Source organism: Schistocerca gregaria, chromosome 5, assembly GCF_023897955.1.
Source record: "Schistocerca gregaria isolate iqSchGreg1 chromosome 5, iqSchGreg1.2, whole genome shotgun sequence".
NCBI classification, from domain to species: Eukaryota; Metazoa; Arthropoda; class Insecta; order Orthoptera; family Acrididae; genus Schistocerca; species Schistocerca gregaria.
Window position 1 is genome coordinate 485,621,020 of NC_064924.1, and position 144,179 is coordinate 485,765,198.

General features: G+C 41.0%; 1 protein-coding gene across 1 annotated transcript; it reads right to left on the reverse strand.

Moving 5' to 3' along the window:
* Positions 1–17,226: 17,226 nt before the first annotated feature.
* LOC126272124 (ras-related protein Rab-14) lies at positions 17,227–80,005 on the reverse strand. Its single transcript, XM_049974724.1, has 8 exons — positions 79,395–80,005; positions 79,014–79,127; positions 70,217–70,343; positions 70,019–70,136; positions 50,512–50,630; positions 29,663–29,731; positions 29,443–29,551; positions 17,227–20,447 (listed from the first exon to the last, which is right to left on the reverse strand). Exons 2-7 carry the CDS (start codon positions 79,117–79,119, stop codon positions 29,443–29,445), a joined length of 648 nt encoding a protein of 215 aa, XP_049830681.1. The 5' UTR covers positions 79,120–79,127; positions 79,395–80,005; the 3' UTR covers positions 17,227–20,447.
* Positions 80,006–144,179: the final 64,174 nt, after the last annotated feature.

Consider the following 144,179-nt stretch of genomic DNA (forward strand, 5'->3'; position numbering starts at 1 on the left):
GTGTCAAAAGAAAACTCAATGGAAAGCAGGATGGAGGTCTGTTGTGTTTTCCAATGAAAGCTAGTTCTCTCTCAGTGCAAGTAATGGTTGTATTTTGTTTAGGATGCCACCAATCGGTTTGGATGTTAGACGCACTGGTCTTACACCTGGAGTTATGGTCTGTGGTGTGACTTTGTATGACCGGAGGAGCACTCTCGTGGTTACACCACCACACCCTGGCTGCAAATTTGTATGGCAGTCTGGTTATTCGACCTGTTGTGCTGCGATTCACGGACAGCATTCCAGGGGATGGTTTTCCAACAGGATAATGCTCACCCACATACCACAGTTGTAACCCAACATGCTCTACAACGTGTCAACACATTGCCTAGGCTTGCTCGACCACCAGATCTGTCTCCAGTCAAGCACATATTGGACGGCATTGGACAACAACTCCAGCGTCATCCAAAACCAACATTAACCGCCCCTCTATTGACTGAACAAGTGTATCAGGCACAGAACTCCATTCTGCACAGTGACATCCAGAACCTGTACATCACAATGCACACATGTTTGCCTTCAACATTCTGGTGGTTATGCCCATTATTAATGTACCAACATTTCACATTTGGAATGGATTATCTCCGCACTTATATTGACCTATGATCTTGCAATGTTAATCACTTAAATATGTTACCCAGACAAATGTATTCCCAAAAGTTCATTATTCTACATTAATTATTTTTTTGATGTTACATTTTTTTTCATCAGTATATATACAACAAGTCACAGACAGTAGTTTCAAACTTTTAAAAAGGGATCTACAAAAGGCACTGCATTTAGCTTTCACTAAGACCCTGATAAACTTTTTCTGTATTTTACACGATTTTTAAAAATTGTGGCATTCCTCCAAAGAATTATTCGGTACGTTAGTAGTGACTGTGTACTACCGTGATACATTGTCACCACTGCTGGGCAGCTTGTATTGTGAGTGAGAATCCTTACAGCACACATTGGTGTATTCAGTTTTTCATTGAGACTGGTAAGATGCATTTCCCCCTTCAAATCCTTGTGAATATCTAGGCCTAAAAATTTTGCATGACTGACATTTGAGACATTTTTCCTCCATTGTCAAACATTGGGTTTGCAGGATGGAAGTTTTGCACTGTGGGAAAGGTAACTGCTATAGTTTTTTCACAATTTATCTTGAGCCTATTGGTCTTGAACCACTGTACTAAGCTATGCATAACCAATGTTACTGTTTCCTGCAGATTTTCTTCACTAAGTGATTTAATTAGAATACTAGTGTCACTACAAAGAGTACTATGGTTCCATCATGTTGGTCAGTACAGGACAGTTAATGTTGTTTGTGAATGACGCCAGAGGTATTGTCTGATGTTCCATATGTGCATGACTGCAGACTGATATGGAGATTGAGCAGACCAAGGCAACATGTCTACACTCTGTGAGCATGTTGAGTTACACAGCAGCATGAAGATGAATGTTATCCTGCTGGTAAACACCCTCTGGAATGCTGTTCATGCATGGAAACACAACAGGTCAAATCACCAGAATGGTGTACAAACATACTGTCAGGGTGCGTGCGATAACCATGAGAGCACTCCTGCTGTCACACAAAAGGAGGCATAGGATGGGTGGCCATGCATGGCAGACAAACAGCATGCACATTTGCTGAGGAGGAAGTTATGATGGTAGGACAGTGGTAGTTCAGCAGCTTCTGCATACAGACTCTCAACCGGGCTAGTGTTAAAGGCACCAGAAGCCAAACAGATGCCACGATGGTGGATAGTATAGACAGCATACGACAGACAGACACATAAACAAAGCACCCACAGTCTAGTTTCAAACAGACAAGGGATTGGTACAAATGGAGGGTGATTCAATCTACACTCCATGAAGTACCACTGAGGACACACAGGACGTTGAGGGACAATGTACAGTGGGCTGCCAGCTAAGACATGAGGGAGGACCAAGAGACTTTCCTATCTAGCAGAAGCCCTAAGAATTTCGTAGTTTCAACAAATGGAAGAGCAACAGGTCCAAGATATAAAGATGGTGTAAAAAACCAATTGCACCATCAGAAGTTCATACAAACGGTTTCGTCAGTGGAAAAATGAGAGCCATTGTCGATGCTCCATGAGTAAAGACGATTAAGACATTTCTGAAAATGCCATGAGACAGGTCTGTGAAGAACTGCAATAGACGCAAAACCATCAACAAAAAGTGAGCTGGAGATGCCTGGTGTAAGACGGGCCATTATAGGTTTAATGGTGACAGCAGAGGTTGATGCTCAGGATGGTACCCTGAGGCACTCTATTTTCCTGGATAAATGTGTCCAACAAGACAGAACCCACATGTACCATGAAAACTCGGTCTTTTAAAAATTCATGAAGGAAACAGGGCAGGTGGCCACAGAAGCCCCACGTGTAGAGAGTACGGAGAATAATAGTCCTCCAGCAGGTGTCAAAGGCTTTCTTCAAATTGAAAAACACGGCTAGTCTGGGATTTCCGCAGAAAACCATTCATAACATGGGTGGACAAAGTGACAAGATGGTCAATTGCTGAATGCCATGCTTGAAATCCACACTTGCAGTGGTTAGTAAATTGCAAGGCTTGAGCCACCATACCAGCTGGGTATGAATCATATGTTCCGTCACCTTGCTGTTGAGAGAGATGGAGTGGTATACCGAGAAGGAAGGTGTTTGTCATTACCGGGCTTAAATATGGATATGACAGTGGCTTCATGCCAGCATCTGGGGAACTTGCCCTCTACCCAGATAAGGTTGTACATATTAAGCAGAAAGTGCCTGCCCACAATAGAAAGGTGTTGCAACATCTGAGCGCGTACAGCATCTGACCCTGAAGTGGAGGATCTGGATGACGTGAGAGCATGATCTAGCTCCCTCATAGTAATGGTGACATAGTAACACTCACAGTTCTGAGAAGAGAAAAGTATTGTCTGAGCCTCCTCCACTTGTTTCCAATGGAGAAGGCAGGGTGATAGTGGGACGAGCTAAAAATTTCCACAAAATGGCGACCTAAGGTGTTGGAGATAGCAATAGGGTCCATGATGACATCATCTGCAAGTGTCAGGCTGGAAACTGGGGAATGGATCTTGGCCCCAGAAAGCCGTCGGAGGTTGGCCCACACTATGAAAGAGAGGGTGGAACTGTTAGAAGAACTAGTGAATGAAATCCAGAGCTTTTTTGTTAGCCCGAAGAATGCGACGACACTGTGCACGCATATGTTTATAATGAATGCAGTTTGCCATCATAGGATAACAGTTAAAAACGCGAAGAGCACTTCTCCATGCATGAATTGTGTCGTGGTATACCTCAGTCCTCCAAGGGACAGGGACACGGCGTGGTAAGAGGAAGTGCAGGGAATGGAACATTCTACAGCTGTAAGGATAATGTTTGTAAGATATTCCACCTGCTCGTCACAACTGGGGAAAACATATTAGTTGAAGATCACCAGGGAAGTGTCAAGCTTCCTGCTGGCCTTAGTAAGTTGTGATTTGGGTGTGCACGGAGGTGGTGGACAAATCAACAAACAGATACCACATGGGAAATGGTCACTTGAGTAGGTATCAGAAAGAATGGACCACTCAAGATGATGGGAAAGATGGGCAGTGCTGGATAGGTCGAAACGGGAATAGGTATGCGAGGAGTCTGAAAGAAATGTGAGTGCTCCTGTGCTAATTCAGAAAAGGTTCAGTTGATTAAGAAGGTCAGCCAAGAGGGCACCTCTTGGACAGGTTCTGGGAGAACCCCAAATGAGATGGTGCACATTAAAGTCACCAAGCAGCAGAAATGCATGAGACAGCTGCTCAATAAGCTGGAGGGGCCCTGGTGACATTGAATGATGGAGGGATGTAAATGGTTCAAAGGGAAAAGGTCCAGTGAGGAAGAAAAAGGTGAACTGCAACAGTTTGAAGACAGTCATTCAGGGAGATGGGTTGAATATGAACATGATCTCATGTGAGCAACATGACTACCCTGTGGAGATGGAATGCTGACATTGGGTCGAAGGTAAAATGGACCAGGAAGAAATGTGAAAGCTCAAAGTGGTTGTGAGGATGCAATTTTGTTTCCTGAAGGCAGAGTACAAGTGGATGCTGCAATTCTACAAGCAGCCATAAATCCTCTTTGTTGGATCGAAGGCCATGAACGTTCCATTGGAAGAGTCATGATGAGGAAAAAAATGGTGTCATCTCGGCAGCTGCCGAGTGACAGCCTGCGAAGACTCACTGCTACAGGGCACCGAGGCAGGTGAATCCTGCTCCATGAGGTCCACAGAAGTTTTGGCTTTCTTCTGCTGTAGCCTGCAGAATCCAACACAGAAAAATGGTTGGTGGCAAAGAGGATCTTCAAGACAGTGAAGGAGAAGACCGTTTGCCTTTGTTGGACTTCTTCGAGTCTTTCTGGTTAGCAGAGGAAGACTCAGGTGTTGGCTGGCTGGAGGGTCAGGGGAAGTCTCCACAGGACATCTGTCCTTTCCAGCCTGCCGGTTGTGTAGCTGGTGCCTTCGCCCCATGAGGCAGGGGTTTGGTAGCTTGTTGCACAGCTGGACGAGGGGACTGCATTGCTACCATGACATTGGGTGATTTCACGTATTTTTCCTTTACCCAGACCTCCTGGACAACCTGCTCATCGACATAAATGGGACAATCTCGAGGGGAAGCTGCATGGCCGCCATTGCAGTTGAAACAGCAGAGAGGAGGATGCGGACAATTGCCCTCATGCACATCCCTGCCACAGGTTACACATTTGGCCTTATGTCAACATGACATTCGAGTGTGGTTGAAATGATAACACTGGTAATAGCACATCTGGTTTGGAATGTGTGGTCAGACTGTGAGAACCTCATCGCCTGCTCTGATTTTGGACAGTAGGACCACTTTATCAAACGTGAGAAAAAGAGTGTGTGTGGGCACTAAGGAGGCATCTACAGTTTTCATCATCTGATGGACGGCAGAGACACCCTGATCAGAGAGGTATGTTTGGATTTCAGGCCCGGTCAGACTGTCACGCAATCTACTGTTAATAACACCACAGGAAGAATTCAGTGTTTGATGGGGCTTGACATGAAGATAGTTGTGGAGAAATAATGGGGGAAGCAGTTTTTGTGCTTGAAAACCAGAAGTAGTCTCGAAAAGCAAAGTGCCATTCCGTAAACGAGAGCAGGATTTCACAGGACTTGTAACTGCACCAACACCTTTCTGAATAATAAACGGATTTACCATTGCAAAGGACCGACCATCTTCAGTACGTGAAACCACGAGGAACCATGTCGTAGCTTGGAGGGTCTTTGAATCGTTAGCCTCATTCTGTTTATGTTTTGTAGACATTGATTGTGAAGATGACTGGCTCATTGTGAGAAAATCCCACACGATTGTCAGTGCCTCCAATGACATGCTCCTTCCAGTTGAAGTCCCCCTTCACAAAGGGTGCAACCGCTTAAGATGATTGTTCATATTTCAGGTCACACCTCTTGAATACCGAACAGAGGGACCAATCGGCAGTTTGGGAAGGTAGCAGATCAAGCAATCACCCTCCCTGGGCCTGGCCTTGTAAAGGGACTCTGCCTAGCATTACTTTTCCTCAACAGAAGTAGTCGATACCAAAAACAATTACAACTTTTTAAACAGGTTAATATTATCTCAGCTGTTTTTCTAAAAGAATTTCAGGTGATTTTGTACATAATGTAGTATATTTCAGACTATAATAATAAAAAAAAAGAAATTACTTTATTTTCATTGATATAATCGGTATGTACTAGCTCTGTATGTACAGTTAAAAATGGTTTTTTAAGAAATATTCTTCTTACGAAATATCTGGCACACTTTAAATTCCTATTATTAATTGTGCAATCTGACAATATTTATTATGTGTACTTCTGGATTCATTTATAAAATAATAATGAATTGGTAGAGATTCATTTGTCAAGAAAATTTGTAAACTCTTTGTAATAATGTTAGTACTGCAGAATGTTGGCATGCCTCTGATGTGCTCAGATATGTTTTTATTTTTGGCAATAACAATGTAATTTTCGGTTTTGCGGTAGTAGAAATTGTAAAGTGGTGCAATATAGAAAAATGAGAAAAAATAAAACCTATAGAAACAGAAATTACAGCTCAGACAATACTTCAGCATTATTTAAGTCAATTGGGATCATGAGAACTTATAATATCAAAAATTTATTTCAGTTTCAAGAATATGCCCCTAGATGTGAAAAACTGAAGCCTTCTACGAGAAAAGAAGGTAAGTAAAAAGTTTATTGTAAATCTTACTCATCAGGAAGCTCATTGAAAGAGCTAATTAATGAAGTCAGGGACAATCAGCAAATTATGTGAGGGAGGGTAGATTACAGCCTTTACTGGGGGATATGTGCGAAACCTACCTGTTGACCCAGGGCTGGGAATTAGGTGTTACCCAGTCACTCGTTACGTGTCAGATGCATTGGCTGGCCTTCAGGAGCGCACAGGGATGAAGAAGGAATAAGAGAAGCCTCAAATGGCAAAGCTGAGGAGGGGTAGGAGAAAGTGAATGAAGAAAGGAAAAAGGAATGAAAAACAGTGGTGAGACTTTTCTTACGTCAGCTACAGACAGTGCCGGACATTCCCAAAAACATCCCAGACATGTTCGCCAAGGGAGGGGAAAAAGAACAGCAAGAGAATGGACATTCAGCACCCAAGGGGAAAGATGCTGCAAAGGTTGGGGCCTCATGGTAGATTTCTCTCTCATGTCAGCAAAAATCTCAAGTACCAACATCAACCTATTTTGTAATGAACTGTTTTTAGATGAAGAAAGCAAGGCAAATGGTATATGTGTTCCATTAAGACCATTGTTGTTATTTTATTTCAATAAAAAAAAAACACATTTGTGACAAAAATATGCATTTCCTTGGAGTCACAATACATTTAAAATACCTTCGCTGATTTCAGAAATAACCTCAGAAAGAAGTAGGCCTCTTGAAAGAAGTGTATAAGGCAGGGAAGAGTTGTGTAAACAAACACTTTGGGTGACCACTAATAAAATGTTGGTTCTACTACATCAGTTATTAGTCACAGTGTTAAGTCTATTATTTTACAGGTATTGTGTGATTTTTATTTCAAGAAATATATGAGTACATAGCACAAAAACCACCAGCAACTGCCACAATTGTCTTCTTCTTATGATTCATACTTTCTAATATATAAATTATTTTTGAAGTGCCAAAAGGTACTCACCCGTGGCCCCTAGCCTGCCGGGGAGCACCACAGTCCTGGGTCCTTGGATAAAACACAAAAATCTGCTGCATTATGCCTCACAAGAACAGGCCTGGACTGCAAGCAGATCAATGATTAGATCCAGTGGGCAGGGCTTACACATTAGTGGGAAATAATGGGCTTCAGATCGGCAGGCCTGATCTGTTAGAGATACCCACAGAAATGGCCTCTGGTTTTGGCCCGTTGTGGAAGTCCACTTATGTGGCCAGCTATTCACGTGTTAAGGACACCATGTTGATAAAATGAGACCAATGTGATTTTTCCAGTGTTTCTTTTTTTTCCTGACGCATTTGAAATTCCCTAATTTTCAGAACTTGTTGCGACCCTGGAAATTCCATTGTGTGGGTTGTTTAGAGGAAATATGTATGCACGCTTTCATATGAACTTTCAACCTGCTCTTCAATCGAGGCGCCACTTGAAAAGTCAGTGTATGTGGTTCCAAAACAACAACTATCCAGTTCACTCTTCCCAAGCTGCAATGCAGATATTGAATGCAAAGTTACCTTACCACTGAATATGACAGAATGCTGCAATACAATGGCCAGCCAGGTCACTGTATTTGACTCCTCTTCAATTTCTTTCAATGGGCAGCAATGAAAGATGTAGTTTATAATGAAGCCCGTACTACATCAGATAATATGTGCCATCAAATTGACACAGCATGCAACCGCATATCATCCAATGCATTTTCATCTGTTCGTCTCTCTCTTCAATGGCAACTGCAAGTCTGCCTTGTAGTTGACAGAAAATATTTCAGCAAAAGCGTAAGCGAAGTGTAAAACTACATTTTGTTAAGAAATGTTTCTTTTGTGCGTGTCATCTTGTCAGTCATTCTCTATAAAATTTTTAGTTAATTTAACATGTATTCTGTCTAACATTTTGAGTAGTCTCTGTAGACACATTTGTCCGGCATCCAGTGGTGTGTCTTGAAGAAGCATTCTGGGAAGACAGGCCACATATATTTTTTCCCCCACATCTAAAGGAGTCAACACAATGGTTTCTTTTTCTTTGAATAGGACCATTTATGTAATAACATCCAGATTGCTGCTATAGAAGTTCAAAGTTTTTATTGTGATGGATCCATTCTGGTTAGATTGCCACCTTCAGACCATCTATGAAAGTGGTCGCTGCCACTCTACATTCTGATTAACTATGAAAGCTGTTGCTGCCACTCTACATTGCATTACAATGTGGTGTAGGATTAGGACTCTTATGCTATAAACTGTTTTGTGGTTTGCTACTGCTATTATCATCCTTCCTTGTAATTTTTATAATCTGACATTTTATTGTCAGTTCTGACAGACTGAGAGTTGGCCATCCGAAAATGAGTAACCAACACTATAATAATATAAAAAAATATTATGTAACTTTTGCAAATAGTCTGAAGATGGCAATCTAGCTAAAATGGATCTATTACAATAAAAACATTAAATTACTTTAGCAGCTATCTGGAATTTATTACATAATTTCTCTGAGATATATCTTCAATGCTGCTTGTCCATCGGGTCATAAAAGAACTGTTTATCATTATGATGTATGAATGATTGAAGTTTCTTTTACAGCTTTAACAAACAGCAATGCAGAAGCTTTACACTAAAACTGCCAGATTTGGCTGTTGGTGTTTCCATAACCTGGAAAACACAAGCGTTTGAAATAGTTATCCTAAGCCACATCAAATGTGCTAGAAGCTGCCATATTCCTCAGTCCCGTAATGAAAATTAATATTTGACCCTGCTTCGATGTACATGAAATAAAATTTTATCTTAGTCATGTGGACCAGTCTTGCTGCATATAACAATATAGCCTGTCGTGAAAACGCTGTTTGGCAGTACTTAACACCACAATAGCTGACTAGCTGCACTGCTTTCCAATTTTAGCGCATTTCTCCAATTCTTCTGCGAATGCTGACGTCAATATTAACAAGCACTGTACCACTGTAATTGTCTTTCTACGAGCTATTGATGGCACTTATGAAAAGTTTGTGAGCTTCCATTAAAAGACTTCAATATCTTAGAGGAGGATACCAGAGTTCAAAGCATTATCCGTACCCCTCAGCAACTGCAGAAACTCTCACTTCGATATCTGGAACTGTTCATGAAATTAAGGGGTTGTTACATTTTATGTGACCCACTCTGCATAGAGAACACACTAACTCACTCTTCTGGGGCACTCCAGACTATACTTTTGTCCCTGAACACTCGCCGTCCAAGACAATGTATTAGTTTCTATTAATTAAAAATGCTTCTAGCTACTACTATGTATGCTTGGACTTTTATCAAAACTCTGCACTGCAGCAGTGTTAAATTATTTCTGGAAATCTAGCAATATGGAATCATCATCTTGCCCTCCACCCACGATTCGACAGATATTGTGTAAGAAAAGGGCATGCCGAGTTCCACACAAGTGATGCTCTCTAAATCAGTGTAGATTTGTGGGTTGGAGCTTCTCTCTCTCTGAAGGATATTTATTCATAAGAATGCTGCAGCAAAACGACATTAAAGATACTGAGAGTCCATTCTTTTACCATTCCTATATAGAGTAGTCATGTGACATATTTCTAGTTGCCTGGCTGAATTGGGATTCCATCTGGTCACAGTTTGTAGCACCAGCATTGTCTTTCTGTACATCCTCCGTAAAGCAGTTTCTGCAATGGCCAAATGATGATACGCCTGTATGATCCTTCGACATGAAAGTTTTTAACACACTAGTTGCAAGTTGCCTAGTGATAGATGTTTCACTGCCACACTTGGCTAGGCAAACAGTGTGAGGCTCTGCTGTGGTCACTAACCATGTGACATCAGGCATGCTGTTCTGTGGTGCCTCCTTGTGGCAACAAGACAGTCACTGCCCTAAATGTGATATTTGAAACTGTAGTTTGCCTAGTGCTGTCCTATTCTAGTATTGGAATGGTCTACAAGTAGTTGAATAGAAGCCTTTGACCTGCTCATGTAAGACCTGAATTTTCTGTGATTCTTGCCAATGTCTTTTGCTAATGTATGACATATTTGTGTATGCTTTGCACATTTATATTTTTTACAGGGACAAATTTCTACTGCCTTTCGCTTGTCTACATTTCTGTGTTCTTATGAACCAAGAATGCGATAACCTGTTTTCTCAGCATTTTCCGAATTCTGTGATTAAACCACACAGTCCGTCTTTTCTGTCCTTAATGAAGTTACTCACCACACACTATGTCCACCATTTCGGAACTAAATGATGTCCATTCATTGTCTGAGTAGGATGCTAACAACTGCTTGCCTGGTCTTTCTAGCCTTCTTGATGTATTTATTAACTTTAGTAATCTTTGTCACTATGACAGTGTGATCACTAATCCTTGTCTTTACAATGACACTATAGATAAACTTCTGTGTAGCTCTTTCTTCTAAAATATTTACACTGTGTGTGGCTTGTTGCACTAGAGCTTTCCACTGAATCCGTTGCAAATGCTGGCATGTGAACAAAAGAAAATCCAAAAAAATGAAAGGACAAGCTCTCTTGGCAATGTAACATTCAAGTCTGTTCCTGTTCTTCAGCAAGACCCAGCAATTAGCAGTGGTGCAATCCCATTGGTCACATGTAGTACTGTTAACCTGACAACTTGCTACAGCTTCATACTGTAAGATGGCAAATGGATTTCTGTTTGGTCACATGTAACATGCAAACAATGGGAGCCTTTCTAATGTAGCTGCTTTCTATCTCACCAAACACAACCTCGGCATAAACAGAGAAATAAAAATCTTTGTGGACATATTTAAACACTGAATTTATGTTATCGTAAACATGGTCTTAGCAGGAAGTAACTTGATCATGTAAATATATACAGTCATGTACCAGTTAAAAGGGGGGGGGGGGCGCTCACTGTTACCACCAAGTGATAGCACGGAAAATGTCTTTGGTAGTAGTGATGGCTTTATGTTAATGTCATTAAATTTATTCACAAGAAGACAAAAGGACTGGCTGTGATAAATGAGGAGGCACAGAAGCTGTGAGTAAAGTAGTATTAGCATCCAAAGTTACAGAAGGATGGGCATGATGCTTAGCAGAGGGATTCAAGTATCTAGATCCAAACATTCCACTGATTGTAAGGACAAATGTGTTGTTATGCAACAATTTCTGTGATGTTCCAAATAATAAAAAGAATTACCAATTTCTGGAAAACCTGAAGACTAGCAAGGAAATTATCAGAAAAATTATCCAGTCTGTGGGATTTGGCTACAGAAAGTGCCAGAATAAATGAATCATAAACTGATTGGACATACTCAAAGTGGCATACTACATTAAATTTTCACTAAAAGAATTAAGCATTAGGTTTAAAGTAAGGAGTGGCTAATTTAGACAAAACGTGAAGTCATACACATTACATTGTGAATAAATGTTGGAAAAGTGAGCCAATTAATGTTTAATTGTTGCGTGTGCAGGTGACGAATTCTGGAGGACACTAATGGTTTCACCTCAGCTGTTGTTTACAAATATTTACTTCAATTTCACACAATCGGCCAATTTTAGTCTTATGGACCTTTCTCAAGTGCTGCAGAAGCCAACATGTCGCAATACATCCCATTATTTAGCAGCAGACATGTCAGTTCTGAAAGGGAGCACATAAACATCTCAATTGATTACTGAAACAGTAATAGACATTGCAGATCCTATTTTCACTGAATGCTCGTCTACAGTTTTTGCACAGACAGTCATATGCCCCAAACATCTTTTATGAATTAAAACCAGAATAGAGAAAAAACTTTTCGTAAGTAATTTAAATTACACACAAGTACGTTTCATGCTATTTATAAAAGGACATCTCCACAACACCATGAGCTGCACCTGAAATGTGTTATTTGCCAATCTATTTGGTTATTTGGTCAGTGGCACCTAATACAGAGGAACAAACAATTGTATGTATATCAGTTTCTACGACATGACAACCACATATGCAATAGCAGAAATACAAGTCTACTTACATCATGTTTCTCTGTCAATGACATGCTTATCAGTTAATACGATGGGATTTGAAATCGACCCTATCACATAGCACACGGGTTGTTGTGTATGTTATTGCTGTCAAATATTGGATGGAGATAATTCTTGATCACTTCTGACATAACTGTCTTGTACTGTAAACATGGAACTGACAGGTCAAAGTGTCTAAATTACCTTTCTTATTATATATAAGATCCTGTACACCTGTAACACACACACTCATATCTGTAAAATACAATCTTTGGATAGTTGGTTTACAAAGGTGGAATATACAAAAAGATATAAAATTGCAGAACAACAAAGGTGGAATATACAAAAAGATATAAAATTGCAGAACAATTCAACGTATCACATGAAATAGACAAGTTTACATGCAGGATATGGAGAGACTCCAAGCCAAACTTATTTGGTTAAAATATCTTTGAAATTTTGTATATACATCTCATTCCTAACTATTTGTTCATTAAGTATGGGGTCCAGTTGTTTTCTCATACGGATGTACCTTCCAATTTCTTCTAGACTATTTAATAATCTGTCTTTTTCTGCTTTATGAAGACTTGTTTTTTAACAGACAACAGACCAATTTAAGGTCATGTCTGATACACAATACATATAAGAGCCAAAAATTCAGTGAAGAGCCAAAGAAACTAGCACACTTGCCCAATATCGTGTAGGGCCCCTGCGAGCACACGGAAATGCTGGACCATGACATGGCATGGACTCGGACTGATGTCTGAAGTAGTGCTGGAGGGAACTGAACCCATAAATCCTGCAGGACTGTCAACAGATCTCTTCTGAACAGCATGTTGCAAGGCATCCCAGATATACCCAATAATGTTCAGGTCTGGGGACTTTGGTAGCAAATGAAACTGTTCTCGAGCATGGATGGATGCAGTTGATCAGACAGGATGTTTATGTACATGTCATATCGGAGTCTTATCTAGATGTATCAAGAGTCCCATATCACTCTAATTACACATGGCCCACACCATTGCAGAGCCTCCAACAGCTTGAATAGTCCCCGGCTGACATGCAGGGGTCATGGATTCATGAGGTTGTCTCTATACTTGTAGATATCCACCCACTCAATACAATTTGAAACGAGACTCATCTGACTGGGCAAGATATATTCAGTCATCGACAATCCAATGTTGGTGTTTAAGGGCCCAGGCGTGGCGTAAAGCTTTGTGTTGTGCAGTCATCAAGGGTAAACGAATGGACTTTCAGCTTCAAAAGCCTATATCTATGATGTTTCACTGAATGGTTCACACACAAACTTGATGGCCCGACATTGAAATCTGCAGTATTTCGAAGTAGGGTTGCACTTCTGTCACACTGAATGACTTTCTTCAGTTGTTCTTGGTCCCTTCTTGCAGGATCTTATTCTGGCTGCAGCGATGTTGGAGATTTGTTGTTTTACCGAATTCCAGATATTTACACACACTTGTGAAATGGTCATAAGGAAAAATTCCCACTTCACTGTTACTTCAGATGATATGTCCCATCGCTCGTGTGCTGACTATAATACCATGTTCAAACACACTTAAATCTTTATAATCTGCCATTCTAGTAGCAGTAACCGATCTAACAACTGCACCAGACACTTGTCTCATATAGGTGCTGCCAACTGCTGTGCCATATTGCGTCTGTGCCATATTCCGTCTACTTACATAGCTCTATTTGAATACACATGCCTATATCAGTTTATTTGGTGCTTCAGTGTATACTGTGTCAGGTGTATATAAAATAACATGTAGTGAATGTGTTAAATTTTGTGTCAGGCGAACTGGGTGAAACTGCAAAACAAGATTTAGGGAACACAATGTTAGTGAAGCCGATCCCTCAGCATTCATTTGCTCATTCAAGAGAATGCAAGTTTTTCTGCTAATGATATTAATTTAAAAAAAAAATCACGGTCTTCTTAACACAGAAAAGTCAGATTATTAAATATTCTAGAAGAAACTTAAGTATACACTCATATTATGAAACAAGTGGATCATATACATTATGAAATAGGATGTACGTACAAAATTTCAATAGTTTTAATCGAATATAGCAGATATGGAGTCTTCACATACTGCATGTAAAATTTTCTAATTTATTTAATATTTTGGATTACTTCACAATTTTATGCTTTTTGTATATTCTACCTTCATGTACCACCTGTCCAACAATTTAATTTTACATACACTCCTGGAAATGGAAAAAAGAACACATTGACATCGGTGTGGCAGACCCACCATACTTGCTCCGGACACTGCGAGAGGGCTGTACAAGCAATGATCACACGCACGGCACAGCGGACACACCAGGAACCGCGGTGTTGGCCGTCGAATGGCGCTAGCTGCGCAGCATTTGTGCACCACCACCATCAGTGTCAGCCAGTTTGCCGTGGCATACGGAGCTCCATCGCAGTCTTTAACACTGGTAGCACGCCGCGACAGCGTGGACGTGAACTGTATGTACAGCTGACGGACTTTGAGCGAGGGTGTATAGTTGGCACGCGTGTGGCCGGGTGGACGTACCGCCGAATTGCTGAACACGTGGGGCGTGAGGTCTCCACAGTACATCGATGTTGTCGCCAGTGGTCGGCGGAAGGTGCACGTGCCCGTCGACCTGGGACCGGACCGCAGCGACGCACGCCAAGACCGTAGGATCCTACGCAGTGCCGTAGGGGACCGCACCGCCACTTCCCAGCAAATTAGGGACACTGTTGCTCCTGGGGTATCGGCGAGGACCATTCGCAACCGTCTCCATGAAGCTGGGCTACGGTCCCGCACACCGTTAGGCCATCTTCCGCTCACGCCTCCAGTGGTGTCGCGACAGGCGTGAATGGAGGGACGAATGGAGACGTGTCGCCTTCAGTGATGAGAGTCACTTCTGCCTTGGTGCCAATGATGGTCGCATGCGTGTTTGGCACTGTGCAGGTGAGCGCCACAATCAGGACTGCATACGACCGAGGCACACAGGGCCAACACCCGGCATCATGGTGTGGGGAGCGATCTCCTACACTGGCCGTACACCTCTGGTGATCGTCGAGGGGACACTGAATAGTGCACAGTACATCCAAACCGTCATCGAACCCATCGTTCTACCATTCCTAGACCGGCAAGGGAACTTGCTGTTCCAACAGGACAATGCACGTCTGCATGTGTCCCGTGCCACCCAATGTGCTCTAGAAGGTGTAAGTCAACTACCCTGGCCAGCAAGATCTCTGGATCTGTCCCCCATTGAGCATGTTTGGGACTGGATGAAGCGTCGTCTCACGCGGTCTGCACGTCCAGAACGAACGCTGGTCCAACTGAGGCGCCAGGTGGATATGGCATGGCAAGCTGTTCCACATGACTACATCCAGCATCTCTACGATCGTCTCCATGGGAGAACAGCAGCCTGCATTGCTGCGAAAGGTGGATATACACTGTACTAGTGCCGACATTGTGCATGCTCTGTTGCCTGTGTGTATGTGCCTGTGGTTCTGTCAGTGTGATCATGTGATGTATCTGACCCCAGGAATGTGTCAATAAAGTTTCCCCTTCCTGGGACAATGAATTCACGGTGTTCTTATTTCAATTTCCAGGAGTGTATATTAAAGCGTGTCACAGATGTATTGATTTTGAAATTAACGAAAGACAGATGATGTAAACAATATGACCTGTCAGTCCCATTTTTACACTTTGTAACGGTTATGTCAGTCATGATCAAGAGTTGTCACCAAGATCTGACATCAATAACATACACGACAATGTATGATGTGATACAACAGGTTTCATATCCTACCATTTTAACCAACACACGTCATTGGTACAGAGATACATAACGTTGCATACAGATTTATATTTCTGCTATTTATTATATATTGGTCATGTTGTATAAATATATGTACATACAAGTGTCTGTTTCTCTGTATCAGATGCCACCGACATGGCTTATACACCCAAATATCTGTGGCAAATAATTTCACAAGCAGCTCAAGGTGTTTTAAAGGTGTCCTTCAATAGATACCCCAAAAAGTTGCAGAGCAGCGAACATTCAGCATTTTTTTGTGTTACATTAGTGAGTGTAAAACATCTCACAAATAGATGGAGATTACTTCTAGCCAAATGTTAAAGTACTGTATTCACAACTTTTGTTCCTAGCTTATTTTATCAAGGTAGACAGTGTGGCCCAAACACTCAACAGGCTCACCATGTGTCATTGCAACACTAATCAGTTTCCCAATCTCAAAATCTGCTTGTAACTACTGGAGAACTACAGAACTTTTCTAGTTACAGAAGAGATTAACTTCCTGTAAATATGATAGTTGGAACAAAATTCTAGTTTGATTGTATTATCTATTTACTCTTTGCAATTTGAGTCCTTTCCTAATTTGTTATTCATTTAACTTTCTACTGTTAATCGTCTTAAAAATCAGTACATGTGAAATAAACCTCCTGGTGTAAAATAATTGAAGAAGATGAATTGAGCTGAGTGGCACTGAGGCAAACATTAAGAAGTTTCCACACAGGATAAAAACATGTCTATAAAACTTAAATTTTAATAACACCTGCATATTTAACTTACAATTGCAAAAGTGCAATTATGGTACAAGCTGCTCTATATGTACAACAGAAGTTGCCACACAAAAGCTATCACGTAAGATTGTCGCCACCACTCAATTTGGGACTTCATTACTACAGATTTTTGCTTAAAAAGATATTTCCCATTGCAAATAATCAATTTCTTACCAGGTTGTCACTAACTATACAATTGTAAATATGCACATGCAAATAAATATTTCTCTGCTGTGGAGTACTCAATGGAAAAAAAGAAAGGGAAAAAAAAATTCTATTTGTTTAAAATTCTGGGGTCTTTGTAGCAAATCAGAATAAAATTTGTTAAAGAAATAAAGAACGGCCATCAAAAAAAATAGTTTTACTATTTAATTTTATAGTTTATTATACTCAAAGGTATTCTGTGTGTTACTGGAAAGAAATAATTCATTAACTGTTGGAATGTTTTATTTAGTGATACAGTTGCAAGGGCAGGGTGGGAACAAACAGTTGCCAGCACATATGTAATGAACAGGCAGAGCAAACATCAGCAGCACATAAATGAAATACACTTTCAAGTTCTCATTATAATGAGGACCACATATTAAAGCGATGTAGCTGCATGCCGTAATAAACATTAAAAAAAAATATTATACTTCTCCCTAAGACAGAATATTAAAATGGTCTTCTGTAAACTTTAAACATAACAACAAATATAAATTAGTAAAATCACAGTCTTTAAGCAGAAACAATCACAGCAAAAGAATAAAAATACTGACATGTAGAAGTTAGAGAAAAACCTTTCAGACAACAGTTCACTGAGGTAATCAATGATGCACAGCCCTCCTTAATTATCCCAAGTGTTAATGGGCTTTCCAAAAATATCACTGGGCACAAGCTGTTACAGCTAATTCATATACGTAAGAGGAAGACCTCTCTCAGCCAACAGCATGAAAAGTCTGACTCTCACTGCTTTTCAACACAAGGTCAGTTACATGCAGTGTCCCAGTTCACATGTCATTATTTGTTTCCTTTCCACGATTTGTTCAACAATAAATTTTCACAGGTAACAACAGACAATGATCTAACAAATAAGATTCTTGTTAAATTGTTTTCCCAATGACTGCAATCAAACTTAGTGTCATAGATATCAAGGCTGTTCATACGGAAGTGAATCCATACCACATATTCGTTAATCACTTTCACCCAGAAACACCTCACTGCATAACATTTAAAATAGTCACCATTTTCCATTTCTGCTACTGGCTACACAGTAATATAAGAAATGAGTATAATTCAACAGTAGCAAATTAAATTCCTGGAGAATTGTTGGTGGACAGGAGTGAAATTCCCATCATAATGCAGGCTGACTTGACAAAATCTGTCCAATGCATTTTTAAATTTCATCTCTAACCCTATATGCATATTTTCAAATGAATCAGGACTTCTGTCCTGTTAGGTGTATGAACATTGTAATACCGCAAAGAAAGTGCAACACTGAAAGAAATTAGTTTCTTTAGAAAACTGAACCTTTTTAGCACTCTCAGTTCTGCATACAACTGACATTGTGTATTTCACTTCTGTCTAAGGAAGATTAAAATTTTTACTGCACGAACAGAAATTTTTAGCATATTCTAATTAAATATTTTAAATCTATACTAGTCACATTATCACCTTTCAGTTCAGCCTTATCAGCTGTACTACAGTAAGCTTTCTTTATAACTGCTTCTAAAGCTTAACAATTCAAATGCGGATGAAATTCTGAATATCAGATCACTTTATACTGAAGGCAGGTTTATAAATACATTACAGAGAAAAAAGTCAGAAACACTTGGTATTTTCCAATAAATTAAGAGCCAAGTCCACATATTTTTGGGCACTAAACAAGTGTCACAACCAACTGCCATTCTTCTATTTTGCTGTGAGTGAAGAAAACAAATGAAAATGCAGAATAGTAGTATTCTTCAGAGCAATAAGTATAAGTAACAGCAGAGAAATAGGAAACTGCAAAGCACAAACAACCTAAATCCAGCAATTAAGCAAAATATGCACTGAACTAAATTTTAAAGTAATTTATGAGCACAGACTGGTGTAGCAATGAAAACATCATTCAAAGATTAAGAACTGTAGATTTAACATTGGTATCAGTAACAAAACTACAATTTTATGTGTATACCAATATGTAAGGTTTTCTGAAGAAGTAATGTTTCTTTTTAAGTAAAGAAGACATTAATTTTCCAACTTTATTGCTCGCTACAACACACCAAGTTTCTGTTAGGTATGTTCAAGCAGCATGATAATTCAATCAGCCTTCTCTCAATCAACATTTCAACAGCACAGAAATTCTGGGAACAAGGCACATGTCATGGTAGCTAAATATATAATAATTATTAATACATTAAAATATGGAAGAGAAGACTGAATGCATTCATATGTTTCAAATAAAGTGTAATTTAGCTCTTAAACTTATTCTCATTTTTCCTGATACACACAATGAATATTACACACAAATTTATTCAATAATCCATACTTAATTTCTGAACAGTAGTAACAGAAACTGCACCCAACTCTGCACCCATACAAAACATACATTAAGTAGCACACAAATGCCATCCTTTTGCTATTTCAATCTATAACACCAATTTATATAACAATGTACTTTACTGCTAAACTAGAGAAATTGAAAATTTCTTAACGTGCAAGTGGACCACATGAAATTAATCCGGAGTGACTTAAGGAAATGTCAAATAGCACACAAATATATCATCTGTATGCAATGTATGCACATATTTGGTATCCTGGAATTCTCAAGTTCTAAATCTTACCACAACTGAATCTCAATTACAACACTCACTCAAACTCTGCTGGTTTTTCTCTAGCATATTAGTAATATTTTAAAACTTTCTAAGCGGGGTTTAATTCACAATAGTAGACATCAAGACCAAGGGTTTCCATGACAAAATAAATTTCTAATATCAATGAATATTATTACTATCTCCAGATACATACATACATACTTGTGGTCCTAAGTTGCAAGATTATGGTAATCAATTTTTCATCACAATTCATAAGTAGGAAGAATAAATTTACAGCAGCCAGATTATTCTTGTAGTAATCTTTTGATATCAAAGGCTGACAACTATCCAACTCCAAACAATTGGATGAAACGAAGACTTTGAAAAATGTATTAAAATGGAGTGGAGTGTTTTGATTTGTCAACCACATAATATAAAAAGAAATGTGAAGCTACTGCTTAAATAATTTTGATGCTTACATCAGTATATGCCAAGAAAGTAATTGTTACATTTAACAAAGTGTCATACAGTAGCTGCTTTTCGAAAATGAATATCCGATGCACCAACAAAACTTCAGATACCAATCACTTAAACTGCAGTTCTTCAAATGATACTTCGCTTTTCCTGCACAGAAAAAAAAAGCAAGGTGCTCAGACACAAAGTGCAAAACCTACTCACATTGGAATAATTGAATGTGGCATCTGCTTAGAGCCGTTAATCCTGACCACATATTGGCACGAACAGCCAATTCCTACAACACTAGTTGTATCACAAAAAGTTACATCACTCACTCGTGACCCACACGTCAACTGCAGATATTTACACAGAGCAGTGACAAAGCACCTTCACACGAGAAATAACCAACAGATCGAACACCTGCAACAATGATAAGACAACAATGTTAGATACCACACTACATATGCTAAGAAAAATAAAGTATTACATGGCAAAGTGAACTGGCAGAGTGGCAGAACTACTACTATGCCCTAGAAGTAGAGAGAGGTAATAGTAATAGCATGCACTTCAGGAAGGAAGAAAGGATTAGCACTTAACATTCCATAAACATAGAGGTCATCAGAAATTGAGCACAAGCTCTGAATGTGCCAAGGATGGGGAAGGAAATTGGCCATGCCCTTTCGAAGGAACCATCCCAGCACTTACCTAGATTAATTTTGTGAAATAAAGCAAAACATAAATTTGGATGGCTGGATACAAATTTGAACAGTTGTCCTGTGAAGTGCGAGTACTAGGTGCTAACCACTGTGCTACCTCACTCGGTCACACACTCAATTATTCTACCAAGTAGTGTGTGTTCCATGCCGGCATTTGATAAGCACCTGCCAGCAGAAAGTCGTATACTCCTAGCTCACGTATTTGTTACATAGTTTAATTCTTAATTTCTTTGCGTGTTTTTGGTACTTGTATTGTTTAATTCATAAATTTCGGGCGTATTATAGTATTAGAGTTGCAGCATCGCGTTTTAGTACCTGAATAGTGTAAAATCGCGTAGTGTCCTTCCGCCGCCGAGCAGTGTGTCAGCAGTGCGCAAGTAGCAGCATTACTGCATTTACTAGGCAATCTTGTATTTTAATAACCGTTTAAATTTTGTGTCGATTTGTTTGTGCTCTCTGTAGATTAGTTCAGACGTTCTTTGCACAATAGTTTTTAGCATGGATGAGGACTGCAATGGCTGTGTTCGGATGCAGGCTGAGTTGGAATCCCTTCGCTCCCAGCTTCAGGCAGTGTTGGCTTCGGTCACACAGCTTGAGGCTGCTGCCAACGGGCATCACTGTGGGGGTCCAGATGGGGGTTTGTCGAGGACGGCCAGCTCGTCCCACGCATCCCCCGATCGGACTACGACTGTGGTTGCCTGGGATACTGCCCACATTGAGGCTGATCCCTCACCTGTGGTAGAGTGGGAGGTCGTCTCGAGGTGTGGCAGGGGACGAAAGACATTTTGGAGGGCTGAACGGAAGGCCTCTCCAGTTTGTCTGACGAACCGGTTTCAGGCTCTGTCTCAGGCTGATACTGATCTTTGGCTGGACATGGCTGCTTGTCCTGTTCCAGAGGTTGCCCCCTCAGTCTGCAAGATCCGGGCAGTCGCAGAGGGTGGGCTTACTGGTAGCTGAGAGCTCCAACGTCAGGCGCGTAATGGAGCCCCTTAGGGATATGGCAGCAAGAGAGGGGAAGAAAACCAATGTGCACTCCATGTGCATACCGGGAGGAGTCATTCCAGATGTAGAAAGGGTCCTTCTGGATGCCATGAAGGGTACAGGGTGCACCCATCTGCAGATGGTCGCTCATGTCGGCACCAATAATGTGTGTCGCTATGGATCAAAGGAAATCCTCTCTGGCTTCCGGCGGCTATCTGATTTGGTGAAGACTGCCAATCTCTCTAGCGGGACGAAAGCAGAGCTCACCATCTGCAGCATCGTCGACAGGACTGACTGCGAACCTTTGGTACAGAGCCGAGTGGAGGGTCTGAATCAGAGGCTGAGACGGTTCTGCGACCGTGTGGGCTGCAAATTCTTCGACTTGCACCATAGGGTGGTGGGGTTTCGGGTTCCGTTGGATAGGTCAGGAGTCCACTACATGGGTAGCAGGGGTTGTGTGGTGTGGACTGGGCGTTTTTTTAGGTTAGATGGCCTCGGGTAAGTATAGAAACGGCAACAGCCTCAAAGGGTGCGGGACAAAGTCAGGACATGCAGGGACCAAGCAGCAATCGGTATTGTAATTGTAAACTGTCGAAGCTGCATTAGTAAAGTACCGGAACTTCAAGCGCTGGTAGAAAGCACCGAAGCTGAAATCATTATAGGTACAGAAAGCTGGCTGAAGCCAGAGATAAATTCTGCCTATATTTTTACAAAGGCACAGGCGGTGTTTAGAAAGGATAGACTGCATGCAACCGGTGGTGGCATGTTTGTCGCTGTTAGTAGTAGTTTATCCTGTAGTGAAGGAGAAGTGGATAGTTCCTGTGAATTATTATGGGTGGAGGTTACACTCAACAACCGAGCTAGGTTAATAATTGGCTCCTTTTACTAACCTCCTGACTCAGCAGCATTAGTGGCAGAACAACTGAGAGAAAATTTGGAATACATTTCACATAAATTTTCACAGCATATTATAGTCTTAGGTGGAGATTTCAATTTACCAGATATAGACTGGGACACTCAGATGCTTAGGACGGGTGGTAAGGACAGAGCAACAAGTGACATTATATTGAGTGCACTATCTGAAAATTACCTCGAGCAATTAAACAGAGAACCGACTCGTGGAGATAATATCCTGGACCTACTGATAACAAACAGACCCGAACTTTTCGACTCTGTAAGTGCAGAAAAGGGAATCAGTGATCATAAGGCCGTTGCAGCATTCCTGAATATGGAAGTTAATAGGAATATAAAAAAGGGAGGAAGGTTTATCTGTTTAGCAAGAGTAATAGAAGGCAGATTTCAGACTACCTGACAGATCAAAACGAAAATTTCTGTTCTGACACTGACAATGTTGAGTGTTTATGGAAAAATTTCAAGGCAATCGTAAAATGCATTTTAGACAGGTACTCGCCGAGTTAAACTGTGAGGGATGGGAAAATCCCACCAACAAAGTTAGGAAACTACTGCGAAAGCAAAGAGCTTCACTCCAAGTTTAAACGCAGCCAAAACCTCTCAGACAAACAGAAGCTAAACGATGCCAAAGTTAGCGTAAGGAGGGCTATGTGTGAAGCGTTCAGTGAATTCGAAAGTAAAATTCTATGTACCAACTTGACAGAAAATCCTAGTAAGTTCTGGTCTTACGTTAAATCAGTAAGTGGCTCTAAACAGCATATCCAGACACTCCCGGATGATGATGGCATTGAAACAGAGGATGACACGCATAAAGCTGAAATACTAAACATCTTTTTCCACAGCTGTTTCACAAAGGAAGACCGCACTGCAGTTCCTTCTCTAAATCCTCGCACAAACGAAAAAATGGCTGACACCGAAATAAGTGTCCAAGGAATAGAAAAGCAACTGAAATCGCTGAACAGAGGGAAGTCCACTGGACCTGACAGGATACCAATTCGATTCTACACAGAGTACGTGAAAGAACTTACCCACCGTTCTAACAGCCGTGTACCTCAAGTCTCTAGAGGAACGTAAGTTTCCAAATGATTGGAAAAAGAGCACAGGTAGTCCCAGTCTTCAAGAAGGGTCGTCGAGCAGATGCGCAAAACTATAGACCTATATCTCTGACGTCGATCGGTTGTAGAATATTAGAACATGTTTTTTGCTCGCGTATCATGTCGTTTTTGGAAACCCAGAATCTACTCTGTAGGAATCAACATGGATTCTGGAAACAGCGATCGTGTGGGACCCAACTCACTTTATTTGTTCATGAGATCCAGAAAATATTAGATACAGGCTCCCAGGTAGATGCTATTTTCCTTGACTTCTGGAAGGTGTTTCATACAGTACCGCACCGACGCCTGATAAAGTAAGAGCCTACGAAATATCAAACCAGCTGTGTGGCTGGATTAAAGAGTTTTTAGCAAACAGAACACAGCATGTTGTTATCAATGGAGAGACATCTACGGACGTTAAAGTAATCTCTGGTGTGCCACAGGGGAGTGCTATTTGATCATTGCTTTTCACAAAATATACAAATGACCTAGTAGATAGTGTCCGAAGTTCCATGCGGCTTTTCACGGATGATGCTGCAGTATACAGAGAAGTTGCAGCATTAGAAAATTGTAGCGAAATGCAGGAAGACCTGCAGCGAATAGGCACTTGGTGCAGGGAGTGGCAACTGACCCTTAACATAGACAAATGTAATGTATTGCGAATACATAGAAAGAAGGATCCTTTATTGTATGATTATATGATAGCGGAACAAACACTGGTAGCAGTTACTTCTGTACAATATCTGGGAGTATTCGTGCGGAACGATTTGCAGTGGAATGATCATATAAAATTAATTGTTTGTAAGGTGGGTACCAGGTTGAGATTCATTGGGAGAGTCCTTAGAAAATATAGTCCCTCAACAAAGGAGGTGGCTTACAAAACACTCGTTCGACCTATACTTGAGTATTGCTCATCAATGTGGGATCCGTACCAGATCGAGTTGACGGAGAAGACAGTGAAGATCCAAAGAAGAGCGCCGCGTTTCGTCACAGGTTTATTTGGTAACCGTGATAGCGTTACGGAGATGTTTAGCGAACTCAAGTGGCAGACTGCAAGAGAGGCGCTCTGCTTCGCGGTGTAGCTTGCTCGCCAGGTTTCGAGAGGGTGTGTTTCTGGATGAGGTATCAAATATATTACTTCCCCCTACTTATACCTCCCGAGGAGATCACGAATGTAACATTAGAGAGATTAGAACGTGCACGGAAGCTTTCAGACAGTCATTCTTCCCGCGAACTATACGCGACTGCAACAGGAAAGGGAGGTAATGACAGTGGCACGTAAAGTGCCTTCCGCCACACACCGTTGGGTGGATTGCGGAGTATATATGTAGATGTAGAAATAAGAGGCTGTCCTGTGCTATGTGTGTAATAAATGTAGTGCCACTGAATGAAGTGCCTAGAACAAGAATGGAATAAAGACGTAAATATATCTCAGTTATGTTCCTTACAATGCTTCGCTGGTGGTATCCATAAAACAACCTTCCTCAGTAATGTTGTCATTTTTAACAGCTGTGTCCGTTGATTCATTGTCTGGCATTTCTATCGTGGATTATAATACTGACTCTGCTTGAATCTATGCTGTTCGATTTTATTCTATTCTGTTTCCTTGTCCATCAAAACATCATCTCTCCAGTGGTGTCACATTTTGGCATGATGTGTGTCCTTTCTTGTATCCTATTACCACCGTTAGTTAAATGTAATGTTACGACAGCAATGGCAAACTGACTATGTGGTCCAGCGGTTAATGTTTTTGGCTAGTGATGCTGAGATCACACAATTTGATTCCTAGTGACCAACTTAAAATTTTTGCTTGTGCAAAGATGTGGAAGAGTGTCCACATGGCCTTGCAAAGACAACTGAAACTGCTTGAATATAAAGGAAGCTAAATTTAAGCACAAATTGCCAGACAGGCTTGTGCCAGTAAAAGTGACACTGTATTTGGTTGTCAGCAGCAACAGTATCAGTTTTCTTGGTTTTGGTTTGCATGCGAGAAACCTGCATAATACGACTACAGATTTTATTTTTGTATGATCTCACGTAAGTTCTATACGATTTAACCCTAGATAGTATAGCTGGTAGTAGGAAGGTAACCATTTTCTTACAAAATTTTCTCAATGGAAAAATGGTGAGAAGACATTCTGTAATTCAAGTCAAGGGTTTGGCTTCCCGTGTCTATATATTTTTATTTTTTCTGTATTTCTAAAGAACAGTCTGAAGTTTTCCTCTTACAGAAAAAGAAGTGAACATGAAATGAAACTGTATTCACAACAAAACATTGTTTCACAATACTTCTTTCAAACGATCACTTTACAACATTTATTTATCATGTAGTATTCATGAATTCATAGGTTGTCTAAATAAACCATTGGCTGCTTTAATCACGAAGCTTCATATCTTTGAAAAAATCTTATGTCATATATTCTTTTGCAAGTACGTTCACTTGCCTGCACATAATGATTTTCATTCAACATGTAACTCTCCATAGATACTCTTCAAGCCACCACACAGTGCATGGAGGAGGGTACCATGCATCACTACTTGTCATTTCCTTTCCTGTTCCACTTTCAAATAGAGCGAAGGAAAAACTACTGTCTATACGCCTCTGCATGACCCCTAATTTCTTGGATCTGCATGGACCTTACATGAAATGTATGTTGGCAGTGGTAGAGTTGTTCAGCAGTCAGCTTCAACTGCTGGTTCTCAAAATTTTCTCAGTAGTTTTTCTTGAAAAGAATGTCGCCTTCCCTCCAAGGATTCCCAGTTGAGTTCCCATAGCATCCCCGTGACTTGCATGTTATTCGAACCTAATGGTAACTAATCTAGCAGCCCACCTCTGAATCCTTTCGATGTCCTTCAGTCTGACCTGGTACAGATCCCGAAGATTCTAGCAGTACTCAAAAATAGCATCCTATATGTGATCTCCTATACAGGTGAACCACTCTTTCCTAAAATTCTGCCAATAAAATGAAGCTGACCATTTGTCTTCCATAACACAATTCTCACATACTCATTCCACCTCGTATCCCTTTCCTTCTGGCACCATTTAAAATCAAATTCCAGAAGTGGAACAGTTTTTCTCAAAGTTTCTTTGATAGCCTTGAAGTCTAATTCTGTGCATAAAAAAAAAAAAAGGTTCAAATGGCTCTGAGAACTATGGGACTTGACTTCTGAGGTCATCAGTCCCCTAGAAGTTAGAAACTAATTAAACCTAACCAACTTAAGGACATCACACACATCCATGCCTGAGGCAGGATTCGCACCTGCGACCATAGCGGTCACGCGGTTCCATACTGTAGTGCCTAGAACCGCTCTGCCACCGCAGCCGGCGCGCATCAAAAAATGAAGATTTTGCAAAGATGGTACCTCCCTGTCCTGTTGATGGTATCACGGAAATTGTTATCTAGTAACATACAGTGACAGGAAAAATCAAAAGATGAAGTAGTTGTGTGACAAACCAAAACTGTAGGCATGTTTATAACCTGAAAGATGACACCTGTTCAAATTGCACACTGGTCACATAAGAGTGGCGCTAGTAGAGCCACTATGAGAATGCAAATTAGATTTGCTTTAAATACACACTTTATTGGCCAGGAGTGTTAGTTTCCTTCGAGACTGGACATGGTGGGTTGATGTCAGTCAAGACTGCCTTTAGGGTGACAGACACCATTATCACCACCTCACAGAATTTAAATGAATGAGTAACGGGGCTTTGAATAGTTGGAGATTTCTTCTGCAATATTGCAATGACTTGGCAGGAATGTAACCACTGTACATTACTGCTGGCAGCAGTGATCACGAAAATGTATGGTCACAAGAAGATGGGCTCCAGATGATCACGTGGCACTACCATCATGTATGACATACGGCTCTGGTGCATTGTACTGCATCTGCAGCAGAAATTTGAGCAACATTTGGCACCACAGTGATCTGTTACAAAAGAATTACTTCAAGGAAAGTTCTGAGCCAGATTCCTTGTAGTGTTCATTCATCTGATGCTAGACTTACTGGATCTACATCTCGATTTATGGTCTTTTGAGAGATTTTGTGTGACAGCAGAAGCATTCTCGTGGTTATCCCACTCACTCTCACAGCACGTTTGTATGTCAATCTGGTGATTCGACGTATTTTGCTGCAATTCGCAAACAGCATTCTAGAGGGTGTTTTTCGCGTTATAATGTTCACCCTCATACTGGTGTTGTAGCCCAACATGCTCCTCTACTGAGTTTAGACATGTTGCCTTGGCCTGATCGATCATCATACCTGCCTGCAATCTAGCACATGTGGGACAAAGTGATAGCTCTAGCATCATCCACAAACAACATTAACTGTCCTTGTATTGACAGACCATGTACTACAGGCATAGAACTCCATTCCTAACAATGACCTCAGGCACCAATGCAATGCAATGCATGCATGTTCGCATGCTTATGTTCAACATTCTGGTGGTTACACTGGTTATTAATGTACCAGCATGCTACATTTACAATGGCTTATCTTGTCATTACATTAACGCGTGGTCTTGAAATTTTAATCACTTAATTACGTTACCTAGACAAATGTATTCCAGAAATTTGATTCCATTAATTAATTTCTGGTGCTGTGATTTTTCCCATTAGTGTATTTATGTATGTCATCAATAAAATATGTATGGTGTGCATTTTACTATTTCTGCTTTGGGGCTGATATTTTAATTTTACTCCATTCAGCATCAGCATCTTGTGCCTCCCATCCCCTGTAATTTACACACTTATGTTTTGCTTGTTAATAATATGATAATTACTTGCACCTTCCACTGCCTTCTACATCTGTATCATCACGCCTTTCTTGTTCTGACTGTGTAAAATTGAAGGCATTAACATCAGGTTGTCACTGTTTCCTTATTATGGTATTTTCTGCAATCACTCTTCATGCTCGTACTGGGATTTAAAATGACCGCAACTTTGGATCGGAATGTGGGTGTACTTAGTCGTCTCATCAAGTTAATCCTGCTATGGCTGGCTAACCAGTTCACCATGCCAAGTAATACTTTGCATTCCATATAAAGAATACATTATATGAATTTACTGTTGCATGATAAGAACTACAGAGCACAGGCTCACTGGGCGAAACTGCTATAATACACAGCTAAGGTAATGAAGGTACAATTCTTAGGTGTTACTATCTTGTTGGCTAAGCAAAAAATGCTAAGGAAGTCATCGGTAAGAGACTATTTACTATCAAGCAAGAATACAACATTTTCATGCAACGATCACCAACTTATTTACAAATTTAAATATATAAAAGAATATGGCATTACAGTTTACAATGCAAGACAAAAACTTCCATTAATGCACTTTGTGGACTAAATATTTGTAAGGAGGTAGTGAAATGTGGGAGAGTTTTAAGAAAGGCAAAACGCAAAGGTATAAATTAGAAATCTGTACCGACACCTGAAAGCCAATATTTTAAATCACTGTGCACTTGATACCATATCACAATGAAACGCCATGAAAGCTTATTCAGAAGCATGAATATTACTAAAACAAGCTTCCAAACAACACTATAATAGCTAACTGGCTCAAAAGCTCTGCCTCAATTAGCAGGTCTATTTCCAAAACACATTAAATTAAATTAAATTTTATAATGTTACAAAAAATATTTTTCTTCTCATGCTGCTAATACAGCAGCTATTACATCACTTTTTGTATGAAACAGCGCAATCCAAATACACACCTAGCAAGCACAAGTGTCTTTGTTGGCTTGCTGATCATTGACCAGCGTGCTTCGGCCAGGCTGTGATGGTTTATGCTGCACTCCTGATTCTGCAGCATTCAGATCCAACCTACAACAGAAGAAAAATATTTGCAGAATTTTGTAGCACAACTATTTATGGTGGAATGGGGTGTTCGCCTAACAGGTAAAGAGTTTACTGAAAAAATTTTGAATTCCTTACCTGCCATCTTGTATACTTTGATAAATTTTCTTGGCAGTTTCCAAGAATGCTTCCTCTACATTTTCTCCTCTGGAACAAAAAGAATAAGATTGTTGGACAGAGTGTTTGGGTCAAAGTGCAGATTAGAGCATGGATCAAACTCCACTTACATGTTTTGAAAATTTGATTCTATTTCTATGAATGAAGTAAGCTATATCCGTAAAATATTAAGCACCAACATTCACTAACATAAAACAGTCAACTATACAGTTATCTCCTGAGTACAGTAAACAAGTACTATTTTCTGGATAAATATTAGTAGGCTTAGATAATTAAATTCCTATAGTTTTCAAATTTGTAATCCTGGATTGAAAGTTATCTACAATTAACTGGAAGTTTATGTAAACCAGTTACAACATGAAAAACTTCCACTTAACATCACAATCTGTGTTTAAGACTAACGCAAAACTAGCAGAAATTTCTTGTTGCATTGTTCTTTTTCATCCAATCATTTCCATCCATCCATCCATTATTTAATCAGGTTTCTGAGTAGTTGATTTCACTTCAGTTTACTATATAAATGGATATCAAGGAATTTCACAACAGGTACTTTTACCCATTCACTGACTCAATATACATTAACAACTGGTGAGTCTTCTGGGTTGTATGGGCATGGGATGTGGTCTATGAAACTTTTCCATTCCTTATGTTTTGTCCAGAGCTGTGCTGGGTATCTTCAAAGGTGCTCCTGCTTCCACTCAGTCTTGGCAACTGATGGGTTGCAGTGATTATGAAATAAGGAGCTGAAGTTTACTTGTGACTGGCAGAGATAAAAGTAAACCATTTATGTTCGCATGTCAACAATAAAACTATCGATTCTGTAGAGCTACCGCCCATTCATCACCAAGTTTCGTGACTTCCTTTCTGTTAATTATTCCCATTTTTATGTATTTTAATGGCTTCTCTGTGGCTATGGATGTTCTCACAATAGATAAAACATTGGTTTCGGAGAACTTCACAATTTCCTTACTGAAGGGCATACTTGGCTACTGATTTTTCTATTTTCATTTGCCAGTAAAGATTTACATTTCTTCAGTCATGTATTCCTGCTTCTCTTTGTAGTTTCAATGTTGAGTTTATCAAACATACATGGAATTTTATATACCTCACTCACTAACAGAGGACAGTATTAATCCTTTAAAGATTGTAGTGCTTGACTTATTTCCTTGGTTGGTCTAAAAAACAGTCTGATATTTTCATGTATCTAATCGCATTTTAAATAAAAGAAGCAAAAGTGTTCTTCCACCACTATGTTTTATCTTTTCTCTTCAGCATAAGTTTTTATTCAGTATTCAGGTGTTCCAGTTTTAAAATCCTTCTGGCCCCATTGCGTGAGATGGATTTCTTATGGAAGTATCTGTGCACACGTGTGACTTTCCGTAAAACTTTGCTTCAACCTCCCATTGGTCTCTCTCTGCAATAAAGCATTGAAGAAGGATAATTTGGCTGTCATTTTCAATTCCCACAGCAAATCTGTCTCCATAGCTCTCGTCAGCACAGGCTGACAGCCATGTAAGGGCCTTGGGTTTGATTCCCCGTCTGTTCAGAGATGGCACCCGCGTGAAGCAAGACGACTTGCACTAGGCTGCCAAACAATGCCAGATGGGGCCTCCTGTCCAACTATGCTGTACAATAATTCCATTTCCATGGTAAGTTGGATTTTGTTTGGGTGTATGTGCCACACACAATGTGTCTCGGGTAAAGATAAATTTTGGGAAGGCCGTAAGGTCTGGGACACACAGCTCCAGTCTTCAATAAGGCTTTTTTACATTTTTGAATTTAATAAGATAACATTAGATTATTTGTTTTCTTCACTGTGCCAGGTCCCAATTTTTTTGGTACTATCCTGATGTTAACAGATTCAAAATTCTGCACTGATGATCTCTCATTTATTCATAACAGCAGTGTTTCCTTGCTCCAAAGGAAGAAACACTACCCTTTCATCTGCATTTGAGTGTTTTGAGAGCCTTTCTCTCACATTTTGTTAAATTATTTGTCAAAGGTTTACTGCAGCACAACAGTCTGGCAGTTTTGATTCAAACTGCATTTGCAATCTTGTTGGGAATAGCTCATCCCTGCTTCTACATTCATAATAATCTCCTTAACTGGCGCTTTCCTAAGTGTTATAGCAGCATCGCCCTTTTTGCAGAAGGGAATTCCATCTTGAGTCAATACTCTGTCTGGCTTATTAATAACAGAACCAGACATCAACATACTGTTTGTACTTTCTACAATACTTTGTAATTTTTTGAACTACTACTTATGCCTGCTAGTCTTTTCTATTATACTGTACACAGACCCAAATGCAAGGCAGTCTTTTCTATTAAAGAAATCTCTCTGTACTAGCAATGAATTTTCGGACCAACTAAGAAAATGTGTCAAATTCTCTGATATGTAAAGGATAACTGCTCTCTTCTGTCAGCATGAAGGGAGGTTGGGTTATATAAAATTCTATGTACATACAGTAAGGTCTACACTGGAAGTACTAGAAAGAAGCATGAATACTTGGTTGAAGGAACATGAAAGTCTAGGTCAATTAGCGAAAGTAGAAAATTCAAGTGTAGCGGAACATGTTCTTCAGCAAAAAAAAAAAAAATATATATATATATATATATATATATATATATATATATATATATATATAAAGAAACTTCCACATGGGAAAAATATATTAAAAACAAAGATTCCAAGACTTACCAAGCGGGAAAGTGCCGGCAGACAGGCACATGAACAAAACACACAAACACACACACAGAATTACTAGCTTTCGCACCCGATGGTTGCTTCTTCAGGAAGGAGAGGGAAAGACGAAAGGATGTGGGTTTTAAGGGAGAGGGTAAGGAGTCATTCCAATCCCGGGAGCAGAAAGACTTCCCTTAGGGGAAAAAAAGGACACGTGCACACACACACACACACACACACACACACACACACACACACACACCCCTCCGCACATACACAGTATGTGTATGTGCGGAGGTGTGTGTGTGTGTGTGTGTGTGTGTGTGTGTGTGTGTGTGTGTGTGTGTGTGTGTGTGTGTGCGTGTGCGTGTGCGTGTGCGTGTGCGTGCGCGCACATGTCCTTTTTTTCCCCTAAGGGAAGTCTTTCCGCTCCCGGGATTGGAATGACTCCTTACCCTCTCCCTTAAAACCCACATCCTTTCGTCTTTCCCTCTCCTTCCTGAAGAAGCAACCATCGGTTGCGAAAGCTAGTAATTCTGTGTGTGTGTTTGTGTGTTTTGTTCATGTGCCTGTCTGCCGGCGCTTTCCCACTTGGTAAGTCTTGGAATCTTTGTTGTTGCCCTTCTTTTGCAATCGGCTGAGCGACAATGTGGACCGCTTGTGGGAGGAACTCCAACAAACATACGGATCTCTTCTTTGTTGAGCCAGTTATTCTACTTGCTCCTGAAAAAAAATAGCATTTGTGTAAGTGGCAATTGACCCCTGCATCACAAAACGTAGTAAGGAGGGTACAAAAGTTGTGCAGGTGATAATGACATCCAATGCCTTTTACAATTAAATTGTCACGATACTTTGTATAAACAGGGATGGACATGGTTAATTGTTCTAGATACCTCTGCAAGACAGCCAGAGCAGATGAGATTCCAAAATGCAAGCACTTGTATCTGTGGAAGCCAAAGGGAATGTTGATGACTAAAGTTATTTATGATTCCTTGTCTAGTGGGTTCTGCAAATATGCATAGACAAGGGCTATCTTAGAAACATCTTCACCTATGACAAGCTTTGTAAGTAGGTCCCTCGAAGTATGTGGTATGGGGTAGGTTTCCAATTGTGCTTGGGCATCGATTGTCAATTTAAAATCTCCACATGGCCAGAGACAGCCACTGGGTTTCTTGACCATCACCATCATGAGCATGGCCCAAGCACTGCTTTTAGTACTTCCAATACCACCAGTTTTGAGGTGGTGACAGTTCTAGCTTAGTGGCCCCCCACAGAAACTGGGACTGCATCTGGACATAAAGAGATGAGCCATCAAATCTGTGATGCACCACATGCCTGGTATTAAGGCACAAAAGTGACACAGGGATCATCAAACTCCTGGAAGGCAACTGTGCCCCAGACAATCAGTACCTTTTCAGTGATGGAGAGCCCGAAGAAAGGGAAGGCATCCAGACTAAAAACATTGCCAACAGAGTGACTATTGACAACAGAGTTATGAGCCCTACGACCTTTCTGTTAGTTGACATCAGAGGGGAATCCGTCACCACTTGTGACCAGTGTACAGGAGGGCTGGGTGAAGTCATGAAGCAAGATTAGCACATATGTTTGGAGGTTAACAGAAACGAGAGCTCCTGTGTCTACGTGGAAATGAATATCCTGATTTGCAATCATGAGGTTGATGAACAATGTGTGTGGTGGAAGGAGTATGCTGAGAAATGTTTATGAAGTTCATGCAACATACCTTGACAAATGTAGGGAGGCATTACTTTTGGAATAATTATCAGTTTACTTACTATTCTTCCATCTGTCTCACTTTCAATTGACTGCTCCTTAAACAATGGCTATGTGAAGGAAACAAACATGAAAGCGTGATTCTTTAAACGTTCGCCACATAGTGAGTATTCCATGAAGTTTCAGGATTGCAGCAGGACAGTGTTGACATCTTGGCACGATACTTCGGTTGACAATCATTCAGCAATCTAAGTGACAATCACAGTTCGTCCTTTGCAGAATCAAGAAGTGCACATGTTACTGTGGGTGGACAGAAAATACTCTGACATGAAGTTTTCTTAACATTCTTCCCAATTTCGGCAGGACTGCAGAAGGATGGAATACACAGAATGGCTTGCTGGTGTGGCAAGGCCTACATTGGTCAGACAACACACACACAGTGCATGAAAGATGCATTCAACATGATCACACTTGCCTTTCACCACCAAGTCAGCCATAGCTGAGCATTGAGTCTCCACAAGAGATTCCATGGTTATTCTGCTTTGGAAACCTCGGCCTTAATGAGATCTTTTGGTGATTTCATTATTAAGGGATTGATGGAATTAAGTTTAGCCCGAGATCATGATGGCAGCTTTCAACTAGATAAGGCATGTGACATGGCCCTTTTTTTAATTTCTTCAAAAAGAAAACATTTTATGACCAATGACCATCAAGCAACATTTAATTTTATTAATTCTGACATCTGAATTTTAATTCCACAAGTACACACTCCAACAGAGAGCACACATGTAGTATCACAATGCACATGTGTCTGCACACCATAGATGGAGCAGTATCTCAAGAGGGCATGGAACTCCAAAGAGCTCCCTCATTTAGCAGCTGCCTTTGCACAAGCACCTTCATGCTAATTTCATTTTATTTTAGTTTTTAGTGTGTATGAAGGTGGCAATGTGAACTAGCAATCTCCAGTGCAAACTACTCAGCTGTAGGAAGCTGAATGGTTGCCGAAGTATCGTAGCACACAGTTAACGACATCTGGCTACAATCTTGAAACTTCATGGAACAAACTTCAAAGTATTAGGGAAAAGCAAAAGGAACTAGATGAAGATATGAGACAGCATGTAATACAACAAGAGGTGTTCATTAAAAAATGTAGCAAATTTTCCCTCTGGCAATTTCAGTTGAAAAATATCAAATTTGTTGTGGGACATTGTGGAATATTCCTGTTTCAGTCCCTATAGTTTCATGAAGGTCCAACAGGTGGCGGCACTATACACAGCTTACGAAAAGGCATCTGTAATGGAGGCGCAATCCAAGAAGATAATTGACACAGAGTTTCTTCTGGCAGAATACCATAGCATTGCAGATATTCGTAGGTGCTTGACAAAGCCTACAGAGACCTGGCAGTGAACAAAAGCATGGTGAGTCTTTGGGTGAGCCATCTTATCACTGCAACAATGTCACACGGATCTGTCCTATCTCTCAAGTGCCAGACAACTGTACACAGCTGTGACTCCTGCAATGTTGAAATGTGCAAACACATTCCATGTAATCAATGAATCACTATCATACACCTTGCAGCACAGCTGGACATCTCTTTTCATAAAGCTGACACTTGTCCACCAGTTGGGGCTCGCAAAGGTGTGTGTCTGCTGGATTCCTCACCACCTAACCGACCATAAAGAGCAACAAAGGTCAAGATGTGCAGAACTGCTTGTGGGTTATGATGCTGATTCTGACAATTTTTTGTCAAACATTGTCACAAGTAGTGTGAAGGTTCCTCCTTGAACAAGGCATGTGAAAGTGGAATCAGACCTCATCACTTGGCCATTCCAAGCCAAGTGGTCTAATTTCGAAGTAAGTTCCCACATGACCATCACGGATTTTGCTGAAATTCAACATTCACACATGTTCCCAATGAATATTGGGGTAAAGTTCTACTTGCGTCAATTTAATACTATCAGTGATAGTCATTTGCTTGACCCCATTGTACAGTTAACAATGCACCCGTGACTTTTTGAAACTTTGAGAAGTAGTATCTCCAGAAATATTTGCTTAAAAGAAACAAAACTTGCCCAACTCAGAGCTCTCTGCCCTCTCTGAAGATAAATGGTGGTGGTGGTGGTGGTGGTGGTGGTGGTGGTGGTGGTGGTGGTGGTGGTAGTAGTAGTAGTAGTAGTAGTAATTAGCCGAGTGATGTGCGTGCAGATAATTTGAAGGAAAGTTAGTCAAAAAAATAGATGCTCGAAACAATGAAGTTTAGCTTTTCATATCTTCAGAAGAAAACGCCAATATACAACTGAAACCTTGCACATATCAACTTACCAATATGAGGACTTACAATGTAAAATTTCATTCCCCTACTGTTATCCAATAGTTTACAAACTAAAGACAAAGCTGACAATTTTTCTGAAAACAAAATTAATTGCTATTTTTGGCCCACTTTTACAAAAGTCTTCTGCTAACTCTTTTAAACCATTTTCATTATGAAGACCATGTTCTAAACTCCCTAAAAACTATAATTTTGCAATGCGAGCATATAAGACCCTAAAGAAGAAGAACAAAAGTGGAAGTGCACTGAAAATGGGCCTATATTCCACTGGTACTCAGAGTAAATCTGACCTAATTTATTATGTTATATAGTTGTTTATTATTCTGTGTGGAAGGTAAATCAAATGTCCTCCTGACTTGGAAATGAGCTCGAGTCAGAAAAACTGCAGGTAAGTAGTTTGACACCTCTACAGCAATCAACTCTAAAAAATTATTTTTATAGAGGAACCATGACCCATGGACCTTGCCGTTCGTGGGGAGACTTGCGTATTTCAGCAATACAGATAGCTGTACCGTAGGTGCAACAACAACGGAGGGGTGTCTGTTGAGAGGCCAGACAAATGTGTGGATCCTGAAGAGGGCCAGCAGCCTTTTCAGTAGTTGCACGGGCAACAGTCTGGATGATTGACTGATCTGGCCTTATAACACTAACCAAAATGGCCTTGCTGTGCTGGTACTGCGAATGGCTGAAAGCAAAGGGAAACTACAGCCATAAATTTTCCCAAGGGCATGCAGCTTTTCTGTATGGTTAAATGATTATGGTGTCCTCTTGGGGAAAACATTCTGGAGGTAAAATAGTCCCCCATTCGGATCTCTGGGTGGGGACTACTCACAAAGACGTAGTTATCAGGAGAAAGAAAACTGGTGTTCTACAGATCAGAGTGTGGAATGTCAGATCCTTAGTCAGGCAGGTAGGTTAGAAAATTTAAAAAGGGAAATGGATAGGTTAAAGTTCGATATATTGGAAATTAGTGAAGTTCTGGAGCAGGAGGAACAAGACTTCTGGTTAGGTGACCAGGGTTATACATACAAAATCAAATAAGGGTAATGAAGGAGTAAGTTCAATAATGAGTTAAAAAAAATATGAACACACATAAGCTACTATGAACTGCATGGTGAATGCATTATTCTAGCTAAGATAGACACAAAACCCACACTTACCACAGTAGTACAAGTTTATATGCCAACTACCTCTGCAGATGATGATGAGATTGAAGAAATGAATGATGCAATACAAGAAATCATTCAGATAGGCAAGGGAGATGAAAATTTTATAGTCATGGGGGACTAGAATTCTATAGTAGGGAAACAAAGAGAAGGAGAAGTAGTAGGTGATTATGAACTTGGGGTAAGGGAGGAAAGAGGAAGCAGCCTGGTAGAATTTTGCACAGAGCATAACTTAATCGTAGCTAACACTTGGTTTAAGAATCATGAACACATGGGAGAGGTGTAGAGACACTGGAAGCTAACAGGTAGGTTATGTAATGGTAAGATAGAGATTTAGGAACCAGGTTTTAAACTTTAAGGCATTTCCAGGGGAAATGTGGACTGATCAAAATTTGTTGGTTATGAACTGTAGATTAAAACTCAAACTACAGAAAGGTATGAATTTAAGGAGATTGGACCTGGATAAACTGGAAGAACCAGAGGTTGTAGAGAGTTTCAGAGAAAGCATTAAGCAATGATTGACAAATACAGGGGAAAGAAATACAGTAGAAGAAGAATGGGTAGCTTTGAGAGATGAAATAGTGAAGGCAGCAGAGGACCAAGTAGGTAAAAAGTCCAATAGAAATCCTTGGGTAACAGAAGAGATATTGAATTTAATTGACGAAAGGAGAAAATATAAAAATGCAGTAAATGAAGCAGGTGAAAATGAATACAAACGTCTCAAAAATGTGATTGACAGGAAGTGCAGAGTGGCTAAGCAAGGTTGGCTAGAGGACAACTGTAAGGATACAGAGGCATATATCACTAGTGGTAAGACAGACACTGCCTACAGGAAAATTGAAGAGACCTTAAGAGAAAAGAGAACCACTTGTATTATGAATATCAGGAGCTTAGAGGGAAAACCAGTTCCAAGCAAAGAAGGGAAAGCAGAAAGGCGGAAGGAGTATACAGAGGATCTGTAGAAGGGCGATGTACTTGCATGAGGACTTAGAAAAAGATGAAATGGGAGATATGATACTGCGTGGAGAATTTGACAGAGCACCAAAGGCCCCGGGATTAGACAACATTCCATTAGAACTACCGATAGTCTCGGGAGAGTCAGCCATGACAGAACACCATCGTCTGATGAGCAAGATGTATGAGATGGGAGAAATACCTTCAGACTTCAAGAAGAATATAATAATTTCAATCTTAAAGAAAGCAGGTGTCAACTGGTGTGAAAATTATTGAATAATCAGTTTAATAAGTCATGGTTGCAAAATACTAACACGAGAACTTTACAGACGAATGGAAAAACTGGTAGAAACCAACATTGGGGAAGATCAGTTTGTGTTTTGTCTTAGCAAAATTTCTTCCCAAATGATCCTGTCAGTGACATTATCTGTCCAGCAGTATAGTTTTTTCTCATGACACTATACAGCAACTTAATGTATATATATGAAGACTTACCAAGCGTGAAAGCGCCGGCAGACAGGCACAATGAACAAAACACACAAACACAAAAACAGAATTACTAGCTTTCGCAACCGATGGTTGCTTCTTCAGGAAGGAGAGGGAAAGACGAAAGGAAGTGGGTTTTAAGGGAGAGGGTAACGAGTCAAGGAGTCATTCCAATCCTGGGAGCGGAAAGACTTCCCTTAGGGGGAAAAAAAGGACAGGTGTACACTCGCGCGCGCGCTCACACACACGCACACACACACACACATCCATCCGCACATACACAGACACAAGCAGACATATTTAAAGGCCCCCCTTTAAATATGTCTGCTTGTGTCTGTGTATGTGCAGATGGGTGTGTGTGTGTGTGTGTGTGTGTGTGTGTGTGTGTGTACACCTGTCCTTTTTTTCCCCCTAAGGGAAGTCTTTCCGCTTCCGGGATTGGAATGACTCCTTGACTCCTTACCCTCTCCCTTAAAACCCACTTCCTTTCGTCTTTCCCTCTCCTTCCTGAAGAAGCAACCATCGGTTGCGAAAGCTAGTAATTCTGTGTTCGTGTGTTTTGTTCATTGTGCCTGTCTGCTGGTGCTTTCCCGCTTGGTAAGTCTTGGAATCTTTGTTTTTAATATATTTTTCCCATGTGGAAGTTTCTTTCTATTATATTAAGTAGCTTGAAGAAAATGTGCTTGGGATCCTAAAAGAGACCTTTTCTGGCTTTGTCCTCTGACACACAAATCTGTCATTAGCTTGGGAAACTGTGGTACAGAATCTCTCCAGTGGCTGCTGTTGCACAGCTATCGGGCATGGCCCTATGGCAAAGGGGATGCTGATTTATCCCACTTTAAAATGAACCAGCATGGGTTAAGCCACCATGGACCATACCAATACATTTATACTATTTTACTATTAAACTAACATCAATAGACTGTATATTGCACATAATTCTCTGTAACATGAAAACACTGCAATAAATGCACAACGTGACAGTAGTGTAGAACCTGCAGGCTATTTATATAATGTGGGCTTCAGCTATTTTGCAACAATTTTACTGTCATGACATCCTCTGCCTTGATAATGCACTGATAGAGTGTGAAGTTCATAACCAGTTTGATTCTATACTTATAGCAGAAAAACTGACTGAACTATGTCACAATGAGTCGTGGCAAGACATGTGCCCCCTGCCCCCCTTCCTAGTCAAATCTCTTTATTTTGCCTTCCCAAGAGAGCACTAAACACCTATAGAACATAATAAAAGATATCAGATTTACATGAACTACCAGCTGAATATAGTTACTTCCAATGCACCTGCACCTTCTCGTTCTGCTTGTCTTTATACACTCGCATTGCAAAACTAAATATAATTTTTTTTGTGGTTTAGTCCATGAAACCAGTTTGTAAGAGTTTGCAGAGGACTATTTTTTTTTTTTTTTTTTTTTTTTGTAAAAGTGTGGCAGTTTTAGAAAACTTGTCAGCCTTGCCCTAAATTTGTAAACTACTGGGAAACTTTAGGGCAATTAATATGTTCTACAACCTTATATTGGCATGTTATTACATGTCTGGTTTCAGGTGTATCCTGAAATTACTTCCGGAGATATAGAAAGCTAAATTTCAATTTTTTTCCGAGCATATTTTTTCAGCAGCCATAGTTAAAATTACAGTGTCCGCAAAAAAAAAAAAAAAAAAAAAAAAAAAAAAAAAAAAAAAAAAAAAAATAAAAATAAAAATAAAAATGAGCTGTTTGGAATTTGATAACTGACTAACTTTTCAGCATTGGTTTCAAAAATGCAATCCATTTTCTCTGTCATGTCAGGTTTTCTCACAAAAAAGGGAGTATTTTTGGGTATAACAACAAAATTTAAGCAATTTTGTCACATTTTTCTAACATTATAAAATTTAATTTAATTTATAAATCATGTTCTAAACTACATTTCCAGTACACTTCCCTTTCTCTGTAAGCTCTAAAGTCCTTATAACAACACTTTCGCTTTCTGTCAAAGCTTCCTTTATTGGTTTTCCGGCTGTGGACTCGTTGAGGATCATCTCTTTTTATCATTCGGCAGTAGCCCACTATCATGTTGACATTCCATCTTCCTTGATATCTTCTTTCCATTTCTTTGATGTCTAGGTGGAATCTTTCATCCTGCTCTTCACTTACACCGAGGTTTGCACGGAAGTAGTCAAGATGTGAGTGTAGAAAATGAACTTTAATGTTCATGTTACAGTCTAGCTTCTTAAAGCTGTCAAGCATGCCTGCGACGATTGTCTTGTAGTTTGGATCTCATTTCCTAGGAAACTGGTAACAACTAATTTAAAATATGTCCATGCTTCCTTTTCTTTTGTTTCCAGTTTGTTCACAAAGTTGGGATCTGTCATTGGTTTTTTGTCTGGTCCAACAAAGACTCATTCCTTTAGCTTTGCTTCAGATAAACCAGGAAATTGTCCTTTTAGCAATACCTTAAATTCTTTCATCAGCCCCAACTTAATGTGAAGTGGTGGAAGATAACACCTTTTTGGGATCCACAAGGGTTTTCCTCTCAACATTTTTAACCCGTAACTGTAAAGTTTTTCTCAAGGGAAAAGCTTTTTTATGTAGTGTTGCTTTCTGTCTCCACTGTCCCATCCACAGAGAAAGCAAGGCAACTTTGTGTAGCCACTTTGTTGGCCAAGCAGCACTGAAATCACTTAAATCACCGCATAGTGTCCATCTGTGGTCTGAATCAGAGTTTACTTAAAACCAGTTCAAGGTTTCTGTAACGTTCTTTTAAGTGAACCAAGTGTTCAACTGGTATAGAAGCATACTAACTGCCATTGTGCAGAATACTGCTTTAAGTCTTCTTTTTGAAGAATCAGTAGAAGTCTCCACTCATCAGGAGCATATTCTATTTTGAAACATGCCATAAGCCCAGGAACATCACTGCAAAACACCAGGTCACCTTCTTGAGAAAGAGGAAAGATACAAACTCCTGTTCCCTCAATCGATACCAAGAAAACGATGTACCCAAAGCCAACATTGTTTATCTTTGAATTTGGATCCTAAAACCTCTGCCAATTCTTTAGAAAGACCTAGGTCTCTTAACTAAATTGTTCAGTTCATATTGTGAGAATGGAATGGGATCAGTTGTGCCAGGATTGTAGCAATCTCTGTCTTCTTCACTATCACCTTGCTGAGCAAATGGCTCATGATCATCTATATGATCCAAAGAATATGGAGGAGAGGGTATTGGTACTTCAGCTCCATGAGGAACAGAGCGAATGGCTGGCTGAATGTTAGGGTAAGAAATATCCTTTTTGCTTCTCAAACCAAAACCTCGTACACTGCATGAACAAAACTAGCAATCATCACTATGATTTTTGGGCTCGTTTCAAACCACTGGTATTAGAAAACGTAAAGACAGCTTTTTATGTTTAAATCATCGCCTCAGTTCTTCAACACACACTGAACAAACTGTGTAAGGCCCACGGCTTATCTTGATCGCCTAACTTTTATACCAAAATAGGCGAAATATACTTGAACAAAATCTGAAATGTTTCTTCGTTGCTTTTTAACAGTATAGTTACGGCAAATGTAGCAGAAGGAATCTGGCGAGTTTATACATCCTCTGGTAGCCATTGTCCATTAAACAACTTCACAACACAAGAAAACAGTCACTACTTTAAAGCACTAGCAACAACACGTGAACAGCACAGAGTGAAGAGGTACTGAGAACTGATTGACAACAGCAGAAGCTCACTGCTTGGTGATGGCGGGGGAAGGGGCAATGTGATAGACAGGCACCGACATGAAAATACTGCTGGTTTCTCCTAATTACCCTTTATTTTACATATATCTAGTATAAAAACAGCTAAATAACAGTTTATGGAGATCCTAAAAACCGAAATCGAACTCACCAGATTGCTGAAATATCGAAAACAAACTAGACAAGCAGTTTATGAAAGAGCTTCATGTGATGGAATTTTTTCACTATTTTTCCCAAAATCAGCGTTGAAAACGCTATAAAAATAACTTAATAAATTTGAAAAACTTTATGTCACAGACCTGTGTTATTGGTGTGCAAACCAAGCAGGGAATCTTATTTTAGTAATTCGCTTAAAAGAGTACAAAATTTGTAAAAGATGACCTAGTTTTGTTTCCTTCAAGAAAATATTACTGAAGATATTAGGTTTCCAAGTTATCGGAACTCATGAGTGCACTGTTGAAAGCTGTGCAACAGGTCAAACAAATGACTATCTCCAGAAATATTGAATAGTGAACTTCACCAGTGTTCATTGGGAACATGTGCGTTTGTTCATACAAAATTTTATCGAAATCCATGATGGCCTTGTGGGAACCTTTACACCACTGTTTAGTTAAAGTGCCAATAAATGTGGAAAGGACTGCTTAACGGTAAACATTTAGTGTACACCATTTGCACGATCCTTGGAAGGACATTATACGCAGTTAGGGGAGTAATCCAACATGAATGTTGAAAATGATATATAAATTCTAAGGAGAAATACAAGTTCTTCATCCTTTTGTATTAGTTTCTGTATTCCCATATTACCGATTCTTTTCCTCCAGAGACGCTGGACTCGCATTTGGGAGGACGACGGTTCAATCCCGCGTCCGGCCATTCTGATTTAGGTTTTCCGTGATTTCCCTAAATCGCTCCAGGCAAATGCCAGGATGGTTCCTTTGAAAGGGCACGGCTGACTTCCTCCACCATCCTTCCCTAATCGGATGAGACCGATGAACTTGCTGTTTGGTCTCTTCCCCCAAAAAACCCAACCCCTCCAGAGAATTGTGTGAAGCAGAAGCAGACTGGACACCTTTGTTTTCATCATCTTTACTCCAACTATTAATTTTTAGAACTGGTAGTGAAACAATTATATCTAGTATATTAATAATTTTCAAAGCTACATTTGTCAGTTACTGCTATAGTAAAAAAGTAATTAATTACATAGTGTTGTTAAGGTAGCAAAAACTTCTCAAAAATGTGTGTTTCACATGAATAAAATATCCAATACTTACAATTTTAACTGCTTTACAAATATAGTCAAACTGAAGTAACAATATTTGCAGCACATATTATTCAGCAATTTTATAGCATTACTGGCCTGCCTTAATTTTTGCAATCTAACACTGTTAATGATCAAGAAGTTTTCTACACTTAAATAGTTTTTAATGTTACTATCCGAACCAAATGGACACAGAAAAATTCAATTTGAGATTAAAGCTTTTTCTCATGAAGATATGAGTTACAGAAAGTTCTTTGCATATTTTCCCGGAATTTGCTTGACATTATTTGTGAAGACAACCTTCATAAGAAGGATGATCTCTTGGAATAACTGACTTTAGAGATGTTAAGTCAAGATACTTTCACTCAGAAATTGCAACTGGCCCAGTGTCAGACTTTTTATTTTCCCAATGACTACACTCGGTTGTGTGGTGTAATCCTCTTCAAAATCTAGTTTATATCCAATACCCACATATGGATTATACCTGAGAGACAGTATGTCTAAGAACACGGATGTCCTACTGCATCCCCAGATGAAATGATTTGTACTACAGAACTTAAGTCTTTAAGTAATGTGATACATACTTTACTTTCCACTGGCCCTGTGTTTGCCACATCTTGGTTCCTGAATAGTATTAACATAAGAGTGTAATGGAGCAATCTGTTTCTTTTCCTGTGTTCAGTTGCATTCCATTTGGGTTTGTGTCCATAGCAAATATTTTTGAATGATTGTTGTACCACTCTCTTTGCTGTAATGTTTTAACACATTTGAGGAAAGTACATTTTGGTTCTGAGCACAACCACTTATCACTATAAAAATATTTTAGTCTTGCTTTTCTCACAGTCTATTGTTCTGGATCTAAAAACTTGTAAACTAATGTCACAAACACATTAGCATCTAGTCCTAGTCGTCCTTTCTGCTAAATATAACCTACCATTGGATCATCCTCTAAATTATACATAGCAAAATTTTGACATGCTAGGTTCTATTTAAAATAAAGACAACTGGTCTGGGTTACAGGACTAACTGCACTGCTTGTACATCCATCATAAACACAAAGCAATTTCCTGCTTCAGTTTCCCTTTTATTATTACACATTTCCTGTCTTGCTTCTTGTTTTCATCTAGTGAGCATGGTACTAACGCACTGAAGTATTACATAACTTGCAAGAAAAACAGATTATGTTAATGTGTCTTTTGAAAGACTATGGCAACATTTCTTTTATTTCTTCCTAAATGGATCTTTTCTTGCAGTTAGTTCAACAATACTGTGAATGCATTCACAAAATAATAGAAACAGGGCTCCAAACAAAGCTTGGAAGTAGATGCTTGACAATAATGTGATGGCAGCTTGGGAATTTTATCTAAAAATTCACGTACATGCATTTCTTTCTTTTTTCCATTCGCCTTTCTGTCTTGAACAATTATTTATCTTTACTCTGTTTAATACAACTGTTGTCAGACCATTCACCAACTCCTAAAGTTTAAAGAAACATTTATTTACACACACTTATTTTATCTTGTAATTTTAACTCTCCTACTTTGTTTTCTGTTTAACTTCTTTCCTGCGAAATAGGGTAGCAACATACACTTTCTGTTGTTCCTGTTCCCATTCCTATTTGACAAGAATATATTAAATACTTTACTGTTCTCCTCAGATATTGTAGGACACATTCTTGTTCTTTCTGCATCTACAAACGTATCCCGCAAGCTGGTGTATGGTGCAGGGTACCATGTACCCCGACTATTCGTTTTCTTTTCTATTCCTCAAGCAAATGGAGTGGGGGGGGGGGGGGGGGGGGACTTCTGTCTCTCTGCCTCCATATGAGCCCCAATTTATCTTGTCTTCACAGTCCTCTGCAGCAGTAGAATGTTTCTGCAGTCAGCTGCAACTGTCTATTCTCTAAATTTTATCGTGAGTGTTGTGCAAAAAGATCATATTCCTTCTAGGGTTTTCCCATTTGAGTCATGAAGCACTTCGGTAACTGGCTTGTTGATTAAATTTACGAGTAATAAATCTAGTAGCATGGTTCTGAATTGCCTGAATATCTTCCTTTAATCAAATCTGGTGAGGTTCCCTAACATTCAAGGAGTACTCTAGAATAGGTCACAAGTATTCTATCCACAGTTTCCTTTGTAGATCACCCACGTTTTTCTAAAACTCTCCCAATAAACCAAAGTAGATTATTTGCCTTTCCTACTACCGCCCTTGTGTGCTTCCATTTCATATGAATTTGGGATGTTACTCCTAGATACACAATTGGTGCAACTAACAGCACACCACTAATGCTGTATACTAACAGTAGAGGATTGTTTCTCTTCATCATTTGCATTAACTTAGATTTTTCTACGTTTACAGCAAGCTGTAATTCATCACAACAAATAGAAATTAGGCCAAAGTCATCATGCATCATTCTACATGGCTACTGTAAATGATTCATTCGTTTTCTAAGTTCTAAATTGTCCAGAGTGTTACATGTACAAATATGACATACATGGTAGGAACTGTAAATTCACTGAGTTTGCATTGTGCCTACCAGTTGGCAAAGGGCAACTAAGAAAGATGATGCTTAAAACAAACAGATGTGGCTAGAACCTCCAACATTGTTCCATAATTATGCACTCAAATCAAGCACACAATCACTTCATCTGACATGCTCTAAAACAATGGAGAGCAAGTAATAGTAGATATCCATAAGATTAAAACGAAAGGAGCTCAAAATAGAGCACAGGCAAATGTGACTAGCTAACCACTTACAAGATAACGGGTGAGCCAGTCATCCTGTTAATGCATTAAAACCATTGCCTATAAATTTTGGGAAAAATTTTCGACAATTCTCTAAGCACATTTGTTCAAACATTACCTAAAATAGATGGTAAATCCAAGGGCAAATCTGATGTGGCCCGCTGGTTGGAAAATAAAACACAGTCTAATGAAATGTGGTGCATTGTTATCTACATGCCGCAAACCCAACACAGAAGGGTCCTCTCGATGGAGAAGGAAGCCATGTGCCATACGACTGTGGCCTATAGGAAGGCGAGTAAGGAGGGCTTCACCCTGTCGACGTGGCTGGAAGGAGATATGCCACGGCCATGTTGTGGGCTTTACTAAATGGAGCTTTTCTGTCCTTTCCAGCTGCTCATTCTCCCATCAATGCAAGACTCTGGAGCTCAACACTGAGGTTATAGTATGCAGGGGGATGGCACAATGAAATACAAGAGGATCACAATGAGCCTCCTGCACTGTTTGATCTACCCATTCCTTCCCTGATAGTCCAATATGCTCTGATAGTCAGCCCAAAGACACCATCCCCAGTTGCCGTAGTTGGAAGAGGGCAAACTGGATATCCTGGATATTCTGGACTACTTTATCTGCTGGGAATAAACATTGTAAAGACAAAGGCACTCTGAGAATCTGAACAGATAAGAAATTTGCCACTGGAAGATGATCTCCTCTGCTCCAGGGCCTGCAACATCACACACAATTCTGCATCAAAGATAGTTAATTCTTGAGTCAGTCGGACATCAAGGACACGATCTGGGAAAATGACACAGTAACCAACTGAGGCCCCCTGTTTGGACCCATCCATAAAAATGGCTACATAGTTGTGGTGATCATATAAAATGTCAGAAAATAGTGCATTAAAAACAGAAGCGGAAGTGCTATCTCTCCTGAACCAAATGTAAAATTATCCTGGGGCTCTGCAAAGGCCAGGGTGACATGGGTAAAACCCTGGAGTTCAGGTCATGCCTGCTCCACAGCAAGTGACTCCAACATGTCACACACTGATCCCAAATGGTGGTGTGACTAATTGACAGGTGGAGAAAAGGTATTCCAGCACTGGACATGCAACAGTATGGTATGCGAGTGAAGTTGGGGCTGCAAGGAACTTGCATGCCAGATGCACCATGAGGAACTGCCACCAGATGGTGAGTTGTCGTTCACCAGCCTCAGCACGGAGACTGGTTGTGGGACTGGTCCTACAAGCACCCATGGGCAGCTGATACCCTCATGGTGGAGTGTATCAATGATCTTCACATAAAAAAGCTTGCCTGCCCATACACTGTGAACCCTTAGTCCAGCCGGGAACTCACGAAAGCCTTATAAAACTGGAGCAGAAGTGCTCTGTATTCACCCCAAGAACTATGGTTTAGGCACTTTATGATGTTCAGTGCCTTGAGGCTTCCGGCTTTCAGGTCTCTCAGGAGTGGCAATCAAGACAATTTGGAATCAAAAATGAGGCCCAGAAACCTCACTGAGGCTCTGAAATGTAGGATGTGTCCCTCATACGGAGGGTAACACTTAAAATACTGCCTGACAGACATAATTCTCCTGCTCAAAACAATCTGGCAGCATATCACCAAATCAGGTTGAAAATACCACTGAGACAGTGAAGACCGCATGAAGACAGTGAGGTGGCCACAAAAGCCCCACTGATGCAGTTGTGCAAGAATACAGTGTCTCCAAGCAAGTACTAGCGTACGCCTCACTGATATCTAAGAATATTCTGATACAGTGATCATTAAGTAGGAAAGCCGGTTGAAACAGCCATCTCTATCAGAGTCAGGTTGTCAACAGTGGACTGAAATCTCTCGAATCCACAATGACAGCAGCTCAGGAGTGGCTTGGTCCCTAAGACACACACCAGAGAATAGTTAACCATTTGTTGCAGTCTTCCCTACACAGCTCCTTTAGGCGATACTCCAGTAACTCGTGGGACACATGCAGTCCTTCCATAGTTTGAGGAGGATTACCAAAATCAGCTCTCTTTACACATTGGGGAAGTGACCTGACTGCCATTTGAGATTAATACATTCGAGGAGGATTTCCTGAGATGACTGGAGGACTTTGGGATGGAGAAGTCAGCAGCACGGTGGATCACTCATGTTACGCGGTCCACCCATTCCTGGACATTGTTGTGGTATTTCAACACAGCCAGCTGGCTTAAGAACAACAAAGCAAGAAAAAAGTTTTGCATGTTGGAACGTTGTGAAATGTTAATCTGTTGTAACCGTACAGTATGCATTCAGAAGGAATGCCTTGTGACTTTATCCATACTTTAGAACAAACAGCTTTGAAAACTGATTATCTCAAGTAGCTTCACACAGTCATTCAATGATACTTGCCCATATACTATAGTGTCATCAGCAAACAGTTGCAGACTGCTGCTGAGATACTCTTGTCTTTTACAACAAATTTCAATGAGCATCACTGACCCATTTTCCTTCGTTCTTTTGTTATTTTAGTTTATTCACTGTTTTCTTACCCAAAGTACTTTTACATTAGCCTTTCATTCAAAAAATTGATTATTTGGTTAATGTAAATAGCGTACTTCATTACTTGTGTACTTGCCATTTTTTACATAGTTATTTAATCTTCTGCATAGATTAAATAATCACTTCCACAATTAATACTGTATTGCATATTAATCAGTACTCTATAATGCTGTAAATTACGCACAGAATTTAACTTCCTGGGAGATTGAGACTGTGTGTTGGATCAGGACTTAAAGCTGGAACCTTTGGATTTTGCAGGTAACTGCTATACCTACTGAGCTGAGCAAGCAGGATTCATGACCTACCCTCACAGTCCGCCTTCTGCCAGTACCTCATCTCCTACCTTTCAAACTTCAAAGCTCCTTCAAGCTTGTGTGGCTTGCATTCTTGGAAGAAATGATATTGTGGAGATACAGCTTAGCCAACTCTTGAGTCACGCTTGGATAGCTCAATTGGTAGAGGACTTGTCCATGAAAGGTGAAGGTCGTAGGTTCGAGTCCTGATCTAACACAATTTTAATCTGTCAGGAAGTTTCAAATCAGCACACATTGCTCCAGAATGACAATTCCACACAAAGAATTTAGTAAATATTTTGAACAAACCATATAATGATTACATAACACAGCATGAAAGAAACACTGTACATTTCCAGGCAGTAACATTCTTCTGAAATGAGGTTTTATGCACTGGGATTTGAATATTACATGATACATGCTTCTGATATTTTGTCACAGAAGAGCTAAGCATACCTGTATTAAAATATGGGGTTTTCCATCTTATGTGGGTCATTTCTGAACTCAAAACTGACACTTTTTTTTGGTTACGAGGTTTTGCTAACTTAATAATGATATAGCAGTAGTTATCACATCATCATTTGCTCAGTGATAAAAATCACAAACTTACACTGTACTCTGATGTAGGTTGGAGGGATAGAACGTAAAAAGGAAATGGTACACAGTTTTAAGTAGTCTTATCAAACAGTAGTGCTTACAGAACATTTACCAGCTTATGAATGTATGGGAAGTGAAATAAGTACTAGATACTCAAAGTTAGAGGGCAATTAAATTCTGGGAATAACAGAAGCTAACAAGGAAATTATTCTTGCCAAGTAAAGGTTTCTGAGAACAACTTTGTGAATCACATGCTACATCAGCCCTGGCATTCTTCAAATATACATATCTGGATACTCACGTTTTCGCACTGGCCTCCACAAACATCAAGCCATTTTCATCTGCAAATTGCTTTGCTTCTTCATATGTTACATCTCTCTGGGCATCCAAGTCACATTTGTTTCCAATCAAAAATATTACCTAAAAATAACAACAAAAGGTGAAAAACCATATTCCAAGTAACTAAAGCAACAATACACACAATCTTAGTTAGTGTGGACACATGATAGGGGTGAGGGGAAGAGGACAGATAAATACATAGCAAATACACTGGTGTCCAATATTAAAGCAACAATAAGAAATTTTGCAAAATAGTATTTATTTTTCCAAAACTATATAAACAAGTGATAGTAAAGTAGAAACAATGCAATGAAGACAGAACACAAAAGACTGTGACATGGATGACAGTAGACAAAAATGTTGTTCTTTTCCCCAACTTAACACGTTTGCATACTCACTCCGACAACAGGTTAATGGCACATGACCACCTCCTGCAGCGATACAGGCCTGACAATGATGGGGCATGCTGTGAATGATGTCATCAGTCTCATGCCGAGGACCTAACATCCACTCTTCCTGCAGAGCTGCTCGCAGTCTTTGAGAATGGTTGGTGGATGATGACATGATGCAAGCCGTCTCCCTAGTACTCCCCACACATGCTCTACGGGATTCAAATCAGGAAAGTGAGCAGGTCACAACATGTGTTCAATATCTTCTATTTCCAAGAAAACATGAAACAACTGTGCTCTATGACGTCACACATTATCATCCATTAATACTATACCTGGGCCCACAGCAATGCAGCAACCGCAAATGAGGCCCCAAGATCCCATCACAATACCTGACAGCAGTTATACATTGCCAATTCGCCTGCACAATTTCATGAAGAGGGGTTTGTGTGGTAACGTAATCCCTGCCCACACCATTAGGGCTCCTCCTCGATCTCTGTCTCTTTCCGTAATGTTATGGTCCCAAAATGTGTTCCATGTTCTCTCAAGATGCAAATCTATTGAGAATCACTCTCCACCCTAAATCACCACTCATCTGAGAAAACAACATTGGCCCAGTGTTCAACCATCCAGGTGGCATGTTGATGACTCCACTCTAGAAGTTCCCTTCTGTGAAGTCGCAATAGAGATAGACACACAGCATGTCTCCAACAATAAAAGCCACTCTGCGGAAGTCTTGCATACACTGTTTGCCTCGATACAACAAGTCTAATGGATGCTGCGGCAGCAGATGCCAGTTGCAGTGGTTCTGTCATGTCATTACAACCAAATGTCAGTCCTCTCTACTGAAGTCACAAGCGGTTGGCCCTACTCTGGTCTTTGGGATACAGTTTTGATCTCTCTAAACTGTCACCACATCTGAGAAACAATAGAGCAATTCACATTAAGCAATCATGCCAAACCAGTTTGCGACTGTCCTGATTCCTTTCTTTCTATGCCCTCCACTGCAGAGAGTCTGGTAGGCATCTTCTCTGTGCCATACTGCACCACTTGTGACACTGTACACAGTGATTGTGGATGTAGGGCTATCCAGCAAAAACACAACCTCATTTCATAGGTGCCCTGACATCCTCGTTGCCATGGTTATCCGTTGAGCAGAATACCATCTTCTGTGCAGAACACAACCGTATGGAATCTAGTTGGCACATAGTAGGATTATATCGCAGGTTAGACACAGGATGAGGAAACAGTGATTTGTTGCTATAATTTTGGACAGAAATGTACTTATAGGCAATGACACAAACCCATAACAAAAAACCAACAACGTAACTGTTATATTTCTCTAAATACAAGATATGTGGTCTTATCCACCATTGAGTTATATAAGTAACATTACAAAAATGAGAAACGGAACAATGGTGTGTGTGTGTGTGTGTGTGTGTGTGTGTGTGTGTGTGTGTGTGTGTGTGTGTGTTAGGGTCCATAATGCAATGAAAGCAAATATACACTTCCTAAAGAAAAATCATAGGTATCCACTTGTTCCTGAATGTGGCGAAACTATTATCACCATGCAAAAGGCAGCTCCAATACACTTAACTAGTGTGTCAGTGCAGTAACTGTACACCACAGAAGTTAACCAAGCATCCTAATACAACGCCTGGAAAAAAAAAAAAAAGTGAAGCGCACAGCAACAGAGAAGCAATGAAATGCAACTTCATGGGTTGAGAGGGTATGTGATGATATTGTAGCAATTACAAAATCAAGTCAAATTTACAAAGAACTTGGCAGTATGTGCCAACGTACCAGTATGATGAGCACCCCCATGGCCTCCATACATGCACTGATTTCGTTGGGAAGGGTCATAAAAACATTACATCCTCTCCTGAGGCAAGATGACCTAAAATTCTTTTACTGGGACCTCAATACACTAGATACTAGCTGTGGGATTTACTGGGTGTCCGAGCAAGGTTCTACACATGTTCTGTGGGAGACAGATCTGTGGATCTTGTTGAACATTTGAGAACCTCAACATCAAATAGTTCATAGAAAATCATACCGTGTGTAGATGAGTACTGCCTTGTTAAATTGCACCATTATACTGTCACACAGAAGTAACACACGAAGATGCAGCATGCACATGAGATACTGTTGTTACATTACAATTCCCACCATGACGAGAGGTCTATGCCTTCCCACAGCATGACACCATGAGTAACACCACTGTCGCTACAAAACATTGAATGAATGGTGCCTTTTCTGAAGTCACTGCCATAGTCACTGACAGTCACTCATGGTAGTGCAGAACTGTGATTCTCTGTAACAGTGCAATGCCATTCATCAGCAGTCGATGTTTCCAGACCATGGCACCTCTCCAAACACCTGTTTGTGTCATGATGTTAATGGCAGCCTCCACGTGGACCAATGATTTCCTAAATCACTGGTAATCTATCACGGACAGTAGCCAGACATTAAGTACTTTAATGAAGACAATTGAAATCAACAACTGTATTGGAATTAAATATTTATTCAAGACACGCTATCAGTTTCAACACCAAAAAGCATCTTCTTCAGACCTCTATATATGGAAACATACACAGCATGATAGTAAAATTTGAGGGTACAGACAACAAAAATCACAGTTCGTGACTAAAATGGGGATAAATCACATCATAAAAATTACATGATAAAAATAAACTATTGTTACCCATACAAAACAAAATGTAGCATCTATTTTATACTGCTTAACTTTTTTTAAAATCCAATAACCACATATTCCAAAAATGTACTCCACAGGAACCCATGCCTACAAAGAATTACACCAGCAAAATAACCCAAGTTGTGATCCCTAACTGGAACACCTACGAATATGGGATATATAAAAAATGAACCACCTGATAACACCATACCAAACAGCTGGAATAAACAAATGCAACAAAAACCTAATGACTCACTGGATAATGCAAACCAACTGAAATAATAACATATACTCTAAAGACCTCTAATACATAAACAATGTAAATGGTTCAAATGGCTCTGAGCACTATGCGACTAAACTTCTGAGGTCATCAGTCACCTACAACTTAGAACAAATTAAACCTAACTATCCTAAGGACATCACAAACATCCATGCCCGAGGCAGGATTCGAATCTGCGACCGTAGCGGTCACATGGTTCCAGACTGAAGTGCTAGAACCACACGGCCACACTGGGCGGCAAACAATGTAAATCACAGTCTCAAACTTAGTACACAAATAGCGTTGAAGTCACAAAAAAGTATGAACACAAGCTCCATTGAGATTACTGTACAGCAACTCTGGTCCACAACCACACTAGGATAGGAAATGTGTAACTTGTGAAAGTAAAAGACAATACGTGCATTATCTTCTAAATAACACTGAAACAAGTCACCAATTTTTCTACAATTCCAGGAAACGTACTGGACATAAAACGACGTTGACAACATTAGTAACATCCAATGTCGATATGTACCCACATGGTTAAAAGTAACATACATGATACATGTCAGCGAACAATTACTGCAAAACATCTCCCACAGCAAATCTTTTATTTATAGGCAAGAATAGTCTATAAAGTATCCTAGTAGAAGACAATCACTAAAACCAATAGCCACGTGCGTATAACACACATACAGGACTATGAACTCAAACATCTATATAGAAATCCATTGGAATAAAACCAAGAACACATACATATTAACATACACAGGATGTCTACAGATTTTCATAGGATCACATTCATGACCTTTTGAGATTTTCATTATCTCTTTAGTTGTTTTATGACCTCTTGAAAATATGCACGATTGAATGACAAAATCACATTTTTATGAGCCTGAAAGCTGGTTGAAATGGAAGCTGAATATAATAATTCTTACCCCCCCCCCCCCTGAACCATGGACGGGACCTTGCCGTTGGTGGGGAGGCTTGCGTGCCTCAGCTATACAGATAGCCGTACCGTAGGTGCAACCACAACGGAGAAGTATCTGTTGAGAGGCCAAACAAACATGTGGTTCCTGAAGACGGGCAGCAGCCTTTTCATTAGTTGTAGGGACAATAGTCTGGATGATTGACTGATCTGGCCTTGTAGCAATAACCAAAACGGCGTTGCTGCACTGGTACTGCGAACGGCTGAAAGCAAGGGGAAACTACGGCCGTAATTTTCCCCGAGGGCATGCAGCTTTACTGTATGATTAAATGATGATGGTGTCCTCTTGGGTAAAATACTCCGGAGGTAAAATAGTCCCTCATTCAGATCTCCGGGCGGGCACTACTCAAGAGGATGTCGTTATCAGGAGAAAGAAAACTGGCGTTCTACGGATCAGAGCGTGGAATGTCAGATCCCTTAATCGGGCAGGTAGGTTAGAAAATTTAAAAAGGGAAATGGATAGGTTAAAGTTAGATATAGTGGGAATTAGGGAAGTTCGGTGGCAGGAGGAACAAGACTTCTGGTCAGGTGACTACAGGGTTATAAACACAAAATCAAATAGGGGTAATGCAGGAGTAGGTTTAATAATGAATAGGAAAATAGGAATGCGGGTAAGCTACTACAAACAGCATAGTGAACGCATTATTGTGGCCAAGATAGATACGAAGCCCACGCCTACTACAGTAGTACAAGTTTATATGCCAACTAGCTCTGCAGATGATGAAGAAATTGAAGAAATGTACGATGAAATAAAAGAAATTATTCAGATAGTGAAGGGAGACGAAAATTTAATAGTCATGGGTGACTGGAATTCGAGTGTAGGAAAAGGGAGAGAACGAAACATAGTAGGTGAATATGGATTGGGGCTAAGAAATGATAGAGGAAGCCGCCCTGGTAGAATTTTGCACAGAGCACAATTTAATCATAGCTAACACCTGGTTTAAGAATCATAAAAGAAGGTTGTATACATGGAAGAACCCTGGAGATACTAAAAGGTATCAGATAGATTATATAATGGTAAGACAGATATTTAGGAACCATGTTTTAAGTTGTAAGACATTTCCAGGGGCAGATGTGGACTCTGACCACAATCTATTGGTTATGACCTGTAGATTAAAACTGAAGAAACTGCAAAAATGTGGGAAATTAAGGAGATGGGACCTGGATAAACTGAAAGAACCAGAGGTTGTACAGAGTTTCAGGGAGAGCATAAGGGAACAATTGACAGGAATGGGGGAAAGAAACACTGTACAAGAAGAATGGGTAGCTTTGAGGGATGAAGTAGTGATGGCAGCAGAGGATCTAGTAGGTAAAAAGACGAGGTCTAGTAGAAATCCTTGGGTAACAGAAGAAATATTGAATTTAATTGATGACAGGAGAAAATATAAAAATGCAGTAAATGAAGCAGGCAAATAGGAATACAAACGTCTCAAAAATGAAATCGACAGGAAGTGCAAATTGGCTAATCAGGGATGGATAGAGGACAAATGTAAGGATATGGAGGCTTATTGCACTAGGGGTAAGATAGATACAGCCTACAGGAAAATTAAAGAGACCTTTGGCGATAAGAGAACCACTTGTATGAACATCAGGAGCTCAGATGGAAACCCAGTTCTAAGCAAAGAAGGGAAACCAGAAAGGTGGAAGGAGTATATAGAGGGTCTATACAAGGGCAATGTACTTGAGGACAATATTATGGAAATGGAAGAGGATGTAAATGAGGATGAAATGGGAGATATGATATTGTGTGAAGAGTTTGACAGAGCACTGAAAGACCTGAGTTGAAACAAGGCCCCTGGAGTAGACAACATTCCATTGGAACTACTGATGGCCTTGGGAGAGCCAGTCCTGACAAAACTCTACCATCTGGTGAGCAAGATGTATGAAACAGGCAAAACACCCTCAGACTTCAAAAAGAATATAATAATTCCAATGCCAAAGAAAGCAGGTGTTGACAGGTATGAAAATTACCGAACAATCAGTTTAATAAGCCAATGCTGCAAAATACTAACACGAATTCTTTACAGACGAATGGAAAAACTAGTAGAAGCTGACCTCAGGGAAGATCAGTTTGGATTCCGTAGAAATGTTGGAAAAAATGCGGCAATACTGACCTTACGACTTATCTTAGAAGCTAGATTAAGGAAAGGCAAACCTACGTTTCTAGCATTTGTAGACTTAGAGAAAGCTTTCGACAATGTTGACTGGAATACTCTCATTCAAATTCTAAAGGTAGCAGGGGTAAAATACAGGGAGCAAAAGGCTATTTACAATTTGTACAGAAACCAGATAGCAGTTATAAGAGTTGAGGGACATGAAAAGGAAGCAGTGGTTGGGAAGGGAGTGGGACAGGGTTGTAGCCTCTCCCCGATGTTATTCAATCTGTATATTGAGCAAGCAGTAAAGGAAACAAAAGAAAAATTCGGAGTAGGTATTAAAATCCATGGAGAAGGAATAAAAACTTTTTAGGTTCGCCGATGACATTGTAATTCTGTCAGAGACAGCAAAGGACTTGGAAGAGAAGTTGAATGGAATGGACAGTGTCTTGAAAGGAGGATGTAAGATGAACATCAACAAAAGCAAAACGAGGATAATGGAATGTGGTCGAATTAAGCCAGGTGATGCTGAGGGAATTAGATTAGGAAATGAGTCACTTAAAATAGTAAAGGAAGTTTGCTATTTGGGGAGCAAAAGAACTAATGATGGTCGAAGTAGAGAGGATATAAAATGTAGACTGGCAATGGCAAGGAAAGCGTTTCTGAAGAAGAGAAATTTGTTAACATTGAGTGTAGGTTTAAGTGTCAGGAAGTCATTTCTGAAAGTATTTGTTTGGAGTGTAGCCATGTATGGAAGTGAAACATGGACGATAAATAGTTTGGACAAGAAGAGAATAGAAGCTTTCGAAATGTGGTGCTACAGAAGAATGCTGAAGATTAGATGGGCAGATCACATAACTAATGAGGAGGTATTGAACAGGATTGGGGAGAAGAGAAGTTTGTGGCACAACTTGACCAGAAGAAGGGATCGGTTGGTAGGACATGTTCTGAGGCATCAAGTGATCACAAATTTAGCATTGGAGGGCAGTGTGGAGGGTAAAAATCTTAGAGGGAGACCAAGAGATGAATACACTAAGCAGATTCAGAAGGATGTAGGTTGCAGTAGGTACTGGGAGATGAAGAAGCTTGCACAGGATAGAGTAGCATGGAGAGCTGCATCAAACCAGTCTCAGGACTGAAGACCAAAACAACAACAACACCTGACAAACTGTCTATCAGCAAGAATAATGTAACTATGTATGACTGAGTATAGCATTCATCAAACACTATAAAAACATTACACTAGACAGACAATGGGGTTAGTTGGTTTACAGGAGGGGGGGGGGGGGGGGGGGATCCAACTGCGAGGTCATCAGTCCCTTGTTTCCGGTAAAATAATTACACAAGGGAAAGAAGAAAAGAAAGGAAACATACAGCACAATAAGAGGAGAGCAGAAGAACCAGAAGAGTAACAACCAACAGTGCTATGGACAAAACAGGAATAGAAAATCACAGAGATAAGCAAGAAACAGGTAGAAGGGATAAAGCCAACAGAGAAGATGACTGTGGCTGGCCGACCACAAGAATAAAAAGCAAGAGCTGGTCACTCCGAGACAAATTAAAATATCCAGCCTAAAAGCATTAGAGGGGAGAACACAAAGGGACAAAAGCCGTGCAAAAAGTTATGTAGAATGATAAAACCCACCGTCACATATAAAACATAAAACTAAATTTGCTGATGAGGTGTTGTCAGCTAAAATTAATGGCAAGGTGTCCGGTAACTGAAGAGTTCGTTGCAGGGCAGCCAAAGAAGAACAGCTCACCAAGATACAGGCCACCGTCAGCCGGGTGCTGTACTGACACTGAGGTGGGTGAACACGGTGCAGGAGGTAGCCATGTGTCACCCAAGCGTGGTCAGTAGGGAGCTGACAGAACCACAGAATCACTGTGAGAGGCCCATGTGGAAGCTTTTCACTCATTTGTAGTCTCCTTGATGGCACACAGTTTGTTTTGCGTACTGAAGTTCTGCCATTCCATCTCCCAAAGCTGCAAAACCTTGTAGCGCAGTACTGAATGCTGGTCAGTTGCAGAGTAGCAGATGCCCGTAAGTGGTTCCTGTGTGGCCTGTTTGGCCAGCCTGTCGGCAAGTTCGTTGCCTGGGATTCCAACATGACCTGGGTTCCAGACAAACACCACTGAACGACTGGACCATTCCAGGGCATAAGACAGACTCCTGGATGGTCGCTACCCAAGGATGACGAGGGTAGCACTGGTTGATAGCTTGTAGGCTGCAAGGAGTCAGTACAAAGAAGGAACGACTCCCTAGGCATGAAAGGATGTGCTCAAGTGCACGAGAGACAAGCTCGGCAGTGAAAACACTGCAGCCATCGGGCAAGGAATGCTGTTCAACATGTCCTCCGTGAACATATGCGAAGCCAACGTGATCATCAACCACTGAGCTGTCGGTCTAAACCACTTCATGGTCTCTATATACGTCAAGAATCGATGGAACTGGCAGCTGAGAGCCATGGGGTTAACTGAGTCCTTAGGGTCATGTGAAAGGTCCAGATGAAGCTTCAGCCTAGGTGTACACCATGGAGGTGTGCGTGAATGGACCTCAGGTACAGGTGGTAACGGCAAGGACTCCAGTTCGGAAAGAAGGGATCGGACATGAACTGAGACTGTAAGCACTGACCTGGGCCGTCGATGCGGGAGATGAACCGCCGAGGGTGGGGAAAAGAAGATGGTAATTTGGGTGCAGAGAAGACTACAAATGTGTGCAACTTAACTGGCCAGCAGTTGTGCACGCCCAACCTGCAATAGAACTCCAGCCTCCACCAGGACGCTGGTCACCAGACTCGTCCTAAAAACTCTTGTTGCTAGGTGAACGCCACAGTGGTGCACTGGGTCAAGTAAACGCAATGCTGAGGGTGCTGCCAAACCATAAAACAGATTCCCATAGTCAAGTTGGGATTGATCAAGGGCTCTGTAGAGCTGCAGTAGCGTAGAGCGATCTGCACTCTAATTGGTGTTGCTCAGGCAGCAGAGGGCATTGAGGTGCTGCCAGCACTTCTGGTTAAGCTGACAAAGGTGAGCTAGCCAAGTCAATTGGACGTTGAAAACCAGTCCTAAGAATTGTATGTCTGCACTACAGTAAGTGGATTGTCATTAAAGTAAAGTTCTGGTTCTGGATGATCAGTACGATGCCGACAGAAGTGCATAACACAACTTTGAGGCCAAAAACTGGAAACCATGGACTAGAGCCCATGACTGCACGTTGTGGATGGCTCCCTGTAGGTGCAGCTCAGCAACACCAGTACTGGTGGAGCAGTACGAAATGCATACCGAGAAGGTGAGACTGCCATACAGCTGCTGCTACACCGTTAATGACCACTAAAAATGGAGATACACTCAATACAGAGCCCTGCAGGACCCTATTCTCCTAAATATGGGGAGGGGGGCTATGGGAGGCACCAACTTGGACACAAAGTATGAAGCGACAGGAAATTTTGAATAAAAATCTGAAGCGGGCCTCTGAGACCCCACTCGTATAATGTGGCAAGGATATGTCGCCGCCAGGTCATATCATATGCTTTTCGTAAATCAAAAAAATGGCAACCAGGTGGTGTAGTAGAGTGGCTCTGGCAGAAGCAGTCCCGACATGGAGCCATTAGGCCACGTGACTCCAGGACCCAACCCAACCGCCAACATGCCATACGTTCCAGCAGCTTACAGAGAACGTTGGTGAGGCTGATGGGCCAATAGCTATCCACACCAAGCAGATTTTTATCGGGTTTGAGCACCGGAATGATGGTGCTCTCCCACCACTGTGACGAAAAGACTCCATTGCACCACATTCTGCTGAAGATGATGAGGAGATGTCGTTTGTAGTCAGATGAGATGTTTAATCATCTGACTGTGGATCCGATCTGGCCCAGGAGCAGTGTTGGGGCAATGTGCAAGGGCACTGAGGAGCTCCCACTCTGTAAATGGGGCATTATAGGATTACAGTGGTGTGTAGTGAATGAGAGGACTTTCCCTTCCAGCCCCCGTTTGAGAGTGCGAAAGGCTGGTGGGGGGGGGGGGGGGGTAATTCTCCAATGCAGAGGCTCGAACATGGTGCTCAGCAAAGTGCTCGGCAATCATGATTGTGTCATTAGATAACACGCCATTTATGTTAACAGTGGGAACACCTGTTTGAGTCTGGTACTCGAAAACACATTTTAACAATGCCCAGAAACGATTGTTGTTACCTGCTCAACCATCAAATCAATGTTCCTGTGTGGGGGAGATTCAGCAGTGACAGCAGAGGTGAAAGTTTCCCAGTCCGCCTTGTTTAAAGCACATCTGGGCAGGTGTCCGTGGGCCTCAAGTCAGGCTGTGACAGGAAGATGGGGAAGTGGTCACTACCACACAGGTCATCATGTGCTCTCCAGAGGATAGATGGGAAGACGTCCTGTGCTGCAAATTGATAAATCAATGTTCAAGCAACTACCATGAGCCACAATGAAATGTGTGGCGGCCCCAATGTTTAAGAGGCACAGGTCAAACTGAGACAAAATTTCAACATCTCTGCCCGTAAGCACGGTGCCACTCCACTAGTGGTTATGAACGTTAAAATCCCCAAATATAGGAAAGGTTTATGGCAGAGATCGGCAACAGGTGGACCGTGGTCCGTATATGGACTGCGGGAAGGTCGAATCTCGGACCGCCAAATATTCTTAAATACAGTCCGACACCCAACTAAGTATCCCAGCGCCTCGTTTGCACTAGGCTAGTAATTTAGTCGAGTACTGAGTAATTTAGTAACTAAATGTGTCTGAAAAACAAAAATTTAGTAGAGTAGATTAGCAAATCATTTAGTCGAATCGATCCATTTCATTCTATTTTTCTCGGAGAGTAGCGCCTCCCACCACATGTCACTGCTCACTCGTTAGCGCCTCCCACCACATGTCACTGCTCACTCGTTCAGTTGTTAAACAAGTCTGAACCTGTCGTTTTAGTCTAAGAGAGCACAGAGGGCGGTCTGTCTTTACTACTTCGTTTCGTACAGCGCACGCAGGCCACAGAGCAATTATTCATTTGTTTTACAATTTGTTGTGTAAAAAAACCTTTTCATACAAACATACCTACATTAATAATGGGTCATAAAAAGCGAGAGGTGGACACTGAAAAGAGGAGATTTTTGACTGAATGGACTGAACAATATTGTTTTAAATTGCCTGCTAGGCTTCAAGCAGTTCCAGTTTGCTTAATATGTAATAAAACTGTCGCTATTATTAAAAGCGTCAATTTAAAGCGACACTATGCAACAACTCCTCATCAGTTCCACAAAAACTTCCCTCTTGGCAGTGAGGCTCATAAAGAAACACTACAGGTAATACAATTCTATTAGATAAGGTATAAATGTGATATGTATAACTGCTTTGTAAACTTATCACGATAAAATTTAAATTTCAGGAATATCTCACTTCTTATGAAAAAAAAGCACGAAATTGTTAGTTCACTGCATGAGTGAGCAAGAAAAATCGGCAGCAGTAGTGTTACATGTGTGCTGGACACTTAATAAACACCAAAAACCATTTTCAGATTCTGAAATAATGAAGAAATGTATGTTGGAAGTAGCCTCGGCACTTTTTGAAGAAAAAAAGGATGATGTCGCTGCAATTCAAAGTATTCCAATGACGGCAAGAAGTAAAACAAGAAGAACGGAAATTTTAGCTACTGATATTAAAAGCTCTCTGCTTGAACTTTTGGAAAAGGCACCATGCTATGCCATTGCACTTTATGAATCCTGTGACGCTGTTGATGATGAACAAATATATATTTTCGAGAGATTTTTCGATATTGAAAATAAGACATTCAGGGAAGAATTGCTTGTAATATTGTCTTTGAAAGGTAACACTCGAGAAGATTTAGTCAAAGCTATTGACGAATTTATTAATAATTTCAACATTCGTTATGATAAAATAGTGTCGCTTTCAACTGACGGTGCTCCAGGCAAAGAAAAATGTGTAGTAAAGAAAATCGGGGATCAGAATCCAGGTCTAATATCATATCAGAGTATAATTCATCAGACTGCCCTTTGTGGAAAACTCAGTGCTGAACTGAAAGAAGTAATGGACAGCTTGGTGCAGTTGATTAATTTTATGAGATCTCATTCTTCTCTTCAACACTGAAGAGTTCAAGAAGTTTCTTTCAGAATGTGAGGCAGCATATTCTGACTTATTGCAATACAACAATGTTCGTTGATTAAGTAAAGGTCAAGTTGTTTAATGTTTCTGGCTGATAAAGGAAGTAACTTCCTCCTTGCAAATCTTGGATAAGCAGGGAGCAAAGAAGCACTTAGAGTTCATAAGAAATGAGCTCCATATGCTAGCAGTGGCTTTTCTGAAGGATATTCTGAGATATTTAAATGCACTCAAAATAGAGTTCCAAGGGAATGGGAAATTAACATGTGATCTGAACTTTTCGTCGTAAGCTGGATATTATTGAAAAAGATATTGCATGGTACGAATTTATTCATTTCCCAACAATTCGAGTATAAAAAAGAGAACTAAGACATTGCAGTGTTTGTAAGATTTCTGTCCAATCCAAGGGACGAATTTGCTACAAGATTTCAAGACTTTGCAGAAATTAGAACAATTCCTAAAATTTCCTTATGAAGTTGATGCATTGACAGAATGGGCTGATGTGGCTGCTAAGTTGTTCAGCGTTTCAAAGTCTTCACTTCAAGTGGAGATAATTGACTTGCAAGAAGATATTTCTTTGCAAATGTGTAAAACTGTATCCACTGAAGAATTTTGGGGCAAACACGTTTCAGAAAAATATGAAAATTGTAAGAAAGTAGCTATCAATCTGGCCAATAAGTTTGGTTTGACATATATATGCGAATCGTCATTCTCAAAAATGAATTTTTCGAGGAACACACATTGGTCAAGGTTGACGGACACCCACCTCGAAGACATACTTCGCATTTGCTGTACCCCTCATACACTGAACTTTAAAAAACTGGCTCGAGACCGTTGACGTAATTTCTCACACTGAATATATTACAACATTAACTGAGAACTACTTGTTTTACTTGGTTTACCCATTTTTTGGAACCTAACTAGACTTGAAAACAAAATAAAAGACAGTACCTTTTAATTATTAGTTTTTTTGTGGACCTCTATAAATTTTACACCGAATTCAGACCCCACTGAAAACTACTTGCCAAACGCTTGTTTAGGGAGTTGATCAATCAGTGCAGCTAATACATTCAACGGTACTGCACCATCTGGAGAAAGACATACATTGCAGACAGTTATTTCCTGCATCATCCTTATTCTGACAAACTGCTTCAAATGGGGTTTGAAGGGGCACAGTTTCACTACAGACTGACTTTAGGGCATGAACACAAACTCCACCCAACACTATTATAGTTGCTATGGTTCCTACAACATTCCTTATACCCACGGAGGGCGGGGTCTGCATTGACAGGAACCAGGTTTCCTGGAGGGCAATGCAGAAAGCAGGCATAAAGCCTAACAGCTGCCGTAGCTCAGCCAGGCGGTGGAAAAAACCGCTGCAATTCCACTGAAGGATGACAACATCATGAGACTGAGAAGGCAGGGAACATTTAATGATGCAGTTTACGCCTCGTGGTCACCTGCTGTCACTGGCTTATTGCCTAAGCAGTCTATACCCACTGTGAGGGTCCGGCGAGATCTAGGTCCTCAGCGGACGCCAGAATCTCCACCTCATCTGCAGACAAAGAACTTGTTGGTAGTAGTGGTGTGGGTGTCACCCCAATTCCCTTGGTCTTAGGGGTCTTCTTTTTGGATTTCTCTCGCTGCTTCTTGGGTTTCCCTGACTGGGAGGCCTTCACTGATTCAGTCTCCAGGACTGAGGATGAGTGTGAAGCCCTACGACCAGCTTCTTTTGGGCTCTTCATCTACTGGCGGGTGTCATCTTTTCCATTAGCAGAAACTTGGGAAGGGAGTGACCCAAGGGAGTCACTCCCAGCAAGAAGAGCCAAAGAAGACTTACACTTCTCCAGTGCAGACGTGGGGACTGATATCCCCAATGGTTTTTTTTGGGGGGGGAGTGTTGCTCCCAAAGTAGGTGGTGCAGGAGCAACAGGGAGGGATGCGCCACCCGCCATCAAGGGGGCTGGTGTAGTCTTCCAGCATTGAGAGGTGACTGGGGTTGGCAGAGCTGATAGGGCTATAACTGTTGTAGCGGTAGCTTAAGATGTCATATGTACAGCATGTAGGAGCTCAAATTTCCTCTTAGCCTCAATGTAGGTCAGTCGGTCCAGGGTCTTTTACTCCACAATTTTCATTTTTTTTTCTGGAGAATCCTGCAGTAAGGCATGCAAAGCGAATGGTGGTCTCTGCAGTTCACACAGATGGGAGGTGGGGCACATGAAGTACTGGAATGTGATGCTGGAAGTTCAGCGGGAAGACGTAAGGTCGAACCTCCAGCGTTTAAAGCACCACATTGGGGAAGGGATATAGGGCTTTACATCACAGCAGTAGACCACCATCTTTACCTTCTTGGGTAATGAATCACCCTTGAAGGCCAAGATGAAGGCGCCAGTGGCAATCTGATTATCCCTTTGACCGCAGTGGACACGCCGGAAGAAATGTACACTTCGCCGCTCTAAATTGGCGCGCAGCTCATTGTCAGACTGCAAAAGAAGGTCCCTGTGAAATGTGATACCCTGGACCATATTTAAGCTCTTTGTGCCATGATGGTTACAGAAACATCCTCTGCTTGTCACAAGCGAGTAACACCCATGACTGGGCAGAGGATGCTGTTTTGATCAAGACTGACAGAGTTCTCATTTGGGACAAGCTTTCCACCTACCCAAACTTGTCCTCTAAATGCTCAACAAAAAACTGAGGCTTTACCGTCATGAAAAATTCCCCATCAGATCTCAAACATACAAGGTACCAGGGCGAATAAGAGCCACTGCCGTCCTTAGCCTGACACTCCTGCCATCGTGTGGCCAGGGAGAGGAATGGTTTGGGGTCATACTTCCATACATTGAATTGAGCCCATGAACGCTTAAGAGACTGCTGGTGTTTGACCACCAGCAAGAGATGTACTACGCTTCATCACGTGTCATCCGCCCTGATGCCAGCCAGTCCAAATAGGGACCCTCCCCACAGGCGCCACCCAGCTGCAATAGAGGCCACCTGGCAGGATGGCCACTGCCAGGAGTCCCGATGCCCCCAGACGATGGGCATCTACTCCTCGGCATATGTGGGGAGTTAACGGCGCTGGCATCAGCACAGCGATCTCTGTGTGGTCAGGGGGGCTACAACCAACAGGGTACAAGGTGGCCCACCACAATGGACTGGCTACTGTGCTGGATATCAGGTACAACTAAGCAAACAAGTCCATTATCATGGTCAGTGTAGAGAATGATACTGCACATTTGATGGAAAAAATACGCACCCAGGCGGGTGACCTAGCCCAAAAATTGGAGAATGAGCTGAAGTGCAGATCCACATCAACGAAGGATGTGGTAGGTCTCATCACATGGACACAATGCATCATGTAACGGGACCCTTCCCCAATTTGCTCACTCCTAGGAAAATTTTGAAAAATTGTGGTCAAACCCAACAGGGGACCATCATCTAAAGGCCAACACAAGTGAGACTCCTTTTAGTCACCTCTTACAACAGGCAGGAAGACCTCTGACCTAGTCTAACCTCCAGATCCACAGGGGTGATGAAAGGGTATGAATTTTTTCACACACATTTATCATCACATCAATTAAAATACAAATTGTTTTAACATAGTAATGTAGTGAAAAATTACAAGTTTCTTCAAGGGAATATAAGAATTCTGAAGGTATAATATTTTTGACAAATGTTAAATTTCAGAGTAAAACATTCAGTGCTTGCGTTTCTTAGCTAAAACTTGAAATTTCAACATTTAAACTTCCGACTTTTTCTTTAACCTTTTCAAGATACACTTATTTCTGAGCTCTTATTTCTTGAACTAGGCCTACTGTTCTTTTATGATTGGCCATTTCATAATCAGATTTCTTCTTTTTTAAGGCTTCTACTCTTTTTGATGAAGCATTCTTCATAAGTAGTATCACTGATTTTGTAATTTCTTCTTTTTTAAGGCTTCTACTCTTTTTGATGAAGCATTCTTCATAACTAGTATCACTGATTTTGTAATGAACAAATTCAGTTGTGTCTCACTATTACATAAATCACCTAATAATTTTACTGTATTGCAAACACTTCTTTTTGCAACTAACTTTTCGTTGAAAACTTCTGTGTTCACAGAAAAGCCTCTTTCATCTGTGTTCCCATGAAACACGCATAACAGCTTCTGCGTGAACCTGACAAAGTTGTGGTTCGCACTTTACAATAAATTCATCAGAAAGTCCTCCTTACTATTAAGATGTTTGGTTGGTTTTCAGAATATTAAAAAAAATTGAAGTCTTCTCTCTTCACACTGTCAGCTGTTGATAAAGTCACATTTTTTTGACACAAATTCTTTTATGGCAATTGTTACTCGTGAATTTCTCAGAAGGTGCACTGTATTACTACAGGTGATAAAAATGAGCCATCGCTGACTAATTTCAAAAGACTCTTCTCAGCACTTATTTGATACAAACTGAAAAATTTCTGTGCACTTATTTCTGAAAATAAGGATAAACTTTTCTGTGTAGTTCTCGGTAGCAGCAGTGGCACCAAATCCAATTATCTACATAATGACATTTTTTACAACTACATGCTTCGGTAACATCAATAGGACTGAGAAGCAATGCTATACATTGAACTGAAAAAAAATCTTTGTACAAAAAGGGAAAGAGGGAGTCAATTAGCCGTTACTTAAGTTTCATATGGTCTTTTCTGTACTTCGGCCAACATACAACTTGAAATGCGGAATAAGTTCAAGTGCTCTCTTCATGACTTCAATATTTCCAACCCATCTCGTACAACAAAATTTGAGAGAAAACTGAAAACCCAGTTGTATGTCAGAATGTTGCCCTTAATTAACGAAAATCCTTCATGAAGTACCAGATCATCCTAAGATCTTTGTGAACATTCCAACCACTTATGGGCAGTTTTCAAAGCTACATTGACTACGTGAAGTGAGCAATTGCCACAATAAAACATTTGTGGTTCATTACCTTCTTCACTGATTAGAAATGCTTACAAATTGTGCAACATCTTCAAGTTCACATTTGGCCCATCCATTGAAACTTTATATTTTTAGGCCCTTCTGGAAACAAGACTGTAAATTAGAAAATGTGGCAGAATTCAAAGACATATATGTTAAATATCTTTTAGATACATACTTATTTTGCTCATCCCAGAAACAATCCACAAAATCCACCTGTCCCTTTCGCACAACTGTGTTTAAACTCTCCACGAGTGATGCCGAGTTGCAGATAGGCACAACAAAAAGGCTACTAAATACATAAGCTTTTGGCCAGAAGACCTTCTGCCGAAATACACAACACACTCAAACATAAGATAACTGTCTCTGGCTGTTGGGGCAAGACAGCGAGCAACTGCGCATGGATGGGGTGGAAAGAACATAGGACAGCTAGGTTTAGTCGGGAGGTCAGAGGGCAGTGGGGTGGGGTGGAAGGGGAACTAATAAGACTGGTTTTGCTTGTGGAATACAAGGCTGTGGAAGCTGGACCACCCAGTTGCTGAGCATGCTGCCCAACACAACATTCTTCATTTTAGTGACTGCTTCACAGCCTATGCCATCTGGACTCCTCCTACCACCAACTGTTTTGAATCTCACAGGTGGGAACTCTCCCTGCAATATAGCCTATAGCTAGTAGCTCTCCTGGACTCAGCCTTTGTTAGTTATTTTCCTTCACCCACCTATCCCCTTCCTTGACCCTATTTCACAGCCTTCAATTCCCAAGAGCACTGACAGTCTTTTTACTTTTCTAAAAAGATGTAGAGAAAGAGCTGAACTGATAATCCTCCAGGAACACAAGATGGCAGCTCAGTCATGAGCAGAGGTACAATCTGTCTACATCACTGGAATATGTGATTATTGGATTTTGAAAATTAGGCAATATAAATTACATGCTAAATTCTCTTTTGTGTGGATAACAATACTATATTTTTACTATGATATTTTATAATGTGATTTATCCCTGTTTTAGTTCCATATTGTGATTTTTGTTGTCTGTACCCTCATACTTCACTGTTGTGATACATAATTTCCATATACAGGGGTCTGAAGGTATCACTTTTGGGTGATGAAACTGGTAGCATGTTTTGAATAAATGACGTTGGATTACAGCTTTTGGTTTCAATTATGATTATTGAAGTAATTTCCTAGTCTGACTGCTGATAATATCACACCAATAGTGTGAGATAACAGGTTTTTTTTTGCAAAGAATCTATTACTTGTTCTCAGATGACAGACAAATCTGAAGGGACACTAGGAGGTGTTTGGTTCACAAAACGGCAATCCACCCTTGTGATGGTCAGAACTGCTCAACTGGAACCTTTATGATTAGTAGTCTGCCTTAAACTTCCCATGAAATCCAATATCTAGCCACTGTCCTGTCTGAACACCCCACAAAACTGGAATGCCCAACTCCACCAACAGGCCAAATGAGACACCCACAATGACACCCCCTTCAAACTCTTGTGAGGTGCTGATAATGGTGTCTCAAGTACATGGCATCTCTGGGTCCTTCACAGTGAACATTCAATATGTTACACTGTTCATACTCCTTAAACACCCTATCACATCTAGTAATGACACTGAACATGAACAACACTAATACACACTGGTTGTCCTACCTGTCAGAATTTCAACTATCATTTACATGCTCACCGAGTATAATTTCAAACATATGTGCTCTAACATCTGACCATGCCTTCTGTGTGCTTCCCTTTTACCTTGTCAGGCAGTATATTTATGAGTCTTTGGAAAATAAACTCCTATACTACTAATAGATGAAAATTGTTATCACATAAGGTTGTGAAGGCAGTTGCAATACACAGCATTTGCAGGCATGCACTGAATAAGCTGAACATTAAATGAAGTTTTGATAGTTTAAGTGACTATAAGAAATGTAATAATATCTATTAAGAATATTTAAACCAACAGTGCTAGGATTCGTTAAGTTGCGAGTGTCCGTCAGCCAGCTGCTAAGATGGTTGTAAGTAGATCGCCGAGTTATGTCGTACACCATCAGAGCACCAGCTGCACCCCGGTAATACGACCTACAAACAAAATTTGTTTTTCAAAGCAGTAGTCCTTTTCAAATTACTCCAGGTTGACCAACTACCACTGCAAAAATTACCTTGTCACAGCTCTGAAGCGCTCCTGACCCGCAGTGTCCCAGATCTGCAATTTTATCTTCTGGCCTGAAACCTCTATAATTCGGGTTCCAAATTCTACACCTATAGTGTGAGGGCAGTCTGCCATAACTGTAACAATTCAGAAATAGCTGTGTTACTCATTTGTTGGTAACATCTAACATATTTATTACACTAAGTTAATGTTAAGGGACAATCAGATGAAAGCATAAATGAAAACCTCTCTTGCACATCATTATATTCTTTTTTGCATACTTCAAGCAACAATAGCCGTAGTTTGAGAGCAGAAAGGTAAGAGTACTTACTACCTAATAACAGAATCACTATTTTTTTCTTTAAATTGGGACCCTCAATGTAGTGCAAGTTTGCCTGCTACTTGTAGACATTTTCAAATACCTCAATATTTACATGAAGTTTCCAAAAGCTTGGATAATGATGGTAGAAATCAGAAACAGCTTTGAAATTCCTCTTGTAGTATTTGTTTTGTGACAAACATGTTTATAATAATGGACAATCCTCAATGGAATAAAAATGTCAGAAGGAATACAGGTGAACACTCACCATATAGCTGAGGTACTGAGAACAGATTTCTTCTAAGTACATCTCAAATGCTTTCATTCTCTTCTGTTCCAATTTTCCCACAGACCATGATTCACAACCATACAATGCTGTGCTTCAAATGTACATTCTCAGAAATTTCTTCTTCAAATTAAGGCCTACATCTCTTGATATCAAATTCTTTTTCCTTTATGGGTTATTTTGCTTCCAAGACAGCAGAACTTCTTAACTTCGTGACAACCAATTTTAATGTTAAGGTTCTCACTATTCACATTTCTGCTACTTCTGTCTTTTTCTGGTTTACTATCAATCCCAAGTCAGTACACAACTATTCTTTCCATTCAACAGATTCTGTATTTCTTCTTAACTTCCACCCAACACATCAGTGAATTTTATCACTGATATCTTTTCATCTTTTGTTTTCCTCATTGGGTCTTCGATTTAAGGTTGAACAGTGAGTGTGGAAGACTGTATCCCTTTTTTAATACAAGTAATTCGTTCTTCACCTTCCAGTTTCCTCTTGGTTCTTGTACACACTCTTCTTTCCCTATAGCTTACTCCTATCTTTTATCAGATTCTTGCATGTCTTACACCATTTTACATTGCCTAAGACTTTTTCCAATTCAATACAGCCTATGAAGGCATCTATTTTTCTTCAGTCTTGCTTCCATTATCAAGCACAATATCAAGACTGCTTCTGTGGTGCATTTACCTTTCCTTAAGTCGAACTGATTGTTCTCTAACAGTTACTCAATTTTCTTTTCCAGCCTTTTGTGTATTATTCTCGTCAGCAACTTTGAACTATGAGCTGTTAAGTTGGCTGTGTGATAGTTCTCTCACTTATCTGCTCTTGCTACCTTCCAAACTGAATGGATAATATTTTTCTGAAAGTCTGGTGGTGTGTTGCCAGTCTTGGATTCTACACACCAACTTGAATAGTCATTTCATTGCCATTTCCCACCAATCATTTTAAAAATTCAGATGGTACGTTATCTATTCCCCCTTATTTATTTGATTTCAAGTCTTCCAGAGCACTTTTAAATTCTGACGAATACTGGATCCTCTATGTCTTCCTTATCGACTTCAGTTTCTTCTTCTATCCAGTCATCAGACAAGTCCTCCCCTTCACAGCCTCCCTCAATGTACACTTTCCACATATCCATTGGCTTCTGAATTTAACAATGAGATTCTGATTGTGCAATTGATGTTACCATCCTTGCTTTTACCTTCACTGAAGGTGTTTTGACCTATTCTATATGATGAGTCAGTCTTTCCGACCATTTTTTCTTTCCGATTTAATCAGATTTTTCCTGCAGGTATTTGGCCTTTGCTGCCTTGCACTGCCTATGCATGTAATTCATAAGTAATTTATACTGCTGTTTTTCTGTCTTTCCCTCAATATTTAATACTTCCTCCTTTCTTCAATCAAGTATTTCTTCTGTTCCCCAAGGTTATTTTGTAGTTATATTCCTTGTACATACGTCTGTCCAACTGATCGCCCTTTTTAGACATGCCTACTCCTCTTCAACTGAACTGCCTACTGAAATCTCTTAGCACAGCATCAACAACCTTAGTGAACTCCGAACCTGTCATCATTCCGCAGTACTTCAGTATCCCACACTGAATCTTCCAAACGATTATCTTAAATTTCAGTCTACTCTTCATTGGAGGAATCTGTCTGACCACGACATAATCCAGCTGGAATCACAAGACTTCTCCCAAGTACACCACCTCCTTCTATGATTCTTAAATAGAAAATTCAATATTGCCATTTGAAATTTACTGCTGAACTGTTTATAGTCTTTCTACACTCATACCAGGTCTTAGCCCCATCATCAATTTTATTTGAAATCTGAAGTAAAACAACAGTTAAACCCTCTCCATTAAGCAATAAAGAAATTTATAACAAAGATTGACATTTAGAAACTGAAAACCAGATAAAACAAATGAACAAATAGCCTTCCTAGCAATAGTAGGGTGTCATGTCCATACCTTAACAAATACAATGAAGAGCGAAAGAAACTGGTACACCTGCCCAATACCGTAAAGGATCCTCGCGAGCACACACCAGTGCCACAACACAATGTGGCATGGACTTGACTAATGTCTGAAGTAGTACTGGAGGGCTGTCTACAAATCTGCAAGAGTACGGTACGGCAAGGAGGAGATCTCTTCTGAAAAGTACATTGCAAGGCATCCCAGACATGCTCAATAATGTTCATGCCTGGGAATATTGGTGGGCAGCTGAAGTGTTCAAACTCAGACGAGTGTTCCTGGAGCCCCACCCTCTGTAGCAATTCTGGATGTGTGGGGTGTCATTGTCCTGCAGGACTTGCCCAAGTCCATCGGAATGCACAATGGACATGAATGGATGCAAGTGATCAGACAGGATGCTTATGTACTTGTCACATGTCTCAATCGTATCTAGACTTATCAGGGGTCCCCCATCACTTCAACTACACACGCCCTACACCATTACAGAGCCTCCACCAGCTTAAACAGTCCCCTGCTGATATGCATTGTCTATTGATTCATGAGGTTGTCTCCATACCTGTATATGTCCATCCACTCTATACAATTTGAATGAGACTCTTCCCCCTGGAAACACATTTCCAGTCAACAGTTGAATGTTGGTGTTGATGGGCCCAGGCAAGGCATAAAGCTTTGTGTCGTGCAGTCATCAAGGGTAGACGACTGTGCCTTCAGCTCCAAAAGTTTAAATGGTCCACACACTGACACTTGTTGATGGTGCAGCATTGAAATCTGCAGTAATTTGCCGAGGAGTTGCACTTCTGTCACACTGAATGATTCTCTTCAGTCATCGTTGGTCCCATCCTTACATGATCTTTTACCAGCCGCAGCGATAATGGAGCTTTGATGTTTTACCGAATTCCTGATATTCACAGTACATTCATGAAATGGTCCTATGAGAAAATCCCAACTTCATCGCTACTTCGTAGCTGCCGTGTGCCAACGCTGGTGTGCTGACTAACAACACATTTTCATCTTGAAAACCTGCCATTGTAGCTGTAGTAACCGATCTAACAACTGCACCAGGCACTTGTCTTACACAGGCGTTGCTGACAGCAGTTCCATATTCTGCCTGTTTACACATCTCTGTATTTGAATATGCATGCTTATACCAGTTTATTTGGCATTTCTCAGTGAATATGCTTGGTTTTTCCCTTTACGTATTTTGTAGCCTTCCTAATACACTGAGACTTCTGACATTACATGTTCCAACTTTTAGAATGTTACGCCTTTGTTGGCCACTTTATCTTTTTCTCGTGGTCATCTTTCCTTGGCAGACCCTTCCGAAGATCCGAATGGAGGACTAGGCCAGAATCTTTTTCCAATGGACGGATCATGATGACCATAGATCAGTATTTGAAAAAAAATGATGGTTGTATGGCTTGGATAAGTCTAACTTTTGATGTCCCACAAGAATACGATCCGTATGGCTGAGGAGGGGGAATAAGGGTGTCATAAGGATGGACTCCTTCCATTACATGAATGCTTACCATTCAAATAGCACCTTTTATCTGTATTTGGAGCACAGGGAAAATTCCGTAAGACATTTTTGCATACATCAGACATACGAGACTGTACCTACTAATTCTACAAAAAGGTCATCATTGGAAGATTATGTACTTATGCATGTGGAAGACCACCTCTCAAAAAAGTATGCCAGAAAGTAAACATCTAAGAAATGGGTTGAAAGTTGAGAGATGTAGTCAACACAAACTTCCACATAAAACCTACCAATACGTGACATCAGATTTGATCCATTATATAATTGTACTGTATGATAAATACTTGTAAACCATGCCAGAATCTAACACTAACAATACTCTTTGGAACAGGGTTGTGATGTCATGCTGAGCTCCACCAGCCAGTGGTTGGGTTGGGGGAAGAGATCAAACAGCAAAGTCATTAGTCTCAGCAGATTAGGAAAGGATGGGGAAGGAAGTCTGACGTGCCCTGTCAAAGGAACCATCCCTGCATTTGCCTGAAACAATTTAGGGAAATCACGGAAAACGTAAATCAGGATGGCCAGACACAGGATTGAACTGCCATCCTCTTGAATGCGAGTCCGTTATGCTAACCCCTACGCCACATTGCTCTGGCTAGAGGTCTAGGTTACACTTATAAAAATTTTGTATGTTGAGTTGGCAAAGTGAACAAATGTAACATCAGAAAAATAATTTTTATGCTACATATTTTCAGCATATTGAAGCTTGATATAGGGCTTGTATACCGCCTTTTGATGTCGGCTTGAAAAAAGCAGTATCAGTAGGTACAATGTTTGTTGTTGTTGTTGTTGTTGTCTTTAGTCCTGAGACTGGTTTGATGCAGCTCTCCATGCTGCTCTATCCTGTGCAAGCCTCTTCATCTCCCAGTACCCACTGCAACCTACATCCTTCTGAATCTGTGTAGTGTAGTTATCTCTCTGTCTCTCTCTACGATTTTTACCCTCCACGCTGCCCTCCAATACTAAATTGGTGATGCCTTGATGCCTCAGAACATGTCCTACCAACCGATCCCTTCTTCTGGTCAAGTTGTGCCACAAACTTCTCTTCTTCCCAATCCTATTCAATACTTCCTCATTAGTTATGTGATCTACCCATCTAATCTTCAGCATTCTTCTGTAGCACATTTCGAAAGCTTCTATTCTCTTCTTGTCCAAACTATTTATCATCCATGTTTCACTTCCATACATGGCTACACGCCATACAAATACTTTCAGAAATGTCTTCCTGACACTTAAATCTATACTCAATGTTAACAAATTTCTCTTCTTCAGAAACGCTTTCCTTGCCATATTTATATTTCACAATACTCAGGGAGCTTAAACAGAAATTATTAGAAGGGACGGACTCCTAGTTTAACATATTTACATAACTTGTGTTTAGAACATGTGAGATGACACTGCAACATGGTTTTTAGATTGGGACTTCACTGTGAGGCCAAGTGCTGCACAGAAGAATTACAAGGGAAATTACTTATTGGGCAGATTGGCACAAACTGTAAGAGGCCTGTATTCATTACCTGATGACAACAGGCAAAAGTAAGATAATATAATTTAAATGCACATTGCACAATCCCAAGACAGTTTCAGAAGTACCTCACCGCAGGCAAAATTGCAGTTTCAAAAAACTTAAATAGTTTTTTATAGCAACTGAAGCATAAAATAAACACACTGAAATTATACATATACTGACACACACACACACACACACACACACACATACACACACACACACACACACACACACACACACACACACACACAGTCTACTCCACAATATTTGATTGTGGCTAATAATGATTGTTCAATGAATGCAATAAAAAGATGGCAAAATTTATACAGCTGAAGTTCAGAAAGAAATGATCAGTTTGGCTTAAAAAATAATTTACACTAATGCTTTAATGCCAAGAGCCACAAATTCGCGTCACACCAAAGCTATGCTAATACTTCGGAGGTTATCTGCTTTTGAGTGCCAGTGCTGGTAGCTGTTAATTCTGCACGAATCTACTTATGCTTCCGACAATCTCCTGAGTGTTTCAGGTACCTCCAAGATGTCATGTTTTTAAAATTATATTTCATCTAGAAATTTATGTCGGTATTAATGGGCAGCAAATTTTTTTTTTTTTGCCCTCCTACTACTTGCGTCAGTGGTGAACATCTTTATATCTGTTTCAACCATATCCTATTACTATAAAGATAGATTGACATCAACTGATACAAACAAAATCAGCTAGACTTCATCAAATAATTAACAATATAGTATGAACTAGGCCGGAGTGACTGCATTCATGTAAATGGCACTACTGTACATAAACAATGGCACCCATTCACATGATGACTTAGCACTGTGGCACAGTTTGAACCATACTTTTGGTTGAGCTCAATAATACGTAGCCAATTATACTGCATCTCTCGAAGATGCCACTCTAGCTTTATTATATTAGGACATGTTTTAAACATATCTGTTACACTGTCTTACTGGGCGAAAACTACAGTGAGGATAAATATGTTTTCATCACAGACTGGAATAAAAAATTCTACACGTCCTAGATAACTTTTTTCCTTATGATTGTCACATCATCTGAGATACAAACTTGATGATACTCTGCTTAGTGACAGTATTACTGATTCTGTATCAATTTTTGTTGAACTCATGGTGGAATAACAACCATATTTCGGTTTGTATGCACAAGCCTTCCTTAGATAATTGCCTCAAAAATGTAACCTATGAACAGGCAGCATTCTACCATGTGTAGGAAAGTATGTTGGAAGCTTAAAAAATAAAAATAACATTTGCAGGGGCATAAGAAAAACAGGCCATGCCAGCCCTAACATACTGTGATAATCTATTGTCCCTTATCTTTAATCCACACAATACAAATTTGTGTGCTAACATTTTAGAGAGCTTTTCCCTATATTCCAGCAATCTATGGGTATGTTCTATTCTGTTCCATATAGCAAATTACAAAGGGTAAATTGCCTTACATAATTCACTACATTGAAAATTATAGTTTATGAATTAATGTAGTTGACTTTATCAACAACCAAGTGAGATTTCCATACCCTGTATGGTTTTTTTTTTTTTAAAAAATACATGAATTAAACAGTAACATTTAAGACGCAATTGTGATGAACTTGTGCCTTTATGGCAACCAGTTCAAATATTTTTCATCGCAATACATACAATATTTAAAGAGTAATGGGCATATTCACAGATCATTTTTGTTCTAACATCTAAAAGCTACCTTATGGAAATACAATAAGCCTATAACAAAAGGAAAGAAGTTACCAAATGTGACATGATAATTTAACTCCCCTTGAATCAATTAAGTTTTGCACACATTTGTCACCTCTGTTCTGGCATTATTTTAACATTTTAACAAACTAACACACAATCAAATGTAACAGTTGGTACCTGCAATGGTTTTGCTTGTATGTTAAAGTTATGATGTTTGTTTATACTGAGTGGTTGTTTAAAGTCATGCTGCATGTTAAATCTATACAAGTCTGCTAGAGATATTTTAGTGTATTGGACAGTCATTACACTTTACATGTTGTTAATAGCTATCAAGGTGACATGTGTAGCATAAGAGATCTAGGTTTGGCTGCACTTGGTGAAGCTAATGGCTGTGTGTGATACTGTTCTCACACATGTTTTCCACAATTATGCCTTTGATCCCCTGTTTTCACTGTTGTCTGATACTTTCATATTTTAGTAGGTTTCAAGTTAACAACAAGATCATCCTCAGCCCAAAAGACATGAATCCTGATACTTTGTCAGCTCTTGTTTTGATAATGTTTTTGAGTTGTTAGTGATGTCTTACAGGGATTGTTTCTTGAGGATACGACCTCTCTCATGGTGGTAATGGTAATTTTCATGTTCCCAACTATAGGTACCTAAGGCAGTGCTTGGCAGTTCATTACTTCTGTGGTGTGTATTCAGTTCTGCTACAAGTGTTTAGCAGCTTAAGACACTTTCGGATTTCTGAATGTTAGATCTGACCTTAACAATCAAAGCTGTACAAAAACACATCTAAGACAATTGCATCATACATATTTATGTAATTATAACTAGTGTAATATTCGATTTAAGTTCATAACCTGATTAAAGTCAATATCAGAATTGCTGAAGATGAACATAATGTCATCTACATAGGCATTACTGTATGGCTAGATGATGTGGTTGTGGCATTTAAAATTTTGTCCAATTATCTGTAATAATTAAGGAAAATTAAATGGAAGACCTAAATGACTACTAGACTGCAGCCCACTCCTCTCAAGTACACCAGCAAAACAGTCTCAACTACTGTACAACCTTGTACAAATATGGTAATGTTATGTCCTATGTAATATTTGTTTATTTTGTTCAGTATATGTACAGCACCACTGCACTACATTTCAGCAGCAACACTCGTGTGTAATGAAAATTAAAATGTTTCTTCACACACATAGGAATCATTTTACGAAAAGAAATCCCTCAACTGCATATGTTTATAGAAATCTAACTACTACTAAAACAATTTTACAACTAGACCTACAATAATAAAAGCGTAATCTTTCCCACGAAATATTACGGCATACATAACGTCAAGGCAAATTATCGTACTGATTGCATGTTCTGGCAATAGACTGACAATATATTTAATAATATAATATAATTACTTAACAATATTGGAAAAGTAGTTAATACTTACATTTCTTCTCGGTGAACTGGTGCAGGAGGCATGACTTGCCCACTCCCATGTCACCAATTATTATATATTTAAAAATGTAGGAATAGTTGTACGGACCTGCTGACATTCTGACTACTGAAAAATGAGAACACGCAAAGAAATATTACGTTAATCCTAACTCACATATCGCCACTTCCGCGCAACTTACTAAAACTCTAAAACAGCAGTTAAAGACAGTTGTCACTGCAGAAAACAAAACAAACTTTCAACTATGATAGTCACATAAATCTCTGATAACTTCCGAATGTCAGGTAACATTACACATACAATTAAACTATTTGTAGGTAATATGACGTACGTAACTAAAGTTTCCCATGAACAATATGATTATCAGATAGTTACCTTTTTTTTCAATATGACGCTTTTCGTTAGTAAGGCCTGTTTCGTTGCTTAGATACTACACTTAACACTAACGTAAAAGTCTTTGTTCCAGTAAGTTTCTTTCCAGTCCTTGACAGTGGAAATGATTAGACCTACCAAAATATGGCCGAGGTTGTCATGCAACTTCAAGACGAATCGTATAAAGACCGTTCCACTCAAAACACAAAGTACTGGTTTCACACGTATCAAAAAGTTCAAAAATTCTTTGCAAATATCGAGAAGGAAAAGAAATACACACTAATGTAAATTTTATTCCTTGTAATTCATTACGATTCACTAGCATTAACACCTACTGCCATCAGAGATGTTACTGGTGAACAAGCAAAGATGATAACGGGTTGTGCAGCGGTAATTTACCGGTTGATTCATGAGTTCTAGTGACGCAAAATACTTAGTTTAAACTGGAATTTTAGTATGTTGTAGATGGTTATATAGAGTTCACATCAACACGCCCAATACTCTAAATTTCAGTGTATCCTAGAATTCATTGAAATGTTATGGGGTTTAGTAGAGGAATGATTCCTCGAACAAAGACTCTAGTTTATCCCCTTTCACGGACAGCAGTGTCAAAACGTGCTCTTTTCGCTTCAAATGGTATCGTCGAAATTATTAAGATAATAATCGATCATAAATCATTTTACAAAAAAAATAGTTTTGACTTTTACAAACCATATACTATAAAATAATTCATTAGTAGGAATATGTCAAAACAGTGGTATCCACTTACGACTTTTTGAAGTAAAATTTAGGAACAAAAAATGTTCTTGTCGTTAACACAACACCTAATGTTGTTATTTCATTCAGATCTAAGATGAGAGGCAAAAACAGTATGTTCGTTGTGTACACAGTGTGACCATTAAGGTTTGTACTCACAAAGTGTTTACTTATAATTCTACAAATAAGAATACCTCTTGCGCTGTGTAATGTCTAACTTTACTGCAGATTAATAGCCACAACATCCTATCAGCAGGAATAAACGAAACAAGTATTTGCTTTTTTTCCAACTAGTTCACAACAAGGTATGTTTACTACAACGATACATTGTTATGGTAAAAATAACAAGTAGAGCATGTCTACATAAAGCCGAAGAGAATAGCGATAAATGCAAACTATAGTCTGACGATAACCGTTTCTTCTATTGGTTCAGGTGACAGATAGGTTTATCGAAAAAATACCTAATGTGAATAAATCAAATGTTGTAGCACACACCACAGGAAACAATTCATTGGAAATTTCTCACTGTTAACTCTTCAGAATAGAGTGATCATACATAAAATATAGAATGCACGATTTTTCAAGGTTATTGCTAGACTAAAGTTGGGAGGAAGTGTAAGTAGAATAAGCTGGTTCCAAAGTTGGATATGGTCAACTGCTCATTTCAAGTAGGAATATTTTCTTATCAACCTAAATTAATTAAAGTATAGAAAAGGGAATAGATGATGCTTCTGATAATAGCAAACAAGTATCCTTAGCATGAGTCTTCTCCAAAACATTAGAAACGTTCATGCTCAACAGACTAACTGCTTACCTGGAAAAGCATAATATACTAAATCCAGCACAGCACGAACACCAAAAAGACAAATCAACAGAAACAGCAATTGAATAATTAACATAATTTATTATGTAGGCCTTGGACAACCTGCTGATAATGTCTGTGGTTTTTCTTGACTTATCCAAGGAGTTGACACAATTAATCATACAGTCCTGGTAAATGAACTACATAATACTGGTATTTGCAGACGAGCAGCAGACTGTACAACCAGTAACAGGAGGCAATATTTAACCATTAACAACTTACATAGATCAGAAGTTAGAAGCATTATGTATGGTGTACCTTAAGGATGTGTTATGGGACCTATCCTCTTCAGTTTATTTGTAAATAAGGTACAAATATATGAAAATGAAAATAAGATACTGTATGCAGATGACATGACTGTGCTAAGTTTTTCCAACAATTTTGAAGCACTAGAGAAAAACACTGTCATAATTCAATAACCACAGTGGCTCCTGGTCAATGAGTTAATTTTTAATCTAAAATACACTATGTACTTGGTCTTCAACATTAAACAGATGGAAGAACTTATAGATGTTTTTCTATATGAAAAAGAACTGAAAGAAGTAATTTCTGTTAAGTTTTTGGGAACAATAGACAGTGAGCTAAATTGGAAGCAGCAGATAAATACTGTACCAACAGGCTAAGCTCAGTCATATTTGTAATGAAACAACTGGCTTAGTATTCACATCAAGACCTCTTGTGCACTGTCTATCACGTACTTTTTGAAGTATACATGCTATACAGAATCACTCTATGGGAGAACTCAACTACCACAGGAATAAAACAGTATTAGTACTATAGAAGAAAGCCATTTCAATTACACTGGATAAGAAGTAAAAAGAATTTTGTAGAATCTGTTTTGAAGATCTTAATACTTTGATGTTTCCTTCACTGTATACAGGGTGGAGAAATATTGTGTCAAGAAATTTTAACCCTAGATAGCGGATGCCAGTAGGAACCAAAATTACTAACGTTATGTAGGTCAACAATACATCATTTTTCAAGCACGAAAACTTGGCACCACGAGCTTGGATTGGCTGTGAGATTGCCCTGCTGCTGTTTGCTGGTTGATGGGCAGTGCTATGGTTGTCAGTTTACACATACAAATGTCCCTCGTCCTGTCACTGCCCCAACATGATACGCACATGTGTCAAATAGGTCTTGCTGTTTGTCTCTACCTCACATCAGAGGTACTCACATGTAAGCTTCGCTTAGGGGCACACACAGGTCACCTGCGATGTAGTTATACAGTAAGCATGGCGGCACAGTATTCGTTTGAAGAACAATGAGATATGGTTTTTGTTTATGGATTAGCCGATGGTAATGCGCGTGAAGCTCGATGCTTGTATCAGGAATGGTACTCAGCAAGGCGCCACCCACATCCACAAACGTTTATAGCAATTTACTGGCGACCTGACGAAACTGGCTCGTTAGCGGGATATCATGGTGATGCTGGAAGACCTCGAACATGATGGAGTGCTGCATTTAAAGAGAGTGTTCTCGAGCGCTTTGAGGAAGCACCTATGACAAGTACTCAAGTGGTTGGACATGACATGGAGATCACTCATCTGTTAAGTCTGGGAGGTTTTGAAGGATGACAACCAGCATCCATTTAGTTTCCACCCTGTCTAAGACCTAAATCCTGTGGAGGACTATGAACACAGGTTACGGTTTTTCTGGTGGTTTATGCAAGTGTTGCACGAGATCTGACCTCCCTGCCATTGTTTTGCTTACCAACAAGTGCACCTACCCTCAGGACGACCTTTACAACACTCGAAACGTTCATTACTGTGCATGGGGAAATCCTCACATTGCATACGTCCACGGACACCAGGAACGATTTTCGCTCAAGATTTGGGCAGGCATTGTGGGTGACAATCTGTTTGGGCTGGTACATCTACCTCCTCAACTTACCAGGGGAAATTACCTTCACTTTTTGCAAGAAGGTCTATCTGGAATGCTGGAAGATGTCCCTGTGGCCATATGACTATGTATGTGGTTGGAGCATGATAGGGTGCCCGCACATAAAAGTCATGTTGTGCGTGGATATTTAAATGAACTCTTTGATGACCAGGTAATTGGCAGAGGTGCTCATAGGACATGGCCCCTGTGATCACGAGACCTCATGCCACTGGACTTTTTCCTGTGGGGTTCTTCAAGGTTCTAGTTCACCCACCCAGATGCGAACCACCTAGAAACAAAGAGGAATTAATGGATCACACTCAACATGCCACAAATCACATCACGGCAATGCCAGGAATCTTTGAAAGTGTTTGGTAAAACATCATTCGGCGTTACCAAGCTTGTGTCGAGTCAGAGGTTCGCCAGTTCAAGCCCAATCATTACGTAAACAATGTCCTAGCTACAAAGAAGGCCCTTTCCAGGGCTGACACTATTTGTAAAAGACTTCCAGTATGCAAACTAACAGCTGTTGATGGGTACCTCTTACCATGAAACTACAATGGATGTGCCGGGACCCCTGCGGATTCGCCCCCAGGCCCTCAAAGTGGAAGGCTGGCGTGCTACCATCAAGCATGTGGGGCACTTTGGATACATCGCGATCTCCAGCAGGCAAAGCATATACAGTCATGCGTTTTCCAGACCATCTGGCAACAGAGCAATTCCATGACTACCTGAGCACATGGCGCCAAGTTTCCATAGTTTAAAAATTGTGGGTTGTCGACCTAGACAACGTTAGTAATTTTGGTTCCTAGTAGCATCAGCTATCTAGGGTTAAGATGTTGTGATACAATTTGTCTCCACCCTGTATATAAAACAACATTGCGACTGCATTAAGAGGTGCCACACAACTGGAAAGCAGTGAGACTGTTTATCCTCAAAACACAGTACATTTCACACAGACTTTAAATTTATGAATAAGGACCTAAATGCACGAATTAATAAAACCATTGCCAAGGGATTTATGAGCCCTCAAAACTGAGTAGATGTTCCCTGCATCTCTAAAAATGTTTTTAATAGAAGGAGAATTATACAGTGCGGCTGAATACATGATCAGATACTGAGAAAAAGTTCATACTGTGAATTATAAATGCTACAATAGGAAGAGAAACTAGAGTTACTAATTAGTGTATGGAACTAAACTAGAATTAAAATTATTCATGTACAATATAAGTTCCACAAAAAATGTATTTTTAACTCTAGTGTAAATTATTGAGCAATATATACATACTATATAAGCTATTGTATGTTTTTATTGTGTATCCTATTGTATGTATATTGTCTGGATGTAACTGAAATGACATTTCTATATTACAAGTACATACCTGTATGATATGAAATTTGTGGGACCAATAAAAATCACAAACACACCACTAAAAATAAATGTTGCCCTGAGATTTCCAAAAGTTCCCATATAGTAGAAATGTTTAATACAAGTATGTGAATAACAGCAGGTGTTTGAAAGTCCTCACACACCTTTAAATGCAGAAGTTCTCAAAATAGAACCATGGTGATCCAGAATTCATAGACTGTTATCAACTTTGCAAAAAGACCTACATGAGGATAGTATTTTTTAAAAAAAAGTCTTCAAGTGACAAAATTCTATTTAATGTTTAACATAAAAGTGAAGCAATGTGGGTGATTGTAAAATAGGGAACAGAGAAGAACAAATAGAAACATAACAACATGCACCTTGATATGAACTGAATAATAAATGATCTACAGAAAATAACAAATTTTCTGAATGAATGCTTTCCAGTACTGAAGAAAATTTGCAACAGAAATTGTCATAAACAGATGTAGCTTCTGTAAAAGGAATTTCACATATGCCACAAATAATATCGTTATCTCCCACAGAGCTTGAAGTAACGAAAAGTGTATAAATACAAGAAACTGGAAGTCAGTATGCACAGATTAAGTGCAATTCTATGTACTGAAAGTATTTTAACTAATGTATTATCCCTTCAACTCAGGTAGCTTTTCAGGGTGTCTAAAAGAAGATAAAATTGTATCTACACTAAAGACTGGTATTCCAGAAGATATGGAAAATTACAGATCTGTCTCTCTACAGTTAACATTATCAAAAAATAAAGAATCACTAATGAATTACGTGAGTGAATATAACATATTTAGTGATGTATAGTTTGTTTACCAAAATAGATGAATTACTGGGTAACAGGCATATTTTGAAATGCATCTGCAGTCTCTGACATTGTTGACCACACAATTCTATTAAAGGTGCTATGATTATTAGGATTAAGAGGAGAAGCAAATAAATGATTGTTACCATATTTGGAAATTATGGAGTGTGTAGACAGTAAAAGTATCGAATGAAATGAAAATTGTAATAAAACACTTATCAGATCCAAAATACATTAACATAGGAGTACTCAATGTAGTGTAACAAGACCATTGCTGATTTTTCTATACAGCTTTCACTTTCCATTCAGTGCTAAGCACAAGGAAAAACTCTGTTTGTGGATGAGAGTTGTTGTGGGTTGATACTTGTAATTATAGATTATCCTTGAATTAATGTTTTATATTCCATGATGTACATTCCTAGAGAGAAATAAATTAATGTTGTGTTGCAATCCCGGTGTTGTGTGTCCGTAATATTTTGGTCCCGAAACCCGGGAAGAAATTACGATTTCCTGCGTGATTTCAACAATTAACGGCTTGCTTCACGATGTCGGACCGCATCACAAGCTAAGTCCATTCCAATATAGTATGACCGCATGAACTGGTTGCTTCAAAACAATTTTTGCGGCTTTGTATTGCAAGCCTGAAACTTGCACTCAGAGTAGCTAGTTTTGTTAAAAGGTTTTCGTTCACTTACCTTTGTTCATACGCCGCTTGTTAAACGTTTAAGCTATTCACAAGCGCACTCGTAGACAATCTTACAACAGCCGTCTTTAGTAAGACATAATGCTAGACGAATCAGAGATACAGTTAGAAAACTTCAAAAGAAAGCGAACTAGGGAGAGGACTACAGCTACGCGGTTTTGTGCGGCTGTTGATGCTCTTACCATAGAAAGCCCGTTTGATGATTTTGAACATAACAGGGAACGTCTTCAAGAAACTCTAGAGAAGCTCGTTTCATTAGATGACGCTATTCATAATTTTCTCTCTGACGATGAATACAATGCAGACGTGCTGAGCTGTGAGGAATATATAGACAAAGTCAAACGCGCTATACAGAAGGCTACAAAAGCAATTGATTACATGCTTTCAGCCACAACGTCGCAGATGAATATCACGTCACCACCAGTGCTCACGCAACCAACTGTATTCCACTCTGTCAAGCTACCAGCAATTAAGCTTGAGTCATTTTGTGGAGATGTCGAAATGTGGTCCCGCTTCTGGGAACAATTTGAATCGACCATTAATAAAGACCCACCCTTTCTACAGTAAACAAACATGTTTTCCTACGAGGGTATCTGTCAGGCGAACTGAAGTTGCTAGTAGACGGAATACCTATAACAGCTAACACGTATGAAGAAACAAAGAAAATTTTATTGAATAGATACGGAGATAGCAATTGCATTATACAGGCGCACCTCGATTATTTTGATGTGGTAAAACCTGTACAGTCAGCGACACCTGAAACGCTGAACAGTACATTCCTGGAATGTAACCGTCGTATTCAAACACTGCGTGACTTAGGAGATGACGTCGTGGCATTCGGTAAAATGCTCACTCCGAAAATTCTGCGTGCATTTCCCGCTGAAATGTGCCAGAAATGGGTCATTCATGCTAGAAGAACCGAAGTAGCGGAAGGAGATGTACTGAAACTACTTAACTTTTTGGAAGAAGAAGTTCGTGGTGCTCTCACTGCACAAAAGATTCATACAGAATATCAGTCATCTCCTAGCTGCACGCCCACTGCAACAGCGCTTCACATAAATTCAAAGCAAGCGAAAAATCCGCGTAAGCCTAAACGAGAAGTACCGGTACAACCATATTGCGTATTTTGCGAAGCTCGCTCTCATTAGGCCCAAGACTGCAACATAGTAACTGACAGCCAACAACGTATCGATAAACTAAAGCAAGATAATCGCTGTTTTATATGTCTAAACCGAGGTCATAATGCTAGAAACTGCATTAATAAGGGCACGGTCTCGTGTTCTAAGTGCAAGAAAAGTCATCACAAAGCTATCTGTACTGACATTGCTGCCTCTTCTTCATCTTCTCAGTAAATTAGCTCTACATCTGTAGGGAAAATCGACGTAAGTTCAGCAGGTTTTACTTATCTTCAGACAGCTCGAGTTTGGGTCAGTGGATCCGCAGGATTAAGCAAACTTACTCGCTGCGTTCTGGATAGCGGTAGTCAGTCATTTCCAAGTTCCTGATTGATGAGCTACGTTTAAGAACTATAGAACATCGTGATCTATCTGTCAACGCCTTTGAAATGCCATCCGCAACTTCAACGCATCGTAGAATTCACACTACAGGGTACATGGCCTAATTCCAAGAGCTCTATGACTGCGTTTGAAAGCACATACTCCTTTTCCGCGCACCCAACTGCGCCTTCCGATTTAAGAAAACTTGTACGCACACGGCGACTTCAGTTTGCGGACCTAAGGGATGGTACAGAAGATCTTCCCATCGAGATTCTTATCGGAGCAGATTATTATTGAAAAATCGTTAAAGATTCCCCTCCGATTCGACTAACGTCACCAGTTGTTCTGGTACCTTCCATTCTAGGTTGGATTCTTAGTGGAAGCAAATCAAGCACCACGGCTAACCTTGTGACGGCAAACTACATCAGTTTAGAGACAGCGACAACAACAGACGCTATTTTACGACGTTTCTGGAATTTAGAAACAATGGGAATCACAGAAGATGAAACAACAGCTCTGAATCAGAAGGAATTGTCGTTATTGCAAGATTTCTCAAAATCCTACTGCATCGAAGGCAAAAGAGGAGTGGTGTCTTTTTCCAGAAAACCCAACTTTATGTTATCTAATAAATCTTCAGCAAGCAGAGAAGAGATTTGTTTCACTGGAGAAAAAATTTTTGAAGGACAAGAAACTGAAACAAATTTACGAGGCGCAAGTGATAGAACACATCAAGAGGAAACATATGGAAGTCACCCCTTCTGGACAGGAAACATCGCATACAGGAAAGCCACTCACACTGATTTATATTTTCACACCTCCAGCTGCCATCATCTTTCACAGAGTGCGGTTGTGCTACGTATACTGGGCTGCAAGTCTGTGCAATATCGAACGAAGAAAGCCTACTAAGGGAGCTGAATCATCTTAAGGATGTATTCGAGAAGAACAGATAGAATGGGAGACAGATCCGACGTGCTTTCAAGCTGGAGTTTCAAATGGTTCAAGTGGCTCTGAGCACTATAGGACTTAACATCTGAGGTCATCAGTCCCCTAGAGCTTAGAGCTACTTAAACCTAACTAGCCTAAGGACATCACACACATCCATGCCCGAGGCAGGATTCGAACCTGCAACCGTAGCAGTCGCGCGGTTCCGGACTGAAGCGGCTGGAGGTACAGCCCTTGCAAATAAAATACAACGATGAATGATAAGACTGTAGCATATCTGCCGTACGCCTGAAAAAGTCGGTCGAATCTTGGCTAGAAGCAACATAAAATGCGTTTTCCGTACAGTCCGAAACCGCGTGCACTGTTAGTTATGGTGAAATATGACTTGGAGCCCCATAAACCGGGCGTCTACCGCATTCCGTGCAAATGCGATAAGGTATACATCGGGCAGGCTGCGCGAACAGTTGAAGAAAGACGCCAGGAGAACAGGAGACACACCGAACTCAAGCAAGCAATAAAACCTGCGATTGCTGAAATGTGAGCAAACAAAGTGCTAAGTCATCGTTGTAGAATTGTGCTCTAAGGGAGGCTGTTGAAATACAAGTGGCTGACGCCCTGATCAATAGTAACAATTGCTTTACTCTGAGTAAAGCGTGGGACCCAGTTCTCTGTCATCAGAAGTCCAACGTCGGACGAGAGAGACTTCCGCGTTCGACTGTGGCGACAGAGCACTGAGGGGAACCAGGGTTTGCCCCCACCATTCGGCGATCACTTCTCACCCCGCCCTCCGCCAACAATCACGCTTCCGAAGGGGTGAGGGAACGATATGAGTATGAAGAAAAATCGAGTTTCGCAAATGACATCAGCAGACTGGACACTCTAGGCCCACAACAACACAAACTGGAAATGGAATATTTTTTTAATGCACTCCCTTCAATGTGTTAAGCGCCTAAAAGATCCCCTGTCATATCCTCTATGCACTTCATAACTTACTTCATGCATGTTTGAGGATTGCTAATGAATCTATTTCATGTGGGTTTATTTTCGACAGAGATAATCTATGGGATGTGCGCACCAGGTGCAGATGACAGGTAGAGTTGTGGTGGCAGATCACATTGGCTATAACATCCAAGGATTTTTTTCTGTCACATAATGCTTCGTTCAGCTCTGACAAAGATTTTTTAATGTGCAAAATGCCGAGCTACACCTTAATTCAATGCCTAGATGAAACTGTGCGCCCCTTCTTACATCTGGCTCGCTAATAGAGCATTACACTGTGCAAACCAACCTTCAGGTCGAGGGCAGCTTTAGACTTATTTCAGAACGGAGGTCCAAATATCCAATGCTTTGTCTGTCTAGTGGGGGAGTGTAACTGAACTGATAAATGTCTCAACTGGGTGACACTCGTAAAAAGGCTATATACACACATCAGCAGAAGTGTTACATAGTCCCGAGATGTCATGCAGATGTGTTGCCATTGCGACCGTTGCTGTACCGATTGGAAGGTCACCCCTGACTTTGTAAACATATAGACTGTTACCATGAACATTACTTATGGGTAGAATCCCGTACTCTAACGTATTACACCATTTCAGTTGAAAATAAAGCACCTGTAGGACGACATTGGAGATGTCTGTCAAACAGTAGAGTGAGCATCCATCATGCCATGAAGGACAATTTCGACGAGTGATCGGGTCCACATCATCGCGTTACACACAGATGGTATGGCACTAGGGACGTTAATCGACTTGTGCAGCGAAGTGAAAGTGATGTAGTGCCGACATGGAATCGTCTCCAGTTGACAAGTGTTGTTGATGACATAATACAACACAGGCCGTCCACATTTAGCAAATGCACAGCATGATTATATCTACGACTTTTGAGACAAGGGAACCATGGGTTTAGTGCTCCAGAATTGTATCCAGCTTCAAAAGAAGCTACATGACGCCATGTATTGCATCAAACTATTGCGAGACAATTGCATGATGCGAATCTCCATTTTTGACAGTTACAGTGAGTTGTACGTCGTACACCTCAATACTGTGGGCTCCGTTACAGATGGGCAAGAAATCATGCAGAAGGGATGCCCAAGGACTGGCGTCTGGCGATTTTTAGGAACGAAACTCCGATTTGAAATTTTCTCGCAGATTAAAACTGTGTGCCAGGCCGTGACTTGCCTTTCACAGGCAAGTGCTCCACCGACTGAGCTACCCAAGCACGACTCATAAATCGTCCCCACAGCTTTACTCCCGCCAGAACCTCGTCTCCTACCTTCCAAATTTCACAGAAGCTCTCCTGCAAAACTTGCAAGACCAGCACTCCTAGAAGGAAGGATAGAATGGAGACATGGCTCAGAAGCAGCCTGGTGCATGTTACCTGAGTGAAATTTACACTCTCCAGCGAAGTGTGCGCTGATGTGAAACTTCTTGGCATATTGAAACTGTTTACTGGATCGAGACTCTAACACGGGACATTTACCTTTTGCGCTCAATTGCTCTGCCAACTACTGGCGGAAGTGAAGCTGTGAGGACTGCTTGCGTGTCATGATTGTGTAGCTCAGTTGGTAGAGCACTTGCCCCAGTAAGGCAAAGTTCCTGAGTTCAAGTCTCAGTCTGTTACATAGTATTTTCCTGTCAGGAAGTTTCGTATCAGTGCACACTACACTGCAGAGTGAAAATTTCATTCTGGGAACTCCTATTAATTTTTACCCTGACAAATGTAGACAAAATGTGTGGAGATAACCTGGTAATGTCTAATGCCTCCATCACTGTGTCCCACATGCGCTACAAGGTGGTGGTGCAGTATTGTTCTGGGGTGGCATTATTTGATGCCAACATACACCTCTCTTGGTTGTTGAGAACGATCTCACTGCTTTATAAGACAGAGACAAGATTCTGCAAGAATAATGGGAACATATTGCCAACACTTTGGTGACAATGTTAGTAGTAGGGCACTTGAGCTTATACCTCAATTTTGATATTAAATTTATATGCAAATTAATTAAATTGATCAATTCATTAACCCCCCCCCCACTTCACCCCCAGTTGACATCATGTGTTTTCGTCAGACTGCACATGGGTCCCCCACCCCCTCATGTTCCCTCTTCCTCCCCTACCCCTCACCCACGTATCCTATTGATGGGAATTTCGAATTTTGGCGGGAATTTCTTTGTCCCCAAGCTGTGCTGACGTCCCACCTCACTCCTCCCCCACCTAGGAATTGGTGGGAAATTAAAAAAGGCTGTGCCCTTTCTGGGACTCAAAGCCTGGTCCTTCTGGATGGAAATCCCAAGTGCATCCCCTCCCCTGTCCCCCCACTACATGGAAACTGTCCAGATGTAGGAAAGGAGGGGTAGATTAGTATACTTTATTTATTTGGGTTGGGAAGTTGATGTAAAGATCAGTCCTAATTACATAATTAATCATAAAGGTTGGTCCCAATTACACAACGACATACACAGTCCTACACAAGGAGTGGCTGAAATCACAAAACAGTTAAAACATTGATGATGTCACACAAGTGGTGTTATCCTGCTGGGAAAAAAAATTCACAATACCACTCAAAACTAGTGCCGGATACACTCTCCACCTACAAGCTGGCTGGAAAAAAAGACTGGAGTGGAAGATGATATGTTTACTGTTTTTGGTGGGAAATATATTCAATTGACAAGATTCTGGTGCTGGACAGAGAGCAGTTTAATAAGTAAGCACACAGCTGAGGAATTTATTTATCAGAGTTCAATACAGACGCCAGCTAGACAATCACCCTGCAGTCCAAGTAATCGAAGCCAATACAAACTGCCACTACTGATGTAAAATGCTTTACTTCTCTAATTACATATCGAAATTGTCGTGAAGAAAACCAGCACTCATAATGAACGGGTCATAATGCAACACATGCACTGGGGGAAACCATCGTCCCAAAAGATTACAGAGAAGATGGTGTATGATCACAAACTGCAGAAATTAGAGGCCCTCTTACCTTCACTCATCCCTCCCCCTCCCTCGATCCACCTATGGGGGGGGGACAGGCTTTTCAAATGGTCAACTGCTAATGAGCCACATATTTATCTACAGCATACAGCTTTCCCGCCAGCAGACGAGTGGCACCAGCCCTGCCTTATGGCAATGGTGCAGCATCATCCCTAAGCCAACACAAAATGATGTAATGTCAACTACACAATAGGAGATAAATGGGGGACTGCCTTAAGTGCAACTTCTTTGTTCACTAAAATTTAGTGGCACAGGCCCACCCCACATGCAGCACCCTGGTCAGGCGACCACACATCGCCCCCACAAGCGCCCGCCCCTCTGAATGTGATAAAACTGCTGCCAGGTGAGCTCACTTTTCATCATCCAGTCTCCAGCAGAGTGTGTGACACATAAGCCTCTACCAGAGGATGCTAAATTAATATGACATTGCTACCTGCAACTCTGATTGGCTGATGTGTCCTTTTCAGCAGCTGCAATTCAGAACTTCATCTGGTTTCAGGGTATCTACAGAATTATCAGTCAATGTATCTCTTATAATCAAGCATCTATAAAAAAGGAGAACACAATCGTTACAATAATTAATGTGGACTTTCTTTTAGTTTTATAAGCAAAGTTGGTATAGTTGTTACGTCCGACTGTGGGATACAATTCGCATCTCATTATTCTGCGACATCCAACGAAGTGTACCACCGCAAATTACAAACTATCAGACTTCAGAGGCCTATACATGACCACCCTGCGTGAAATTGGGAAAAAACTTCCACTATTTTGCTGCAAAAACTACCGATCCCCACAGAACGACCTCGTTATTTAGAAACTCGTACGGCCGCCGTGAGAGTGCTGCAAGGGCCTCTGGGGTCGCTGTGCCTGCACAGATTGTATGTTAAAAGAAAGGACCTTACGAGCCAGAAGTTATGTTCAACTACCCCACTTGACACTACATCATCTCACAGCTCGCCTTCAGTTCTGTCATTCTCATCTGGCAACTTCGGCACTGGCGAAATGCGTTCGCAGACGAGTCCAGATTTCGTCTGGCGCTGGGAGAGGGCCGTGTTAGTATGTGGAGACGCTGTGACGAGCGGTACCTGCCAGATGTTGTCTAGGAAATCGACAGATTCATCAACGTTTTGTGATAGTGTAAAGAAAAGACAGAGTAAAGAGTAAAGATAGAGTAAAAAAAAGCGAAAATTTAAGCTCTGAAGAAAAAACATCTATGTTAATCAAAAATGGTTCAAATGCCTCTAAGCACTATGGGACTTAACACTTGAGGTCATCAGTCCCCTAGACTTAGAACTACTTAAACCTAACTAACCTATGGACATCACACACATCCGTGCCTGAGGCAGGATTCGAACCTGCGGCCGTAGCTGCCACGCGGTTCTGGGCTGAAGCGCCTAGAACAGCTCGGCCAAAGCTTCCAGCTCTATGTTACGCAGTTTCTTTAAGCTTGGTAGACAAATTACACGATCTGAGAGCGTCTCTTAAATTAGTGTATGCAAATAAACTGTCGTACATAAGCGTATTACAAACATTTCAGATACTTGAACTTATATTACAGAATACAATCTTTCATGCCATTTAGCCACTTGTCGGAAAAAAGATAATTATTTTACTTTCGACAACAACAAGCTATTATTAAAGAGGACGTTAGACACTATAGTAGGTTGCATTTTACCAGTTCGATGCTATATCACACTGACGCTCAAGAAATAAACTGTGAGAGCCTGTCTTGTAATAGAAAGTTGTATAAAGTTTTACCATGTCCCTCTCTTTCTATACATCGAAATCAAATACCGTCTGCGTGTTCACAATTGACATTTTTTATCCATAACTCGTTTCTGTCATACATCATATTCCTGGGTTCTAGTTTTGTAAGCAAATTGATCATAACAGCCTGTTTCACGAAATCTACTCACAAGTTGGGAAAAAGACTATCATTTCTAGGTCCCATAACGAGTTATAATTCAAGTGTGGTCTACTATATAATTAGAGGTTATGTAGCATAAAATGACGTAGGACTTGTGGTGACACCTATTTTGAAACATGCATTCGTGACAATGAATAATACAGGGTGATTCAAAAAGAATACCACAACTTAAGGAGTTTAAAACTCTGCAACGACAAAAGGCAGAGCTAAGCACTATCTGTCGGCGAATTAAGGGAGCTATAAAGTTTCATTTAGTTGTACATTTGTTCGCTTGAGGCGCTGTTGACTAGGCGTCAGCGTCAGTTGATGCTAAGATGGTGACCGCTCAACAGGAAGCTTTTTGTGTTATTGAGTACGGCAGAAGTGAATCGACGACAGTTGTTCAGCGTGCATTTCGAACCTCCAGATAGGTGGTGTATTAAACGTTGGTATAAACAGTTTACAGACAATGGGTGTTTGTGCAAAGGGAAAAGTTCTGGACGGCCGAGAACGAGTGATGAAAATGTAGCACGCATCCAGCAAGCATTTGTTCGGAGCCCAGGAAAATCAACTCGCAGAGCTAGCAGAGAGCTGCAAATTCCTCAATTAACTGTATGGAGAGTCCTACGAAAAAGGTTAGTTATGAAACCTTATTGTCTGAAATTGGTTCAAGCACTGTCTGCAGCTGATAAGATTAAAAGAATCGGTTTCCGTGATTTTATCCTTGCTGAAATGGAAACAGAGGAATCTTTCATTTCAAAGATTGTATTTAGTGATGAAGCAACTTTCCACACTAACGGGAAAGTCGACCGTCACAATGTCTGTATATGGGGCACTGAGAATCCGCGGGAAACAACTCAGTATGAACGTGACTCGCCTAAGGTGAACGTTTTCTGTGCCACTTCAGCCAATAAAGTTTTTGGTCCCTTTTTCTTCGAAGGTGCTACTGTAACTGGACTACAGTATCTGGAGATGTTAGAGAATTGGCTGTTCCCTCAGCTCGAACAAGAAGCACAACAATTCATATTTCAGCAGGATGGAGCGCCACCACATTAGCACTTATCTGTCCGTAACTACCTGAACGTCAACTACCCGAGGCGATGGATCGGCCGCCAGGCAGCCTGTGACAGAGCACTTCATCACTGGCCTCCAAGAAGCCCTGATCTTACCCCCTGCGATTTTTTCTTATGGGGGTATGTTAAGGATATGGTGTTTCGGCCACCTCTCCCAGCCACCATTGATGATTTGAAACGAGAAATAACAGCAGCTATCCAAACTGTTACGCCTGATATGCTACAGAGAGTGTGGAATGAGTTGGAGTATCGCTTGAGTGTCTGGAGGGGGCCATATTGAACATCTCTGATCTTGTTTTTGAGTGAAAAAAAAAACCTTTTTAAATACTCTTTGTAATGATGTATAACAGAAGGTTATATTATGTTTCTTTCATTAAATTGACATTTTTAAAGTTGTGGTATTCTTTTTGAATCACCCTGTATAAGCAGCCATGATCCTATGAGCACAGTCACAGTCGATTTCTGTTATTTTGTGAGCAAAATCGATGTATTATGTCCGGAACTGTGTCTAGAGGATGATTCACAATGCAGCACATCTGGAATAGGGTTCTACATCGTATCCATCAGCGAGAGGAATGGGTCGAGTTTATTGTAGCCATCCATGACACTCCCATAGGAAAAGACATACCAAAAATGAATCAAATGTACTGTAGTTGTAGAATACTTGATTATGGGTGAATGCGTGCCTTCGAACACAGTACTATACCATCTGGCTAATGTGCTGTTCTGTACCATACATCCAACGGACATCTAACACACTAAATAGGGGAATTGGGATGATTATGTGCAATCATCGTCGATCTTTAAGAATATAAAAGCAGGTGTGATAGGCGCAGCAGTAAAAGTCTTGGTTTGTTGTCATTGCAAGAGTATCAAGGCAGTATTGCTATGACTTACCGGTAATATAACTTGCATCGAAGCTGTTACACTCTTTAGGAGGATGAATTTAAATGTGCTTATATCCCCTACAAAACAGCTTTGAGAAGAGTTTTTCGCTATTTGCTGGGCTGTAGCAATGCCGAAAATAACGAACAAGCGGTTGAAATCGAGACTTCGCAATTGGCAATATACGTAAGTTATCTCTATTGCACAAGAACTAAACATTGTACAGATGTCATAATTATTGCATTTTGGAAAAAAAAATTTTCTTTTACAAACATTCGATATATGAACCATTAGTGACCTGGCAGATGTCAATATGGTAATCGAATTCTTGAATGTTTGAGGAATCACACTCAAATTCAATGCATTCGTGTGGATGCTTTGTACCCCAGATTCTACAATTATGCCTGTTCACTTTCCCATTAGTGTGAAAAGTGGCTTTGTCGCTAAAAATTAAGCCATCAACAATTCCATCCTCATCCTCATTCAACTGTTGCAACTGAGAACAAAACTAAAAACTCTTGTCTTTTTCATCGTCCTTGACCTTCTGCACTAGCTCCATTTTGAATGGTTTCGTAGACAGCTTCTGTCGTAGGACTTTCCAATCTGTCATTGGAGCCATTTCGAGTCCACGGGATGCACGACTCATAGATTTTTTTTGGACTCCTTATGAATGTCGCTCGTACGCGCTCTACATTCACTTCACTCACACTGGGACGTCTGCTTCTCTTTGCAGGGCACAAGCAACCCATCACAACGAATGGCCTTCCTTGTTGGTGGTTTCCTACCGTACTTGGTTCTAAACACCCGTTGAACAGCTACAGCACACTTGTGTTTGTGGAACTCCAATACACAGACAGCTCGCTCCGCACCTGAACTGCCATGTTTGCGACTAGCGCTGACTGTCGGCAAATTACCAAACTACGCTGTGGCGGTATACACGAAAAAAAAAAAAAGAAACAACTTTCAGGGTTTCTCTTCAAACTGACATATGTATATCTGTACAACGTTTGCTTCTTGTGCAATAAACAATTGAAAGTATTTCCGGACTTTATGTACACCCTGCATAGGTGTGAAGAGCTGACAGCGGTAGATGATTGCAGTTCGAGTGCATAACATGATAACTCTATGTCTATAAATTATGATGCCGGCGGAGCGCACTCTGTGGGATGGGCATGGGAAACTCTCATGTTCCAGGATGCAAAGTGCAGTCGACACACTGTCAACTAACGAATAACTTATTGCGAGGATAAACATTTTTCGGAAATCTACAATTTGTATATGTCCTGACATGGTTGTGGAGATGAATTAGAGTTGAAATATGTAAATAAAAGTAGCGAAGCCTATATGGTAAGCAATAAGGGTATGTTGTTATTGTTGTGATCTTCAGTCCAGATACTGATTCGATGCAGCCCTCCATGTTACCTCCAGTGCCTGTGCAAGCTTCTTCAACACAAACTCCCTTCTGCAACCTACTTCCTTCTGAATCTGTTTAGTGTATTCATCTCTTGGTCTCCCTCTCAGACATTTACTTTCCACACTGCCCTCCAATACGTCATCCCTTGATGCCTCAGAACGTGTCCTGCCAACCGATCCCTGCTTCTAGTCAAGTTGTCCCACAAATTTCTCTTCTCTTCAATTCTCTTCAGTACCTACTCATTAGTTACGTTATCTATCCATTTAATCTTCAGCATTCTTCTGTAACACCACATTTCCAATGCCTCTATTCTCTTCTTGTGTAAATTATTTATCGTTCATGTTTCACTTCCATACAAATACTCTCAGAAATGACTTCCTGACACTTAAACCTATACTCAATATCAACAAATTTCTCTTCCTCAGATACGCTTTCCTTGCCATATCCAGTCTACATTTTATATCCTCTCTACTTCGATCATCATCAGTTATTTTTCTCCCCAACTCATCTACTACTTTATGTGGCTCATTTCCTAATCTAATTCCATCAGCATCAACTGATTTAATTTGGATACATTTCATTATCCTCTTTTTGCTTATGTTAATCTTACATCCTCCTTTCAAGATACTGACCATTCCCTTCAACTGCTTTTCCAGGTCCTTTGCTGTCCCTGACAGAATTACAATGTCATCAGCAAATCTCAAAGTTTTATTTCTTTTCCATAAATTTTAGTTCCTTCTCCAAATTTTTGTTTTGTTTCCTTTACTGCTTGCTCCATATACAGATTGAATAAGATCAGGGATAGGCTACAACCCTGTCTCACTCGCTTCCCAACCTCCTTTCCCAACCACTGCTTCCCTTTCATGCCCCTCGACACTTACAACTGCCATCTGGTTCCAATACAAATTGTAAATAGTCTTTCGCTCCCTGTATTTTATCCCTGCCACCTTCAGAATTTGAAAGAGAGTATTCCAGTCAACATTGTCAAAAGCTTTCTCTAAGTCTACAAATGCTAGAAACGTAGGTTTGCCCTTCCTTAATCTAGCTTCTAAGATAAGTCGTAGGGTCAGTATTGCCTCACGTGTTCCAACATTTCTACGGTATCCAAGCTGATCTTCCCCGAGATCGGCTTCTACCAGTTTTTCCATTCGTCGGTAAAGAATTCGTGTTACTATTTTGCAGCTGTGACTTATTAAACTGATTGTTCGGTAATTTTCACATCTGTCAACACCTGCTTTCTTTGGTATTGGAATTATTATATTCTTCTTGAAGTCTGAGGGTATTTCGCCTGTCTCATTCATCTTGCTCACCAGATGGTAGAGTTTTGTCAGGGCTAGCTCTCCCAAGGCCACCAGTAGTTCTAATGGAATGTTGTCTACTCTTGGGGCTTTGTTTCGACTCAGGTTTTTCAGTGTTCTGTCAGACTCGTCACGCACTATCATATCCCCCATTTCATCTTCATCTTCTTCCTCTTCCATGTCCGTAATATTGCCCTCCAGTACATCGTCGTTGTATAGACCGTCCATGTACTCCTTCCACCTTTCTGCTTTCCCCTCTTTGTTTAGAACTAGCTTTCCATCTGAGCTCTTGATATTTGTACAAATGGTTCTCTTTTCTCCAAAGGTCTCTTTTATTTTCCTGCTGGCAGTATCTATGTTACTCCTAGTGATATATGCCTCTATATCCTTACATTTGTCCTCTAGCCATCTGCTTAGCTATTTGCTCTTCCTATAGATCTCAATTTTGAGATGTTTGTATTCCTTTTTGCATGCTTCATTTACTGCATTTTTATATTTTCTTCTTTCATCACTGAAATTCAGTATCTCGTCTTTTACCCAAAAATTTCTACTAGCCCTCGTCTTTTTATTTACTTGATCATCTGCTGCCATTACTATTTCATCCCCCAAAGCTACCTATTCTTCTCCTACTGTATTGCTTTCCATCTTCTTGTCAAGCGTTCCCTATTGCTTTCTCTGAAACTCTCTACAACGTCTGGCTCTTTCAGTTTATATAGGTCCCATCTCCTTAAATTCCTACCTTTTTGCAACTTCTTCAGTTTTAGCCTACAGTTCATAACCAATAAATTGTGCTCAGACTCCACATTTGCCCTTGGAAATGTCTTACAATTTAAAACCTAGTTCCTAAATCTCTGTCTTACCATTATATAATTAATCTGAAACCTCCCAGTTTCTTCACGTATCTTCCACGTATGCAGTCCTCTTTCATGATTCTTAAACCAAGTATTAGCTATGATTAATTTAAGCTCTGTGCAAAATTCTAGCAGGCAGCTTCCTCCTTCATTCCTCACCCCCATTCAATATTCACTTACAACTCTTCCTTCTCTTCCTCTTCCTACTATAGAATTCCAGACCCCATGACAACTAAATTTTCGTCTCACCTTACTACCTGAATATTGTTTTTTATCTCATCATACATTTATTCAATCACTTCGTCATCTGTGGAGCTAGTTGTCATATAAACTTGTACTACTGTGATAGGCATGGGCTTTATGTCTATCTTGGCTACAATAATGCGTTCACTATGCTGTTTGTAGTAACTTACGTGAGCTCCTATTTTTTATATATATATTGTTAAACCTACACCTGCATTACCCCTACCTGATTTTGTGTTTATAACCCTGTATTCACCTGACCAAATAATGGTATATACTTGTTGATGTTGTTGTTGTGGTCTTCAGTCCTGAGACTGGTTTGATGCAGCTCTCCATGCTACTCTATCCTGTGCAAGCTTCATCATCTTCAAGAACCTACTGCAACCTACGTCCTTCTGAATCTGCTTAGTGTAGTCATCTCTTGGTCTCCCTCTACGATTTTTACCCTCCACGCTGCCCTCCAATAATAAATTGGTAATCCCTTGATGCCTCAGAACATGTCCTACCAACCGATCCCTTCTTCTGGTCAAGTTGTGCCACAAACTTCTCTTCTCCCCAATCCTATTCAGTACTTCCTCATTAGTTATGTGATCTACCCATCTAATCTTCAGCATTCTTCTGTAACACCACATTTCGAAAGCTTCTATTCTCTTCTTGTCCAAACTATTTATCGTCCATGTTTCACTTCCATACATGGCTACACTCCATACAAGTACTTTCAGAAATGTCTTCCTGACACTTAAATCTATACTGGTTGTTAACAAATTTCTCTTCTTCAGAAACGCTTTCCTTGCCAATGCCAGTCTACATTTTATATCCTCTCTACTTCGACCATCATCAGTTATTTTGCTCCCCAAATAGCAAAACTTCTTTACTTCTTTAAGTGTCTCATTTCCTAATCTAATTCCCTCAGCATCACCCGACTTAATTCGACTGCATTCCATTATCCTCGTTTTGCTTTTGTTGATGTTCATCTTATATCTTCCTTTCAAGACAATGTCCATTCCATTCAACTGCTCTTCCGAGTCTTTTGCTGTCTCTGACAGAATTACAATGTCATTGGCGAACCTCAAAGTTTTTATTTCTTCTCCATGGATTTTAATACCTAGTCCAAATTTTTCTTTTGTTTCCTTTATTGCTTGCTCAATATACAGATTGAATAACATCGGGGAGAGATGCAATCCTGTCTCACTCCCTTCCCAACCACTGCTTCCCTTTCATGTCCCTCGACTCGTATAACTGCCATCTGGTTTCGGTACAAATTGTAAATAGCCTTTCGCTCCCTGTATTTTACCCCTGCCACCTTCAGAATTTGAAAGAGAGTATTCCAGTCAACATTGTCAAAAGCTTTCTCTAAGTCTACAAATGCTAGAAACGTAGGTTTGCCCTTCCTTAATCTAGCTTCTAAGATAAGTCGTAGGGTCAGTATTGCCTCACGTGTTCCAACATTTCTACGGAATCCAAACTGATCTTCCCCGAGATCGGCTTCTACCAGTTTTTCCATTCGTCGGTAAGGAATTCGTGTTAGTATTTTGCAGCTGTGACTTATTAAACTGATTGTTCGGTAATTTTCACATCTGTCAACACCTACTTTCTTTGGTATTAGAATTATTATTTTCTTCTTGAAGTCTGAGGGTATTTCGCTTGTCTCATACATCTTGCTCACCAGATGGTAGAGTTTTGTCATGACTGGCTCTCCCAAGGCCGTCAGTAGTTCCAATGGAATGTTGTCTATTCCGGGGGCCTTGTTTCGATCAGGTCTTTCAGTGCTCTGTCAAACTCTTCACGCAGTATCGTATCTCCCATTTCATCTTCATTTACATCCTCTTCCATTTCTATAATATTGTCATCAAGTACATCGCCATTGTATAGACCCCCTATATAGTCCTTCCACCTTTCTGCTTTCCCTTCTTTGCTTATGGGAAAAAAATCAGAGCAGCAGCAGAAATCAACTCCGTACACATGTCAGCTCCCTGTTGCAGATCCCTACACGCTAGAGTGGTAGTCAGATGAAAGTGTAGAACTGTGTCAGACTGAGTTTCCATGAAGTACATCGCTACATGAGTCTGCAGGCAAGCTCGCATGTATCGTAGCAGCACACAGTTTTGTTTCCAGACTACGAGTTTCAAATCTGCACCACTCATGAGTCTCATTGATGTACGAGGCGAGTGTTACTATACTTTTCATGATTTTCCTATCCAAAATGCACAGATATCCTCATATAAAATCAAACAACATATCGGTGTGTCAGCAATATGATCATATACATCTACATCTTCAACTACGTGGTTAATCTGCAATTCACACTTAAGTGCCTGGCAGAGGCTTCATCGAACCATTTTCATACAACTTCTCGAATGCCGCGTGGAAAAAAGGAACATCTAGGTTTTTCCGTTCGAGCTCTGATTTGTCTTATTTTATTATGATGATCATTTCTCCCTACGTAGGTGGGTGTCAACAACATATTTTCGCATTCGGAAGAGAAAGTTGGTGACTGAAATTTCGTAAATAGATCTCGCCGCAAAGAAAACTGCCTTTGTTTCAATGACTGCCACTCCAACTCGCATATCATATCAGTGATACTCTCACCCCTATTGCGCGATAACACGAAACGAGCTGCCCTTCTTAGCACTTTTTCAATGTCCTCCGTCAATTCTACTTGGTAAGGAATCCGCATCGCGCAGCAATATTCCAGGAGAGGACGGGCAAGAGTAATGTAGGCTGTCCCATTAGTGGGTTTATCGCATGTTCGAAAGTGTTCTGCCAACAAAGCGCAGTCTTTGTTTCGCCTTCTCCACAATATTATCTATGTGGTCTTTTCAATTTAAGTTTCTCGTAATTGTAATTCCTAGGTATTTAGTCGAATTGACAGCCCTTAGATGTGTGCGATTGATCGTATACCGTAAATTTATCGGATTTCTTTTAGCACCGATGTAGATGACCTCGCACTTTTCTTTGTTTAATGCCAACTGTCACTTTCCGCACCATACAGAAATTCTCTCTAGGTAATTTTGTAATTGGAATTGATCGTCTGATGATTTTACTAGACGGTAAATTACAGCGTCATCTGCAAACAATCTAAGGGGGCTGCTCAGATTATCACCTAGATCATTTATGTAAATCAGGAACAGCAGAGGGCATATGACACTACCATGCGGAACGTCAGATATCGCTTCTGTTCTATTCGATGATTTACCGTCTATCACTACGATCTGTGACCTCTCTGAGAGGAAATCACGAATCCAGTCACACAACTGAGACGATACTCCATATGCACGCAATTTGATTAATAGTCGCTTGTGAGGAACGGTATGAAAAGCCTTCTGGAAATCTGGGAATATGGTATCGATCTGAGAACCCTTGTCGACAGCACTCATTACTTCTTGGTAATAAAGAGCTAGCTGTGTTGCACAAGAACGATATTTTCTGAATCCGTGTTGGTTATGTATCAATAAGTCATTTTCTTCAAGGTGACTCATAATGTTCGCGTACGGTGTATGTTACAAAATACTACTGCAAATTGAGGTCAGTGATACGGCCCTGTAATTCAGTTGGTTATTCCTATTTCCTTTCTTGAATATTGGTGTGCTACTTTCCAGTCTTTAGGAATAGACCTTTTGTCAAGTGAGCGGTTGTATATGATTGCTAAGAAAGGCGCTATTGTGTCTGCATTCTCTGAAATGAACCTGATTGGTATACCATCCGGACCGGAAGACTTGCCTTTCTGAAGAGATTTGAGTTGTTTCGCAACACATAAGATACCTACTTCTACGTCACTCATGCTGTTCTGGTTTCGAATTCTGGAATATTTACTTCGTCTTCTTTCGTGAAGAAATTACGGAAAACTGTATTTAGTAACTGTACATAAGGAAAATTGTGGTAAAATATGAAAAATGACATAAAATCGGTAAAAATCGAGGAAACCCTGGTATAATTACGACCAATTGATGGGAAATACGACGAAATATCTAAAATTTCGGAAAAACTTAAAAAATTAAGGAAATTGACTGAGAATACATAAAATTTCAGAAGAAGTAGCATTTGTGACGCATTCGGATGTGATGGTGACTCGATATTGGACTGGATGGGAATCTGGGGGCAGGCATACTCATCGTAAGGTTTCTGGTCTACTGCATCTGACCATCACAACCGCCGTGTTGTTCATCAAGCCTATTGTAATCTCTTCAGATATTCGCCTGCCATCCGAAAACAAGTACTAGACATTCTGCATCACCCACATCACTGACCGGATACCAGCAGCAGCTACTAGTAGATACGCGTAGGCTGTCACGTCACCACAACACGAACGGCTGCGTTTGGAGTGATGCCATGACCATAAAGCATGACGTGCTTGTGAATGGCGACGCATCGTGTTCAGCGACGAATCGTGGCCCAGCACAACCCTGTGTGACCATAATCGCCATGTATGGAAGCGACCTTGGGAGGAGTACCAGCCGACCGGAGTGGTTCAAAAAATGGCTCTGAGCACTATGGGACTTAACATCTGAGGTCATCAGTCCCCTAGAACTTAAAACTACTTAAACCTAACTAACCTAAGGACATCACACACATCCATGCCCGAGGCAGGATTCGAACCTGCGACCGTAGCGGTCGCGCGGTTCCAGACTGTAGCGCCTAGAACCGCTCGGCCACTCTGGCCGGCCGGTCGGAGTGGCCAAGCGTTTCCAGGCGCTACAGTCTGGAACCGCGCGACCGCTACGGTCGCAGGTTCGAATCCTGCCTCGGGCATGGATGTGTGTGATGTCCTGTCCTTAGGTTAGTTAGGTTTAAGTAGTTCTAAGTTATAGGGGACTGATGACCTCTGAAATTAAGTCCCATAGTGCTTAGAGCCATTTGAACCTTTTTTTATCTGGGAATAATACCACACGTTCGAGTTCATGGTGGTCAAGTGATTAGCGTTCGAGCTCCATAACGCAAACGTGTATGAGGCAACGGTTTGACCCTTGGGCAGACTTGGTTTTTAATCTATGCTACCTGAAGAACGAGAATTTTTTCAAAAGGTCAACGAAGTGTGTTTTGCCTTAGAAACTCCGAACATTCCCTGTAAATGCGGGAAAAGTGCATTGATTCGATGTGGTAGATGCCGTTTCAAGTTATGTTTTCCATGTCTGTATGACAAATACCATCTTGCAACGTGTGATGTCGAGAGCGCAACCGACGAGTAACTGTACTTTACTGTTATGGTCTGGCACATTGTGCGTTATTACAAAACCGAATAACGTCATTCGCACCATTATTTATCGAGGTTTGACTTGGGCTTTCCAAGCCTGTCCCTCGTCCTTGAAAATTAAATTGAAATGGTAAATAGACAAATGACATGTGAAATTCACTAACACTTCATGAAAATGCGCATGGGTTTTTTTCATTATATTACCTCTTCAGTGTCATAAAAATTAAATAATGCCACCAGTGATGAAGAAATATAGATAAAAAAGTAAGTATTGGAAGGATTCTTACCGTCGCGTCGTCCACAAGCCTTTTCCTACGCGGAATCGCTAATCATTTTTTTTATTACCTCATTTTGTTCGTAATAGATCGTTGTATGTGTTCGGGGCGGACGTCCTATGACACTTGTTAAGTTCATCGTTGGTCCATTAACTCAGTTTCTTAATTACAGAAGGCAGCTAACCTCCGACCGGACACACTGAGCTACCGTGCCGGTGAGACGACAATGCTTTTTTTTACAACCCGCACCTTCGCACAGATACGTCCATTACATAACAGGTGCGTAAAACTTCTTGCGATTTTCTCAGAATTTCAAGAGCAGTGCACCTTACTACTTGTACACTGTATTGTTTTAATGGCCTACTAAAGGTGTACAAAGTTTGAAGTAAATCCGTGATCCCAAAGTCGTGCCCTCTCCTTGTCAGTACTATCTTGGGGATAATTTTTCCAGAGGACACTGCTCGTCTGGAGATGGCTCGTGTCTCTATGAACTGCCTGCGTAACGTGGAGGTACTCCCACGCCACCACCAAGGTTCCCAGACCTGTACCCAACAGAATACGTGTGGGACCAGTTCGACATCAACTCCTTCCGCAATGCAGGATATGAAGGACCAGTAACAACAGTTGCAGGTCAGCGTACCTTAGGAGAAGGTACGACAACTTTATGGCGCCCTTCCCAACTGTATCAGTGCATGCAACCAGGTAAACGGGAGTGCTATGTCATACTGATAAATGGGCTCATCCTGCCAAGTTCTTTGTAAATTTGGCTTTATTTTACAATCACTGAAATAACATCACAATCCTCTCGGGAAGGGGTTCATTTCCTTTCCTCCTCTTATGGGAGCTTATCTTTTTTTTCAGGCGGTGTATATTAAGAAAGAAAAAAATAGAAATAAACTGTACTGTTTGTTGCATTAATTCATTGCTGCTTGGTTTAATGAAACAAATACCAAAAATCGTATTAGTTGCTTGAACGTTGACTTAACATTTTTCATCTGCAGTCATTTTCTAAAAAAAAAAGGGTACTAATTTTCTTAATTTATCGTTTCGTTTGGTGCTGTATGTTGTTTGGTGGCTCCGGCGATACTTGATCTTTTTCTCTGAAGGACTGGGAACGTCCGTTTCAGCCATTGAGAAGGGTTTATGAAAAATAAAAGAATGGATATGAGACTGCCACACAAGCAGTTGTAGCTCGATTCTTTCTCTCACTGGATTTCTCTCTCTCTCTAACGAGATTTTTGGTTAGGTAGATCGCAGTGCACCTATTCGCTATGTTTCTGTAACTGCAACTAGTGCTTATCTTCAGCCGAGTGTCATCTTATAGCCGTGTCCGTTAGTAGTAGAGACCAATTATTCTCTGGCCTCACGAGCAGGATGACCTGTCGCTAAGGTCAAGACTCCTTGCGAGATTCTTGTCACTCTCAGGCAGCACTTTTCTAATTGAGCAGCTCAAGTGGGCATCACGGGCCAACGTAAGACGTCAGTCCGATATTTTCCATTATTTCCACTCTACAAGCAGGGTCATCCCGCGACTGCCATTGGATGGCCAAGTAACCTTCTTAAGCACGAGACTAGTAAGAGTACTACTATTGTTACATGTATTATAGTAAAATGTAACACTATGCTACACCTGCAGTATGGTATACTGTTGGAGAAGTGAATCAAAGTCAGCTTAGATTTTTACAATGTTTGCAAAGTTTGCCTCCCAGAGTGAGTTGCAAAAATGAATTCAACCCACTTCACACAATGACAGTCCACAGCCTTCACGTCTATAGTTCTTCAATTTATTCCAAAGAAAGTTTATACAAACTCATACCAAAAAATAATATTCATTTACACAATACAAGAAACAGTCACACGGTAAGTTTACTAATCTCAAAACTTTCTCACATACACAACATATGACCCTGAAATTATAGAAGAAATTGTCAAAAACAACTCTCTACGTTCCCTAACCAAATTTAAATTTTTTTTCAGAAACTTGGCTAAAAGAGTATAGATTTTAATCTTTTGACATATTCATGGAGTGTGGTATTTATTAATTGTGCTATGAGTAGCTGCAATTATCAGTAAAACCGTATCTAATAACCATACAATTAGAATTATGCATTTATATAGATGTAAGTATAAGTATACTAGCACCTTACATTGCTTTAGGTAGCTGTAAGTATTTGTAACCTGTAAGTGTGTATACAGGGTGAACATTAATAAGACCGACAAACTGTATGGACGGATTCCTTGCTGGAAATGAAGGAAAAAAGTTCTATGAAATGTGTCGAGGAAATGAATCACTGCTACGGTAAATGGCACTGACGAATGACAATTCCTCTGACCACATACCGTTATTCCTTGTGTGTTGCGGGCTGTGTTATTGGCTGTGCTGTAAGCTGCAGAATGGTCCAGTATTCTTGTCGGGAACAAGTCAAGGTAGTGTTTGTGGATAGTGTTATATACGACGAAGCAGATGGGAACGGTCGAGAGGCAACACGGCTATACCAAAACAAATACCCTCAGAGACACCAACCACGCCACACAACACTTCAAACCTTTTTTGGGGCGTTTGATCATGGATCCTTTGCGACAGACGAACGTTCAGGGAGACGGAGGACTGTGCATACACCAGTTTTGGATGATTGGATGACTGGTTTCTATCAATATATTGAGACGAACCCTAGTACAAGCTCTACGTAAGTGGCTCGCCAGCATGGTGTAAGCCAAAGTACGATTATGTGAATCCTGCCGCAGGACAATTGTTGCTATCCCTACATAGGAATCTTACATAGGGCGCACAGTGCTGTCAGAGTTATTAATGAAGTCTATCGCGCTGCCAACATATAAACACGCTACTTACATAGCCCCCCTGCTCCTCTCAAAAAATTTTACAAAGTATTTTGGGCAGTGGCCAAGACTAATTTGCTAATAAAATTTATATTAATAATATGAAATAGATCAGGTTCACACAATTAGTAATTTACTGTTGGTCAATAAAGCAAAAGTTCTCCTCACTGTTCCTAAAGACAGTCCTAATCATTCATCAAAACAGTAGTCTTTGACAGTTTTATGCACAAAGTCTGTGAAGCAAAAGATAATTCACACGTAAGTAGTGGACCTACATGCAGTCTTGAAGAAGTGGTGGTGTCCTCCCAACAGAAACACATTACTGACTCTTGACATGAAGATAGGTAATGGGCCACAACAGAGCAGACCCACAGTAGAGCCAGTCAAAGTCTTGAAGAATATTGGTAGAATTGGTAGGTCACCAGAGAGCAGACCCACAGTATTCCTTGTAAGGATAATTGCAATAATGGGCCACCAAAGTTGCAGACCCACTGTAGTCCTTGTAGAAATTATGGTAGTAGTGGGCCATCAAAGGTGCAGACCCACTGTAGTCCATGTAGAGATGGTCAGCAGCCATCTGTCGTGACTGTGCGGATGTACAATCACAGTTGTAGAGTCTTGATAACAATGTAGCAAGTCCATGAACCACTACTTGTGATCTCACAATTTTTTTTTTTTTTTTGCAATATTCTTAGAACCAGAAATACTGTTAACCAGTCCCGTGCTGAATTATCAACACACGTGCAAGCACTAATACAGTCGTATAACCTCTGATATTTCGTACATATAACGTGACCAACAGACAAAATGTGTGCAGTTAAATGAATCCTTACTATTTACAACATGAAGAACTGGTGTGTATAAAATTTCAATTTTACAGCATACAAATTCAATCACAAATAAAAGGAAACATCATCACAGTAAAGAACATGATAATACAGATAACATTTGTAGTAATACAGGCTTTACAAAAGGAACAGAAATAAAATATACATGAGTATAACAGGAATTATGACATAAGTAAATAAATGAAAAATGAAAATATCCTTAAAAACATTGACTTGACACGTGAGTACTAAAAGAAAACAGAACAGAATAAAGAATGTCTGAACATCTTTTAGAAGTAAAAAACAGGTTAGATTTGAGGATAACAGCATTCCTCATCATAGTGAATGCAACTTACTATTAAAAGGAAAACAAATTCTACCAAATTTATCTTCAAAAGTAAACACACATAGACAGTAAGAAACACACAAGGGAACACACAGCGGAATAACACAAAAGGAAAGGACAGCGTCTGTTTTCAGTGTGACATTTGGTACTGCAGTACTTGTGGTACTTCATTTCCAACTAAAATTTCATATTATCTCTGAGATCTCCCTTTGTTCAACATTGTTCCCCAAAAAGTCCTATCTATCTGCATTGATACTTTCATATATTTCTTACCTCATCCTACCTAAACTTGTATTCGCTATAGACTAAATATCTGTTCACTTTGTTTTTCAAAATAATTGTTCCTCATTGCACAATATTCTTTGGCCAAACCTTTTTGTAGCTTCGCAATGCATTTCTTCCCAACTCATTTTCGTATATAGCATACCCCCTCATAAATTAACTTAAATCTACTGAACTTAGATATACAAACTGGAGAATGAGGCAATGCAGCAGCACAAAAAAATTAACACAAACCACGACATAAAACGCAATTGGAAAAGCAGGCAGCAGTATGTCTAAGTTAGCAAAAAAAAATACAACATTACAACTAATATAAGGCAATATGCAGCAAACAATAAAAATAAATCAGTGGTAAAACTGGCTTATCAGAGTAATACAAAGTAAAATTCAGTCGGACGATGCCTGAAAAATAGCAGCAGCAAATGCAATAACTTATACCTAAACATGACAAAGCACAAGCAAAAAATATATTACAGTAAAGACAGCAGTGCAGATGAGGGAACTGTCTATTCACATCTTAATGTCTAGGTCACAATTTAACACTAGAGTGGTGCACCACAGCAACTTATTCTACGAAAAAATTACTAAGTCCTTGAAAAGACAATTATGTTTGCAATTCCTGTTACTAGTTCCTTCTCCTTCTTAATGTAATTTTCTTTCCAAGTGCTCTTTTTTAAGACTGTGGATCATAAAATTATTATTTAATGGATCTGTTAAGAGAAAGTATTTAAATTAGCACATGTATTAATTTTTTTATAAAACCAATGTTGCCGCATAGCTAGAAACTAGATATAAAATAAGCAAATATGTACAAAGTAAAGCATGAAAACATTATCCAATAGCCATGTGGCAGTCCATAAGTCAGTATAAATTCTCTCAACTCTCGTAGAGAGATACTTGTCATAATCAGGTATGTGAACGTAAGAATATTTCTCATCACTTCATAAGCATTTCAGTAAGTAGCACAAAGTACAAACTCCGAAGTGTAATCATACGTTTACAAGTAACTGTGTGTCGTGTTTGTGGTGCGTTCTGCAAAGAAATGTTAACAGCGAGGTCAACGGCCACCCTCTTCTGCAGCTGAGCGAGAGCTTACGTGAGTGCTGTGAGCTTCAGAGCGGCACAAGTTACGTTGAAAGTCCACACAACAAGGGTATATTTCAAAGCGGCTAGCGCACAACTGGACGCAGCACGGCATCACAAGGTCACCTTTACTCTTTACGAAATTATTTATGGCAACAGTTTCAGTTAGAACGATAGTTTCATACAAATAAAAAATTTCACAGGTTGAAAATTTACATTGGAAGTAAATAGAAACGAAATCTCATAAATTACAGTGTCCAAAAAATTGCCGTCAGCATTGTGATACTTGCAGTCACATATATACTCACTTTTCAAAATGATCATAACCATATCTTGATGTCATAATACACATCGTCGTAAAAAGAAAAACAAAATCGTCATAACAGATCAATCAAATATCAAAATCGCCAAGGCTTCCTCCAATAACTTCAAAATCTCTAAAAAAAATTCTCTGCTCGTTTCAGTAGTGTCATCTACCTCAATCGTACTTCAAATATCATGATCCCATACAAAATACATCTCTCAAAGCTCTCACAGTATCACAATGGTCCCGAAAATATATGAACAGTTCCCAAAACGCAGACAAAGTACAATTTCATAAGTGTGAAGTAATACAACTGCGTAATTAACTAGACTTGTGTCACAGACATAGTAAAAAAAGAATCCATTTCTCTCTGCTAAATGACCAGATAGCTGTGTAATTCTGTGTTAAACAAATATGGTACCAATGTGTAAAATTGTATAAGTAAATACCATATTAGCTAGGGCTCGTTGCGTTTGCCACACGCATGTACACAAAGTAGGCGTACCCCTATGAAGGCTAATTTAATTATACCTCAGATGTTACAGATTAAAACTGCAGAATGAAAAGTATCGCCGAAAGCCTTCTCTGCATCACTGCAATTCAAAAATATTTCTTAAAAATGTTCCACGTACAAAAGGTAATCACTCAAATGCATGTCATGTAGCGCTAAACAATAGTTCTTGCTGTGTGATAATTTCTGTCATTGACCAACGATAAACATTTACCAAGTGTCATATTTACCGTCATCCATAACCAAAGTTCTACAAAAATCAATGTACTTACCTTGTCATAAACAAAAGTAAAATGCTATGCGTATAAATGTCATAGGTATTACGTTCGTTGCCGTGACATTGAAAGTACTATACTGTAACGTATTGTTGTGTTACGAAAAATACCTGTCTCATTGTATCTATGCCACAAAGGTCATTACCAAAACATGTTTACTTTTCAGAAGAACGCAGAAAACTGTGAGCCACAAAACAGACACAGTGTAAAAGCAATAATGACATTGTGTCACTCCTAAATAGCGTCGTACTATAATCGTGTAGGTATCAAACAAATCAGACACTATGTCATCTGTGACCTCTCAGAAAGTACTTTAAATATAAAATGTTTTGCTTTTAAGTAAACCAAAATGTTGCAGTAAAACCTCATTCTCAGTGTATGTTCTAAGAATGCGGACTTCATAGTCGTGACGTAATCGTACAACTAACAAGCAAAATGTACACACAATAAGACTGTGTAGTCTGTTTCACATAAAAGTGGACTCGCAAAATTACTGTCTTAGTAAGTTCCATAGGTTCTTGATCAGATAGTTAACTTCAAGACATCGCTGCATGTTAACAGTTTCTAAATGTGACAAAGCGTAATAGGAACTTGAAGTGAAAAATTTAATGGCAAAGACTAAGTCAGAAAGCAAATTATTTCTCAATAAACAGCTTTACACGAGAAATGTGGTATAATCTTTTGTAAATAATTTTTTCTTTTTTTCTACTTTAATGACCAATTAGGAGAAAAAGCAATAAGAAAGTTGATAAAACCAAGCCTGTGGATGAATATCATTGCTAGAATTCTCGAATGTTCTGAATTTACGAGTTGTGATGATCATCGTGACACCGAGTCGCAAATCTGTAATTCTTATGTCTTATCGGCGGTTCCTTCTTAAGGCTCGCTGCACCTTGACAACTCCTTTCAAAATCTCCTAAATACCCAATACTAATACTCTGTGACTTTTTCCGTATTTCTAAATCCCTCTTCCCGTGTCGGAACGCGAGTATCCTCTGAATGTGTAATTCTCGTATTACGTGTGCCAACGGATCTTGTACTTCCCTCATTTCTCTTTTGTGTTCCGTATTGATTTGTTTCTGACTTTGTTTGAATTACCTCGTACTTCTCTGCATCAGTAAAGGCTACCGGTTGTGTATCATTCAGATCATCACCTACCTTCGTAGATCAATTACTTAGCTGATCCGAAAGGTCGACAATTTTTTCCGATTATTTGCTGATTTTCTTCGTGTGTTTTTACGAACCAAGTTTTAGAGTATCTATTGCGTCCTTTAAGTTTTCTTGATCTTTTACAAGTTGAGCGATCGTATCGGTAAATGCGACTGAGTCAGTTTTAGCCTGCATGGTGCGTGATTTTCGTGAACAATGATCTGCAGTTCTTTTATGGCTGCTTCAGAATTCTGTAATGTGTTTTCCTGTCGCCCAAAAATAGGCTAAAAATGCTAACAAATTTGCATTTTTACATCTTCAGAAAGTTTTTTATATATCGACTTTATTTCGGGTGTGTCAGCGGTTAAATCTTCACATGTTTGTGCAAGTGGTTGTTCAATTGTGTTAAATTTTTGGAGCGGTTGCAGTATTCGTTCCTCATTTTGTACCAGTGTGTCTAACTTTTGGTCTATTTTTTAATTAATTGCAATAACAATGCATTAGTGACTGAAACATGTTCCTTTGTGCATTTTGGCAGTGCATTTGCATCGGCAAGTCTTGACTTAATTGAGAAAAGGCTGATGACGCAAAACCTGAATCTACGGTATTTGCAAGATCTTGTTGTGTCATTTCGCATTCCTTCAGGGAACAGTTACCGACCGATCTATCGACAATACTTCCCCGTTCACTGATTATTTCACTGTTTACACCGTTATTTATTGCCTTGTCCATGTCCCTATGCACAATTACCAAATTATTGTCTCGAACATTTGTTAATTCATTACTAGGTAGTGCTAACACGCCACGCTCGTCTTCACTATCACTTCTCAATTTGCTTTGGAGCCTAGTGTTGCGCTTTTCACACGCCATGATTATCACACTGTTTCACTGGATAACACAGAAAAAACACAATTTCAAAAGCAAAAAATAAGATGATACACTAAAATAGCACTGAAAATAATAAACATCCAAGCAGTTGCAAACGCGACCGCGAGACACCTGGTGCAAACTCACGCTCATGCCACAACCGCTCCGCTCATCACAATACAGCTAACAATAAGAGACCACAATCACAAAGGAAACTCTCCATGTTCAATCACGCACCAGTAGCAGACAACATCTAGTCTCCAATCATGCACTAACTACTCAAACTACGAGAAAATCAGAAGATTGCAGTGAGGCATCCGTGGCTAATTATTCTGTTTTTACTTACTTGGAGTGAAATAACTGGGAAGCTGAAACTTATTAATTTAATTCTGAAAATGCTAAGTGAAACCGAGTGCGAGTGAACCTGCTTAAACTTCTGAGTGAAATTGAACGTACTGTCATTTTCTTGTCTTTCTCATTTCATATATGACCTACTGGATTATTCCTGACAAATACGACTCAAACGCAACCTGACAGCTCAAGTAATTAACACAAAAGAATGGCTCTGAAGTAGAAGCAGTCCTAACAATAACCTAAACATTTCATAAGTCACTTACCTCACAGAAAATCTTCATTCCACGAACTACAGCGATACAGCAAGCTCCAATACAACCAGCTAAATAAAAGATTCTTACTACTGTAGCCTGTAACTACTCTTAGGCATGTTGTTAGCAAAAGGAAAGATTTTGTTGCAAAGCAAACAATGTACAAAGCAAATTTTACCTTAATAATGTGACATCTAGTTAAAAAAAATTATATAAACATCCGTGACATCCAATTTCAAAATAATTATATAGTCATCCACAATGTTACACTTCCATGATGGACACACGTCCAGATCGTGCGTTTGCGCTAACACTTCAGACCTCTAACCTTCATCACTGCTAACTAGTAACTTCCAACCTCCATCACTGCTAGCTATTCACCTCAACCTGCCATCATTGCTGGCTGTTCACCGGCAGCTGCGTTCACCCCCGGTAGCTGAGTGGTCAGCGCGACAGACTGTCAATCCTAAGAGCCCGGGTTCGATTACCGGCTGGGTCGGAGGTTTTCTCCGCTCAGGGACTGGGTGTTGTGTTGTCCTAATCATCATCATTTCATCCCCATCGACGCGCAAGTCGCCGACGTAGCGTCAAATCGAAAGACTTGCACCCGGCAAACGGTCTACCCGACGAGTGGCCCTAATCACACGACCACCCACACAGAGTCTCTTACAGAGGGTGCACAGCGCTGTCAGAGTTATTAATACAGTCCATCTCGCTGCCAACATATAAGCACATAAAAAGGCTACTTACAACTTGTAAATATCAAAAGCAGACGCACCAATCGTCCAGGATTTCAGAATTTTTTGCATCCGTTAATACAGGCATTTCGAATACTTCAAATTTTTGCTTTCACAACTGATCATCAGACTCAGGGGTTATTAGCCGCACAAAAGCGATAGTCCACATCTACACCTGGAGAAGTCTCACATTTTAAAATCTTATTCCGAAATCTATGTCTTACCATTATATAATCAATCTGAAACCTTCCAGTGTTTCCAGGACTCTTCTATGCATAAAAGCTTCATTCGTGATTCTTAAACCAAGTGTCAATGATGATTAAATTACGCTCTGTGCAAAACTCTACAAGGCGCCTCTCTGTTTCAGTCCTTTCACCCAGTTCTTATTCACCTACTATTTTTCCTTCTCTTCCGTTTCCTACTATCGAACGCCAGTCCCCAATCACAATTAAATTTTCGTCTCTCTCAATTATCTGAATAATTTCTTTTATCTGATCATGCTTTTCTGCTATCTCTTCTTCACCTGCGGAGCTTGTTGGCATTTAAACTCATAATATAGTGATGAGTATGGACTTCGAGTCCGTATTGACGACGATGATGCATTCACTATGCTGTTCATAGTAGTTCTATTTTCTTATTCATTATTAAACCTACCCTTGCATTACGCCCATCCGATTTTGTATCTATAATCCTGTTTTCACTTCACAAAATACCCTGTTCCCACTTCCACAACCTTCATTAATGACCACTGTATGTAACTCGACCTATCCGTTTCCCTATTAAAAATTTTGAACACGGTAGCGCTCAGCACCTGTAGAATTCAGAATACAATGGGAATCATACAGACAACCAGTTGCACATCAGAACTTTATTTAAACCTTACTCAGAAGAAATAATAACACCTGTTTTCAAAATTTTTGCAAGAAATTTCATGTACTTGGCAGCAGCGTTAGGTATCTGGGCAGGTGCAAACTTTAAAAACTTGAACTTGACAGCAGTTAGCGACTGTAAATGGACGATTCCATTGAACTGAAAGTTTAAAAACAGGTGTTATTACTTCCTCTGGGGAAGACAGGTTTATGCCTGTCGAAACATAGGAAAGGTTTTGGATACATTTCTGACGTTCTACTTGTTGGCTGTATGAGTCTAATTGTATTTATAATTCTGCAGTAGCTGACTGCTGCCATCTTCGAGATTTTTAAGTTCGTCCCCGCCCAGATATCTAAGGCTGCAGCTAAATACATGAACACTTCGTTTAGAATTTAAAGAACAGATGTTGTTACTTCTTCTGAGGAAGACAGGTTTGTATCTATCGAACCCTAGGTAAAGGTCTGAACAAGCTTTTGATGTGCAACTGGTTGGCTGTGTGATTCCCATTGTGTCAATTTCCCTTTTTAAGTTTTCTAACGTACTTACCCGATTAAGTGATCTGACACTCTACTCTCCAACCCGTAGAACACCAGTTTTGTTTCTCCTGATGATAACATCCTCTGAGTAGTCCCCGTCCGAAGACTGCAATGGGGGACTATTTGTCCTCTGGAATATTTTGCCCATAAGGATGCCATCATTATTTAATCAGACAGTAGAGCTGCATTCCCCCGGGAAAAATTATGGCTGTAGCTTCCCTTTGCCTTCAGCAGTTCGTAGTACCAACACTAGGCCATATTGGTTGATGTTATATGGCCAGATCTGTATCATCTACACTGTTGCCCCTGCAGCTACTGAAAAGGCTGCCATCCGTCTTCAGGAACATGTTCGTCTGGCCTCTCAACAGATACCCCTCCGTTGTGGTTGCACCTACGGTACATTGAGGCACGCGACTCACTGCACGAGAGGCAACGTCCATGTTTCGTGGGGGGTTTAAGTTTCTCAATTTCGAGGCAAATTTTCCATAATTTATCTCATGTATCTCGGCTCTAATCTTACATATACAACCCTACCTTCTTCTCAAAAACTCTACGAGAGATATATCAATTCGGCGAGCTGATTCACGATACCCGTTTTCCATTTTTAGCGAACGCTCATTTAAATTATCCGATAATGTCTGTTACACTTTCGTTTGGTCTATACCGAAGTATTATGATCCTAGCATCGCGTTCTGAATTCGTACGATGTCTGCTGCCATGCATGGTTAATAGTGCCTCCATCCCCTATAGCAGTACTCTAGAATTTGTTACACTAACGTCTGATAGTCGAAGTAGAGAGGATATAAAATGTAGACTGGCAATGGCAAGGAAAGCGTTTCTGAAGAAGAGAAATTTGTTAACATCGAATATAGATTTATGTATCAGGAAGTCGTTTCTGAAAGTATTTGTTTGGAGTGTAGCCATGTATGGAAGTGAAACATGGACGATAACTAGTTTGGACAAGAAGAGACTAGAAGCTTTCGAAATGTGGTGCTACAGAAGAATGCTGAAGATTATATGGGTAGATCACGTAACTAATGAGGAGGTATTGAATGGGATTGGAGAGAAGAGAAGTTTGTGGCACAACTTGACTAGAAGAAGGGATCGGTTAGTAGGACATGTTCTGAGGCATCAAGGGATCACAAATTTAGCATTGGAGGGCAGCGTGGAGGGTAAAAATCGTAGAGGGAGACCAAGAGATGAATACACTAAGCAGATTCAGAATGATGTAGGTTGCAGTAAGTACTGGGAGATGAAGAAGCTTGCACAGGATAGAGTAGCATGGAGAGCTGCATCAAACCAGTCTCAGGACTGGAGACAACAACAACAACAACAACAACAACAACATCTGATATGTAATTTTCTTAACATATAAACTCCTCTTTCGCAGAACACTCCCACAAAAACTGAGGGAGATGGTGTTGTTGTTTGGACACTAGTCTTGCATTCGGAAAAATGACGGTTCAAAGTCCCATTATCCAGGTTGGGGTTTTTCGTGGTGTCCTTAGATTGCTTAATGGAAATGTCGGGCTGGTTGCGCTGAAAGTGACAGACCCATTTCGTTCGGCATATTTTTCTCCAATCACTCATAAAAACAAACACCGTCCGAGCAGGCCTTGAAGGCCCAAAGCTATTGACCGGCCGCCATGTCATAGTCAGCCCTTTAGGCGTCATCGGATGCGGATACAGAGGGCATGTGGTCAGCATACTGTTCTCCCAGTCGCAGTCAGTTTTCGTGACCAGCGCCGCTACTTCTCAATCATGTAGCTCCTCAATTGGCCTCACAAGGGCTGAGTGTAACCCGCTTGCCAACACCACTTGGCAGACCCAGATAGTGACCCATCCATGTACTAGTCAAGCCCAATAGCGTTTAACTTCAGTGATGTGACAGGAACCGGTGTTACCACTGCAGCAAGGCCGTTGGCATCTAATGAATCATCACTAATCGCTAATAACCTCGACGTTGACGTGACGTTAAACACTATATCTACATTCACATTGTGCAAGCCATATTACGGCGGGTGGAGATTGTTCTCCCAGTACATCTGGCGTTTCTCCTCTTCCCTGGTCCCAACACGAGTGGTGCGTGGCAACAATGACTCACTGTAAGTCTTTATTTGAGCTCTGACTTCTGTTATTTACTCGTCTTGATCGTTTCGCGAGACATGCAGGAGACAGACAAAAATGTGGAAACACCAACAACATAACACATTACAATGGCTAACATGGTGTAGGAAACCTTTTGGCACTCAAAACGAGCTTTCACTCACAATGGATAAATACAGTTCCAGTACCGTTTCCAAGCGTATCTTATACTATTCTTCCTGAAATGTAGTGGTGAGTTCAGGAATACTGAGATCTGGCGGCTGTGTTGGCCAGGTGAGTTGCGACAAATCATCCTTGTGCTGGCAAAATTACTCCTGGACGATGCAGGCTGTGTGAACATGGCCCCTGTCGTCTTGGGACTTCCCATCACCATTGGGGAACAAACATTGTGCCAGACGATGGACCTGATCAGCCAAAACATCCACATACACTGAAGCGATAAAAGTCATAGGATATCTCCCAAGGTCGTGCTGGAACTCCTTTCTCCAGGTGTAGTACAGCAACTCGGCGTGGCATGGACTCAAAAAATCGTTGGAAGTCCCGTGCAGAAATACTGAGCAATGCTTCCTCTAGAGCCGTTCATAATTACGAATGTTGTCGGTGCTGAATTTCGTCCACGAACTGACGTCTCGATTACGTCTTATAAATATTGTATGGTAACAAAATCATTCTCTAGAATTGTCCAGAATGTTCTTCATACTAATCACGAGCAGTTGTGGCCTGGCGACATGGCGCATTGTCATCCGTAAAAATTCCATCGTTGTTTTGGAACATGAAGTCCATGAAAGGACGTAAATGGTCTCCAAGTAGCCGAACATAACCATTTACAGTCAATTATCGTTTCAATTCCACCAGAAGACCGAGCCAATTCCATGTAAACACAGCCCACACCACACAACCTACACAATTATGGAGCCACCACCAGCTTACACAGTGCCCTGTTGACAACTTGGGTCCATGGCTTAGAGGGGTCTGCACCGTAACTGAACCCTACCATCAGTTCCTACAACTGAAATCTGGACTCATCTGACCAGGTCACGGTTTTCCAGTCGACTAGGGTCCAACCAATAAGGCGACGAGCCCAAGAGAGCAGCTGCAGGCGATTTCGTGGTGGTTAGTGTTTAACGTCCCGTCGACAACGAGGTCATTAGAGACGGAGCGCTAGCTCGGGTTAGGGAAGGATTGGAAAGGAAATCAGCCGTGCCCTGTCAAAGGAACCATCCCGGCATTTGCCTGAAGCGATTTAGGGAAATCACGGAAAACCTAAATCAGGATGGCTGGAGACAGGATTGAACCGTCGTCCTCCCGAATGCGAGTCCAGTGTGCTAACCACTGCGCCACCTCGCTCGGTCTTACCTCTAGTGAGATAAGTCTCTACATCCTTACATTTGTCCTCTAGCCATCCCTGCTTAGCCAGTTTGCACTTCCTGTCGATCTCATTATGCCTGATTCATTTACTGAATTTTTATATTTTCTCCTTTCATCAATTAAATTCAATATTTCTTCTGTTACCCAAGGATTTCTACTAGCCCTTGTTTTTTTACTTATTTGATCCTCTGCTGCCTTAACTACTTCATCTGTCAAGGCTACCCATTCTTCTTCTACTGTGTTTCTTCCCCCATTCCTGTCAATTGTTCCCTTATGCTCTCCCTGAAACTCTGTACAACCTCTGGTTCAGTCAGTTTATCCAGGTCCCATCTTCTTAAATTCCCACCTTTTTGCAGTTTCTTCAGTTTTAATCTACAGTTCATAACCAAAAGATTGTGGTCAGAGTCCACACCTGTCCCTGGAAATGTCTTACAATTTAAAACATGGTTCCTAAATCTCTGTCTTACCATTATATAATCTATGTGAAACCTGTCAGTATCTCCAGGCTTCTTCCATGTATACAACCTTCTTTTATGATTCTTGAACCAAGTGTTAGCTATAACTAAGTTGTGCTCTGTGCAAAATTCTACCAGGCGGCTTCCTCTTTCATTTCTTAGTCCCAATCCATATTCATCTGCTATGTTTCCTTCTCTCCCTTTTCCTACCGTCGAATTCCAGTCACACACGACTATTAAATTTTCGTCTCCCTTCACTGCCTGAATAATTTCTTTTATTTCATCACACATCTCTTCAATTTGTTCGCCATCTGCAGAGCTAGTTGGCATATAAAGTTCTACTACATTTACATCTACATTTATACTCCGCAAGCCACCCAAAGGTGTGTGGCGGAGGGCACTTTAAGTGCCACTGTCATTACCTTCCTTCCCTATTCCAGTCGCGTATGGTTCGCGGGAAGAAAGACTGTCCGAAAGCCTCCGTGGGCGCTCGAATCTCTCTAATTTTACATTCGTGATCTCCTCGGGAGGTGTAAGTAGGGGGAAGCAATATATTCGATGCCTCATCGAGAAACGCACCCTCTCGAAACCTGGCGAGCAAGCTACACCGTGATGCAGAGCGCCTCTCTTGCAGAGTCTGCCACTTGTGTTTGCTAAACATCTCCGTAACGCTATCACGGTTACCAAATAACCCTGTGACGAAGCCGCGCCGCTCTTCTTTGGATCTTCTCTATCTCCTTCGTCAACCCGATCTGGTACGGATCCCACACTGACGAGCAATACTCAAGTACAGGTCAAACAAGTGTTTTGTAAGCCACCTCCTTTGTTGATGGACTACATTTTCTAAGGACTCTCCCACTGAATCTCAACCTGGTACCCACCTTACCAACAATTAATTGTATATGATCATTCCACTTCAAATCGTTCCGCACGCATACTCCAAGATATTTTACAGAAGTAACTACTGCCAGTGTTTGTTCCGCTGTCATATAATCATACAGTAAAGGATCCTTCTTTCTATGTATTCGCAATACATTACATTTGTCTGTGTTAAGGGTCAGTTGCCACTCCCTGCACCAAGTGCCTATCCGCTGCAGATCTTCCTGCATTTCGCTACAATTTTCTAATGCTGCAACTTCTCTGTATACTACAGCATCATCCGCGAAAAGCCGCATGGAACTTCGGGCACTATCTACTAGGTCATTTATATATATTGTGAAAAGCAATGGTCGCATAACACTCCCCTGTGGCACGCCAGATGTCACTTTAACGGCTGTAGACGTCTCTCCATTGATAACAACATGCTGATTTCTGTTTGCGAAAAACTCTTCAATCCAGCCACACAGCTGGTCTGATATTCCGTAGGCTCTTACTTTGTTTATCAGGCGACAGTGCGGAACTGTATCGAACGCCTTCCGGAAGTCAAGGAAAATGGCATCTACCTGGGAACCTGTATCTACACTCCTGGAAATTGAAATAAGAACACCGTGAATTCATTATTCCAGGAAGGGGAAACTTTATTGACACATTCCTGTGGTCAGATACATCACATGATCACACTGACAGAACCACAGGCACATAGACACAGGCAACAGAGCATGCACAATGTCGGCACTAGTACAGTGTATATCCACCTTTCGCAGCAATGCAGGCTGCTATTCTCCCATGGAGACGATCGTAGAGATGCTGGATGTAGTCCTGTGGAACGGCTTGCCATGCCATTTCCACCTGGCGCCTCAGTTGGACCAGCGTTCGTGCTGGACGTGCAGACCGCGTGAGAAGACGCTTCATCCAGTCCCAAACATGCTCAATGGAGGACAGATCCGGAGATCTTGCTGGCCAGGGTAGTTGACTTACACCTTCTAGTGCACGTTGGGTGGCACAGGATACATGCGGACGTGCATTGACCTGTTGGAACAGCAAGTTCCCTCGCCGGTCTAGGAATGGTAGAACGATGGGTTCGATGACGGTTTGGATGTACCGTGCACTATTCAGTGTCCCCTCGACGATCACCAGAGGTGTACGGCCAGTGTAGGAGATCGCTCCCCACACCATGATGCCGGGTGTTGGCCCTGTGTGCCTCGGTCGTGTGCAGTCCTGATTCTGGCGCTCACCTGCACGACGCCAAACACGCATACGGCCATCATTGGCACCAAGGCAGAAGCGACTCTCATCGCTGAAGACGACACGTCTCCATTCGTCCCTCCATTCACGTCTGTCGCGACACCACTGGAGGCGGGCTGCACGATGTTGGGGCGTGAGCGGAAGACGGCCAAACGGTGTGCGGGACCGTAGCCCAGCTTCATGGAGACGGTTGCGAATGGTCCTCGCCGATACCCCAGGAAGAACAGTATCCCTAATTTGCTGGGAAGTGGCGGTGCGGTCCCCTACGGCATTGCGTAGGATCCTACGGTCTTGGCGTGCATCCGTGCGTCGCTGCGGTCCGGTGCCAGGTCGACGGGCACGTGCACCTTCCGCCGACCACTGGTGACAACATCGATTTACTGTGGAGACCTCACGCCCCACGTGTTGAGCAATTCGGCGGTACGTCCACCACGCCACCCGCATGCCCACTATACGCCCTCGCTCAAAGTCCGTCAGCTGCACATACGGTTCACGTCCGCGCTGTCGCGGCATGCTACCAGTGTTAAAGACTGCGATGGAGCTCCGTATGCCACGGCAAACTGGCTGACACTGACGGCGGCGGTGCACAAATGCTGCGCAGCTAGCGCCATTCGACGGCCAACACCGCGCTTCCTGGTGTGTCCGCTGTGCCGTGCGTGTGATCATTGCTTGTACAGCCCTCTCGCAGTGTTCGGAGCAAGTGTGGTGGGTCTGACACACCGGTGTCAATGTGTTCTTTTTTCCATTTCCAGGAGTGTAATATTTTCTGGGTCTCATGAACAAATAAAGCGAGTTGGGTCTCACACGATCTCTGTTTCCGGAATCCATATTGATTCCTACAGAGTAGCTTCTGGGTTTCCAAAAACGACGTGATACGTGAGCAAAAAACATGTTCTAAAATTCTACAACAGATCGACGTCAGATATATAGGTCTATAGTTTTGCGCATCTGCTCGACGACCCTTCTTGAAGACTGGGACTACCTGTGCTCTTTTCCAATCATTTGGGACCTTCCGTTCCTCTAGAGACTTGCGGTATACGGCTGTCAGAAGGGAGTCAAGTTCTTTCGCGTACTGTAGGAGGCGTGGGCTTCCTGTCTATCTTGGCAACAATAATGCGTTCACTATGCTGTTTGTAGTAGCTTACCCGCACTCCTATTTTCCTATTCGTTATTAAAGCGAGTCCTGCATTATCCCTTTATGATTTTGTATTTATAACTCTGTATTCGGCTGACCAAAAGTCTTCTTCCTCCTGCCAGCGAACTTCACTAATTCCTACTATAATTTTAACCTATCCATTACCCTTTTTAAATTTTCTAACCTACCTACTCGATTAAGGGATCTGGCATTCCACGCTCCGATCCGTAGAACACCAGTTTTTTTTCTCCTGATAACGACGTCCTCCTGAGTAGTTCCCGCCCGAAGATCCGAATGGGGGACTATTTTACCTCTGTAATATTTTACCCAAGAGGACGCAATCATCATTTAACCATAAAGTAAAGCTGCATGGCCTCGGAAAAATTACGGCTGTAGTTTCCCCTTGCTTTCAGCCGTTCGCAGTACCAGCACAGCAAGGCCGTTTTGGTTAGTGTTATAAGGCCAGATCAGTCAATCATCCAGACTGTTGCCCCTGCAACTACTGAAAAGGCTGCTGCCCCTCTTCAGGAACCACACGTTTGTCTGGCCTCTCAACAGATACCCCTCCGTTGGGTTGCACCTACGGTACAGCTATCTGTATCACTGAGGCATGCAAGCCTCCCCACCAACGGCTGCGTGTCACTTGCTTGCGTGCTAAATCAGTCGCTAACTACGTCGCGACTGGGTCAGCGGTGGTCAGTGAACAGTTGACTGTGCCGAGTGTGGGGTTGTAAAATATCGTGGTGCATTCTTACGTTTCACGAAACGAGTAGAGCCGTGGTTCCACAATTCACAATCGATAACTTTTAGCTGGCGTCTCACCAGGGGGCGCGGGTTACTCCCTTGAGTGGTAATCACTGCCTCGTCTAGTCTTCAAAAGTCGCCACTAGAGTCGCATCTAGGGTAGAGAGAGGCCTCTGACGAGCACGGTCCAGGCAGTTGACGGGTCGTTTTCGCACAGTGTAAAGCTGGGGCAGTAGCACGTGGAGCGGATCGGCCTGACATCTTTTCCGGGTCGTCGTCCACTCTTCTTCACCAGGAATGAGCGGAAGGCAAAGGTCTGTTTCACGTATGTCATACGAAACTGGTTGTTCAGATCAGTGCACCGATTTGCTGCCTCACTAGCTGTTTGAACAGATGTTCGTATTTATATCCATTGAGTCGCCAAGCACCCCTTGTTTTTTTTTTGGGCTCTGTGATTGTAAGAATAGTGTATTGTCCTGTCTGCTCTGAGTGATTTGGAAGTAACTTGTCTTGATCTGCTGGCCAGCGGCGTCTCTTTAAAAAAAATACCATGGTTAATGTTGCTATGATTATGTAATATACCCAGTTGTCATTCATAGCTACAAGAGGAGCCTAAGCATTACATTTTTTTAAATGTATTGCTGGTTTTAAAATTCTTATGCAAGAAAACCAGCCATTTCAAGGTTTAATATTAGTTTTCACAATGCTTTAGAAGCTGATGTGTTCTGGTATCAGCAATTTTCAGCCCTTTTACGCATGTGTTGAGCTCCAGTTAATGATAAGACCGGAGAGAGCTGTTCGTTCTATTCCTTCCTGGAAGAAATTACAGCTTCTTTTCTGTAGTTTTCTGTTAGCAAAGCTTATTCCCTAGGGCTTAGGAACTTACTGGAAACGTTCTACAGGTGCAATCATGGTTAAACAATCCAGTCATTTATCTTCCTTGTCGTTAACAGCCCTTATTGAGTTGCTGGGAGAGCGTTTCGTGTCGGCGGCTTCTCTCCACGTGGGCCTGGTTTACTTGCAGCCGTGGCACGGCTCTCGAGCATTTCCTATACTCCGTACGTCGAGAGAACAGCTCTGACAGCTGGCAGCGCAGTTGCCAGTATTCGACACCGACGGGCAGCGAGCCACAGGCGCGGGGTGTGGGGTGACAGACCTTCGCATCCCAACCTTCGGCCCGTGGCAACACTTGGCTCCTTCAGAACCTAACAATGCCGCGTCATTCATTGCAGCTTTCCTGTAGGGGCAGCATTCTGCTGGACTATGTATTCCTTGATGGAATATCTTTTCACATGTGCTACCAGTGTTTGTCATCTTACACAAACACACACATAAATATTTTCTTTAATGATGTTGCAGCCATTGGACTGCAGCAATTTTTATTTTATTGAACTGCATAGTTCAGATTTCGCTGTCTTTTATACCAGTCTGGTATCTTTTGACATGTAAGTAAGTTCGTGTACTTGAAAATGGTCTATGGCTGAACTCTGGATCGTACAACAATAAAATAATAATCATCACCGTCAAACGGCGGTTACATCATTAAAAGAAATATCATGACTATGGCTCCAGCCAAAATAAAAATTGCACACAATCACATTTTCAACATTAACCAGGGAATACAAACTGCACAAATGTTACGCATAAAATATCGAATATGGAAATTACCTCTGTTTTTCATGTGAGAGAATGGAAACCCCAAGAGCAGTCATCTAATTGGTCATCTCTCGTCACGACCACATAGTCTCGGTATAATCGTTGCTGCTGTCCTCATCACCTGATAAAGAAAGTACAATATTATGAACGGATTCATCTCTTACACCTTCTTCTATGTTTCATCTTGTAATCTCTTTCCACACGTGGTTCCCAACGTTCTTCCAATTTTCTGGCATTACTCGTGTGACAGCCTCATGTACCAGCCTCTCTGTGTCTCCCAACGTGAAAGTTTTGTTCCGCTCCGCAACATCTGCTTTTATTTGAGCCCAGATGAGTTCAACTGCGTTGTATTGGCAGTGGTACGGTGGAAGACATAACTTTGTGGCCGTGGTTCTCTGCTAATGTATCAATCACATAATGCATCTTCTGTGGCTTGCGTCGTTTCACTAATTCCAAAAGTTTCGTTATCCTCATATTCTGTTCAAAGCCTATTTTACTATCTTTCAACCAGCTGACTATTTCGTCTCTTCTTGCAACAGCCGTTGGTGCATTATTTAATCGTACAGAATGGTAATGGCGCATTGTCCATTACGAAAACACTACCAGAACGTCGACAGTTTTTTTGACTGAAACATCACCATACCACCGGGCACAAAACGTTCATAGAGCCAGCATGAACTGTAATTAGTCGCCCTCCCTTACCAGTTGACACGCTCATCGTTCCGTGGCACGTGTCGTCTGTCCATGCGACGAACGCGCATAGCGCGCATTGACCCATGTTACACTTTCTGGATTCACTGCTAACAACTCGTGGAGGAAATAACATCTCCCTGCTACAATGTCTCCAAGTTTCATTAATACGTTTCATCCTAAGAACTTTTTCCAACGGAAACATATTTTGTTCAAAACAATGGAGAGACTTGTCGGTCTGTCTATGAACAAACCACTGTCTGACAGTGATGCCATAAACTTTTAAAGTATGTGTGTGTGTGTGTTGCCTAACAGCACCTTCGTCAAAGTTGTCTGTTTCAGTCACATGACACGATCTCATCCTTGACTTTTCAGGCGTCACAATAACAGGGCTCGAACCTGAAATAACTGTCTCTCTATCATTTGTGACTCTCTTCATTGTCGCTGTAGAGATGTTGAATGCTTCTGCCACTCTGCCAACCACTTTAATCACTAATATCAAAGGCCCACCATTGTCCCTTTCCCTTTCAAAGTAAACACGCAATCTGTATATAAATTGGCGTGCTTGGGATTTCAGCGTAGCTCCTTTCCAACAATCCCTCTTCTCTGCAGTACAGGCAGCCATTTCCTACTTATACACACTTCTCCACTTATACACATGGCAAGAAACTCACAGAAGTAATGGAATGCACATGTACACACACAAACCTGAATGTAGCACGTGGTACAACTGACTGAAGCAGCGGTCGCCCAGCACTATGGCAACACTGGAGCGTTGCCACAGTAACGTAAACAAAGGCTCATGATCTGACTGGCCGTCATGGATGCGCGAAGCACTTGTGCCATGGACGCGTCAACTCTGAGACCTCTTCTCTCGCCATATGGAATATAGCGTGGCCTACTGCTTGTTTGTAGTTTCGCGTTCTGGTTGTCTGTGCTGAAGGTGAGTATCCTACGGTACCTGACTTGCACTGTAAATGAAATTTTCCTGTCGGCCAAGGGGTCTTGGATTAACTGGCTCCACACAACAAATTTTCCTTTTGATGTTTAATACATTTATTGTAAATCTTTTGATGTTAACCTTTTGCGAGTCTGCCTAATGTCTTTTTTTATCTAGAAGTGTTTTAATTATTTTAATTGTCTTGTTTATTTGAAATTGTTTAATTTAAAAAGACCAATACTGTTAAGATCTTATTTCTTGAATTGGTTTGAGATTATTATTATTGTAATTCAACAGCTGTTTTAGTCACCATTTTGAACGCCTTCATCTTTGTAATGTCAAGTCAACTTAATTTTCTTAATTGTTTTTCGAAGGAGACCTTTGTTGTTCAAGAATAAATGATGTTAGTTAAAGGGGCCTAGTACTTCCACGTCATCTCTCTGATCCTGGCAATTCTCAATGTCAACGAGGAAACATAGTGGTATATGGTTACATTATCAAAGAGTCACAGTTTCACGTGGTGAACTCATACAAATAACCTGATGTAACGAACTGTAGAGATATGAAATGGAACGATCACATAGTTTCAGCTGTAGATATAGGAAGTGGCAGACTTCTGTTCACTGGTAGAATACTAGGATAATGTAAACGTTCTACGAAGGAGATTGATTACAGAATACCCTTGCGACCCTTCCTAGAATATTTCTGAAGCATGTGGGACACATATTACATGGGAGTAACAGTGGAACTTGAACGTATACAGAGAAGGGCTGCACGGAAAGGCCACAGGCTTGTCTGATGCATGAGAGTGTGTCACGGAGGTGCTGTAGGAGAGGAACTAGCGGGTATTTGAAGACAGACTCAATCTATACTGAGAAAACCTTCTTAGTAAGCTTCAGGAATCATTTTAAGTGCTGAATCTAGGAATATCCCTGCACGTCACTCTCACACGGATCGCGAAGACAATACAAAACAAATAACAGCGCACACAGAGGCATTTAAGCAACAATGCCTCTTGCTCTTCATCCGTGAATAACACGAGAAAAAGCCGTAATAACTGGCACAGTACAAGATTGTCAAGCCCTACGTGGCTGTTTGTTGACAAACTGTCTGTTAGCTTCTATCTCGGGTTCTTCGGCTGATGACCAGCACTGAAGGGTGAAGCTTCGACAATGCCAGCCACTCGTGCTGGCGAAACGTTTGTGCACTTCACCGTGGATTACAGAGTGTAAACGTAGAAAAAGGAGAGTGGAGCATCGTCTGCTAACACATGAACACAACCTTTTCTCAACTTACCCATTGCTATTATCGTAATGAATTTTGTCTTCTCATTCTTTATTCTGTTGTTGTAACAAACTACATAGTTGCACGAGAGCCTCGTATTTTTCTTACTTGTGTTCTCCCATAAGAGACAAAATCGTACACTACACATAATTAAGAATGTATATGCATAAAAGTTTTTTGATGAAAATTGTTTAAGGACTGAAATCTTCAGATATAATTTTCGATGTTATTTAGTACTTACAAATAAAGCAAGATACAAAAAATAACGCAAATAAATATACACTTCTGGAAATGGAAAAAAGAACACATTGACACCGGTGTGTCAGACCCACCATACTTGCTCCGGACACTGCGAGAGGGCTGTACAAGCAATGATCGCACGCACGGCACAGCGGACACACCAGGAACCGCGGTGTTGGCCGTCGAATGGCGCTAGCTGCGCAGCATTTGTGCACCGCCGCCGTCAGTGTCAGCCAGTTTGCCGTGGCATACAGAGCTCCATCGCAGTCTTTAACACTGGTAGCATGCCGCGACAGCGTGGATGTGAACCGTATGTGCAGTTGACGGACTTTGAGCGAGGGCGTATAGTGGGCATGTGGGAGGCCGGGTGGACGTACCGCCGAATTGCTCAACACGTGGGGCGTGAGGTCTCCACAGTACATCGATGTTGTCGCCAGTGGTCGGCGGAAGGTGCACGTGCCCGTCGACCTGGGACCGGACCGCAGCGACGCACGGATGCACACCAAGACCTTAGGATCCTACGCAGTCCCGTAGGGGACCGCACCGCCACTTCCCTGCAAATTAGGGACACTGTTGCTCCTGGGGTATCGGCGAGGACCATTCGCAACCGTCTCCATGAAGCTGGGCTACGGTCCCGCACACCGTTAGGCCGTCTTCCGCTCACGCCCCAACATCGTGCAGCCCGCCTCAAGTGGTGTCGCGACAGACGTGAATGGAGGGACGAATGGAGACGTGTCGTCTTCAGCGATGAGAGTCGCTTCTGCCTTGGTGCCAATGATGGTCGTATGCGTGTTTGGCGTCGTGCAGGTGAGCGCCACAATCAGGACTGCATACGACCGAGGCACACAGGGCCAACACCCGGCATCATGGTGTGGGGAGCGATCTCATACACTGGGCGTACACCTCTGGTGATCGTTGAGGGGACACTGAATAGTGCACGGTACATCCAAACCGTCATCGAACCCATCGTTCTACCATTCCTAGACCGGCAAGGGAACTTGCTGTTCCAACAGGACAATGCACGTCCGCATGTATCCCGTGCCACCCAACGTGCTCTAGAAGGTGTAAGTCAACTACCCTGGCCAGCAAGATCTCCGGATCTGTCCCCCATTGATCATGTTTGGGACTGGATGAAGCGTCGTCTCACGCGGTCTGCACGTCCAGCACGAACGCTGGTCCAACTGAGGCGCCAGGTGGAAATGGCATGGCAAGCCGTTCCACAGGACTACATCCAGCATCTCTACGATCGTCTCCATGGGAGAATAGCAGCCTGCATTGCTGCGAAAGGTGGATATACACTGTACTAGTGCCGACAGTGTGCATGCTCTGTTGCCTGTGTCTATGTGCCTGTGGTTCTGTCAGTGTGATCATGTGATGTATCTGACCCCAGGAATGTGTCAATAAAGTTTCCCCTTCTTGGGACAATGAATTCATGGTGTTCTTATTTCAATTTCCAGGAGTGTAGATGTGTTGAAATGTGTGGACGACACTTTTCCTATCCGTTCTGTTCCCAGGAGTATGATTTTACTATACCGTATGACCTTCCAGACGATCCATTACGAATTTCGCTTTGGTATTTAATAAACTGTTATCTTTACTGTTCCTAAATTCGGTGACTATAACTCTATTTTTTCGTAGAAAGGGTAGTCCCTTCATGGACGAACTGAGCGAGCTGAGTTCCACAAGCACCTTGTTTGCGGATCAGTAACCATTATCTGTCGTACAGCTTTTTCGAAGTTTTATCTTTGTTGATTTGGTCCAGTTATGCAGGATGCATTGAGTACTGTCTACAAGGGGGATAGTCTGGTTTTGCACGCGGTAATCTCGAGTTTTGTTTCATAAGTGACAGTACAAAGCTCCATCGAATACCTTCCGGAGTCAAGAAACATTATACGAACCTCCTCCACAAATCTAAGTCTTCAGTTCACTTTCTCTACTACAGACTTTCGCTGTTACGATGTATCGCGCGATTGAAGCATAGAACTTGTGACTAAGCTAATTTCTTTAGGTAAAATATCGAATATGGGACTGATGGGAACCACAGAGTTACACTAGGGCATCGGAGATCGGCCGAAAATGCGACCGCGCCTACTCGTTATCACAGATTTCGTCAACATTTGTGCAACATGCAGGGCTCGGCCAGTGTAAGTGTCCGAAGGTGGAGCTCCAGATGGCCGAGCGTTTAGAAAAACTAGCATATTTGGTGCGGGTCGGGGAGGCATGGGCCATTAACGTTAACGTTGCTTGCGGGCAGCACTTGGGGAAGCGGGAAGGGTACAAAACGATAATCGGAAGGTTGTAGGGTCGAGTCTCCAAGAGGAAAATTTTTCTTTCTTTCTTTTCGACCTTACTTACGCTGTAAATAAACAAAAATAATGCTCAATATAGTGTGTTTATTGATATTTCCACAAAAGACATGAAAAGGAAAGGCAAAGGAAAAGTTGGGACTGCAAATAAATTTTCGGGAAGGGATTGTAAGACGTGCACGATAACTTCATAAATAAAATTGGACACTTCTATTGTTTTACAGTGGATGAATTAAGCGTGCTGGGGTGATATTCATGGTAAAAATAAGAGAAGCAGCAGATTTCTTGGCGATTTGCAAACCTTATAAACGCCGCAATTTTACAGTAGCAATTTTGTTTCAAATTTCTACAGATAAACAAACTTGGTTTACATTCATAAAAAATTGTTGAATTGGCTCTGAGCACTATGGGACTTATCATCGGAGGTCATCAGTACCCTAGAACTTAGAACTACTCAAACCTAACTAACATAAGAACATCACACACATTCATGTCCGAGGCAGGATTCGAACCTGCGACCGTAGCGGTCGCGCGGTTCCAGACTGAAGCGCCTAGAACCGCTCGGCCACAGCGGCCGGCTACATTCATAATAAGTTCTCTCTCATCTCGCATTTTGGCAGAAAACTCTGCGAAACACATCATGTCGCCAAATATTAGCGAGGATGTATTTTAATGCAATGTTGTGCAAATGTCGGTCCTTTATCTCTCCCGACGAGATAAAAGCAGTTATGAAGCTTTTTGATCAAATTGTTTACCCGACCATAAAAATTGACATCTCAGAATTGCACTAGTGCATTTTGAGGCAACCATTTTAATACAGCGCCATTTGGTTTCCCTCTTCAAGCTAGACGAGTTTCGTTCTTTGTAGTTTTTTCGTTTGATGCTTATTTCGTGAGATATTTGGCCCGGTCAGAATCAATGGACCACCTTAAGCCCACGTAAATATTTCCTGCTGCCCTTGCAAGACCACGCACAAGAGAAAGAAACGTAGGGGACAGAGCATCTCCAACTTCTCACAGTACAATAAATAACTTTCCATACAATTTAACGTCCTGATTAACAGTCGGCATAATTGTATACGGATGCGTTATGGTATTGATGTTAATTGATCATGATAAAGATCTATTGGGACGCCTAATTTCAAAGGTTCGCCGGCCGCTGTGTCCGAGCGGTTCTAGGCGCTTCAGTCCGGAACCGCTCTGCTGCTACTGTCGCAGGTTCGAATTCTTCCTCGGGCATGGATGTGTGTGATGTCCTTAGGTTAGTTAGGCTTAAGCAGTCCTAAGTCTAGGTGACTGATTACCTCAGTTGTTAAGTCCCATAGTGCTTAGAGCCATTTCGAAGGTTCCATTCATATGCAACTCAAATTCAGATCCCGATTGGTAAGACTTGAAAACAAATTCCTTACTGAACGATGGAATAAGATTGTTTATCTCATCTACAAATTTTCGGGCCGATTTCCGCAGTTTCCTGTGCATCGTCAAGTTGACGCTTTGTTTAAATATTTCGTTAACTTTCGTCTTCCAGTACCGTAGCACCGTTTGAAGTTATGCAATCATTCACTGATTCCCCTGAAATCACTGTTATCAATGTTGCGCGCGATTTGATGTGCATAATGTAGTAGGTGACTATCATGCACATCCTGTGGATTGTATCGAGCATCCTTCGAACGTGCAAACACAAGTTTCTGAAACAAGTGTGCCTTGTCCTCCCTTGAATATCCGTAGTTTTTCTTATACACTACACGGTCATGTTGCTGAACACTTATTCGGAATCTGTTCATAATTGTTTTTTTGCTATGCTGCGTATGATCTTCCACGCACGTAATTATGTTTACTACTGTAATGTTTCTGTAACAAAAAAAACAATAAATAATGTTCCTGCTCTCTTTAAAGCAACTGAAACTGATTGGGCTCAAATACTTGACAGACAATTACTGCACTGAACTTTACAATTTTACTCAATTACCTTGTACACACTAATAAAAATTCTCGAAGTTATCCAGTTAAATATCAGTATCTGCAGAAAGTGAAGCGATAGGTGAACTCGATGAACATATATTTAACTTGAGAAATTGGCGTTGAATTGATGTTCTGCTGCTATTGCTGCAGAGAACTAAAGTCCAGTTCCAAGTATAACAACAACTGACCAGAGTGAGCAATTTGCTCACATTAATTTGTGTCACACTTGTTTTTGAATTTAGAGGTAATTTATTTCCATCGTGAAGTCATCCACACAACGAGCAAGCAGTAATGCAAGAGGCCCCAACTGACACAGTGTGTGTCTTGAGGAATCGTTACATACTTACTAATCAGACCGGCACAGCGCCCACCTCCAAAGTTCGTACAAAACTCTCATACTACAGTGGTCTCGCATGGACCTTGTATACCTTTAGCTACAATGTCGGTGATTGTTAAAACCAGGAAATTAATGAAATTCAATGAAATCCGAACTGAAAGTGACATAGTATGAACAAAAGTCATTAGGCAGTAAATGTAACTCGTTTCAAACGCTCTCATTCACAGTGAAGATAATCCGATATTTAAATATAACAATACATATTACATTTTAGTAGATTACATGAAAAATATCGAATATAACTTCTTCCTAGCTTCAATAAAAATATATTTCATTTCAGTAATAATTGTCTTTCGAATAACAGTCTGGAAGTTTCTTAAATTGCTTTGTCTGCATATTTGCAATTAGCTTTCCTGCTAATAACAGTAATTACATTGCACACAGACAGGAAATACTTTGAAATTACGTAGTAAGACTGATATTTTGATTTAATTTGGATTTTTAGTAACAAATAACATCAGATTTAAAATACTTGTCACAGACAATGATCGTGAATGTATTTAGCGATTTTAAGTGAGTAGCGTGGTTTCAAATGTTCAAATGTGTGTGAATTCCTAAGGGACACAACTGCTGAGGTCATCGGTCCCTAGTCTTTCACACTACTTAAACTAACTAACACTAAGAACAACACAGACACCCATGCCCGAGGGAGGCCTCGAACCTCCGGCGGGAGGGGCTGCGCAATCCGTGGCATGGCGCTTTAAACACGGCGGCCACTCCGTGCGGCCATGGTTTCAAACATTTCTACCAACTGCACTGTCTACTTGAGGCATAAGGAAAATTTATTTCATTATAACGGTCTCCAGAATGTAGTATTACCTGCATTTTCCATATTTGGCTATGCTCATGATTACTTTGGACATGTTATTGGCTTTCCAGTAAGTCAAATGTGAACAAGAATCTGGTGGTAATAGACTTTAAGTAACTGAAAAGGCCCTAGCTGTTACGTTTCAGTACCCTCTCCTTGAATAACGATTGTCCTTTATTAGTTTCACTGGAAAGAGGATCTGTGGTTCCTTGTCCGCAAGGATGAAGAACTATATGGTTCGACACCTGTTTCAATATAACTTTCACTTGTTAAGGTCTTGATCATTATCCGCACAGTCAAGCGTATACGACATCACACATTCCACTCACTCACCTTGCAAAAACGCTAATATTTCATCTGCCACGTCTTTCTCACTCTGCGAAATTCCTTTGGTTCCTCTCTGATAATAAGTCCACTTTGACAACTGTTGTTGTAAACATAATACAAAGTTTGCTTTGTTTATTGTTGTCATTGCTCTGTTTTGTATCAACGCCACTAGCACTGTAGTACTGTTGTGAGTTACTCGTCGACTAAGCAGTTCAACTACGCTCCGTTTGGCGGCCGGGGTGGCCGAGCGGTTCTAGGCGCTTCAGTCTGGAGCCGCGCGGCCGCTACGGTCGCAGGTTCGAATCCTGCCTTCGGCATGGATGAGTGTGATGTCCTTAGGTCAGTTAGGTTTAAGTATTTCCAAGTTCTAGGGGACTGATGACCTCCGATGTTAAGTCCCATAGTGCTCAGAACCATTTGAACCATTTTACGCTCCGTAGCCTCATGCTGTGCTCACCAATGGCTACCTCCAGTCCCGCCCCCTGTTGCTATCAGCAGGCAATATCGTGGTCGCGTGGTAGATATTATATGGAGTGTCCAATGCCGTAAACACCATTTGCCTCTTGCGACTTCGCACTCAAGGAGTTTCTTGTTACCGTTTTCTGTCAGGTTGGTTTACATGAGTTTACTTTCGAATATGTCGAACGCTGCACGCAAGGCTCACCTTACTCTAATTTTGGCTTCGTTTTTTTTTTGTTTGCCTGTAAGTCTTCGGCTACTTTTAAATTTGCAGTGTGCTCTCTTTGCTCTCGTAGCAGCTTACTAAAGCGGCTGTCGATCCACGGAGGCTCTTTTCCAATCCTCAAACATTTGTTCGTTACACACCCGTCGATTGCTCAATGCTCTTGAACTTTGTGCAGTGTTGGTGAACATTCCTGTTTTTAAAAAAGGGAGCCGCCGGAAATTTCTTCAGAATCTGATTGTTGGTGCATTCCCGTTCCTTCTGTCTTTCCCAAGAAGATCATCGTGAGACTCTGATCAAAGCGGGTCAGATCGTTGTTGCAGAAGCAACTAGAAAAGAATGCCAAATTTAAAAGAACACAAAATGCCCAAGATAAGCAAAGTTTTACAGAAGTTCGAAATATGGCGCTAATTCTATGTGAGACGCTTTTAATAATTTCCACAACGAAATTCTGTCGGTTGGTTGGTTGTTTTCGGGAAGGAGACCAGACAGCGAGGTAGTCGGTCTCATCGGATTAGAGAAGGACGGGGAAGGAAGTCGGCCGTGAGCTTTCACAGGAACCATCCCGGTATTTGCCTGGAGTGATTTAGGGAAATCACGGAAAACCTAAATCTGGATGGCCGGACGCGGGATTGAACCGTCGTCCTCACGAATGCGAGTCCAGTGTACGAAATTCCGTCTAGAAATCTTGCAGAAAACGCAAACATATTCTGGTCATACATAAATCACACCAGGGGCAAGACGCAATCAATACCTTCACTGCGCGATAACAACGGTGAAGTCACTGATGACAGTGCCACTAAAGCAGAGTTATTAAACACGGTTTTCCGAAACTCCTTCACCAAAGAAGACGAAGTAAATATTCCTGAATTCCAATCAAGAACAAGTGCCAAGATGAGAAACATAGAAGTAGATATCCTCGGAGTAACGAAGCAGCTTAAATCACTTAATAAAGGCAAGGCCTCCGGTCCAGAGTGTATACCAGTCAGGTTCCTCTCAGAGTATGCTGATAAAATAGCTCCATATTTAGCAATTATATACAACCACTCACTCACAGAAAGATACGTACCTAAAGACTGGAAAATTGCTCAAGTCACACCAATACCCAGAAGGGAAGTAGGAGTAATCCGCTGATTTACAGGCCTATATCACTAACGTCTATTTGCAGTAGGGTTTTGAAACATATACTGTATTCGAACATTATGAAGTACCTCGAACAAAACGATTTATTGACACATAGTCAGCACCGATTCATAAAATATCGCTCTTGTGAAACACAACTAGCTATTTATACTCATGAAGTAATAAGTGCTATCGACCGGAGATGTCAAATTGATTCCATATTTTTAGATTTCCAGATGACTTTCGATACCGTTTTTCACAAGCGTCTCCTAACCATACTGCGTGCCTACGGAGTATCGCCTCAGTTGTGCGACTGTATTCGTGATTTCCATTCAGAAAGGTCACAGTTCGTAGTAATAGACGGAAAGTCATCGAGTAAAACAGAAGTAATATCCGGCGTTCCCCAAGGAAGTGTTATAGGCCCTCTATTATTCCTGATCTATATTTACGACATATGTGGCAATCTGAGTAGCCGTCTTAGATTGTTTGCAGATGATGCTGTCAATTACCGTCTTGTGAAGCCATCAGATGATCAAAACGACTTGCAAAATGATTTAGATAAGATATCTGTATGGTGCAAAAAGTGGAAATTGACCCTGAATAAAGAAAAGTGTGAAGTTTTTCACATGAGTACTAAAAGAAATCAGCTAAGTTTCGATTGCACGATAAGTCACACAAATCTGAAGGCTGTAAATTCAAGTACATACCTAGGGATTACAATTAGAAATAACCTAAATTGGAACGTTCACATAGATAATATTGTGGGTAGAGCAAACCAAAGACTGCGATTCATTGGCAGAACATTTAGAAGGTGCAACAGGTCTATTAAAGAGACTGTTTACACCACGTTTGCCCGCCCTATTCTGGAGTATTGCTGTGCGGTGTGGGATCCGCATCAGGTGGGACTCACGGATGATATCGAAAAAGAACAAAGAAGGGCAGCTTGTTTTGTATTATCGCGAAATAGGGGAGATATTGTCACAGATATGACACGTGAATTGGAGTGGCAATCATGAAAACAAAGGCGTTTTTCGTTGCAACGGGATCTTCTCATGAAATTTCAATCATCAGTTTTCTCCTCCGATTGCGAAAACATTCTGTTGGCACCCATCTAAATAGGGAGAAATGGTCATCACGATATAATAAGAGAAATCAGGTCACGCGCAGAAAAATTTCAGTGCTCATTTTTCCCGCGTGCCGTTCGAGAGTGGAACGGTAGAGAGACAGCTTGAAGGTGGTTCATTGAACCCTCTGCCAGGCACTTAATTGTGAATAGCAGAGTTATCACGTAGATGTAGATGTTTCACAGCAAAGAGTTTCCCCTCGGAGACTGAACAATGGAGCGGCGTGCTTTTCCGGCTTCGCTGGTCACCACTATGTTCGCTTCGCTGCCAGCTGACGCATCCGCCGTGACGTAGCCAGGAAAAGGAACAGCAGCTTCTTCCCACCCGTCATCACCAATTTCGTCCGTATTAAAAGTATATACAGGCCTTGGCCAGAACTGCAAGGGGCGGAAGTGGGAGCTGAAGATAACAAAGCGTTTATAAAACATGGCACTTTCGGCGTGGATCGAGAGAAGCTTTAGCCTCTTATATTAGCGAAGTTTAGACGGCGCAGCTGGCGCGGAAGAAAACTTACAGCACGACAATCCGAAGTTCGTGGGGTCGACTTCCAGTAGAGAAATGTTTTTATTTTTTATTTTCCCTTTTTACGTTTCTTACTTAATAAATTAATCAAAATAATGCACAATACAATTTATTTTTTAGTATTTTTACAATAGACGTGAGTGGTCCTAGGCGCTTCAGTCACTAGAATCATGGAACATATTTTGTGTTCAGACATAATGACCTTTCAAGACTCTGAGAAGCTCATCTGCAGAAACCAGCACGGTTTTAGGAAACAGCAGTCATGCGAGACACAGTTGGCCCTCTTTGTGCATGATATACAACGGGCTCTAGATACCGGTTCCCAGGTTGATACCATATTTCTCGACTTTCTCGGGCCAAATATCTCACGAAATAAGCGTCAAACGAAAAAATTACAAAGAACGAAACTTGTCTAGCTGGAAGGGGGAAACCAGATTGCGCTATGGCTGGCACGATAGATGGCGCTGCCAAAGGTCAAACGGATATCAACTGCGTATTTTTAAAAAATAGGAACCTCCATTTTTATTACATATTCTTGTAGTACGTAAATAAATATGAATGTTTTAGTTGGACCACTTTTTTCGCTTTGTGATAGATGGCGCTTAATAGTCACAAACATATGGCTCACAATTTTAGACGAACTGGTGGTAACGGGTAGGTTTTTTAAAATTAAAATACAGAACGTAAGTACGTTTGAATATTTTATTTCGGTTGTTCCAATGTGATACATGTACCATGTGAACTTATCATTTCTGAGAACGCATGCTGTTACAGCGTGATTACCTGTAAATACCATATGAATGCAATAAATGCTCAATATGATGTCCGTCAACCTCAATGCATTTGGCAATACGTGTAATGACATTCCTCTCAACAGCGAGTAGTTCGCATTCCGTAATGTTCGCACATGCATTGACAATGCGCTGGCGCATGTTGTCAGGCGCTGTCGGTGGATCACGATAGCAAATATCCTTCAACTTTCCCCACGGACAGAAATCCGGAACGTCAGGTCCGGTGAACGTGCGGGCCATGGTATAGTGCTTCGACGACCAATCCACCTGTCATGAAATATGCTATTCAATACCGCTTCAACCACACGCGAGCTACGTGACGGACATCCATCATTCTGTCATGCAGTGAAACATCTTGTAGTAACATCGGTAGAACATTACGTAGGAAATCAGCATATATTGCACCATTTAGATTGCCTTCGATAAAATGGGGGACAATTATCCCTCCTCCCATAATGAGGCACCATGAATTAACCCCCCAAGGTCGCTGATGTTCCACTTGTCGCCGCCATCGTGGGTTTTCCGTTGCCCAGTAGTGCATATTATGCTGGTTTACGTTAGCGCTGTTGGTGAACGACGCTTCGTCGCTAAGTAGAACGCGTGCAAAAAATCTGTCATCGTCCCGTAATTTCTCTTGTGGCCAGTGGCAGAACTGTACACGACGTTCAAAGTCGTCGCCATGCAATTCCTGGTGCATAGAAATGTGGTACGGGTGCAATCGATGTTAATGTACCATTCTCAACACCGGTCAATTTTAACACGGGTAATGTATCACGAAGTAAATACCGTCCGCACTGGCGGAATGTTACGTGATACCACGTACTTATACGTCTGCGATTATTACAGCGCCTTCTATCACAAAGTGAAAACAGTGGTCCAACTAAAACATTCATATTTGTTTACGTACTACATGAATATGATATAAAAATGGGTGTTCCTACTGTTAAAAAACGCAATTGATATCTGTTTGACCTATGGCAGTGCCATCTAGCGGGCCAACTACAGTACCATTTGGTTTCCCTCTTCAAGCTAAACGAGCTTCGTTCTTTGTAGTTTTTTCGTTTGATGCTTATTTCGTGAGATATTTGGCCCGGTCACTATCAGTGGACCACCCTGTATAAATGAACTAACAGACAACTTCGGTAGTTCCATGAGGCTTTTCGCGGATGACGCTGTTGTATACGGAGAAGTTGCAACGCTGAAAATTATTGCGAAATGCAAGGAGTCCTGCAGAGGATCGGTGTTTGGTGAAGAGAGCGGTAATTGACCCTCAACATAAACAAATGTAACGAACTGCGAATACGCAGACAGAGGGAACCTTACCGCATTACTTATACGATTGCAGAACACCCAATGGAAGCAATTACTTCCATAAAGCATATAGGAGTAAGCGTTCGGAGCGATTTGAAGTGTAAAGACCACATGAAATTAATTGCGGGTAAGGCTGATAGAGTAGGGTTCGTTCGAAGAATCCTCCATCAACAAAACACTCTTTCGACCAATTATTGAATAACGCTGGTCAGTCTGTATCCACCCCAGATAGTATTGACAGAGGAAATAGAGAAGAGCCAAAGAGGAACAGCACGTTTCGTTACAGGTCCGCTTAGTAAGCACGAATCTCACGAAGATGCTCACCCAACTCGAATGGCACACGCTGGATGTGACGTGTTCTGCATCATGGCATGGTCTGCGAGTAGACGTTCCTAGAAGAGTCAACCAATACACCGGGAAGTTATTATTAAGCTTTTCCTATTGAACACTTTATAACACGGAAACTAGGGAGCATTAATGTCAAGGACACGGGGAAGAGAAATAATGCAGAATCAATCCAATTGAAATACTTTTAATATGCTGCTACGATACATCACACCATTACATAGCGGTGCCATTTCTGCTACAAAAGAGGCTCTGTATAGCGCCCATCAGTTCCAGAAGAGTCTGACGGTCCAGGATTGCATCCTGCACAGCAGAACGAAGCCTGTCCGTCGGAACGCTGGATACTTCTCTTGATATGCTGCTCTTCAGATCAGCACATGTGTGAATGTTCCCCCGGTAAATCGTGTCCTTCAGGTAGCTCCACAACCAGAAATCACAGAGAATGAGATTAGGCGATCGTGTGGCCAAGCATTTGGAAACGATAGGCTGATAATTCGATCGTTTCCAAATGTGCTTCGGAGAAGTAGGTGAACTTCACGAGCGATCTGTGGTGGGGAGCCATCTTGCATGAAAACTGTTGATTTCAATGCGCCTCTCTCCTGTACGGCGCAACATATCGCAGTAACGCTGGCAGGTAACACTGCACGTCTTTGGTCCTTGAGCGCCGACATGTTCAAAAAAGATTGGACCCATGATGAACGTAGTCGTGAAATCTCACCATCATCACACAGAGGATCATGCACAATGACTGGGGGTGCAGAATCTCACACTCGACAATTCTGTGTTCACTTCACCCGTCAGAGAAAAAATGAGCTTCGTTTGTTCATAGGACTTCAGTCCTTGCGAGAAAGTGGAGAGTGAAATCAACGCCTCGTTGTGCGTCCTGTGGTGCAAGCTGCTGTGCGATATGGATCTTGTACGGATACAGTTTGAGATTGGTTCGAAGCACCTTCCGTACAGTGGACCAAGGGTTGTTCAGCTGTTGTGACACAGCACGCGCACAGCCTGACGATCGGGAACTACACTCAGCGATGTCTGCCATAGAAATAGCGATTTCGTAAACCACCTGTGGTGCAACCGGTAGTCGGCCTCTTCCCAGAGCGATGCCCTATTCGCCAATTGATTCGAACTTCATCATACTCTGCACAGCAGATGGGGAAAGAGGACTCTTCTATAATCCTTTCAGCCGGCGATATTCTCGAAGTGCAGCCCTAGCATTATTGTTGTTCTGATAATAGAGCTTCGCCAACAGTGGCCCGCTCCTTTTGCCCAAGCTCATGTTGACATGTCAACAAGTGCACTACGAGTGGTCAGATGTGTGTGGCTTTGAATCACAATGACTGATCGTGGCACCTGGTGGCCATAGTTGAAACTGGAAGGTGGCGCTGTGACCATCGATATCATGCACCTCATTGTATTGTATGGAACTGGGGACCTAGAAACGACGAAGAGGCTTCGTCCCCGCCGTAGCCCTCAGTGGTTTACAACCCCGCAACATGCTACAGCAGTCCACTCACCCCACCGCCGCCCCACACCGAACCCAGGGTTATTGTGCGGTTCGGCCCCCAGTGGACCCTCTTGGGAACGTCTCACACCAGACGAGTGTCACCCCAATTTTTGCGTGGTAGAGTAATTATGCTGTACCTGTACGTGGAGATAGTGTTCGCTCAGCAATCGCCGACATAGTGTAACTGAAGCGAAATAAGGGGGACCAGCCCGCATTCGCCGAGGTAGATGGAAAACGGCCTTAAAAACCATCCACAGACTGACCGGCACACCGAACCTTGACACTAATCCACCTGGCGGATTCGTGCCGGGGACCGACACGCCACCCCGCCCGGAAAGCATTGTGTTAGACAACACGGTCAGGCATGCACCCCATACTCTGGATACTGATGCTATCAAGTCTGGTACTCGTACGGTAATTAGTTTCCGTGTTGTGAGGTGTTAAATGTTCTTTGTAGTTTGGCGTTGTCCATACCAGGTAGCTGAGTGGAAGCCGGCACGGTAGATCAGCGTGTTCGGTCAGAGAGCCGGTTGGCCTCTGTAGTAAAAAAAACTGAGTGTAAGGATCAACCACCGAACTTGAACAGGATGTCTTGCGACATCCGCAACGACCAAACACAACGATTAATTACGAACAACATGAAAAAAGAAAGTGGTCAGCGTGACGTAATGTCAATCCTAAGGGCCCGGGTTCGATTCCCGACTGGTTCGGAGATTTTCTCCGCTGAGGGACTGGGTGTTGTGTTGTCCTAATCATCATCATTTCATCCCCATCGACGGGCAAGTCGCCGAAGTGACGTCAGATCGAAAGACTTGTACCCGGCGAACAGTCTACCCGACGGGAGGCCCTAGTCACACGACATTTACTTTCGTATTCGTTGTTATTATAACTGTCTCATTGTCACTGACACCAGTTTCGAAGGGGATGTCTTCAAGGAGGTCAGATCTATTTGTTCCTATTAGATCTAATGCATTGCTATCATGAGTGGGGATCCGGACTGTCTGTTCCAGGTAGTTTCCGGAGAAGACATCTAGTAATGTTTCACAGGATGTCTCGTCACTAGCAGAACTTTTATTATCCCAATTGAATGTCGGAAGATTGAGGTCTCCTCTGATGACAAAGCATGACTTGGGTATTTATGTACAAAAAAACTGAGGTATTCTCTAAAATTTTCATTCACGTCATGAACTCAGTCTCATGGCCGATAGAAAGTTCCAGTTGCCATTTTATGCCCACCCCTTGCCCAAATAATTTGGCATGCTGCTTCGATTTCTGTCTCGATGGATTTAAGTTTCTTGTCTACTGCGATAAAAACACGACCTTCATTTCCTATTAGCCTAGCCATTCGGTATGTCTACAACTGTTCTGCAAATTTTTCATCGTAAATAAATTTACCATAGTTGTAAAAAACTTTATTGACCGAAGTCTTGCACGACAGACGTCGCTATACACTATCATGGTTTCGAGGTCTTAGCCCAATTATCAATTGTATTTGAAATCTGAAGTAAAACAACACTTGAACATTCTCCATTAAGCAATAGAGAAATTTATAGTAATTAAAGATTGAAATTTAGAAACTGAAAAACAGATATAATGGTTCAACAATTAGCCTTCAAAGAAGTAGCAGGACGTAATGTCCATGCCGTA

Coding starts and splice junctions, on each gene's coding strand:
- LOC126272124 (XM_049974724.1), bottom strand. CDS start 79,119: ATGTCAGCAGGTCCGTACAACTATTCCTACATTTTTAAATATATAATA. Junction 70,344..79,013: donor CCAGTTCACCGAGAAGAAAT/GTAAGTATTAAC, acceptor GAATTGTTACAG/TTATGGCAGACTGCCCTCAC. Junction 50,631..70,018: donor ACTTAACGAATCCTAGCACT/GTTGGTTTAAAT, acceptor TGTTATTTTTAG/GTAATATTTTTGATTGGAAA.